We start from the raw sequence: 144,179 nt of genomic DNA on the forward strand, positions 1-144,179 counted from the left end.
AGTTCAGGTTAACTTTTTTGTTCCTAACTTAAGTCTTCTCCTTCCTAATATTGAAGTTTGGTTTATCTCCCAAAATCCTTCCTAGACCTTTTATTAAGATGGAGGCAATAAATAACTTGTGGCTCCACTTCTAATTACTTGTTGCTTCATGTTATGGACTGAATGTTTGTGTTCCCCTAAAATTCATATGTTGAAACACTACTCCACAATGTGCTGATATTAGGAGGTAGGGCTTTGGGGAGGTGATTAGATTAGATGAGGGTAAAGCCCTCATGAATGGGATGAGTACCCTTATAAAAGTCATGAGAGAGCTTGCTTTCTCTCTCCGCTCTCCATCATGTAAGGGTACAAGAAGAAATCAGCAATCTGCAACTTGGAAGAGAACCCTGACCAAACCCAATGATGCTGGCACTCTAATCTTGGACTCCAGAACTATGAAAAATAAATTTGTTGTTTACAAACCATGCAGTCTATGGTACATTATTATAGCCGCCTGAACTAAGACACTCACCTATATGTGAATTTTATTATTTTAGTGCCAGGACGAATAGCAGTGAGATATCCACAGTGAAATATTTAGCAAGACACATTTCCACTTGTTTGACTTCCTACTATGTTTTTGGTTCCTCCTTACTCAAAAGAATGCAAACAATTTCAAAGTTTCTCTTGATTTCCTTTACTATATTATTTCCCTTTTTTTATCATAATTTCTGCTTGTGACCTGAATTTATTTACTTTTTGTTTTTACTAACCAGCTTTCATATTTTTCTCTCCCCTGCTATAACTAGTTCCCCCTCCATTGATAATATTGTCCACTCAATATGTAACACTTTTACAGAGAAACAAAGGTTTTCTTGGAATCAGTTTTTAAAATAAGGTTCTGATTTGGACTCTTTATGGGGGTTGGGTAGTGCAGTTGAACAAATGGTGATGAGATATGTAATAACAACATTAACACAGTTTAGCTTTGGGAAGCACCCAGTGTTCCTGGGCAGAGAGCTAAGGAGTCATACATGAGATTCCCAAGAGTAGAAATATAAGAGTTCCACTTTTTGCAATTCTTTTTTGGTTTTGATCCTACATTTCCTGCCTGTGACAGATTTATCACAATATTTCCCCTTTTGTTGTTGTTATCCAGGATAGTTTCTCAACAGTGTGATACGAGATGATTGAGTCAACTCTTGACCACCAATGGCATTGTCAGCCATGGCTGCTGAATTAATGAGGAAAATTAAAACTCATTTGTCAGAGGTCAAGAGAAGCTCACTTTTGTAATTTGACTTCGCATGATTGATGACCATTTTTCCACCCTGTATTTTAACATCTCTGATATTGAAAACTACCTGCAACAGAACACCATTTAAGATCAATGACCAGTGTCAGCAACACTGTTCAAGTTTGAGAGGTGGCAGCTTAGAAGGAACTGGGTTTCAAACAATCTATGTCAGAATCCCAGCTGTGTAACCTTGGGTATATCATTGAAACTTTTAAAGCCTTTTTTTTAATCTATAAAAGTCAAGTCATAATCTTTTTATTTCACTGATCAAATAACACAATCAATGTGAAAACTTGCAGTATATATGCCACATTGCAAATCTGTATATGACAATGTACTTAGTTTTTTTGTTTGTTTTGCTTGAAATTGTCTATAAAAACATTATTGATCTAATTTTTCCTGAAGATCTCAGTCCTATATTTGATCTGCTTTTGGCAGGAAAGTGCTATTAAGGTGTATTTCATTAGAAATAGGATACTTACAAACAAAAGACAAGAAAATTTTCCTTTAAACATAAGGATTCACTAAATGCCAGAACGATTGTCCAGAACTCTGAATAGATGTACATCTACTTAAGTGATATGACTGTATTAATTATCTTTGCTACATAACAAATTAGTACAAACCTAGAAGCTTAATACAACAAATGTTTGTAATCTCATAGTATCTCTGGGTCAGAAATTCTACTTAGTTGGGTGGCTCTGGCTCAGGATCTCATGAGGTTGTAGTCAAGAAGTCAGTTGGGGTTAGAGTAATCATCTAAAGGCTTGAATGTGGCTGTTCGCAGGAAGCATTCCTTCCTTGCTGGTTGTTTTCTAAAGGCCTCAGGTTTTTCACCTTATAGGCCCATAATTAAGGTTGTTTGAAGGTCTTCACAAAATGACAACTGGCACTCCCAGAGAGAGTGATACAAAAGAGAGAGAAGTAACAATGCATTTTATGACCTAGTCTCTCAGACCACACATACTGCTAGTTCCATTGGTGTTGCCAGCTACAATACAATTCAAATTAATTCAAATTAAGATGTGATTTTCAGGTAAACAACAAATAAAAGTTTTAGTATAGCCCATGTAACATTTGTCATATATGTATACTAAAAAATTCGTTATTTATCTAAAATTCAGATTTACTGGGCATCCTTTATTTTTTCCCCAGTTCATAGTACTTTTATTTTAGATAACATATTGAATTAGACCTATTCCTTCCTTGTTCTGTGTATTTCTGTCCTCCACTTGAAAAAACATATAGTTAAATCTATCTTTTGCACTCTGTCAATGAGGTAATAAGCAAAAAGTATCACTGGTTGCTTCAAAAAAGAAAACGATTTAGAGTCAAAATCCAGGAGTCTTAGTACTATTTCCATTTTTTGCCCCTCCTTGCTTCACTTGGTATGTCAAACTCTAGCTTTTCTCCTATGCAGATTCTAAATCATTAGCTATCAATCTGAGGAATTCTTTCTTCTGCTGCCACCTACCAGTTTGTTTCTCTGCTGCAAGTAGGCTGGGGCTGTGCCTGAATCCAAACCACTACATTTACCATTCTCATGGGAATGCTGTATTATTAGAGAGGGAGAGTTTATAGGAGCACTGACCCCAAAAGTTGTCAGTACTTCTTACTCATCATCAGGAAATGGGAAGAAGGAAAGGTTTTTCTCTGGGTATTATTTGGTTTGGTTTTGTTTTTTTTTGGCCCCTGAAAAGGGATTTTCTGAGAATCATGTCAAACTAGCCATATAGGCCATCAACCTCAAAAAGAGTAAGCCAGGAGAAAAATAGGATACCAGATTTGATTTCAGTGTCCCTAAGGTTCCCAGACTCCAAATTGCAGATTCACTGAATAAAGAGAATTTGCTTTTTCAAACAGAGAAAGAAGAGATGATTTTAAAAGTCAGTGACTTCTTTCAATGCCTTTGATAACTTCTCAAAATCTGATAAACTGATGAAAACAAGTCTCTTGTTGGGTTTTTCTAATGTTCCAGGGTAGTTTTCTTACTAATAGGATATAGAGAAAGATTTCAAAGGTCAGCAGAATAAAAGCCGGAAAAAATGACCAATTAGAGGCACCAAAAAAGAAAAAAAATTGATTAAAAATTTAAATAGAATTGTTCATACTTGTGTGTCTATATGTGTGTGTATCCCAGTTTTCATTATGGGTAGCATAAAAACAATATCAGTATTACTTTTATAATACAATTCAGAATTGCAATTTTAACAATACACAAAAATTTTTACAATAATTCAGATTTTGGCATGATAATGACTATACATATTTGATAAATACATTTTTATTTCTCAGGAAGATTACATGAAAGTTATTAAACATTTGTGAAAGCATATTTAGCTTTCACTTAAATATCTGGGCCGTTCATTTAGTTTCTTTCAAAATTATTTGTTCCTATTCTTTACCTTAATTCATGAGGGAATTTAAGAAGGTATCCATGTTTTTGAAGTTTAAGGTGACCATTCCTTCCCTTTCCATATGATGCATCCTATTTTTATTTGTTTAATCTGTCACCCTAACTTTCATTTTACATTATCTGTTAGAAATTAGTCACCAACTCAAGAGAAGGGGAATTAAGTTCCACCTCTCAGGAGTGAGAACTAAACAAAGAATTGCGAATACATTTTTTAAGCCACCATAATGGCATAGTGGAAAGAATGTGGACTCTTAAGGCTGAGAGACATTGGGTTCAAATCCTGTTTCTTCTACTCATTAGCTCTGTCACCCTAGGCAAGCCATCTCTCTTTTCAGAGCCTCTGTTTCCTACTGTGTATATTGGAAATAGTAATACCTTCCTGCTCAAGTGTTACACAAAAGCTATTTCCAACATCCTCTCTTTCTAGATCCCACCACACAGACTAAAAAGGTTAATTCTCACATCTCTAGCATTTTTGCAGGTATGGATGGCTATATGCCTCAGCTGTCGTCCATGGAAAATAATAGATGTGTGCTAAGATGGGGGCTTCTTCAGGAAAGCTTTCATTTTTCTCATATAAAGGGACAGACCTCTTTTGGCACCAGCATCTAATTGGCAGACTCAAGGCTGCATCCCAGTGCCCTAGTGAGGATATCGACAAAGGTATCTTTTGTTAATAAGGTGACTTTTTAGAAAGCCCCTGACCTAAAAATGGGGGCTGATTGCCAGGGAGAACCAACCAGGTGATTAGAGGGTTGGCACTTTCAGTCCCACCCTCTCCACTTTACCTTTCCCACACCCTGATCTCTGGGGAGGGAAGAGGTGCTAGAGACTGAGTTCAGTCACCAATGGCCAGTGATGTAATCAATAATGCCTATGTAATGAAGTGTCCATAAAAATCCAAAAAGGTTTGGTTCAGAGAGCTTCTGGGTTTTTGAGCATGTGGCTTTTCAGGGATAGTGGTGTGCCTGAAGAGGGCAGGGAATCTCCTTGCCTTTTTCCCATACCTTACCCTGTGCATCTCTTTCATATGCCTCCTGCTGAGTTATATCCTTTTCAAAAAATTGGTAGTCTAGTAGGTAAAATGTTTCTTTGAGTTCTAAGAGCTACTCTAACAAATTAATCAACCAGAGGAAGGGTTGTTGGAACCTCCAGTCTATAGCCAGTTAGTTAAGTTAGAAGCACAGGTAGCATCCTGCACTTGCATCTGAAGTGGTTGGGGTACGGGGAACCCTTGTAGGACTGAGCCCTTAGCTTGTGCGATCTGATACAGTCTTCAGATGGATAGTTAGAATTGAGCTCAACTGTGGGATACCCAGCTGGTGTTGGAGAATTGTTAGGTGTGGGGAAAAGCCCACAGTGGAATTGGGTGCAGAATCATTAATATAAAATTAATTTATGTTTTTAGACTTTATAGACACTCTGTAGTTAAATGTCAGACAATGTAAAGAAAGAATAAAGACAATCAAGATATAGAGATAATTAACACTAGAAGAAAAAGCAATTTTCTTTGAATAAGTGATGCACATTTCTGCCAAATTAGCCAATATGAGTAGTTTGCCTTGATCACAAAAATGAAGTCAAGGTGGAGGTATAGTATAGCATAGTAGTTAAGGGGATAGCCTCTGTGGTTCCCATTCTGGTTATGTGACTTTGTACATTATTTATCTCTTAGGACCTTGATTTCTTTATCTGTAAAATGGGGTTTTCTTTTCTTAGCGTCAAATTTTCTATATAGTAAGAGCTAAAATCTGTTAGTTGTAATTATATAGGAATGAATGAAATATACAAGTAAGAATTGTTCCCAGTAGAGGAAAAGTCTGTGTTTAAGTAGATAACCACAAAGAACCATTGACTTCTATATCTATATGTCTGGATTTGATGTGCTGTACATGTGAGGGATGTAATTTGTCTTCCATGAAGCCCTGGCAGGTCATCAACACTACCCCCTGTCCTACATGTGGTAAGTTACCAGAAGTCCAGTGATGAACCACACATTAGAAAACTTGGATTTGGGGGCAGAAACTTATTACTAGTGACTATGGTATTTTCTTCTCATGGCCAAAGACAGAAGCATAAGAGGACAAACCCAAACAAACAAACAAACCATGCAAGCACATTTCAAGCCACTGATGGTTTCATGTCTGTGAACATCTTGTTGGGTGAAGCAAGGTTCATGGCTAAGTCCAAAGTCCAGGGACAGAGGCATTACACTCTCTTGCTGCAAGGCTATAGCAAGGTTGTGGATGTGTAATACAAGTATAGAGTAGTGAAGAATTGAGTTCAGTGATGGGATTTATCGTAGAATCAAAGCTCTGTTTTGAGATTTTGGCTGTGTATTCATGGATAAGTCACCATACCTATCTGGGCCTTAGTTTCTGTATTTGTAAAGTGAAGAGGATCAATTTGATCAGCCCTTATCAGCCTAAATTAGAATCACCTGGGAAGCTTTAAAAAAAAAATCACCACTTGCCTGGGCGCCACCCAAGACTAAAGAAGTCAGAATCCTTAGGAGGGAAGGCTCAAGCATTGACATGTTTAGAAAGCCTCCTAGGTGATCCTACTGTACCACCAGGATCAGGAACTACTTTCTAATGTTTTTTCCCTTCTAAAACTAGTTTAGGTTCTCCTAGGATTAGTTTATTGGCCATCATGATTTGTTCAAGATTGACATGTTGACTGGTAGAGTAAAAATGTTTGTATCCTTTAATAATTGCTGAGTTTTCTCATAAATAGCAGCAAGTATATTGTTTTCTCTCAGTTTTTGCTTGAACACATACCTGCTTTCCCCAAATGTCTTCTTCCTTCTCCTCTTTTCCCACCTATTGCAGCAGCTGGAAACTTTTCTGAAATAAATGAGAGCTCTTCTTCCTCTTCTCTGTCATTTATTTTCCAGATATTGCTTAAATTATACTTCAAATGCTACTTTCCCCCTTTGCCACTTAGAACTAGTAAGTGTCACCCACCTTCCTGTCAAGGTTGGCAGTGATGATTAGAACACCCCCACATGCCGCCACTCTTTATCCACCTACCCTAATGTCAGCCTGTGCAAGAGAATTTACATTTCTACAAGAGCAACTCTAAGACCTGTTGAAAGGGGCTCTGGAATGAAATGCAACAACTGTGCATTTCAGAGTTGCTTTAAAAGAGATACTTGTGATGGGTGGGAGGGGGGAAAAGTGACCAAGTAGTTTTCATTCCCTGCAAGGACTCCGTGAATATTGTGGGAGATAGGTGGTGATTAACCATGATGATATTTTATGATTCTTTATTGGTTCTCTTTGGCAAATTCCTCATTTTCCTCCTCACTAATAAGAATTATAATTTGGGGTATGTAAGTCAGTAAGTCAATCAAAAATTCACAGATAGGTCTGAGGTCCCTGAAAAATTAATTTAATGAGAATTTTCTTTTTTTCCTTTTCCTCTTCTCCCTCATCTTTTTTCTAAAAATTTTTAAATGTTTATTTATTTTAGAGAGAGAGAGAGAGCGTGAGAAGGGGAGGGGCAGAGAGAGAGAGGCAGACACAGAATCCAAAGCAGGCTCCAGGCTCTGAGCTGTCAGCACAGATCCTGACGCAGGGCTCGAACCCACAAACCACGAGATCGTGACCTGAGCCGAAGTTGGACACTTAACCTACTGAGCCACCCAGGCAGCCCTCCCTCATATTTTATCATTGTACTATTTATTTGAAACTATTATATGTCATCAATTTTAAGGTGCATTTTCCCCCCTGGATTTTATCTCTCTGCAATATGGATGTCTCATGGTTAATGGAGTCTTACAAATGATTGGTAAATTTTTTTCCTTCTTGGAGGCACGTGCAATAATGGTGCATCTTATAATAGGTGACGTCTTAAAAATAATGAAATAAGGCATTGTCTAGACTTTGTGCTAAGTCCCTTGCATACATATTCTCATTTACTCCTTATAATAATCAATTAATTTATCAGTATATTTCTTCCTATCAAAAATATTTATTGAGCTAATGTAATTAATAATTAACATGTATTGAATAGGCATTATGTAAGATATTTATAATACTCTATGTACTTAGTACTTACGATGACCCTGCAAGGTAGGTATTGATGTTATTTGCATTTTATATACCAATAAACACAGGCATTCAGAGGTTAGGAAACTTGCCAAAGTCATAGAGTTGGTAGAAAGTAAGGCAAGACTCAAACCCGTTGCTTTGCCTTCAAAGCCTGTGCTATTAACCACCACCCTACATTGCTTCAAATGTTTATTACTATTATAATTATCATTGGTGAAGTACTTTGCCATTTACAGTAAGCTTCTCAAGTACCCAGTTTTATCTTAGCCTAATAACTTGTCAAATGCAAATTCTTACATATATTTTTCATTTAAAGATTTAAAACACTGCTGAAATACATTCTTAAAAGCCTATTTAGAAAGGTATTAGCTAATCAAAGAAACAGCAAAGGAAGCCAAAAAGATGAAACTCTTCACTTCATTAGGGCCAAATAAATAAAAGTTGGGTCAGAGTTCATGCTCATTAGTATCTGAAGGACAGTTGTCTACTTGGTTATGGAAAGGCAAATTATCACGAAATATGAACTTTTAGTCTGAGCTGTAATTCTGCATTTCTAACTAAGTAAGGAAAATACTATCCAAACCAAATGGATGAAATAAATAGATAAAAACAATGGATAACAATAGTTTGTAAAATGGATCACTAGAGTTGGTAAATATGATAATTGAGCTTAGGCTGATAACTCTTCTATATAGGTTCAATTTTATAGGGAATGACCTGAAAATTCAGAACATTAATGTACTTGAGTTAAGTCTATTGTTTTGTTACTCTAGTGATTTATGGCTGATGAAGAAGTCTTCAAAAAAGGGACTGTGTCTGAATGGACAGAGGAATTAGATTGACGTTGCTTTTAAATTCTACCCCTTTCATCTATTAAATAACCTAGAAATATCATAGCCACAGAATCATTGGTTTCTAGAGGTAGAAGGCCCACAGGGGGTTAAATATTTCCCACTTACACAAATAGAAGCATGAACTTGATAAGACAACAATCACTGTTTCACTTCATTTCCTCTTTGCTGGATGGCTTCTTTAATATATTTTGTTCTGTTGTGTAAGTCTTCATAGGTATCTGACCTGGGTTTATTAGTTTTGTAAACTCTTATTTTTTTGAGACTACCACCTTCTAATCTCCTTCTGGCTAGTGAGGGTAAAAATGTGATATCTAGCTTTAACAAAGGGCTGGAAATCTCGCTGTTTTGAAAACTGGACATCATTTCCGAAAGTACCCCATGATTTATGCCAGAAATGATCTATGCTTGACCCTAGATGATTACCTTTTAGTCAAAGATCTCAGGGGTGCATGAAGTACCAAAGGGTTAGTAACCAAAATGAGTAAATTAAGTTTTCCTTTTATCCAATCCCAAACTTTTCCTTCTTCCTGTCCTTCTTTTCTGTGGTTTAAAAACTGATCCCCACAAAAAGCCTTTATCTCACAAGACAGACAGTAATTATTTATTTTTGCTTTGTACAATACCAACATTTCATTGGAGTTCACTGTAAAATATTTTGCTTTTTAAAAAAATAACAATATATTTTTCAAGGAATTACAATAGCTCTAAGGCTGGAATGTACCTCAGAGATCATTCATTCCAATTCCCATATTTGCAAATGGGAATTTTTGTTCCTAGAGTGATTAAATGCTTTGCCCAAGAGTGTATAGCCAATTAGTGGCAGACATAACTAGAACCCTGGTCTCCTGACTCTCAGCTTAATCCCTCCCCGCCCCCAAATTTTCCAATTAATATTGGTAACTTCCTGCAAATGAGAGCAATGTCCATGAAACTTTTGGAGGTGGGGGGAGGAAAATAGCAAAAGACCCTGACAGGTTGCAAGAGATTTCTCTTTAAGACAAGCCTTCAGAAATGACCTTTGAGGGCATTTCCCGTTTTTCTGATTAGTAGGTGAAATAACCTTTAGCTGAAGAAAAGGGCACCCAAAGAGCAGAGTAATAATAGAGGAATTACTTTAGCAATTACTATTACAATTACAAGTACACCTTTGAAAATAAATGGAGAAACCAGTAACTCAAAGAACATCACAGCCCATGAGAACAGAAATATCAATATCAAACATCTAGGCCATTCCTTTGACTTCTCTGGTGGAAATATAATCAAACCAAACAAACAATGCCCTTTTCCCCTAATAAATGCTATTTTCTACATAGTTACATGCTATTAAACCTGAAGAATTACTTGGTTTCTTTTCATTACTATGAACCAGAGCCTCATCTCCTCTAAAATAGAAGTAATATAACCTAACCAGCCTACTTCATGTGGTAAACATAAATTCAATAAGTGATCAGACTGAGAAACCATTCTGGCTTTGAGTGAAATGTCTGCACTCTGTTGGGGCTTTCTCATAATGAAAGTAGCTTTTATTTACAACTTTTTAGACATATTATTTAAGTGTTGGCCCCAGCCTCCCAGGGCTCTGTAGGATATGGAGGAAGACAAGAGTACATTGCCTGAGATCAGAAAAACCTTAAGGTCACCTTTGTGTAACCTATTCAGTTTAGGATAACTGGGTGAGAGTAATTAGCAGATGCCCATACGAGAATGCCTTTGACACTTCCTAGAACACAGCCTTTGCTCTGCTCATGATGGCATCATAAACAAAGCCCATCTTAGCATAGCAGAACACTGACTGGACCTATTCAACTCTTCATTGGAGCAAGTGAAATTTGCTTTCACTTCCTTTATCTTTCTTAAGAATGCATTGAGAAGAAATTTTTTAAACATCTTCTCAGATATCCACTTTACTAGATACTCAAGTACCTGATTTTATATATATATATTTCCAGAATTAAGAATTTTGGGGAGTGCCTGGAGGCTCAGTTGGTTAAGCATCTGACTTCAGCTCAGGTTATTATCTCATGGTTCGTGGGTTTGAGCCCCACGTCGGGTACAGTGCTGACAGCTTAGAACCTGGAGCCTGCTTCCAATTCTGTGTCTCCCTCTCTCTCTGCCCCTCCCCTGCTCATGCTCTGTCTCTCTCTTTCTCAAAAACAAACATTAAAAAAAAAGAATTTGGTTTGGGTGGCATGGAATATCAGTGGGAAAAAAAGGTCTTCACAACTCTGCCCACTGTCATTCACAAACCCACTCAGGACCATGACAGTTTTCTTGTGCTCCTTCTGTGTTTCCTCCTTGGTGGAGAAAAGCCATGTCTTTTAACAGTTTACCCATTACGGATATCCTGAGAATAAATGAAGCTATTCCATTATGAGTCACGATAATCCTTTAAACAAAGAACCTAGATAACGCTCAAAATTTTAATACCTAGTCACAGAGTCCAAATTTCCTCACTCTCACTGAGGTTTTTGAACCTACAAAGGTTTTACTCTGAGTTCTGTCATTGGTTCAGCCATAGGGCCAGCTGAACACCATTTCTCAGCTCTGTACCAGGCCTTTCCTATCTCTAAAGTAGGTATTATCTTTGACGTCTTAAGCAGAGCTTCTAAGTAATTCCCACATCCAATTTAGAATAGGATTCTACCTACACAGATGATTTTATAAGTCATATCAAATAAAACTATTTATGCCTGTGTAACATCTTTTTAAATATAAACAGATTTCCTCATTCATTGACAGAAAATTAAGCTAAGATTTAGAGGATATGCTTTCTCCAAATTTGAAGTATTCTTCATGAACCAACTAATAAGGCATCAGCCCAGCTCTGTTCCTTGACTTAAAGTTTCTGTTTCAGTTTTCCCCTCTGGGGTGAGGCCTAGAGATTTTATGAGAATAATGAAGCTACCACTGGATTAAGATAATCCCCTGGACCAAAAATTTCCTTCCAAATAACATTAGTTATTCTGTGGACTTTGTGTGTTGCTGTTCATGTATTTATGCATGAGCATTTTTATCTCTGTTTCCCTGGGCACTCCTTCATTAAATTAAATTGTTTTCATGTTTGTTTGTTGGTTTTTCTTTTAGTTCCCCTTGACCACATCAAGATTCTTGATTTCATGCTAAGGCTTTGGGATTTTGAGAATGAGTTTCGCTACCTGGTATAAATGGGGGTTCCAGTTCAATCTAAGAATTTCAGAAATTGCCTTCAGCTGTAATCAGAGCAAAGGAGCCAGTGTCAGAATATTTCTGTCTGTAATGGAAATAACCAGAGAAATGAAGAAAATCTTTCTCTACTCTGTTTTAACCAATTCTATTTTAGATTCCAAGGCAACTGTCTATTTAATATCAGGGCCCCTTTAAGCAGAAGTTTTGACTTGCAATGAATTTAACAGGCTGCGGGCTATTAAATGACTGACTCTTCTTATAACAGCTCCCTCTCTCCTTTGTTTAAAGAGTTGAAAATGGAAATCACATAGTCTAAAGTTTCTGATTATTTTACCTTCCTAACCTCACCCCTTTAACCCATTGGGAGAGAAACAGTGTTTCAGGAAGAATGTCTCAATTTTGGTTTCCCTAGAAGCAGACCCTGAGAAAATAATTTATGTGCAAGTAGTTCTTTTGGGGGAGGTAATCCCAGGAAATACCAGTCCAGGTGTGAGGAAGTAAGACCAGGAAGGAGTCAACAAAGGCTATATGATTAAGTAAATCACTACTGTGGATAACTGGAGCTTATTCCCACTGGGCACCTCTTGCAACTGGTATAGAACCCATAGCTCCAAGCTATCTTGGGGGAGGATGAGAGAACTAGGTATTTATATAACAACTCCAACAACTGCCACTGGATTTTGGTTGAGAGCTTCTGGTGGGAAGAGTGTGCAACTTACTAGTAGTATGTCCTTGATGATGTCATTTAAGTCATCTGAACTTCATTGCCTCATGTGCAAGTTGGAAATGAATCCTGCTTCACAAGATTGTGCTAAGACTTCCACACACTAGTATATTAAAGGGCTTTTTAAGTTACACAGTTACTATACAAATGTTATTTTACAGATAACAGATTACTGTTATTAATATAAGTAAATGCATGTTCTGTTTCCTCAAGGAGTATTAAACTTCATGAAGAAGTTAAGCCATATCACAGATAAATATCAAAAGCAGTTCATGATGAATGCCATTAAAGAAAAGAAGTCTTCCATGATAGCACAATGAGTTAGGTGTCCAACCTTGGCTCTGCTGCTTATTAGCTCTAGGACCTTGGAAAATTTACATACCTTCCCCGAGTCTCATTGTTCTTTTTTTTCTTTTTAATTTTTTGTTTTTAATGTTTATTTATTTTTGAGAGACAGAGAGACAGAGTGAGAGCAGGGGAGGGGCAGAGAGAGAGGAAGGCACAGAATTTGAAACATGCTTCAGGCTCTGGGCTGTCAGCACAGAGCCCGACACGGAGCTGGAACCCACGAACTGTGAGATCATGGCCTAAGCCGAAGTTGGACCCCGAGTCTCATTGTTCTTATCTATGAAATAGAATCACAAAATTATTCATGGAGTTTTTACAAAGGTTAAATTAGATAATGCATATAAGGTGTTTAGTACTTATTAAATGATGGTATTATTATCATTACTGTCACTATTATTATTTTGGCTACTGTTCCTTAATGGGGTTCAGAGGAGGGAGGGTCACAAGTAATTTGGAATGTGATAGGCTCCAGAAGAGTGTTGTTAAAAAAGATAGTGGATGTGAAGGCCCTTAGTTAATTCTTCCTATCATCAATTTTAAGGAGTGATTATTTATGGGTAAGGTTGTGACTTGGGCATTACAGTGGGCAGAATTATGCCAGGCAGAGATGAGAGCAGAAAGGCATTCTAAGTGTTAAGAAACAGCATGTGGAAATGAGTATGGACAGGGATGTGATGAGCAGGTTTTGCCAACACTGAGCATTGTAGTTGAGTAAAAACGTGGGCCATGATCAGAAGAGGAAAAAGAGCTAAGTGGGGGATGGAATCAGAGCATGTAAGACCATGAGGGTCAAGCTAAAGAACTGGAGACACAATGAATGTTTTGAATACTTGAGTGACTGGGAATCATTCCTTGCTGCGTTGTGCTCCTGAGCCTTCAATCCACTCACAGGCTGCCTCTTCAGTCCTGAATCCAGGGCTGGCATTGTCTTGCTTGGTTTTAATTTCCTACTTCTTACTCTGTCCTTCATGCTCTTCTTCCCACTCTCCCACATCATACTCTTCTCTTTTTTCATCTTTGTTTATGCTGAACCTATCACCTGGAGTCCCTTTTCCCTATTCCTTTTATCCTTAATCAACTCTGTCCCAGCCTGTCATGTGTTGACCAACCTGCCTATAGTGATCCCTTCTGCCTTAGCACCTTTAACACTTTTTTTTTTCTGTCTCTACCACCCAACTGATCCATCACTCTATAAGAGTAAGGCCTTGGATAGCAGAATATGTGCTTTCTTTTTTAATCTTCCACACATTGCTGAATGTGCAGAAAATGCTCAGCAAGTACTTGACTGATGAGATAAGTAGCCATAAGATACTCAAGGGTCTCAGATTGTGTCCATAATGTCAATGGTGTCTTTCTCTAATATGCCTAGTTACAGTTGATGGAGCAAACTATGACAGGCCTGTAATAGCCTCTTCTCAGCAGAGTCTGGTGATGTTGACGTTACATGGCTGCTCTGTGAAATGGGAACTGTGAGTTTCCAGGTAGCAATTTGGGAAGAAAATCTGATTTATTCTATAATGCTTCAGATATAGTTGACTTGTGTGCCATTAAATTGAGTTGCTTATGAGTTGAGTTCTGCTGATCTATAAGTCAAGAGACTTAATTTTAATTCCAGCATTGTCATTAATTAGCTGTGTGACTTTGGGCAAGTGTTTTTTTCTCTCTATTAATAACAACCATCATTTATTGGACACTAAGTGCTAGGTACTCTGTGAGGTACTATACATCCATTATTTCATTTAATCTTTACATCAACCCTGTGAGGTGGGACCATGACTATTCCTATTTTCAAATGAGGCTCAGTTCAGTGATGTAATTTGCCCAGAGATACAGAGCTAATAAGTGACAGAACTCCAAATAGGGATTGTCTGATTCCAACACTTATGAGCATAGCCATTATGTTTTACTTCAGTTTAAGTCTCAGCCTTAAATGAAGAGTTGAAATTGGTATCACTAGAACGCTTTTCAAGTTTATTACTTTTCTGTAAGGATGCTTTTCAAGTTTATTACTTTTCTGTAAGAACACATGTTATTTCAGGTGTGAAATTGACACCTGTTAATTTGTAATCTAGCCACAATCAACCCAGTTTCTGGCTAATATTACTCTAGTTTCCTTGAAGAAACTCTCACTTCCACTCATACCTGGCATAGTTTTCAGGGTTTGGTGAGGAGGATACCAGCTTATGACCCAGACTAGGCAGGTTTCACATTTCATCCTTGGGTTGGTGCTTGGTTCAAATGTTGTTATGTGACTTAATTCAAGCTAGCAATAACCAAGCTTGGGACTTATACTCTTACTTTTAGGGGAAAAGAAGTATTCAGTAGCATTGAAATCGAACTTGGTTGGCAATCACCCATGTTGGTGGCAGTCACCCATGTTGTGACTTGGAGAACCTGAGGATTAGCCAACATTGGGCAGAGCAAATAGCGCAAAGATAACATTGTGTTATTCCCTGAACCTAGCGTCACCTGAAGCCAGGCCTAAGCCTGTACTCACCAGATAATTGAGTTACTGTTTTCCCTTTTGGAGGTTCAGTTTTCTGTTACTTCTATCAAAAGATAATATGCGACTTTGGCTCTTTTCTTTTTTTTTCACACAAACCTACCAAAATCTTATTGAACAAGTAATTTCTTCAGGATCAGGCCCTGCCATAGTGCATCAGGCTTTGAATCATCTTTAATTATTGTAGGAAATATATTATTTCAGTGGATGTAAAGGTACCTAATTTATCATGTGATAAAATATCTGTTAAGTGGTACAATGAAACTTTATGACTCCCTTTTGCCAAAAGGCTTCCAGATCATTTGCTTGTTTCCAGAAGATGTTAATTGCTAATTGTCAATGTGCATTTCAGGAAAGTGAGCTATTGCCTGTGATGTCTGTTAACTTTAACTGGCAACTCATTTCTGTCCCTTCCATTTCTTTGTAATTACATTTGAACTTTGCAACCAAAAATCATTTAGGTTAAGGCAATACGACTTGATTGAATGAATTATTTCTGCACTTTTACGTAAGTCATTGTATGTCATTGAAGAAAAGTCACAGAGTTTTAGGGTTAGAGCAGACTTTTAGAGAAGAGCTTTTTCAGCCCCCCCCCCCCCAATTTAGTAGAAGAGGGTAATGGCAGGCAGACATTGGCACAGAGTCATGTAGTAGTTGGAGGTTGTCACGAGCTAGAATCAAGGTCCCTTGACCTCAAGCCAGGATGATTTTCACCACATGACACCACTTCTCCACCCTGTCCTCACATATTATGTGAATATAAACTACAAAAACTTGAGAGATATGGCAAGTAGGTACAAGTCTGCCAAATGAGAATTCACCTTATTCAGTTTCCACATTTTCTATTCCAACCACCTGTATTCTTTTTTGAGACAGGCTAAAGGGAGCAGCAATGCCACCTGAGTGTCCAATCAGGAAGGTTACCAGGAAGTTAATGTACAGTATGGTACATGTTTTGTTTTGTTTTGTTTTTTGAGAGAGAGAGAGAGAGAGAGAGAGTGCATGCACATGCATGTACGCAAGTGGAAGGAGGGCAGAAGGAGAGAGAGAGAATCTTAAGCAGGCTCCACTCTCAGCACAGAGTCTGATGTGTGGCTTGATCCCACAACCCTGAGATCATGACCTGAGCCAAAATCAAGAATCAGACGTTCAACTGATTGAGCCATGCTGGTGCCCCAAAGTATGTTACAATCTTGGGCATTTTCCCCCAGAAATTAAAGAATTTGTAAGGGGTATTGTGCTTGGAAAAGAAAATAATTTTCTAGAAAACCACTTATAAATACAGAAAATTCTTCAGTTTTCATTAGTGGAGATTTGATCTATAATTCTGCTTGGCAGTAGTGTTAGAATTTCAATTAGTTAAATATCCTTAAAAATAAGAATATCGCAAATATTCATTACACTCTGTAAGTTTATTTCTCCATTTCAAATTCACTCTGTCCATCAAGATTTGAACCATGTAAGGTTTATTGCCAACAAGAGAGAATATTGAATTTATTTTAGTATTACTGAGTTCACTATAGATTAAAGCCACTTGGCAGTTAGTAGAGAGGCAGGAATATTATCCTAAGTTTTCACCCTAAGGGCTTTTATTTCTTTATTTTTTCCCCCAGTAGAAAGTTAACTTGTATGTTGCTGTCAAAGATTTGTCAGAAATAAGAAAGCAGAGGGGAATTGTAAGGGAGACCAATAGGAGACTTGGAAGCCCAGATAACTTATTTGGACTATAGGGACATGTTTTTAAAGGTGGCTTTCACTCTAGTGACAGTAAACAACTAGAAGTCCCTGAGGTTGGTTAACCAAGTCATGGGCTATCACACAGTCTTTTGGAGTGAGAAGGGACAGTTGCAGAAATTGCCTTTTGAAAATGGGTAATGTAAGTGATGGCCCTTTTCTATTGTCTCCGAAAACTGACTTACATTGCAAGTCATCAGTAGAGCACTAAAGACACAGTTTAGGATCTCTGAAATTTCCAGCTTTTAATAGATTGACTTAACAATAGAAAGTGAGAGCCTCAGTTCAGAATTAGAAACAAATTAAGGGTTTATAAAGTAAACTTTGATTTTGACACCAAAAACATATCAAAAATATGTGTTCAATTATTGCTTATTGTTAGTAGCATTAAGATAAAAATAAGGAAGAAAAGTAACTTTGGGACGTATGAAAATAAGACCCTGTATAATTTTTCCTATAGTAAGATGATTTGGAGGTGGCTTTACATTTCTCTTAAACAAAAATCAAGTAGTACTATTGATCCCAATAAGTTGGATTTTTAAATGAAGACAATAATCTTAGGATCCAGTTTTATCTTATTTAAAAATTGTTTGGAGCTTAGTGAATGCCTTTTAGAAAATGTTGAATCCCTGTAAACAATTCTGGCAAGCAAAGAGGAAAAGTCTCCACTCTCTGCTAGTAGTAAAGCATACTTTATGGACTCAAAATGTTAAAGGTGAATGGACAAGTTTACTGCTGATATAGTGTCCTGTCTCTGTTATTTTCTAAAGCTGCACATAGTAAAGAAAAGAAGGCCTGTTAACAGGAACTGCCCCCTTGGAGATGTGAATGGGGGTGGAAGGAGAGCAGGAGACCAAACGAAGGGATGGCCCTTTAACAGAGTTGGCAGATGTTATGAAGGTGACTGTGTTAAAAATGTGAAAAGGGCCTCCAGAGCCTCTTCACAAAACCACTACAACAAAACAACTACCACCACAACCTCTCAGGATAGTGAAAGAGGGGAGAAGAACCAGATGGTAGGTCCTTATCACATCTGATAGGCAGGAATAATGTCAGCTCTTCCTGAGCGCCCTAACACCCCCAGGGCCTCATAGGGTCCACAGTCCTACAAAACCAAGTCACACAAGAGTTGGCCTTTATCTGATGTCTGTGCAGTTATGTGGATCCATATATGAACCCTTCTTTAAGAACTGAGAATGCCTAAGTTTGAAGAGATCTACCATTCCAATTAATTTTGAAGATTAAATAATTAATGCAGTCTTCAATAGGTACTTACTGAAACTTTATTGAATGTCAGACTTAATTGGTCATAACTCAGAAAGGCTGTCTATTTATTGAGCAGCAACTATGTTCCAAGCATGATGCTAATTTGATAAGATGGACATAGGCTCTAACCTTTGGGAGTTTTTAGTCTAGTGAGGAGATAGGCAGCAAGCAAATAAATGAAGAATGTATAAATTGTTGTAATTACAAAGAAGAAAACAAACAAGAACAGCGTAAGATAATACTAGGAAGAAGAAAAAACCTGAGCACAAGAGGTGGATCATGACTTGTTCTAGGTCACTCAAGAAGTTAATGGCTGACACTCAAGAAGTTAATGTTGAATTGATTAAGTAATTATTGAACTTTTGCTATGTACCAGGTACTATTCTAGGCACCAGTGATATAACAGTGAAAACAAAACAGACTGAAGTCTCTAACTTGATGGACCTTAAATTTTATTTGAGGAGATAGACAACAAATAAATGAGTATATGAAATATAGTATTTTTGAAAATGGAGAAATTAAGAAAAACAAAGCAGGAAAGGGGGGGTAACTGGATGTGGAGTGACTATATTAAGTATCTTGATCAAAGAGGCCTCACTGATAAAGTGACATTTGGGCAGGTACCTGAAAGAGGTAATGGAAGGAACCATGTGAGAATGTCAGAGAAGAACACATTAGACAAACTCTAAAAGTAGGCACTAACTACAGGTGGCTGTTTACATTTAAATTGATTAAAATAAATATAATTAAAAGCTCAGTTTCTCAATTGTCCTAGCCACATCTCCAGTGCTCAGTAGCTACATTTGTCCAGTGGCTACCATAGTGGAAAACAGAGGTTTAGAACAATTCCATCGTCACAGAAAGTTTTATTGGGTAGACAGAGGGACTCATTTGAGTGTATAGACTTTCAGAAGAAAGAGAGGGTCTGGAGTGTTTGAACATAAGCAAAAAGACGGGTGTGGCAGAAGCGAAGATTGAGCATGAGTGTAGGAGTTGGGGGAGGTCATGGTGGTAGTTGGCAGTTATAGGAGCTCATGTTGAGTCTTAATGGTAATTGTCAGCTTTTCACTCTGAGTGAAATTGAGGAAGCCATTGGAGGAAATGGAGCCAAGGAATTAGGTGCTCAGTTTTATATTTTGAGAGATCATTCTAGCTATTCTCTCAAGAATAGCTAGAGCAATTCTTGAGCAGGGAGGCTGATGGGCAGATTCTTGCAGTCAACCAAGGAAGAGATGATAGCTATTTGATTCAGGTGAGAACCAGTCAGACTTTAAATATCTTTAAGATAGACCTCATAGGACTCACCAATAATTCATGTGAGAGGTGATGGTGATGTGGATTGGGTTTGTATTATTAGAGGTAGCAAAAGTAATTGCATTCTGACTTTATATTAAAGGTAAAACCGACAGGATTTTCCAGTAGAACATGTAAGTGGTGTGAGAGGAAAAGAGGAGTTTGGGGTGATTGAAGTTTTGAGGTTTGAATGAATGGAAGATGGAGTTGCTCTGAACTGATATGGAGAGGATTTGGGGTACACCATGTTTAGGGGAAAGATCAAGAGTTCAGTTTTGAACAAGTTAACTTTAAAATGCCTGTTAGGCATCAGTATAAAGATGTCAAGTAAATAGTTGTATCTTAAAGACTGGAATTCAGGACAGAGGTCTGAACAGGAGATGAAATTTTATAGCCATGAACATGCAGATGTCAATTTAAGCCCTGAGACTAGAGTGGGGACATAAAGGGGTGTGAGAAATGAGCCGTTGGGAAGTCTACTGTGAAGAGGTCAGGGAGATAAGGAGACACCATCAGGAGAGACTGAGAAGGACCTGGGGACTTGTTGTGGAAAACCAAGAGGGTTGGTGCTATGGAAGCCAAGGAGGAAATGATTTTCAGGAAGAGGAGGTGACTGTTAGAAGGTGGAGGGAGAGGGACTGTAAAGAATCTTCCAAACTGAGGAGCTATTTTGAGATAGAAAAATGAAGCAGGCAGCTCCATACAGTTTACACAGTTCTTTTCAGGGTAGCTTACAGACAGAGAGGGTCAGGCACATGATGATCCAGACAGCTGTGCAGTTGTTCTCTGCAAAGCCTGGACCTTGGTCTACAGATTTTATCCAGCAAGAAGATTTACAGGAAGTTGTTGTGGTGAGGTCAAAGGGTCTTCATACACTTAATTAATAGCTCACACTTATGGACCTTGTAGTGCATCTGTGTGTCAGGAGGGCAAGAAGCAGAAACTACATTATCTCTACTAGTTATCTGAGCAAATTTAGGGAAGACTCAAGAGTAAGCCACCCTGCATTCCAGTCAGGGTATACACTAACCTCCAAGGGAGCTGGAACACATAGTCCTAAGGGAGGTCATCGTGCAGTCATCATGTGGACATCATGTGGCACCAGGTCAAAGATGGCGTCCCTATTGTCAGAATTCTGATAGTGATCGACTGTGTCAAATGCCTCTCACCGTTCAGGTAAGATGAGATGTTAAAAGCAACCATCTGATTTAGCAGCATGGAGGCCATTGGTGTCTTTGTCAGGACTGATTTCAGGGAGGTGGATTCCAAAGAGAATGAGAGGAGAGAAAGTGGATAGGAGTTTTGCTATAAAGGACAGCTGAGTCAGAAATGAGGCTTTTGGTTCTCAGGGGGAGAAGCGGGTCAAGATTGTTTTATTTTGTTGAGATGGAAGAAATTATAGCAATGATAATTCAGTAGAGAGAGAATTCTCATCATGAACAAAAGAGGGAGCAATTACAAGGAAAATATCTAAAAGTAGGCAAGAGGGGATCTAGTGTATGTTAGGGGGAATGAATTTAGGTAGGAGCAAGGACAGTTATTCCAGGAAGCAAGCAGGAGAAACAGGAGAGAAAATAGGGCATCTGGACAGAGATGCAGATGAATATGTAGGTGTGGTAATGAGAACATATGGAGATTCTCTTCTGGTTGGATCTGATATCCCAGCAAAATAGCGAGCAAGAACATTAGCTGAGAGAGAGAGAGAGAGAGAGAGAGAGAGAGAGAGAGAGAGAGAAAGAAGAAGAAGAAGAAGAAGAAGAAGAAGAAGAAGAAGGAGGAGGAGGAGGAGGAGGAGGAGGAGGAGGAGGAGGAGGAGGAGGAGGAGGAGGAGTTGGGGAGTGGGGGAAAGAGATGACCACCAAGGCCTTTTTAAGATTAGTAGTTTTTCTGTGAAAGGGAGGTATAATATGCAAATGACTTCCAAAGACCTATGGAGCCATCAGACTGATGAAAAAAGCTGACAAGTCCAGCTTGACAAGAAATGGCTTATTAAAGTGATGTCCAGAAAGACACGTATCTTGGGTGGCTGCAAGACCAATAGATCTCCATGACCCCACCTCCCATTAGACCTACTTTTATAGCCCTAGATGCTGGGGAGTAAATTTCAGGGAACTATTCACAAGGAAATGTTTGAGAATCAGTCATATATCCATAGCAGATCAAGGACATTATGTCCCAAGGGTGTACTTAAGGGTGAGGTTAAACAAAAGAAAGAATGTTGGTTTCAGGGTGTGCTCAAGAAGGCTTTAGGTCACAGAGTGGTCATCAGGGAGGGTATGTCCAAGATGGTATTAGTCTGGTTCAGACAGTGGTCATGAACTTAAAGGCAGAGGATTTCTACAAGTTAGTTTTTTCCCCAGATGTGTTCAGCTACACAAGTATAAATTCAGGTTGTAAATAGTTGGACTTAGCTGGGGTAGGGTTTAGGTAGAAAGCATGAAAATAAGAAGAAGGGACAAGGAAATGGGTGTTGTGTGTACCTCAAAGAATGTAATGATATATCATGAACACAAACTGGGTACGGAGGAAATGACAACATGGGAGCTGTAGGGGATAGGAGAACAGCATTAGGATTAATGGATTGCTTGTCCTGGTTGTGGACAAAGAATAATCAGAGTGAGCTGGAATGATAAGAGGTGGTAGGTGGGGAGAGGGATATTTGAATTGAGAGGATGGAGATTGTTAGGAATGACAAGATCCAGAGTATGCCTGTGGGGGTGAATGGCTGAGGTCATGTGGGGCACAAAGGTGTTAGACGAGAGGAAGGAAGTCAAGGAATTAAGATGCTATGCGATTGAAAGAGTTATCTACATGGATATTAAAGTCATCAGGAATTATGAGAGGAGTTGTATTGGAGAAAGTGACGAGTGAGTCAGGACCTAAAGTCTCCAAGAATAATAGAGTTACCTAGGGGTTTGTAGAAGCATTTAACAAGGAGAAATAGTAAGCAGTATAGCCATCAGAGGAAGTGAGGGCCTGTTAGATTTCCCAGATAGACATTCTCCCCAGGCTGGCCTAGCTGATTATATGTCCTGTATTCAAGATTCGAGAATTTACTTGTGACTTTGACCAAACCACTTAATCTACTGTACCTTAGTCTTTGTGTCTGTAAATTGAGGTAATAACATTTCTTTTACCTGATACAGGGTCATATGAAGAAACAAATAACAAGTGTGAATTACAATGTAAACCATATTGTTTATGTAATTATAAAAGCTTTGTGTTACTCTTATTACTAACACTAGTTTTTCACTCATTTTTCATGAATTTCCCCCCAAATATCTACCTAAACTCATGTTTTTCTAACTTGGGCTCATCGAATTTTGCCCTTGTCCTCTTGTGAAAGTTTTCTCTTGTGAAAGAGATCTCAAATAGACAAAATCTCTGATGGCAACCTTGTACCTAACAGTTCACTAGAAGGCAAGTGCCATGAGAACAGAGACAATGTCTGTCTTATTCCTCATTTTATTCTTAGTGCTCAGCATAATATCTGACACATAGTAGGTACTTGATAAATATTTGTTAAATCGATCAGTCACTAAACCAATCAGTCATTTGGTCAGTACTTGAAGAAAACCTACCTCCTTTCAGCCTGCCTCCTTTCTAACTGTTCCTCATTTGCAAATTCATGCTCTTGTCAGGCCAGACTATTTGCATTTCCAAGAACATATCATTTACTTTTACACTTCTGTACTTTGCTTACATTGCTCTGTCAGCTGGAATTTTACCCCTGCTTTTCCAAATGGCAAAATTCTACTTTGCTTCAAGGACCAATCACAAAATAACATTTTTTTATGTATTATGGAATGAGATGGATTTATTCAGACACTTCAAGACTTAACAACAGCAACAAAAACATGTATAGTTTCCATTGTATCCAAAAAGCTACAGAGGGAAATGAGGTGTAAAATAATATCTCTATGTGGTTAGCAGGTTAGTCTTTCAGGATTATTGATTGTTCCACTAAGTGGGGAATGAAAATTAAAACCAAAGAACTAAATATCTAACAAACATGTTTATTTGAAACTTTATAAAGCAAAGATACTAAAACATCTTCTATTCTTTAGAATTTCTTTGAAGGGAAACTCGGTACATTGACCTCTTCAAATTTATAGACAAACACTCACTGCCCCTGGAGAGGAAAGTAACGGGCAGGAAGAAATAAGACAAATGTCATCAGATCCAAATTGTGGGGCCTGATTGCTGCTCAGAATCGTTAAGAGATTGGCTTGTTATTTTACTGCAACTATCACAGTTAAAGAATTTATGTTGAAATTGTGCAGTCCCTAATGGAAGAAAAAATTAAAGAATTTCCTAATTAAATAATGGGTAAAGGTGGGGACTATGGTATTTAGAACAAGAAATGGTAGTCATAGGATTAATCTTCATTTTGAAACATTCTCCACTGTCTTTATTAAAAGTTGTTCACTCCTTACTTTCTCTCTCCAAGGTATTCTGAACATGCAGTTAGGCTTATATTAACCATATGTCATATCATGGAGGGGGGCAGGGAATAAGCATTTTCATTGTTCTTTATGGGCAAAGATGAATCTTGTATAATTATATTCCCAATGGCTACTGCAGCCTCAAAAGTATTCAAAAGTAGTATATGCCTGAGAAATAGTTGCTAGGTATATAGGTTGCAAGTAGGCTCTGTGTTGACTATTTTAAATGTATTTCTTTTTTTTTACATTTTTACAGTAGTTTCCTGTGGGGGTAATTACTATTATTATCTTCATTTTAAAAATGAATGAAAAAACTCGAAGAGGTTAAGTTCTTGTCCAAGGTCTCGGTTAGTAAATGGCAGAGCCTGTATTTGACCTTAGACAGTTTGACTCTGGAGCCTCTACTTCTGAGAACTTTGCAATTAAAATAAGGGTTTTAACTCTTATGTGGATCCTGAGAAACGTAACAGAAACCCATGGGGGAGGGGAAGGGGAAAAAAAAAAAAAAAGAGGTTAGAGTGGGAGAGAGCCAAAGCATAAGAGACTGTTAAAAACTGAGAACAAACTGCGGGTTGATGGGGGGTGGGAGGGAGGGGAGGGTGGGTGATGGGTATTGAGGAGGGCACCTTTTGGGATGAGCACTGGGTGTTGTATGGAAACCAATTTGACAGTAAATCTCATATATTAAAAAATAAATAAAAAAAATAAAAAAAATAAAAAAATAAGGGTTTTAAATACAGCACTCTCGTCTTGAGCATCTCAAGTTCATGTTTCAACTGCCAACTTTACACATCATTTTTGTGAAGAACAGGATTTGCCGAAACTGTATAGCACAGAAGGCTGCGGTCTTCTCTTACATGGCACAGTTATTGCGGCCTCTCAACTTTATTTCTATTGGCAAAATTAAGTCACTTGTTTTAATCTCTTCTTGAAAACTTAATTTTCAACTCCCAGAAGTTCTGTGTTTCTGGAGAGTCAGGAAAAAAGAGCAACGTATGAAAGAGGAACTAGAAGAATAGGGTAATTAGACCGAGTGATGTGTGGCTGGGCCTATTTCTATGGGTGCAGTTTGGTATGGAGCAGATCTTAGTGGGTCATAGATCTTGATTTTTTTTTGCCTTTCTGAGAAATTTTCTCATCCATTCTCTCCTTCTTTGAACTCCTGATGTAGGAATCTAGATTATGCAATTTAGTATTTGACTTTGTATTGTGTAGATGTTTCTTAACTGCAAAATGTTCTAAAATTCTAAGATTTTCCAGTCTCAGAGAATGTAAATGACTTGCCTAAGGTCACAAAACAGGCAAGTGACAGGGCTAGAATTGGAAGGCTGGTCTGCTTGTTTTTAAATTAAGAGTATAGCCACCAGATCAAACTGCCTCTTGCCCTTTACATTGGATTTTTAAACATCTCTGACAATATTTATTATTGCACTTAGCTAACAGACATTTATAGAATGCCTCCTATGTGCTGTGAATGCAGTAGATATTGAGGTACAAAGAATAAGGTACAAAGAATTCAGGCATAGAGACAAAAAAATTCTCTGAAAACACATCCTCACAGGTGGTGAGCAGGAACAGAGATGTGTAGAGAATGCTCCTAGGGCCTCTCTGTGTGCCCAGATGACTCTCTGGGCAGGAGTTTCCCAGATACAGTGGGAGGTGAAGAGCACACTTCAGAGGGATGGGCTTTAACAGTGGCTGCTGCCTGAGAGGATGGTGTGAGGATGAAGTGGGCCACCTGGAAGGAGGCAGGTGCTTGGGGAGTGGTGGATGAAGGGGCTGAGAACTGTGGACAAGGGCCAACCTGTGAGGGGCTTAATATGGTACACCCTGAAGGACAGCCTTTATCCTCTTGGCATATTACTGCCGGGTTTTAAGCAGGAAAATATGATCAGGTAATAAATATTCCCTCTACTGTTTCTGAAATCCCCCACACAGAGTCAGGTTGGTGCTGGGAATATAAAAACATGAAGCTGGGATGCCTGGGTGGCTCAGTCGGTTAAGCATCCAGCTCTTGATTTTGGCTCCAGTCATGATCTCACAGTTCGTGAGTTTGAGCCCCACATCAGCCTCTGTGCTAACAGTGCAGAGCCTACTTGGGAGTCTCTCTATTTCTTTCTCTCTAACCCTCCCCACCATTTCAAAATAAATAAATAAACTTAAAAAAAAAAAACATGAGACCAATTAGCTTTTTTTAAGAAGTATAATGTATTGAGGTGGCCGATTAACTTAAAACAGATATTAGATTCAGTGATAAGTTTTCAATCACATATGGGCTTTCAAGAATTTCTGGAAAATTGCATACTTCATTAAAATTTAGCAGTGTGTTGGACAACTATAATGCTTTATACATGTGGTGGTTGCTGTAAAAGTCACAGCCTTTAAGGGGTACCTGGGTGGCTCAGTCCGTTGAGCATCCTACTTCAGCCTCAGGTCATGATTTCACAGTTTGCGAGTTCGATCCCTACATCAGATTCTCTGCTGTTGGCACAGAGCCCATTTCAGATCCTCTGTCCTCCCTCTCTCTCTGCACCTCCTCTGCTAGCACTTTCTCTCTCAAAATTAAATATATAAAAAAATAAACTAAATAAAATAAAGGCATAGCCCATATATTCTCTCTTATTTTTTTTACATGTTTTTATTGAGATGTAATTCAATACCATAAAATTCACCCTTTTAAACTGTATACTTCATTTGTTCTTATTTTGCTATATTCATAAAGCTGTGCATACATCACCACTAATTCCAGAACATTTATTCACCCCAAAAGAAACCCTGTACCCATTTAGCCGTCCCTTCCTATTCTCTGCTCCCTCTTTCTATCTCCTGACTATCACTAAAAGTCTGTGGACTTTTTTCTAAAAGTTAGCTTATTCTGGACCTTCATATAAATAGAATTACACAATATGTAGTCTTGGTGAATGGCTTCATTCACTTAGCATTAATGTGTCAAGGTCCAGCCATGTAGGAGCATGTATCAGTAATTCATTCCTTTTTATGGCAGAATAATATTCACTTGTGCTTGTGTGTGTGTGTGTGTGTGTGTGTGTGTGTGTGTGTATGTAGCTGACCCCCAAACAACGTAAGTTTGAACTGTGTGAGTGTGCTTATCCATCCTTTTTTTTACAGTATGGCACTAAATGTATTTTTTCTTACGATTTTTGTAATAACATTTTCTCTTTTCTAGCTTACTTTTTGAAAAGAATACAGTATATAATACATGTAACATACAAAATTTTGTTAATGTTTATGTTATCAGTAAAGCTTCCAGTCAACATCAAGCTATCAGTGGTTAAGTTTTGGAGTACCAAAAGTTATACATGAATTTCTTACTGTGGGAGGGGTCAGTGCCCCTAACCCGCATTGTTCAAGGGCCACCCGTGTATGTATGTATGCATGCATCTATGTATGTATACCCACACATACCACATTTTGTTTATCCACTCATCAACTAAAAAAAAAATTAATGTGTATTTATTTTTGAGAGGAAGAGAGACAGAGTGCAAGCAGCGGAGGTGCAGAGAGAGAGGGAAACACAGAATCCGAAGCAGGCTCCAGGCTCTAAACTGTCAGCACAGAGCCCAGTGCGGAGCTCAAACTCATGAACTGCGAGATCATGACCTGAGCCAAAGTCGGATGCTTCGACTGAGCCACCCAGGTGCCCCATCCACCCTTCAATTAATGGAAATTTGAGTTGTTTTCACTTTTTGGCTATTATGAATAACATCATATCTGTGTATAAGTTTTGTGTGGACTTATGTTTTCAGTTCCCTTGGGTCTATGCCTAAGGGTAGAATTCCAGGATCCTATGGTAACTCTGTGTTTAACCTTTTGAAGAACAATTTTACACATCATCTGTATCATCTTACATTTCCACCGGCAATATACAAAGCTTCCCTTTGTCCATATTCTTTGTAACACTTGTTATTAATTTATCCTTTCTTCATGTGCAGTCGTTCTCCATTGGGCACAAACACCAGAATCTCACTATAATACTGCCCTACATACATGCACATATATGAAGTAGAAATGTAGAAAGAGGCAGCATGGACTAATTAGTGGAAGATGCTCAAAAGGAACTTGAGGGATACATACTGAGCATTTAATTATCAGAGGGTGACAGTGGATATTTCAAACTCACCTTGTCCTTCATTTCTCTTTGGGTTATTTCCTTATATATTGCTTATATCCTACATTCCCTTCTATAGATAGTGCAATATAATAACATTCTCCAAAGATTTTTAAAAAATACTTTGATAGACTTCTTCTGGGTTACAGTATAAATTGAGATTCTTTGCTTTTCTTTGGCTTGCCCCGTAGATGTTTGTAAATTGAGCTTTTGCCTTATCTATGATACTTGGATATTAAACATTGCAAGAAGATATCGTGAAGCTAAGTTTTACCAATGACACCACTGTATTATAAGCCTCTGTCTTTATCTGGGGGGCCTTTTCAGTGATAATAGACAAGGCTATGTTCCCAAATTGCCAAGAATCCATAGCAAGAAAGTAACATTCTAAGATGAGATTCACAGAGACATGTCAAGGTATGACTTTGTCTCTTTCAATAATACTCCTCATTGCTTATTTAAATGATTGAATTGCTTTGGCAGAATAGAGGGTGTTTGCTGCTCTGGGAGGAGATTAGGAAATAGGTTGCAGTTTGGAGATATAGTAGAGGCCGTCAGTATTCTGTCCTTATGTTGTTAGATGCACACCAGCCCAAGGTGTAGATGCCTACACCTGTGTCTCTTTGCCTGAGGCTTTTCCTACCTTAGTACACTGCAGGCCAGAAATACCAGAGAGTTAACACTTAAGGAACAGTCCCTAACCAATGACTGATAAGAGTTGGTGTTGTGTATTAGTTTCCTCTTGCCGCTATAACAAGTTACTACAAACTCAGCAGTTAAAACAACACAGATTTATTATTTTATACTTCTGGACATCATAAGTTCAACACTGGTCCCATGGGGCTAAAGTTAAGGTATCAGTAAAGCAATGTTCCTTCTAGAGGATCTAAGGGAAAATCTGTGCCCTTGGTTTTTCCAGCTTCTGAGATTGTTTGGCTGTGGTGCTATATCACTTTGACTTCTGCTCCTAAGGTCACATTTTCTTCTCTAACTCTGATCCCCCTGCTTCCCTCTGATAATGCCCTAATGGTTACTTTGGGTCTGCCTATAACCCAGGATAATCTCCCCATCTCAATATCTTTAATCTAATCACAACAGCAAAGTCCCATTTGCCTTGCAAGGTATACAGACTCTGGGAATTAGTATGTGGATGTCTTTGGAGGTCATTGTTTACCTCAGTGTGTATACACCCCAGTTCCCTCACTTTTTGAGTGTGAGAACTCTGAGCATATGTTCTACACCGTGCCCAGGTATTCCCAGTGAGATTTAGCTCTAGCTATCCACATCGGTTACTAGTTTGATGACAAACCCTTTTCTGGTTTCCTTCCCGTTCTTGTTTTACTGCTCCCCTATTTCCTGGAATAATCTCCCAAATTCAAATACTTGCATTCAAGTCTGCTTCTTGTAACTGAATAGTTTAACTTCTGCCAGCCCTTAGAAGAGTGAGTTTCTTTGAGTTCTCCAAGAATGATGGAAACAGGTTAAAGGACAGAAGAGCCAGCTTGAAGGAACTCCTACTGATCAAATCAGGGACAATTGGAGCACCAAAATAAATAATGAGCACAAAGTATTATAACCTATTGGCTAAAGAATCCAGGAGTCCATTAATACATAAAAACAATAACAACAAACAAGAAGTGGAAGCTCTTTGTTACAGTCAAAACCCAACTAATAAATAAATGTAGGAGGGAGGATGGAATCATAAATCATTATTTGGAAAACATAGTATAACTGATCCAGTCAAGAATAGTCAATTCAGCAATTTCCTTGCTGAAACCAGGAAGTGAAAGTGATAATAACAGGAATTAACATAATCTCAAAGTATTTTCCTACAAGATCATTACAAAGGATAAATGAGTTACTTTACAGTGGAAAAACCTGATAGACATTACCTTATCCAAATGACCTAATTGGTTGATGGGATGTATTCATAGCATATGCCTTCTGATATGATATAGAGAAGAGCTCAACATCACTTCTATGGTATTCCAGCCCAAAGTGTATAACTTGGATCTAATCTTGAAAAGAAGTGTGGCAAAACCAAAGTGAGGCATGTTTTATAAAATAACCGGCCTGTTTTCTTTAAAAATGTCTGTGTCATGAAATACAAGGAAAGATTAAAGAGCTATTCCAGATTAAAGATAGGAAAACCTAAATGAAACATGCGAGCATGTGGTCTTGTATTTTTGTTTTCCTCTGAATAACATTATTAGGGCAATTGGAAAAATCTGAGTAAGAGCTACAGAATATATGATAGTATTTTATCAATATTAAATTATCTTGATTCTGTAAATTGTACTAATGTCATGTATAAAAATATTCTTATTTTTCTATGTTTAGAATACCTAAAAGAATATTCTTGTTTTTAGGAAACACATACTGAATAATTTAAGGATAAAAGGACATCACATCTGAAACTTATTCTTAAAACAGTTCAAAAAAAGGGGACTTGGATATAAAGCATATATAATAAAATGTTATCATTTGGAGAATCTGGATAAAGTGTCTGGGAATTCTTTGTAGTATTCTTGCAACTTTCATGTATGCCTTAATCGTGACAGAATTTTTAAAATGTAAAAAAGCGTAAGTGATTTAAATCCTTGAGTTATCATCCTGCTTGCCTGCAGGGTGCTATCTTGTCATTATAAGTAAAATGTCCTTAGCATTCTTTTTTTTAAATATATTTTTTAAAGTTTATTTATTCATTTTGAGAGAGAGAGAGAGAGAGAGAGAGAGAGAGAGAGAGAGAGAATGGGGGAGGGGTAGAGAGAGAGGGAATCCCAAGCAGGCTCTGCATTGTCAGTGTAGAGTTCGATGCAGGGCTTGAACCCAGAAACCACTAGACCATGACCCAAGCTGGAAACCACGAGTCAGACACTCAACTGACTGAATCACCCTGGTGCCCCTGTCCTTACCATTCTGAAGCCACAATGTCCATGTCTTTCCTGTGTCCCAAGGATGTGTTGACTACTGAGTAGAGTTTCTGATACCTTAGCAGAGCACTGGATTTAGGATCAAGAAACTGTAATTTGAGTTCTGGCTCAGAAGTTGTGAGACCTTAGAAAAGTCATTTTAATTTTCTTGGCTTTAAACCACGTCTGGAATGGTAAAGGTTTGAATTAAGTGATTCTTCTTCATCTCCTCCAGAACAATCATTTATGATTGTCTCATGTCCCTTGATTATTTAAGTAACTGAATGTATTCTTCTGGATGTGGTTCATGATGACTCTTAAAATAAGTTCCACTTGATGTGACTACTAGAATTTCCATGAAAGAAATTTCCAACGTAGGGTTATTTGTTTGTTGCAAAGAGGACAAAGCTAGCTGAAACACTCAACAAAAGTATTCAGTTTGTGATTCCATATACTAGATTTCTCGCAGGTAGGAAATTTTATAAGTTTAGGTAAGCAACCTTCATATTAATGACTATTGGAAACAATTTTCTTGGTGTAACAAATAAGCCATTTTGCTGAGTTGGGATTAAGCCAATTTGCTTCCAGAACCTCCAGGCAAGCATGAGTTGCCAACTTATGCTGAAAGATAGAATGAATGGTCTAGTGGAAAAATCTAGGAACAGGGGGATCTGAGCTCAGCTACAGCATCAACCCCACAGTTGCTTTGCTCCTTGATATTTGGCTGGGGGTAATTCTCTAGTCATTGCCCTTCCTCTTTCTCAAATAGAGGTAATGAGGCTTGAACCTCTCCTTGGCTCTCAGGAGTGCTGCAGTGATGAATGAGCATGCCATTTGTAAACTGCTATGAGCCCTCTGCTAGGGAGATATTTAAGTAACAAGGCATCCTCATCAGAATATAGTTAGGTCTCACTACAAAGCCAATGCCAAGAGATTTTTCATATTAGCATGATCTAGAATGTATTGTAGATAGCCATGCAGGGGAAAAGGAATGGGCTGCCCTCTCTCTGCACCAGTTATTCTTATCTCAGTACTTTTATTTTCTTTATTGCACTTATCATAGGTATAATCAAGTAGCTAATTCTTTAACTTATTGATTCCAGTTGGCTTTGTTCTCCTTGTGTCCCCAGTACCCAGCATGGTGCCTGACAAATAGTAGAGGCTCAATAAAGTCTTATTTAGTGGTAAATGAAAGAATTATGTAATTCATGATTTGATCTCTCTATTTCTGTATGACCAGATTTGAGGTTTCAAATTCCAATAAGCAAATAGGCAGTTTCCCATTTATGTGGTTTTAAAGATACCAGCTGTAGACAACAAATCAACAAGGTGACACATGATACCTACTATGTGGGTCTCTCCTATATCAATGGGGACTTCTTAAGGAGCCTAAGCCTATATACCTGGTAGTAGTGAAATAGATAATTCAGAATGTGGATTCTTTTTTTGTTTGGAAAGTAATTTGTATTATTTTTTTTATTTTTCTGGTGAAGAACCTCTCACATTTTATTTTGTTAAGTTGCTGTAAAAAGTACATCAGTTTTATGTTAGTTTTGAAAAGCTAAATAACTAACATCACTAAAAGCAGAAAGGTGGTGAGAGAGCGGTAGGGATACACATTGGGTTTAATCACTTGCCCTGGATAATTCCAAACCTGTATCGTTTTTCTATGCGTGATTGATTTTTGTTTCTATACGGCTTTAAAAGATGAGGCAGTTTGTGTATTTAACCTTTCAACAACCACCTGTGAGGATCTGAGTCATCTGTCCCCATAGCTTTCTTACTTCTGGTGACCAAAGCTTGATGACCTGAAGCCATGCATGAAATGGGGGTGAGGAAGGACTTCATCAATTCCTTAATGGTAGTTGAGATTAGGAAATAGCCTTTGTTCTTGAAAGCTGTGCTTCTTTTTTTTACTCTCTATATAAATTCTATATAAATTTTTGTGTATATTTTGGACACATGATCTATGACCATAGATCCCTTTGCATTCCTGAAGAATGATGTTGATTATGTCATTCTCATTATTCAAAACCTTTCACTGGCTCCCCAACACTCATAGAATAAGATCTCAGGCTTTTATCCTGGCACTCAGTTTTCCTCCTAATCAAATTCTAGGATAGTATTGTGGTTATGAGCATAGATTCTGGAATTAAATATCTTGATTCTGCCTCTTGGGGGACCTTGAGCACATTGCTTAACCTTTCTAAGCCTTCCCATTTTCTCATGGAGAAAATAATGGAATCTAGCTCCTGGGGTTGTTTTGAAGATTAAATTAAATTATGCACATAGAATGTTCACTTTTGTGCCTAGAACACTACAAAGGCTCAATAAAAAGTTATTTTTACCACCTCTCTCTCCTGATCCAGCAACTGAACTAATTACTGTCGCAAACAGTATTGTCAGTACCCCATAATTTACATTTTCTTTCAGATGTCTTTTGTCTGTGCTTTTTCTTACTCCTTCCCCACTTTCCCAAGTTCAAGTGTTCTTCATTCTCTGATGCCCTGTCACAGTGTTGTTGTCTCATCTCTAAATGCTTCCAAGGAAGTAATTCCTACTTTCCTGCTCTACGCAGTTTTAAGTGATCTCTCCTTTCTTTAAATTCCCTTGACATTTTTTTCTGAGTGTGAAAGTGGCAGCCACTTGACTCAAGGATGCTCTTCTGGACTCTCACTTAGGTAGTTGAGATCTGGGGCAAATTTCTTCCTTTTCATGCATCTCTGGAATGAGGTAATATCAATCCTCTGTCGCATGCTACTTGACCCTAACTAATAAACACAACCACTCTGTGACCATGGACAACGTACTACAGATGCTCAGTATTTGTTCAGGGAAAGGATCTTAGAAGGTGAAAGGAACTTTCCGTGACGACCACCTATGTCACTCTATCAAAATACCTTGTTTCAGCCTAAGTTGAAATTTCTCAGGAAGTGTTTATAGTGAGATTCTAAGAGCCTTGGAGCCTTGAGCCTGGGAATATTTGGTGACATGTTAGATACATTTTATGATTCACGAATTTAAGTTGATTTTGGGGATTCTATATGTATGAGCTGAGTCTTTTTGGATTAATAGTTCTTTTCTCTATGACAGCTATCATTTCCAGTCATGGCCCAGGTTAAAAATGACTGCATGGGAAGCAGAGGGTTTTGGTATTTGAAAAGATTATGATGGATTATTTCTGTCTTGCCATTGTTTTGCTTCACAAGATGGCAGGAAAAAATTAAGTTCCTATATTTTGAATAAATGTCTCTTTTTAAGAAGAATAGATATGGCCTTGGGGAGGTGCTCCCTGTGTTTTTTCTCCACATACTGTATTTGGGTAAGATGTTGGGAGATAAAAACAGAAAGGAATTTTCCACATAATTATAGGAGCTAAAAGTAAGATTTTCATAATCAGAACTAAATAGGACCACAGATTATTCATCCTCAACAGACTAAATGAAATAAACCTGAGGCAATTATCCTGGTAATGCAAGGTAGGAAAGTCTGGGGGCAAAGCTTAAGTTTTCCTATTTCTGAAAGTCAGTTTCAGTTTCTACACTCACTGCTTGGGAGATCTTGGCCAGGTTGATATCTTTTTCAGTTTATCCATCTGTAAGAGTGTTAAGCTAAATGATCTGTGAAGGTTCCTCCAACGTTCATTTTTCACTAAGCCTCTAGGAGATGCCATCAGGTCAGAGGCACCCACCTGATGAATGAGGAAAGCAAAACTCACTTTGTATGTCAGTGTGAAGAATGTGCTCTACCTAGAGTTCACAGTGACAGCTGGCTAATTGTATTTATCCATCCAAGCAAGCCTCCCAAGGAGGACTGTTGTGGGCTGAATTGTATATCCCCCAAATTCGAATATTGGAACCTAACCCCCAGTCCCTCAAAATGTGGCTGTATTTGGACTTAGGGCCTCTAAAGAGGTAATTTAGGGTGAGCCCTAAGCCAAGTATGACTGGTGTCCATATGAAAAGAGGGATTTGGGACACAGACACAGACACAGAGGGAAGACCATGAAAAAGACACAGGGAAAAGACAGCCATCTACAAGCCAAGGAGAGAAGCCTCACAGGAAACCAACCTTGCTGACACCTTAGCTCAGATGTCTAGTCTCCAGACCTTTGTGGAAATAAATTTCTGCTGAAGCCACCCAGTCTGTGGTTCTTTGTTATGTCTTTCATGGAAAACTAGTACAAAGACTCTCTGTGCTCTCTAAAGAAAAATAGAAATCCTATTAGGGGGTGGGGTGGGGGCAGAATTTTAGAAGAACTGGAATAAGTGGAAAGAGTTTGAAAGGCTACTCATAAAACTTTGTTTCCTAAGTGCTCAGTCCTTGGGGCAAAAGTTGGACATATATTTACTCATTATTTGGTTGGGGAGGAAAGGAGAAAATAACAGTTAAGATTCTGGAGATGCATTAGTGAATAAGGATATGGTTCCTCTCCTGGTATTTTCTCTTGGTGGTTGAGGTCAACAGCCTTCACAATTGCTAAGAAGGGAAAAACAGGCTTATGAGAGAAGGTATAACAGCCTGAACTAACTTAATCTGAGGGTTTGGGGGATCCTTTTCTAAGGAAGCTGCAAGGAGAGAGTGAGGATTAGGTAAGGAAAGAAGAGGAGGTGTTCTAGGGAAGGGAAGGTGGAAAGGTATGATCAAGGATCTGAAAAGCATTGTAGTGTGGCCACAGTGCTGAGAGGAAGCAAGGATGTAAAAATTGAAGGTTGTGAGCTAGAAAACATAAGAACTTAATGCTTTTCGTAGAGGAAGCATCACAAGACTAGGGGTGGGATTGAATCATTCAACCCATTTGGCTGTGACTGCGGGCTATACTAGACCCTGTCATTCATTTTCTGATCTCTGAGAGGAATAGCCAAGGGATACCTAAGCCAACCATGTGCAATTTTTTTGAATTCATGGAAAGAACTTTTGCTCTGAATTTTCCTTTTCATATTCCCCGGGGAACTGACTGGGACAACTTAAAAGAAAACCTGCCTCCACTCTTCTAGGTCTAACCTGGAGTTCTCTTGACTCCCCAGAATATGTGTTGCCTGTGAGGAAGGGAACCCAAATGAGACGGGTTTGGAGTAATTGCAGCAGTGTCAGAAGCTTTGCTTAGAGGAAATGAGAAATGGAGAGGGAAAAGATCAGTTTAAAAGGCTCTTCTTTTAGCAAACTTTGATTTGTCTTTTCTCCACTCCTGCCATGGTTACATGGTAGAGAGCTTTTAGGGAGGGAGGCAGATGTCTGTGCACTCTGCACCTAAGCGGTTTTCAGTCTATACTGTCCCCAGTGTCTAACATTTCTGTGATGGCTGTGTGACTTTTTTTTTTTTTTTGATTCCTCTTTTGGAAAAAAGTGTCAATACTCTTTCCCAAACACCTCCTCAGTGGAGTCATTGGTAGTTATGGAACATGAGGGAGAGTGCTTACCAATTCCTGCTAGTCTTTAAAGTGCAAGTTTTTCTGGAAAAAAATAAAACAAAAAGGATGGCTGTGCTGTTTTGAATAAAGGTTTCAGAGTTTCCCAATCCAAAGGGATTGGGAAAGTATATTTCACTAAACTATAAAGAACACGTACTCATCTGCATAGGGAGTATTTGAAGCTACTAAACCCAATGACAATTGTTATATACCCAGAAGAATGTGAGCTGTTTTGTTGTGTGTTCAGGATGGCAGCTTGGGGGCTAAACACAAATCCCAACAATCCTGGGTCACCACAAGTAGCTCAGCGTAAGCAGATGTCCTTCAGTTGCATGATTTCCACAAATTTGGAATGACGTTAGGGGAAAAATTCCCAGGCCTCGATACAGAAGAAAAAAAAAGAAAGAAAGAAAGAAAGAAAGAAAGAAAGAAAGAAAGAAAGAAAGAAAGAAAGAAAGAAAGAAAGAAATGCTATCTGTTTCCCAAATCAACCAAATGCCAGCTTGCTGTCTGCAGCAGTCTAAAAATCTATTACTAGACAAAACAAAATCTAACTACGAAGATGAATCTGCTTCTAGCAAAAACTTGTTATTCACTCCACAGTCAAAGTTATGAATGACTTCATTCATTCAATAAACCTCTATTGACTTTTGGATTGTCCAGTGTTTTTCACTGTCTACAACACTGCTTGTCTCAATATATGCTTCTAATGGGAAGCTAACTATAACTTACATTGTCTGTCTGGGGAAAAGGAATGGAATGAAGCTATCTGTAGAGTGGTTATTTGAATCTTTGTCCAGAGAGAGACCAATAATTCACAGGGTGGGTTGATGGATTCTGAAAGCAGCCTGGACAAATCTCCCAATGATAAAAACACCATTAAGTATTGTGTCCACAAATATACTTGTTAAAAGCAGAATTAGGGAAAAGAAACATTTGTGCTAATCCTTCTTGTTATCATGAATTTCTATTCTCAGGAATTAACTAAATTAAGAATCCAAAGGAAATCCTGTAGGAATAGATTCTACATTCATAACTATTTTGTGTTAGGTTACACTACAATGTCTCTCACCTTTTTTACTTTTGGGAACAAAGAGGGTGAGGTGTGTGAATTAGGGAGTAGATGTATCAAACTATGGCTTGTCCTTTATTGCTATTCCCAGCATGAGATCTTGTTATAACACTAAAAACTCAGATTTTTTTTTTCTAAGCAAGTGAACCAGAAATATCTGTATTTAGTGGGCAAGGAGCAAGTTAAACAGAGGATTAATTTGTACTTTAAAACCCCACATAATCAGTTTCCATTTTCTAACCACACACTTCCTATTTCTTTGACACCACAGACACCAAAGGAAACCTGTACTGACTGCAGGCCACTGACTGGGATCGAGGTAAGAAATTTGTGCTATCTCTCATTTGTTTAAAACTTGGGTTTTACATATTACCACAGCTCAGATTCCACATTGAGGCCCCAGGTCATGGGAGGTTTATCGAGCTGCTCTTGTAAGTTTCTTTTATCTCACCAGGAAAGTACCTCCCCAGGGATGACATGGAATGGCTACAAAAAATTAAATCAGAAACAAAGCTCTTTCTGGGGCCCATAGCATCCTTGTATTACTCAGCCTCTCCCTCTCACCTTTGCACAAAACCTTGCTATCTCTTCTCTCCTACCTCAGCATCCTATTTAGTTACTCTTAAGTTTTTGGTAGGCTCTTCCCCATCACTAGAATGCTTTCAGAATCCCCAGTTTTTCTGGAAGCTTTCTGCCAGGTCCTCGGACACTCTGCAGTCAGGGGGATCTGCCCCCTCTGCCTGAGATGCCCTCCCTTTGCAGGATGGCTTGTTAAACACTCACCTCATCTTCTAAGTTTGAGCATAAATTGTGAGATTTGACGTTTGAGTTCCCAGCCTGACTGAGGCTCTTCTTCCTTGTGCTTTTGTGCCATCATTTCATCCTTTTGGTGGTAGTCCTCATCCTGGGTAGTCATTTATAGAGATGTCCATCTTCCTCTGTGACTGTGCCTTGGGAAGCAAGAGCACAGTAGGCTCATTTTCGTGCCTCTGGGGCTTGACATAGAAGAGGTGAAATGCCCCCCAAAAGAAGGAATTGTTCAATTACTGGATAGTTATATAATAGATCATTACACAGATTCTAACATCATGCTTTCCAGAAAATTTTAATAATATGGAAAAATGTTTACTTCTTTGTGTGATAGAAAAAGAACCCAGTATACAAATTATATATATCACGATTCTAATTCTATATTCATAAAGATGGGTATATTTATAATTATAGGTATGTATTCATATATGAATATATGTGCAGATGGGTAAAAGAGTAGAAGAAAGTACACCAAAATCTCACTTGTTTTGTTTGGAATTATGGAATTATATGCTGGTTTTTTCATACATATTTTTCTCCAGATTCTCTATAGTGAACATATATTACCCTTATAATTAGAGTAGAAAACTACCATTTCAAAATGAATGGCAGATAGGACCTATTTTCTGATGTGGAGGAGGGGAATACACCTAACCCGGTTAAAATAAAATTAGGTGAAATCAAGCATCGTTTTAAGTGTGCGATGTTTTAACAAGAAGGAAAATAACATGGGAGCATGTTTTTTAGTTAACAGTCACAGTGGCCTTCTTGGCACAATTTCATCAATAGAATGGGGACATTTAAAACAGTTTGCCTCTTAGAAGATAGAGAGTAATATATTTTCTTTTTTTTTAGTTTTTAAAAATTTTTATTTATTTTTGAGAGAGAGAGAGAGACAGAGTGTGAGTGGGGGAGGGACAGACAGAGAAGGAGACACAGAATCTGAAGCAGGGTCCAGGCTCGAGCTGTCAGCACTGGGCCTGATGCAGGGCGTGAACCCACAAACCATGAGATCATGACCTGAGCTGAAGTCAGAGGCTTAACTGACTGAGCCACCCAGGAGCCCCAGAGAGTAATGTATTTTGTAATTAAGGGCTATAAAGATCACAAAAATATGGGATTAGGTGTAAAGCTCGTCACTTTAACAGTTCTCTAGGGAGGGTATTCTCCCTGCACCCCATGCCCTGGAATGATTTACAGGAAAGTTAAGATTAGATAACCCTGGGCGTCGGAACAAGTCTTTGCTCTGAACACTGTGCTATAGCTTTAAAAAACAGATCAGAGAGATGATTAAAATGTGACTAACTTTACAGGTTACAAAGGAAAAGGATTGAGTAAGGATTTTACCTCTTACCTAACTCTGTGGCATTAATTCTATGTTAACAAACATTTTAAGAAAAAAAAAACAAACCCAAAAAACAAAACATGTTTCGTAGGAAGGTCCATGAAAGCTCCTAGACAGGTCAGGAGCTTCTCCTTGCTCCTAACTCTCCTAGAAGAAATACATCAATAAAGCAAATGAGATGACCAGCCTAGTAGTTTGAGTGCCTATTAACTAGACAGTAGTCTAGTGTTTAATCTGGGGCCTTGGAATCTGACAGCCAGGGTTGAAACCTTGACTTCATCACTAATGAGTGATGAACTGAGGCTGTTTCTCTACATGAAAAATATACCTACTCATAAAGTTATTAAATGTTACATGAGATGATATAGGTCAAGTGCTTAGCCTATGTGGAACATAGCAAGTGTGTAACACTTATGGTAGCAACTTATGATACCTACTCACACTTCTAACCCACTCCACCATTTTTATGCAGATACTGCATTTTATTTGTATGCACATATTGTCACACACTTTAAATAGTTGTCCTTTATCTTTTCCTTTCTTTGGCTTGCTGTTATTTCCATGTATAGATCTCAGGTTTGGGCCTTAAATTAGACCCCTGTGACTCTGAGGCCTCACTGCTGGGCATTACCTCCCTTTGCTCCTTTTTTCCCTTCTGTCTCAAGGCCAAATTGACTTTGGGGCTCTCTGTTCTACACTCCTGATCCATATTTAGCTTGCAGACCATTTTATAAGTGAAATTCCACAAGTTTTAGTCATAAAGACCTGGAATTTAAATTCTGCTTCATACCAGCTGATTTCAGGTAAGTTGCTTGTGTCTCTAAGGTTGAGTATACATTTTTATCATCTCTAAGGACAATAGTACTCACCTCCTGGACCAATTAAGAGGATTAAAAGTAAATGATCTATGTGAAGTTCTTAAAGGAGACCTATATACACAGTGATTTTTCTCCTTATTCCTTCAGAAGTCACTATTGTAAATGGTTTGTTTTCCTTTCCTTATGAGTATCCTGTTTTCTGTTTATATCAGTGAGACATTCTAACATGAAGACTGATGCATTAAAATAGTACTTAATTCAGGACATCCCCCTTATTGGGAACTCATGACCATTCTCTCAGGGCCCAGGATGAAATTTACCTTGTCATTTTAATCCTCTGGGAGAATGAGGCCAAGGAAGAAAGGAGAAAAGTGGCGACGTCTGACCCATCTTGTGCCCAGAGCTACTTTAGTGAGGAGCATGAGACTGGTTTTGGTTCATAAAAAAGTAGTATGTAACGAACAATGGGACATGTTGGGGAGGATATTGCATTTATTAAAACAAGAAATGGAAAAGACAACTTTTTAAGGCTTTATAGTTTCCAGATGGACTATTTGAGGGAAGTTTCCTGGATATAAATATCTTACAAATTCCAGAAACTTGGGGATTATACAAAAGCCATGTGTTTCTAGGTATGTCAGACACCACCCTTACAACTGCCCAATTACATGAACTTTACATTTCCCCACATGAGCTTTTGAGCTAAACAATGAATTTGTCGTTGATTTTACATTAGCCTTCTATGGTTTACTGCTAAGGAATGAGCTTTGAATCTCCTGTACAAAAATGTTTAAAACTTTAATTATGTGCGCAGGTAACAGAGAGGAGAGTATAGGGAGAAATGAAGATTAGAATTAAAATTTAGCCTGCTGCAAACAGTTTTGATGTGTAGTTCACAGATCTCCAGCACATAAAGCTTGTTAAGGGAGAAGGGACAAGGAAGGAAGCAGGAAGCAGAGAGAAGCACTTTAAGACATAAAGCTTTCAGTGTCCTCTCTCATTAGCTCTCCTTTGCTTTCTTTCTCTGCCTTACTCACCGTGTGCCCTGTGACCTGTGGTCTCTGCCCTTTCAGATGCTTCTCTCCCCACTTTAGAAGGGGGTTGGACAGGGGAAGAGGAAACAAGAAGCAAAGAGCCCCATCATGATCATCCACTTTATGGTGTCACACAAATGACTACGCCAGGGGGCCTTAGTTTCCTCATCTGTAAATTGGAAAGAATTATACCCAATTCACTTGAATGATTTTGGGGATTAAGTTAAATCCTCAACTTCTCAGGGTCTTTAGGACAGAATAGTACCCTGAGATATGCCAGTGGTAAATGGCTGTGGGAAATGCTATGTACTTTATATTAGTGCCATCAAGTCTCCGAGGAATTCTACAATACAAAAAACCCCATTTAGTTCTGTTAACCTGTGCTGGGTAATGCTGAACCAGCAAGTTCAAAAATAATGAGTTCCATTAGCATCTCCGTATTTTTACCATAGGTCCTAAGTTCCCGACTTACAATTCAGAGAGGAGTTGACCAGTGCATATGGGGGGCAGGAGGAAAGGACAGAGAAACCCTGCCCATCTCAGATGAAAGCAGAGATTTTTGGCCAAGATCATCCCACAGCTCTGGAGGGTGATCCTAAAATTCATCTTTAAAGAAACATTTTCCCTCCAGTTAATCCTAGTTAATAAAGTTAATATTTGCAACCTGGGTAGGAGGTGAAAGAATTGAGGTGGAGAAAGCATTGTCACTTATAGTTAGGATGCGTCAGAAGTAAATTCCCCTTTTCAATGGCGAGTAAGGCAGAAAGTATGGTTTTCCTGCAGATAAAAAATGTTTTTGTCCCCCCACTAATAAAAACAGTAATGAAGCAAAGAAAATGCTTTGGAAGATGAATGCAGAGACAGAAAGCAAGCAGCAAGTACAGTTGATTGTGGTGTTTTTAGCAAATGAATAAATAGAAAACCACATGAGAAAATAATGGACCTTGGTAGTATTCGTTTTGCTAAAAAATGGATGGAGAGGATTCCTTTTTGCTAAACACACAGCCAAATTAGAAAAACTGATATTCAAACATTGCATTTGTTTTTATATTCATGGCATCAGTTCCATTTGTCATTAATTAAACAGGCAAATTTGAGAATGTCTGTTTTAAGAAACTCCAAAAATAACCTTGTAAAATCAGGTTAGAGATATATTAAATGTCCTGAGGGCAACAGGAAGCAAAAAGGAAAATATGAAATTAGAAAGTGACCTGTAATACTCACTTCACTGGAGGTGATATAACCTCCATTATCAATTAGGAACTACTTGGATGCCTAATTTCACCGGCTAACTTATCAAATTAAATTAAGCACAAATGAAGAAATACTTGGCTAGGGAAAAAAGTACCATGCCATTTTGCTTTTTCTCATCTGAAAACCAATCCAATTAGCACAGACAAGGAAAAATAAGCTCAAAAATATTTTATTGGAGGAGGAAAAGTTAAAAGGGATTATTTCCCCCAAACTGGCCTGGCAAACATAGTTGACCAAAACACTTGGATTCCCTGGTGCTTGGTATATATTCAGAGTAGAGACATGGTTGTTTTCCTTCATATATTCCACTAATATTTGAGTGCTGATTACGTGCCAGGTTCAAATCATTGCTTTATAGTACCAATTATGCCTCCTCTTTCCTCCCTGCTCTAGGCCTAATGCTTTAGTGCCTCTCCCTTCATTGTTTGCAGAAGTACCAGAGAATTTGTTAGATGGTGTACTACTCTCTATAGATATTTGAAAACAAGATTCCCCCAACAGGAAACTCCCCAACTTTGGTTGCATCCCCGGCAACTTCACTTCTCTGTCTCCTACGTGTACTTGGTAATAACAACAATGTAGAAGCTTTCTGGACCTCCCGGTTCTGCCCTTGTGCTGAATTTTGTCCTGAGTAAATGAGAACTTGAGGATATAGTGCATTTTTGAAGCCATATAGCACCAGAGGTTGTTGAGAACTGTAAGCGATGAGCTCTGCAGAGGAATCTGGAAAGCTGCTGGACCCAGAGCAGTAGAGTTCTCAGGGGGCAGGAGAGTCTGACCAGGGCAAGTTACAGTTCTGTGGGCATAGATTTTTCTCACCAAGAAGCAAAGGCCGTGGGAAGAGATGCTTGTAGCTCAGACACTCGTTTTTGTGCTACAGCTCACTTGCTACAGCATATGAAAAAGTTCCCCCCCGCCTTAGAAATGGGGGAAAAAATGATGATCTTTTTTTCTAAATGATTCATGAAACAAGAAATGGTACAAAGAAAGAAATCCTTTCAGCTTGCTTCACTTGCATGTATTTTTCTGCTCCCTTCTTCTTGCTTTTGCTCAGCTGGCACCTGCTGGCTCTCTGTCCCTTTTTACAATCTTATCATTCCTGGTGTGATGGCGTGTCCTGGAAGCATGTGCCATCTGGAGAAGCTTCTCTTTATTTCTCTGCATTATTAATCTGCATTCTCAAATGGTTTCTTTCTCTAACTATACCTTCAATTCCCGCCCCCCCCCGCCCCCCACCCCCGCCTCCAACACACACACTTTGTGGAACTGACCTTTTACCTAAATCTAGCTTTTTCTGTCCTAAATTTCACACACACGTTTTCCAGATACACTTAATTCTGCCAAACTGTCTATGTTAGTTGGCTGAAAAATGCCAAATGTACAGAAATTGTTCTGTTTTCTAGTAATCATTTACTTGTCTCAGCAGATTTTTCCACATGGATATATGGGTTTTAATATGGGTCTAAGCATATAGATAGCCATGAAAAAAGGAATAGCATGTAATACATTTTGAAATATTGCATAGCTGCATATTTTAGACTTTGATGGAGAGCATGGAAACCAGTAAAAAAATTTGGATTTTAACAAAACCCTTACAAAAAAAAATGTGACATATCTATCACTTCATCAATGTGTATATCTCTATTTTTTCAAATCACGTTTAGTTACGTATTGGATACAGTAATATGCCTTTTTGTTCATAAGAATGCTTCCCTCCATTAGTTCTGATCAGTAATATTCAAGATATAGAAATCCTTTTCATTAAAATATCTTCACTAAAATAGATATTTCTTCCCTTAGAAAAAGAATTCAAAACTTTTAGGGCCTAGTTTTAAAAAGCATCACACTATAGTTGATTTATTTTGGTTGTTTGTATTAGGGATGTGAAAAATAATCACCACTGCCACTAGCAAGAACTATAAATGATATATTATTGCAAGTGTTCTAAAAAAATCAGAACAAAACTAATTTATTATAGTTCTGTCTTCATTATACACCACATGTTGGTGAGTTAAACACAACAAAATTGTCTTTTCTTTTAAAAGTGTCTACTAAAGATAAAAAGAATAAGGTAACAATTAACATGTAGATTGTTACATAAAAAATCTGATATACATATTTCTATTGCCTGTTAGCTTGTTCTAAGCCTCTTTAACTATTACAAAAAAGGAAAAGTCATTGTTCAAAGGCAAACATTCAATTCAGTTGATACAACATTACAGTACAGTCAACTAACATCATTCAACGAAGGTAACAAGTCTAGCCTTAGCTTCGAGTTAAAAAGTCTGTAGACCAGATTGCTACAAAAGGTTCAATGCTGCTTCACAACTGTGTTAGCTTTTTGGAGGACTTTGTACTTTCTACTGATGGCTTCAGAAGGGGTCATGCTATTGGTAAAAGCACAGGGAACCCCAACCTGTCATTAATCATTTTATTGAGCATTGTAGTTAGAACAGCATTATTGAGTTTAGCACAACAACTAAAACAAAATAATAATAATAATAATATAATAATAATATAATAATAATCATAATAATGATAAGAATAAAAACCAAACACAAACTGGAAGCCTAGAGATGCTGCCAGCCGTGTCAAACCCTTGCGATACGCTATACTAAAAAAATTTGAAATATCCACCCGTCCTCTCCACTCTGCCACAAACTAGCAAAGTCAAAAATACAAAAGTCTTCAACTTGTTACTTTTGCAGAATAAAGCAAAAACGTCTTTGTGCTCCTTACTACCAGAAGCAAAATATCCACTGAGTTACCACATGTAATAGCTTCTGGATGTGTCAACCTGGGTTGGCTTGGTGTCTGCAGAACCATCTTTGTCTTTCTCACTGTCACCTTCCCAGAGATTAATGAGTGGTGGGTACAGCTCATTTAGTGGGATTGAAGAAGTTTTTTGCATATACTTTTTTAATGAGTGGTGGTAGTTTTTTCTCTTAAACCTTTTGGCAATGTACACAGCAATAGATGCAAGGCTAATGATGGCAAACATGGACCCCATTACTGCAGCAAGGGCTGTACTTGTTTCTTGATCAGAAATGTCCAGTGCAAAGGCGGCATTTTTAGTTGTGACATTCACACATGACTTCTGAGTCTGCTGATGAATATTAGACACTGTGAGACACACTTCATAATCTGTAGAAGGCTGCAGATGTGTTAGGTTGTACTCATGAACATCTACCGGGACCCTGGCAGTATAGGTTATGTGAGGATTGTCAATCTTCATGGTGGCAGATGACCATTTTAAGTTTGATGTCATGACATTGGAATTGACTTTCCAGGACACTAAGATGGAATGAGATTCTGTCTGCTTGACATATATTTTCAGCACCTGGGTACCATCCAGAAGGGTTCCATTAACCTTAATTGTCACTACACGTGTGTCAGCCCCTTCAACATTCTGGGCGACACAAGTATATCTTCCTGAGTCTTCAATTTGTATGTTAGATATTTCTAAAGTACCTTCGCTACTTAGCTTGTATTTATCTGAAAGTGTATCCACAGTTATCTTATTTCCAAGAGGAGTGACCCAATAAATTTCGGGTTCTGGCTCAGCCATGGCCCGACAATCTAGAAAAACTGTTGTGCCAATATCCATGTTTAAATGATTTGGGAATGTGTCATGAGCTATCATTGGGAGGCACTGTTCACTTGAATCTTGGATTAAAACTTCCTTTACCTGCTGCCCTCTATATTCAGGTGGCATGGCACAGAACATGGACAAAGGCTCCATGAAGCGGATGTTTGTTTTGTTGGAGTTAATCCAGTGGATGACACAGTCACACCTCAGGGGGTTGCTATGGATACTGATCTCACGAAGATTGGGAAGGGATTCTACTGTCTTTTGGTAAACAGCATTCAAGGCATTGTTGTTCAACATCAAGCTTTCCAGGGCAGGAACACTTCGAAAAGCCAAGCGGTGGATATAAGATAATTTGGGGTTATTGGTGGCTTCTAACTTTGTGAGTTCAGGCAAGTTATCAAGGGCATAGCGATCCACAGAAACAAGTTCCCCCATATTGTTGATTCCTAGTTCTTTTAGCCGAAGCATATTTTTGAAGTCCCCTTCTTGGATTTTGTGGATGGGGTTTTTGTTGAGGTCTAAGAATTTTAAATTTGGAACCTTTTGCAGGGCAAGTTGGGGGACCTTGACCAGTTTGTTATCATAAAAAGACAGGCTTTCAAGGCTATCCAAGCCCACCAAGGCATTTCCAGGAATATCGGTGAGATACATTCCTGCCAAAACCAGGCTTCTCAAATTTGAGAGGGGTTTAAAGTTCATATCCAGAATTCCAATCACAGGGTTTTCCCCAATCATGAGAATTTCCAGGTTGGGTGTTGAATCAAACCAGCGGCTATCAATAATTTTCAATTTATTTGAGTTCAAGTGGAGCCTTAAAAGATTTTTTAAGCCTGAAAAAGCATTAGCAGAAATAGTGCTAATCTGGTTATGGTTGATATAGAGTTCTTGAAGGTTGCTGAGGTCCTGCAGACAGTAATCAGTCATTTCCGTAATCTGATTTTCCTCCAAATGTAGAGTAGTGAGCTGGGTCAGGTTTGCTAGCCCGACCTCCTTAATATTTGTGAAGTTGTTTTGGGAGAAATCTAGCTCAGTCAAGTTGAAAAGCTGCTGGAGCTCATCCACGGTCTTTGCAATGTTATTGCTCTGTAAGAGAAGCACTTGAGTATCACTAGAAAGGTTGCTGGGAATCCTTGTTAAGCGGAGATCATTGCAATCAACAGTGGTGGCTTCTCTGTATGTGGATTGCGGGGTGAACCAGGGCCTAATTTCACATACACAAAGTTGTGGACACTCACTGTTTTGTAGGGAGTACCCAGTTAATGAAGTCATTAGCAAGCCCAGCACCAATTGGCAAGCTGCTAACACAAAGCTCATTCTAGCCATGCTGGCTTGCTGAGCAAGCTCAATCCTGACACTCCTAAATTTTAACAAAAGGTGAATGCTAAATAGTGATAGGTAGAATAGGAAGCAGAAAATGTAAACATTCAAGCAAAGTCTTGGTTGAGATGGGTACAATTCTGGAGTCTGAAGGGATGGTTTTCAGAAGTTTTCAAAAGGCAAGAAGCAACTGGGAGTCTTTTAACTGTGTTTCTCAATCCCAGGCATGCCCACAGCTCTGTGGTAGAAGTTACTTCAGCCAAATCAAAGTCTGGAGATGTGCCTGAAAATTAGATTAGGACAGATGTTATGTTTTTTCCATATACTTGCTACATTACAGCCTTTCTTTTGTCTACTAAAAAGGCATAATCACAAATCTATTAACAGAATGTTCAAAACAACTACACAAGCTTTTAAATTACAGTATACTTTCCTATATTTTCCTTCTTACACTAAAATTAGTTACCACTTTTACAATTTAATTGGGTAAAACCCTCAAACACACACACACACACACACACACACACACACACACACACACCAGGGACACACACACACACACACACACACACACCAGGGACACTCAGAAAAACACACAGATATCATTTCTTTAAAAACAAAGTTGGCTTGAGAAATTGCCTATTTAAGCCTCCAAGAAGAATCAAAAGGTCAAATGCAAAACATGAAAGGCAGTTTATAAAACACTCAAAGTTCATTTTTAGTTTTTTATATTTTAATAGTTGTTTTTATTTGTTTTCAGAAGTTTTTCTTTTCCAAATCGTATACTCTGAAGACCTATTCAGTCAATGCTTTTCTAGCTCAATTATTCTTATGCAAAAAATTAATCTAACTCAACTACAAAAAGAAAATATCAGGGGCACCTGGGTGGCTCAGTTGGTTAAGTGTCCAACTTCAGCTCAGGTTATGATTTCACACCTCTTGGGTTCGAGTCCCACATCAGGCTCTGTGCTAATAGTACAGAGCCTGGAGTCAGCTTTGGAATCTGTGTCTCCCTCCCTCTCTGCCCCTCCCTCACTCACACTCTGTCTCTCTCTCTCTCTCAAAAATAAATAAACATAAAAAAAAGAAAATGTCAGTTTTTCTTATATTCTAATGGTCACAGCTAATCTTGGACTGAATAAAACAGTCAAAGGACTTTACCCCACTATTACCACTTGTCTTCATGAAAAACACATTTAATTTCACCAATCTCATGGGAATGTCACTAGCCACTTAGGAGTTATAAAGCATGGATATACTGGATATGTTTCTTTTAGTGGAGGGGATATGTTCTTTAATACATTGAAGCCTCAGCTTCTTTATATAAAATGGGTTTGGTCATTAGGATTATTGAGAGAATTCAAGGAATTGATATAAAGCTCTTAGTGTAGTGCTTGACAGATATTAAATGTTCACAGAAGTTAATTATATTTATTGACATCTTATTATATCTCTTATCCATATTAGTTCTAGCTAACTAGTGGTTGTTGGAGAATACGTAAATGAAGGAAAGCTGGGGACATTTGACTTATTCTGTCATAATCTAATGGTCTGAATGAGGTCTTCTGAGGTCAAGTATGTATTGCTTACCTGCTTATAAAAGATAATATTAGCAGTTAATGGTTCTAATTTTCTGGATTCCAATCAGGTATAAAAAGCCACTGTGGATCCATGGTCTATCTTGCTTTCTCAAAACTAGGCAGTTACTTACTAAGATATTAAATGTACAGTTACATGTTTCCTTACATTTGTTTTTCTATATTGAACTTCAGCTTTAAGTATTGAAGAACTTCAGTGGCTGGTGTTTTCTTTAGCCTCCTAAAATTACTGTAAGGATTCAATAAAATACAGCACATAATGTACTTGAAGCCTGGTGTCCAACACATAGCAAGCTTTCGGTTTGTATTTGGTGCTATTATCTTTGAACTTTGCAAAATACAGTTTTCTTTGTGATTGACCAAGAAGCAAACTGATACAAATAGCCAGTCCTAAAAGTTCTGTTATTTGTCATATTTTAGTAGAAAGAAAGAAAAGTACTATATTTTTGTTGTTGTTTTAGAAAATATGCAAACCAAGTTACTGGTCTAACAAGATGGTATTTAGAAAAAAAATCACCTGATCCATATTTGGCATTTGGAGGTAGGAGACGGAAATGGATGTGTTGCATAATGCCGATGCTGGATACTTTCTCTTCCATGTGGAGAGGCAACACTGGCATTCCCCTCACCCTAATCTGGTTCCTTTACCATATATTATATATGTACAAAACTTTTCAACATTATAAAGTTACCTGATTCTGACTTTTATCAGGAAAATCCATAAAATAAAAACATACCTCAGAGGGCAATAATTTTCCAAATATCATTGCCTCCACAAATTTATTCCTCTTTTTGTTTCCATTCAGAGTAATCCTAAAAGAGGTACAATGACCACAGTAAGTTTTCTGTTAAGTAAATTTCTGTCACATGTTATTGCTTAATCTTAATTCAAAATAGAAAACCCAAAGAATAAATCTACTTTTCATAACTCTGAGATGGAATTTCAATTAATATTTATGTTTTGACTGAACTTAAGGAAACATAGCTAAAAGTAAGTATGTGCTGAAGTTGTGTGAGTCTCCCAAAACCATCTGTTGCTACTGAAAAATATCTTTAATGGGGCTGTACTTCGATTATTGTCACAAGTAATGTCTCCATTTTAGTTTAAATTATATGGTTTGAAGTAATTGCACTGCAGTACTCAAATCTGTTTGACATACACATACCTCTTCAAACAAACAAATAAATAAACCACACAAGTTGAGAATGTTAAATACCATATCAAACATAGAGGGAAGACTTTTTCCTTCCCCAAACCTGCATTTGGCTTCTTTGAGAGTGGAGAATGAAACTTCCTTGACATAAAAGGAGGTGTTTTAAGATGTTTCTAGTTGTGTACCATTCTGAATTCTTTTTAACATATTTTCCAGCCTAATTTTTGAACATGACATTAGCCAGAGAACAAAGCTTAAAAGAATGCTTAAACCATTTTATATGTTTAAAACATAAGGCATGTCTCAGGAATTATTCACTAATGGTATTTAAAAGTAAATCCATTATCACAAGAGAAGAAAACTACAGACCAATGTTCCTGATGAATATTGATGCAAAACTCATCAACAATACTAGCAGATTGAATTCAACAGTATATTAAAAGGTTTATACACCATGACTAGGTTGGATTTATACCCAGAATGTAAGCATGGTTCAATATATGAAAATAATTCAAAGTAATAGACCATATTAATATAATGAATGACAAAACCCACATGATCATCTCAGTTGAGGCAGAAAATGCATTTGGCAAAATTCAACACCCTTTCATGGTGAAAACACTCAACAAACTAGGAATGAAAGAAAACTGCCTCAGTATACTAAAAACATATATTAAAAGCCCACAGTTAAAATCATATTCAATGTTGAAAGAGTATAAGCTTTTCCTCCAAGATCAAGAACAAAGTAGGGATGACCACTTTAAACATTTCTATTCAACTTAGTATTGGAAGTTTGAGTCAAAACAATTAAGCAAGAAAAAAAAATAAAGCATCCAAATTGGAAATGAAGAAGTAAAATTGTCTGCAGATGGTATGATTTCACATGAAGAAAATCCTAAAGATGTCACAAAACCCCCCTAAACTGTTATAATAAACAATTTCAGCGAAGTTGCAGGACACAAAATAAATACATAAAAATCAGTTGTGTTTTTGTATACTATCAATGACCAATCCAAAAAGGAAATTAATAATCCAACCTACAATAGCATCAAAAAGAATAAAACACTTGGGAATAAATTTAACCAAGGGGATGATTTGTGCACTGAAAACTACAAAGCATAAAAGAATAAAACATAGAAATGAATAGAAATATATCCCATGTTCGTGGATTGGAAGACTTAATATTGTTAATATGTCTATCCTACCTAAAGTGATCTACAGATTGAATGTAAGCTGTGTCAAAAGCCCAACAGCAGTTTTAGCAGAAATAGAAAAAAAAATCTTAAAATTCATATGGAAATTCATGAGACCCTGAATAGAGCCAAAACAGTCCTGAAAAAGAACAAAGTTGGAGGCCTCATCCTTCATGAGTTCAAAACATACAATAAATCAACAGTAATCAAGATGGCATGGTACTGGCATAAAGGCAGACATATAGAAGAGAGCACAGAAATAAATTCTCCTGGACATGATCAAATGACCTTGGAATTTTGTGCCAAGCCTACACAATGAGGTAAGGATACTTTCGCCAACTCTTATTGGATATCCACATGCAAAAGAATGAAATTGGACCCTTACCCTCCATCATATACAAAAATTAACTCAAAATGAATTAAAGACCTAAATGTGAGACCTAAAACTGTAAAACGCCTAGGAAAAGACAGAGGGGAAAAGCTTCAGAACACTGATTTCTTAAACACCAAAAACAAACAATAAAAGCAAAAATAGCAAATGTGACTAAATCAAACTTAAAAACTTCTGCACATCATAGGAAAAAATCAACAGAGTGAAAAGGCAATCAACAAAATAGGAGAAAATATCTGCAAATCATATATCTGATAAGGGACTAATGTCCAGAATACATAAGGAACTCCTATAACTCTGTAACAACAGACAATTCTCCAAAGATATCCAGGTGGACAATAAGCACATGAAAAGACGCTTAACATCACTAATCATAAGAGAAATACAAATCAAAACTACAGTGATATATCACTTCATACCCATGAGGATGACTACCATTAAAAGAACAGAAAATAACAAGTAAAATGATGCATCCACTATAGAATGTAGAATGGCTGTTCTGCAATAAATTAAAAATATAATTACCATATGATCCAACAACTCCACTTCTGGGTATATATCCAAAGGAATTCAAAGCAAGATCTTGAAGAGATATTCACACACCAACATTCAATGCAGCACTGTTCACAATAGCAAAGAGATGGAAGCAATCCATATGTCTACTGGTGGATGTATGGAAAAAGAAAATGTGACATATACACAAAATGGAATATCATGCAACCTTAAAAAAAGAAGGAAATTTTATCACGTCTGATATGGGTGAACTTCAAGGACAGTATCCTGGATGAAATAAGTCCATCACAAAAAGACCAATACCATATGATTCCACTCATATGAAGTATCTAAAGTAGTCAAAATTATAGAAACAAAAAGTAGAATGTGGTTGCCGAGGGTTGTGGGAAGGAGTGGGGGTATTTGTATTTACTGGGTATTTAAGTTTTATAAGATGAAAAAGCTTGAGAACTTTGCTAGACAACAATGTGAATATATTTAGCACTACTGAACTGTATACTTAAAAATGGAAGATGGCAAATTTAATGTCATTTTTTATCATTAAAAAATGTAAAACCATTATACTTCAGGCCTACTTTGTCACATATATACCAATTAATTGTCTTAAATTCTGCAACAAATTGAAAAATGGCCAGTATAGATTTTTTTAGTGGAATTGTTTTGTTCTAGGGCTTACTGGACTAAGTCGGTCAAATGTGAGAAGAAAATGTCCTACTAATTACCAGAATGATGTTCCACAAAGAAGTCTGGCAGTTTAAAGAAACAATTCCTTAAGTGAGAAACCATGGTTTTAAAGGCCCAGTATTGGCAAGGGATGCATTTCAAACAAACAATTACATAATTACATTTGATACTTCTTTTTCCAATAAGATATGTTTGGGACACTCTGCACTGAATATAAAATTCCAAGGGAAATGGACAGCATGGTCATAACCATCAAGTGAATTTGGCACTGATCCCTATTTTCCATAGAATCATATGAGATGGGGTGTCAGTTTAACAAAATCACAGTATTTAGTATAACTTGGGTTTGGTTCCTTATGCATTAAATTCTTACAAAGTTGGGTGAAAGAAATAAGCAATCACAATAACATGATGATTAAGTTAATTCTAGTTATACTAAAACCCAGATAGCTCTCTGTTTGTAGAAATAATTCTATGTTGGGGGATCCAGTGATCTGTATTCAGATTCTGACTTATTCACTTATTAGATGTATTACCCTGTGTCAACTATGAGAATTCTGTCTCACTTTCTATGCCTAAATTAAGGCTAATTATACATACTTCATATATGAAAATTATGATAACTAAAGAGCCTGGGAAAGAGTCCAGCACAAAGTGAGCCCTCAGATACTTATTTGAATCTCTGGAACCTCATCAAGTTTGCCATTAAATTTCATTCTCACTCTGCAGGGCTATTGGGAGGTAATGAATAAGCAAATCTCTTTAAGACCTTTGGGCATTACAGGTGTTTGGAAAAAAGTCATTGTTTCTTTTTACCATTTCCATTTATTTCCAACCAGTATTATTGGAATTAAGTGTTAGAAATTCAGAGACCAAATATGGCCCTGTGCTAAATTAAAACCCTATGTAAGCAAGCAAATTATGAAATACAAACCTCCAACCTAGAAATTAACATCCTTTTATAGACAGTAGTCACAGCAATAAAAAGCTAAATTTTTGATCCCCTAGAAAATGAAAATGCCCTCTTAGGACATGTGCATTTATGTATACTTTTTTTGGTGGTCAAATTCACACTGTATATGTAATGTTTAAAGAAATCATTTTTTAGCTCTATTGGTCCCCAAATAGATCCAGAGCTAATGCAGCATTCAAATTTGCTTATCTTCTTTTGGGCATGGCTTAATAATAGGACAATGGGATTTTTGTTCAATGAAGCTTTCCTTCTGGTTAAAAAATACATTGTCTCCTTATAAATTCTCGCTGTAGCCACTCTTGTGGGGGGAGGGGAGCAAGGTAGAGCTAGGTAGACTCCATTCACTGGATTGACCTCCCAAAGGTAATTTCCCTGTGTGGAAGGCCAGCATGACTTTGCTTCAGGTGCACATGGCTGATTGTTAGGCTCAAAAGGCTATATTAGCTTTTTGAAAGAGGAGTTTAGCAATAGAGTTAAGAGTGTGGCTTCTGGAGACAAACCTGGTTTCAAATTCAGTTCTGTGACCTTGGGCAAGTTATTGAAGCTTTCTTTCTGAGTCTCAGTTAACTTTTTTTTTAGAAAATGAAGATCATAAAACCTACTTTGCAAGGGTGGTGAGAGAATTAGAATGACAAGTTAAATGTAAAGTTTTTGGCAGAGGGCCTGCCACATAGCGAGTGCCTGATAGATGTTACACATTACTATTTACAGGTTTGATGTCTCATTGGATCTGAGTCTTTTTAATGGGTTTGAGTATGAAAGAAAGGAGTAGGTAGTTGAAATCAATAGAGGGTACCTTTTGTAACATCAGCAACTATGAGTTCTGAAAACAGCCTGGCCAGAGACAAAGAGAGAGAGAGAAAGAGAAAGAGAGAGAGAGAGAGAGAGAGAGAGAGACAGAATGATAACAGCAAATTCTTTATGGAGGGTATATTTCATCTTCCTTGGGAAGGAAATAAGGCATTGCAAATACATTCTGAATATTGAAACTGCATGGGCTATTTTTAATTTTTTTAATCATTTTTTAAAAGTAATCTCTACACCCAGCATGGGGCTTGAACACATGAGTCCGAGATCAAGAGCTGTGTGCTCTACTGACTAAGCCAGCCAGGCATCCCTGCATGAACTATTTTTAAAGACATTAGTTTCTTGGACTTTTGTCTGGTCCCTGGCCCTTTCTGAATCTTAGATTTCTTTCTCCAACCATTTCCCAAAATCATGTTCCTTGTTCACACATTATCCCAAGCAAAACACCCTGTAGTGTGTGTTAGTGATCACAGATGGAGGGTTCGTATGGGAGGAAGAGCTATAATAGTCTCCATAATGCATTAAGGAAACAATAAAGTCTATCCCCTTGCAAGGACATAATGGAGCTTGGTGAAGCTCTTTTGCATAAGGAACTGTTCCTGAGAGTCCACATTATTCATCAGCAAGCAGTGCAGCAGCATGTCTGAGTGGGCCAAGCAACAGAATGAGGACACCAGGGAAGAGATTCTTAATTTTGGCTTCACCACCAATTTCCTAGGTGACCTTGAAAGAGTCTAGTAACTTTGTGTTCTATTTTATTTATCTTACAGTAAGTAGGTTGGGAGGAAAGAAGTCACAGCTTCCCAGGCTAAGAAACACCTCAAGAAGTCATCTTACCAACCCATTCTCCTGGTGTCATGGAAAATTCCTTCTAGCCATTTTCTGAGATGCAGCAAGTTTGATTATGCCAAGACTCTCAAACTCCAGTGCTTTCAGGGGCTAGGTAGGTGAAGTCAACTGAATCTAACACAGTCATGTAAAAAGCTGGAGTGTGCCTGCACTCCAAAGGCATCCAAAAATGTTAACTATGGAGGCCAAACAAAAACCATCTGCTTTCCAAGGACTTTTGTGGCCTGTGGCCAGTTTGCAACCTCTGAAATACATATAAATGTAATAAGCATCATATCAGTTATAATGCTAAGCTAATGGGAGTATTTGATAAGTAGATGATTAAATATCAACTTTAAAATATTACTGGCAAATACTCCACATGTGAAAGCCTATAATTAGAGATTCACTATATTACAGTGTGAATCTTTGCTCTGAAGAAAACTTGAGCAGTTTAAAAAAAAGGATGGCATTTAGAAAAATTCATTTTATACTCCTTTCTTTTGGAAGACCTACTTTTAAAGGAAGGCAGAACCTTAAAGGTCCCCTAAGTGATCCAAGATAACCTAGTTAATTGGCAGAGAAACAAAATAAAACCCAAACCCCTTGATCCCTAATTCAGCATTTCCTAATCTGACCACTTTAAATATTTATGGTTTTCCTGGTTCCCAGAGAAAAGTTTGATTGTCCTTTCTCTAGTTTATTTTATTTTCTTTTTCTTTCCTTTCTTGTATTTATTATTATTATTACTTAATAAAGTCTCAAAAATTCTCTGGTACACTTGGGTGGTACAAATGCACTACTGTGCAAAGAAGAGGATGTACACAAGTGATCTTTTGATTCCCCCTCATTTTCCTTCCTCTTTTGGGCCAGGGCAAATCCATCACACTGCAGGTGCAGTGTCGGCCAACATCTCTGGGAAAAACCCAAAGGCGCAGCTGGTCTCCAAGCTAAGCATTGAAGCTGGGGTCACAATTCATTCAGCTCCTAAGAGGACTAGGCATGGACAGCACATTAGCCCTTGCAGGAGGTTTGGCCAGGCACGGTAAACAGAGCAAGGCTGGACTAGATGGACTGAAAAATTACAAAAGAAAGTTTAGAAGGAAGGAAGGAAGGAAAGAAAGAAAGAAAGAGAAAAGAAAAGAGAGAGAGAGAGAGAGAGAGAGAGAGAGAGAAAGGAGGAAGGAAAGGAAAGGAAAGGAAAGGAAAGGAAAGGAAGGAAGGAAGGAAGGAAGGAAGGAAGGAAGAAAGAAAGAAAGAAAGAAAGAAAGAAAGAAAGAAAGAAAGAAAGAAAGAAAGAAAGAAAGAAAGAAAAGAAAAGAGAGAAAGAAAGGAGGGAGGGAGGGAGGGAGGAAAGGAAATGAAAAGAAAGGAAAGGAAAGGAAGGAAGGAAGGAAGAAAGAGAGGAAGGAAGGAAGAAAGGAAGGAAGGAAGGAAGGAAGGAAGGAAGGAAGGGAGGAAGGAAGGAAGGAAATTAAAAAGCCAAAAGCCCAGACACAGCCAGCAGGCATGAATCCAAATCCAAGTTGGTGGCTTGGCATGGTGAGGAAAGGTGCTTGTGGAAGAACCCTTGGGAAGAACATCTACTCCAGATTCTTAATTGGCTTCAACTGATCAAAGGCAAACAAGCTAGCCTCCCTGTGAAATAAGAGAAATACAAGCTGTGAAAGTTAGAAAAGGCATTAGAGATCACCTAGCACATCTAAAACAACTTCTCATTTTATAGAAGGTACCTCAGAGAGGTGAGGTCACATATTCCGAAGCCAACTTGACTCCATTTCTACTCTCCAAATGCACAATCCTTTACACTACAGAACCCCACACTGCTTCACTTAGTGTAGGGTTAGTTGAAATTTATATTCTTGATCACTTGGGCAGGAACTAAACCTCTTTGAAGGATGTTAGCCTCTACTGCTCCATAATCAATTATCATTTATTAGAAGCATAAGAAAACATCATTCAATTTAGGGAGAGTGAAATAGCTTGTTTAATAACCTCCATCTTGACCTTTGATTAGGTAGATCAGGGATAGCTCAATCAATCATGCTGATGCCTAACTTATTTCAAAAAATTAAGTCAGGTCAGCTTAATCATGTTCATTGATTTTTTTTTTTTAACGTGGCAGTGAATTGATCATAGTTGACCTATTCTACATAAGCATGGCCAAATCACAAGTATAATTTTTAGAATGCATATATTAAGCTTCTCTTAATTTGATAATGGATAATGTTTTGCACACTCTGTAAGGGCAGAGAAATTCAAGTGTAGGAAATGTAAAGTGTATTTGAACAATTAGTAGGAATTGGAAATGGGCATTCAAGATAAAAGAGGCCTCATGAGTATAAGTGTAGCTAACTTTAGTTACAGACTTACTTAATGAAAGATTTACTATGTATTAATAGCTATAGTGAGTGACTATATGTGTATGGTATAAAGTGTATCATACCTGCTTTTCACTTTGTTCCAAGATCTTGAATAAGATAGCAAGTCAAGGACATAGGGCTCATGCCCTAAAGCTATCTAGCTCAGAACCCCTATCTGATTGTCAGGTAGTTTGAGAAGCAATATGGTAGAGAGACTGAAGTAATGAACCAAGAGTTAGGGGGTCCTCATTTCCCACCAACTCAGATCATGCTGTCTATCTTCCCTACCTGTAAGTGTTGAGGTTGGGCTAAATCTAGATGATGTCTTAGGGCTTCTCCAGCTCCAGGATTTTAGGCATTTGATGATTCTTTTCTGGGTTTCTACTTTTAAAGGCGCCCATGTAGGCAGCACTCCTTATGGTTGAGAGCAAGACACTTGATCACGGCTTAAAAAAAAATTCTATGTTTAGTATTTTTTTTTTTTTTTAAGAAAAGTTATGGTCTCAAGAGGCAGACAGAGCTAAGTCCATATCCTGGTACTACCTATGGTGCCTTGGATAAACTGTCCACCCCTCGGAGTCTTGGTTTCCTCATCTGTTAGAAGGACATGGTTATATACCTGCCTCATGTGGGTGCTGTGCAGATTAGATGAGAGTACAAGTCTTGAGCTGCAGCTGATACATAGTAGAATCTCAACAATCATAAATTTCCTTTGGAGTTCTCAACTTAGAAAACTAGAGTCATGTGCTAAAAATGTAAGTTAATGTTTGCTCTTCCAACAAGGAAATTAATGGTTTTCTTGAGAACTATCTGGAACAGATTTCCTTACCTCCCTCCCTTCCATCATACTTTCTTTCCTTCCTCCCTTCCATTCTTTCTCTTTTTACCCCCAACCTTTCCTTCTCTTTCCTTCCTTCTTTCCTCCCTTTCTCTCTCTCACTCCATTTGCCCCTCCCTTCCTCCCTTCCTCCCTCCCTCCCTTCCTTCCTCCCTTCCTTCCTTCCTTCCTTCCTTCCTTCCTTCTTTCTTTCTTTCCAAACCCAACCCTCATTTGGTGCTTTCCTCATAACATCCCTGAGAGGTAAGCTGTTTGTCCCTTCCACACAGAGGAAACCATGCATTGAAATAGTAACTTGCCCAAGACATATAGCTAGACAGTGATGGAACAGGACTCAGAGACAGCCTGGCTTTAAAGCCCGTGCCCTAAACACTATCTCCCACATGTTACCGAGGCTCCCAAAGAACCCCCAATTTTGAATCGATAAATGGGACTGTCAATGAAGTATCAGAAGTATAGTATAGACTGTATGGCTGGGAGCATTTATAGCTCTTGAAAGCAATGCAGAGTCTTCCCGAATGATTGGAGTTTAACAAATCATAGTGAATATTTAGGGATGGTTCCTCTCTGTCAAATAGCTTGGTTACCACTGAGACATCCTCTATCCTTCAGGTAATAATAGAATAGATTTCCTTAATATGAGAAATGAGAAAGCAAAAGCCCAAGAAGATTTCTGTAGTTTGGTTTACATTGAATTTTATGGGAGAATCTGGTAGGTCCAAGATTTTTATTTTATTTTGTTTGAATATGATATTCAGGTACATAAGCAGGTGTCCTCCAGCAACAATGGGCAGGGCTCAGAAAGACCTGTAACTACAAACTCCCCAAGTATCACATGACTGCCTTCAAACTTTAATCCCCCCTTTTCCTAACTCATTTCCAGGAAGTATTTTCAAAGGCAATGTCATTTTTGGAAGAGAAAAGTCACACATTTATTTTAATGAGACCATGCTAATTAAATCTTTGCATGCTAGTTACTTAGGATTTCAATTTTGCAGTTTAATGGTAAGCCTCTTTAAAGGATTCTCCTTTGCAACTATGTTAAAAAGTGCATACCTCTCTCACTAAGAGGTTGAATGACCCCCAAAGCATTTCTGTTCCTGATTGTCTTGGGAAGAAGTGTCCCAAATGAATAAGATCTTTCACCAAGAAATAATGGGCATTTAGCAACACATTTCAATCTTAGTTACTTTGGGTACAAAATATAAATAGTAAGCAAAGGGAATTATATTGTTAAGCCAAGAAAGACAGGAAACATCCTTTCCAAATAATGAAGTATTTTCTAGCCATATAAACACTACTCTCTCTCTCTCTCTCTCTCTCTCTCTCTCTCTCTCTCTCTCTCTTTTACATTTAATGTTCATTGCGGGGTCATTCTGGCTGGGTAGTAGTCATGAGAATAATAGCAGTTAGTACTTACTAACAGCACTTAGCTCTTACTATGCAATGTGCACTGCATGGAGCACTTCACATAAATTACTTAATGCTCACAACCCCACGAGGTGGGAACCATTTCCCCCCTATTTTCCCCAATGATGAGATGGAGACGTAGGAATAATGAATAATGACGGTCTTTGAGCCAGAAGAGTGGTGGAGGTTCTATGTGATGGCAGGCATCTGAGGCCAGAGCCTAGATCATACTCCTCCCATCCCAGCCTGTCTGGGCAGGGGGAGTCCTTGCCAAAATGTTAATCTGCTAGAACTAGAATAAGTATCACAGGGCAGGCCCTGTTTCTGTTTTGTTCACAATGAGTCATCCAGGGCCAGGCACTGGCTTGGCATCTACCTCGCAGGCACTCAATAAATAAATAAATAAATAAAATAACTGAATCAGTGAAAATGTGCTTTCCAGGTACCTAAACATAACAGTAATTTTAAGCTTGCAAATAAAGTCCTACTGGGTCTCTTCTATATCCGGGGTGATACAAAACAAAACAAGACAAAAATAAAACAAAACCAAAACCCTTACCATTTAGAACATATCTGCTCCCCATACATCCTAATCCTTGTGACTTAGGAAAAACCTGCTCTCTCATTCATTCTTTTCTCCACACTCTGATGAAATCTAGATTCAGACTAAATGCAAAATAGATCCCATAAACTAGTGCCTAATTTAATTAGAGTAATTAAATACTGATTGCGTGTTTACGGTGTCACAGGGTCAGAAAGACCAGACCCTGTCACTGAAGAGTTTATAATCCTGTAGGGAGACAAGAAGACAACTACCCAAGCAACTCCATAAAGGAAGGTACATGTCAAAAGGGAGGGGTGAGTGAGCAGATGTGTGGATCCTTGGGAAGAAGAGCAGAGAGTTGCCAACCTGAGCTGGCTCCATCAGCATTTGCCACTACAACACTGCGAAGACAGAAATGTTCTGTGTTGACATCGCCCTACAGGGTAGTTACTGAAGCAACTGAGTACTTGAAATGTGGCTGGTGTGAATCAGAAATGGAATTTAAAACTTTTGGGCCGTGAAACAATATATTTCTGTTGTTTAAGCCAACCAATTTTTAGTACTTTGTTGCAGTACTTCTAGGAAAGCAATACAGTGCTCTGTGTGTATCAACTACTGCAATTATTTTTTATTTGAATGCTTATTGTATTAAATACTTAAGGTGCTGACTCTCCTCATCCTCTTTCTCCTTACTGCATACCTACTACACGTAAGAATTGATTATGAAAGGAGATGTTTTCTACCATTGCCTGTAATCTTATGGATAGTAACATACGCTTTTCTTAATTTTAAAAGCAGTTAATGATCTTTGCAGCTTCTTCTTTTAGGACGTAGCAAGCAAGACTAATACTTTTTATGAACTGTCTCAGCTCTTTGCCAAAATAATTTTTCCTTCAATATTTTAAAAGTCATACACACCTGGAGTGCCTCGGTGGCTCAGTCAGTTAAGCGACCAACTTTGGCTCAAGTCATGATCTTGCGGTTCATAGTGTGAGTCCCTCATTGGGCTCTCTACTGTCAAAGATCCTCTTTCTCCCTCTCTCTCTGCCCCTCCCCACTCATGTTTTCTTTCTCTCTGTCTCTCTCTCTCTCTCTCAAAAATAAATAAACATTAAAAAAGTCATGCACCAGATACAGTTTAAAAGATTCTTGAACCTATGGTCTTTCAAATCCCTTTTAAAAAACCCAAGATTCAAAAAATAAATGAAATGAAATGAGATGAAATGAAATAAATGAAATGAAATAAAATAAAATAAAATAAAATAAAATAAAATAAAATAAAATAAAATAAAACAAAACATACCTGAGATTCTATGACAGGCAAAGTAGGACCAGGAGAAAAATTTTGTTTTGTGTTCAAATCACTTGTAGGATCAAGAAAGTTTGAATCGTTTTCTTTCTTTGTAAGAAATTTGCTATTTGCATAGCTGGAATCGTAAAGTAGCAATTTAACATTATTGAACTGAGAAAGTGACAGAAGGCTAAACAGAACAAAACATGAACGAACAACTGGGCTATTTTTATTGCTCCTTTTTAGTACCAGCAAGTGTAGTGATATAAAAACTACCATGAAATCAATTACTTTTATTCTTTTTACAAATTATTTTAATTCTCCTCCCATAATAGGTCTATATGAAGTAATTGCTTTGTAATTACCGACATGATTAAACGTTAAATAAATGTAAAATCTTCAGTTTGGCAGCCTTAATATGCCTAGAAGGCTCAGTTTCATTACTTCTTTTTAAGTACTTCACAGTATATTGCTTAGTATTTTCACTGCAGACATAGATTTCACCATGCCATGTTAATAAACGTGTCATAAGGAGCCAGTTGCTACAATGGTTCTTGATTATACATTCAGAACTACAGATAGACCCGTGAAAAACCAGACTTGTCCTAGTTGGTACTCAAAGTGCCAATCCGTAGCCTGCTAATACCAATACCAAAGAGTTTTGGATGCTAACCCAGCAAAGCAGTTCCATTAAATTATACTAGATTTGCTTTTGCTTCCAGACCAAATTAAAGTTTAGTTCATAATACTGAAAATAACTTCTCATCAAGAAAATGGCAAACATGTTCACATCATTTTCAGAATATTTATGGTTTTTCTTTGCTCAGAAAGAGTTCTATACCATCTTTTGTTATATTTTTTAATCCACTAATAATCTTTATTAACTATCTGATATTTTAATGAAATTTTTACTTAAAAAAATAAAATATCCAGTGTCCTTAAGATGGGAGGCTATACTTTTAGCTCTGATCTATTGGTATTTCTCTGAAGAGTCTGACTGCTTAGTATTTGCCAATTAGGAGACTAAGCACTCTTCAAGCATTAGACTAAGAAAATGTCAAAAACATATTCCTTCCACATTAAAATGTTCTTTTAAAATGTGGAGACTGATACATGGAAATGTACACATATTTAGCTTTAAAGTTCTTGCTACTCAAGGTTAAAGACAGCCCTGTTCGGGTAAATGACAGTATTTGCCCTTAGACTTGATAGACCTCAAGTATGTTGTATCTCTACTGAATGTCATCTCTTTTAAAGAAGGAAAATAAAGCCATCTGTCCCTGAACTCTGAAAATAAACTTGGTGTCAAGTTGCTTCTCTCAATTCTTTTTATATGACTGTTCTAATAAAGGAGTTAAAGAACTTGATTTTTTTTTCATCATCGGGAGAGAATGAATATAGTAAAAAGTGTGCCTGCCTATTTAAACCTTCTCTCTGAAAGCTTGGGGCTGCAGTCGTTCTCTGAGGGAGTGTCACAATTGCCAAAAGACAGGGACAGAGAGAGGATACTAACAAAAGGGGCAGTGCCAGGCAAAGTGCTTTATGTCCTCACAGCACCCAATGGAGGTAGATGTGAATATTCTGATTTTACACATGACTTCAGGGCTCAGAGATTAAGTGACCTATCAAAATTCCCACAGCTAATTGGTCAAAGAGCAGAGATTAAATGTCAGTTTGTCGTGTGCTGAAGCCAGAGCCTTTTCTGTGATATTACCTGCTTCAATTGTTTTATTGGATCTCCAGAAAGATTGTGAGTGCATACAGCATTCTCTTAAGTACACACAAGAAAACTAACCTGAAGAGTAAAACCTGGGCTAGCTGGAAGATTAAGCTCAGGGAATTTGCACATTTAATTTTCTGGGTAGCTGAAGGTTTCCTAGAAATCTTTTAGTTTCAATCTTTAGTATCCATTTTCTTGTCTTTGATAAAGGTAGTTGTGCTTTAGGTTTCTTTAAGGCATTTTCCTTTAAACCTTGATAATGAACTCCTATTGGAAATCCTTTTTTTCCCCCCAAGTGTAAAGTCTTGATTATTAACTTATTTTCTTACAATTTTCCCTTTTCTCCTAGAAGTGCACTCCAGAGGAAAAAATTCCAGTTAATTAGAATTTCTGGTAATCAAGGTTTTTCAATTGTTTTGGTAAATGAAAATCAGGTGAAAGCTACCTCCCTGAATTTGAAATTGCTTCTTATTATAGGTTCTTCTTGATGCCAGCATGTTCCCCTATGTTAGTATGCATTTGAAACTAATGGTCCAATACTCAAAGTGCTCAGATCGTTCATGACCTGGACGCCATAAATCCACCAGAGCACATTAGTGGGATGGTCCTTAATTACACAGTTTAGGCTTTGTGTAATCAAATGGTGCAAAAGAACAGCTGAGAACATTAAAATGCCAGCAGGCATTATAAATCATAACGCTTTCTATAGTCTTTCTTCAATTCACGTGTTTTGTTAAATTGAAAGTAAAAATAGAATGATTTTTGAATATCCATATTGGCATTTATAACCATTAAAACATAAATGATTAACATAACACATATTAAAAGATCATCTTTATTATTTTACCTACTAGTTTTCTAATAGAAATTGCAGTTATTTTTTTAAAACTTTAACTACAGGAATCATCTTGTTAATGAAATAAAATTAAAGTTATCTCTTAGAAAGGTAGATTACACAAAAAGCCTATTTCTTAAGAAAATACAATTTCAATAAATTCCAGTGCAATCTTTTCCATCTAGGACTAACATCACCTTAAAAGTTTTCTGTAGAGTTTTAGCTTTAAGAGGACACAATTTAAATTGTGGAATGTTCAAATTGTTAAAATAGAAAGGAAATCTATTTAAATGGTGGTTTATTACTTCAAATTATATTTAAATGAGGATAATGAAGACCACATTTGAAAACAAGACCAGCAAATGAGAATCAATTTCTTGGAGCATTAAGCAACTTTAAGTAGTAAGCTTTGACAACTTGGCATAAAATATACAGCTTATTTTTGCTTCAGGGCTTTTAAGTCTCAAAAATCTAACTAGCACCCATGTCAGCCCTCAAGATTAAGAATTATTACCATGAGCATGGCTCGTGATTCAGTACCATTCCAAATGCCCACAGGAGTGACAGAAATCAACCAGAATGGCTTACTGAGCAGCAATTCTATGTAAGGCCTGGGGGGTCATGGGGTAGGAAACAGGGCATCCTTGCTGAAGGGGAAGGTGTGTGCAAAGCAGTGGTGTCCTGAGTCAATTGTGAGCATTTCTTTCCAAATCCACGTTCAGAAACATCGTGTTAGTCACTTAAAAACTGGTCCTGGTTGGGTGTATTTACACCACAGGAATTGGTGAACACTACAAATCAGAACTTATCTTTTTGGAAAGCTGGCTGTCAAACTTTTACAAGCACACCCTGGATGTAAAGGCACCAAAGCAGCAGAGCTTGAATAGGTACGTGGAATGGGAACTATTTCATTTTGAATGGGATTTAAGGTCTGCCAAGCTAGGAAAAGAAACCAAAATAGAAAGGTTGGATGGTACCTAGATATGGAGGGCCTTTCATGCTTCACTAAGGAGTTTTCTTTCATTTCTTATCCTTGTTTAAGACCTAGCAGAAAACAGATGGTGCATTCAAAAAGGAGTTTTTGAAAAGGGAGTTTTGAAAAGGGACCATTTACAGGGCATGGATAAGGTTAAGGTACCGACTCACACCCCTCGGCTAGCTGCTGCAAGAAGCAAAAGCCAACAAGAAGCCAGATGGCAAAGGACCCATTGATGCAGTCCATCTGAGTCTGATTCCCAGAGTACAAAGCAAAGTGGAGAAGGGTAGGGTGGATCTGGAAGGGTATAGAAAATATCCAGCACAATCCCACAGCAAGTGGGTACCACTAAATGTCTTGTAATGGGAACTAGGGAATCATGTCTATAATTCAGAAACACTGATCCATCAGCTGTGTGTAAGACAGACTGGAGAGGGTACATAATGGATGTAGGGAAACCCATTAAGAAGCACTCGCATTAAGCTAAAGAGGCAATGGAACTGCGATCATGGTGGTAAGAACAGAGAAGGGCCATGTTTAGGAAACAATAGAGACTGACAAGTGGAGAGGTAACTATTAGATATACAGCTGACTAGATGTAAAAATGGGGGAGGAAGAGTTAAAAATAGTATCAAGGCACTGAGCCTGTTTGACTCTGATGCTAGTGATTGCCAAAGTAAGACAGGGGCATGCAAGAGCAAGACCTCACTTTGAAAGTGGGTTGACTTTCTCCATTTATGTGATTGGGTGGGAAGAGAAAGGTGAGAGCACTCTCTACCAGTTCTCTCTCTGCTGGGCCAGTTTGTGGAGGCTTTGTTCCTCTGCACAAGGCTATGGGATACTCTCATACAGCCACAGCTCATTCTGTATCCTAAAAACCAGTGCCTCCCTTTTAGCTTTCTGGGATGTGATTTTTATGGTGAAAATAGCCAGCAGGCATTTGGAGTTTGGGAGTAAAGTTATAACCAGAGAGAAGTTGGATGTTTGTCTCATAAAGGTCTAGTATAGAAGACTTAAGATCTCAAGAGGCATAGAGACAAAAATGAAATGAAAGGGCTCAGTGGAGCCAGAGATGTACTACCATAAAACACAGTACAAATGGAAGGTTAACTCTGCATCTTACTGAAAAATAAGTGACTATCTCCACTATTATCTCCTTGATAACTACTTGGTGATAGTGTCTGAATTTAGTTATATGTCAATACAAAGATGGAACTAACACAAATTATTATAAGGGCATGCATTAGCAATTCAGTGTTGAAATGATCTCTGCATTATGAACCATAATGATTGAGATGAGGCAGAAAAGTAGATCTCTCCATGGAGGACAAATCAATAACAACTAGGTTTTATGGTCATTATGCACTAATGAAATTACTTACCATCTAAATCTCTTGGAGGATCTTGAACACTCAACATCCGTCACCTCTTTCATGTTAACACCAGCCAGATGTGGCTGTACATAATGGAGATCATGAACAAAAATATTTCATACATGAAGCATTTGCATTCCAAGCAAGAGGGATTTTTAAAGGCATCCCCAAACTAGTATTAAAAAAAAATTCCATCTGTGGGCAACACAGGTGATGTGCTATCAATTAGCTTGTGCCCTAATCAAGAGTTCATCTATAATAAAAGGGGATTGTATTACAAGGGAAAAATAAGCAATAGAAAGCAGAAAATAAAAGAAGGTAAACTAAATTACGAGACATTATGTGCCACTTTCACATACATTATATCTTTAACCAAGAGTCACACAGAAATGAAGTAGAGACTTTCTTCCTGTGTGCCCTTTAGCTCTTGGAGCTTGGTGTGTGCCAGTCCAAACATGCCATGCACTAGCACGCCATTCAATTCAGCCACTCCTGAATCCCTGCTTATGTGATTTCTCTCCAGATATTCAAAGCCTTCTGTCATCATCCCCCTTCCTTGACTAAATTCAACACATCTCATCCCTTCCGTGCATAATGCACAGTCTCCTTTTGTCAAACTTCATATTAACTAGTAATTCTGTTTTCTCTAAACTCCAAGTGTACTTTGGAGGAATGGGCAAATGAAAGTTTGAGATTTATGATCTCCCCCCCCTTTTTTTCTTTTCTAAGCCACACTGGTTTTCTCTGTTCCTCAAACCCATCAAGGTCCTTCAAACCTCTGGGCTTTGGCTTCCAAAGCTCTTCCCTTGCACTCCCTGTGCCTCCATAACTTTCACTCACCCTTGAGATTTTGGTTGAAATGTCACTTCTTTACGAAGGACTTCTCTTAGAATCCTCCATGTAATATTCGCTTTTGGCCTTGTGCACTTCTCTTTCACTGAACTTAATACAGCCATACTCCCACAGGTACTTGTGGATTAATGGATTAATGCTGTTACCTCTATCAGATGGCAAGCCCCACGTGGGAATGGACCACATTTCATCTGTCTTGCTCACAACTGTATCACCAGCTCACAGAAGACCTGCACAGAGGTGGTGCTGTTGATATTTGCCAAATGACTGAAGTGAGTAACCGTCATGTTCTAAGCACTGTAACAAGCTTTCCCACACATTCTTATAGCAACCCTGTGGATTCATATTATTCCTCCATGGTGTAGATGAGAGAGCTTGGGGGTCAAATAAATTTGAGTCCTTTAACCAAGATCACACAGCCAGTATGTGATAGAGTTGAGATTCATACCTGGAACCATCTCATCTAAGCTCTGTTTTATTGTGGAATTTCCACAGATGATCACTTAATCATTTTCTGTCTTGTTTCTATTCATTCTCTCTCCCCAGTGAGTCTCAAAACTCACTTGGGATGGAAGTTAACACCATGTACATTTTTTTTTCATCCCCCACATCACCCTTCTAATAGCACTTGATATTCTACATGCATTTAATGAATACTTTTTGATTAATAACACTTCCTTGGCATTAATATCATAAAAGCATCCCCAAATGAGTTCAACTTTCAGTAATAACCTCTCTAAAATAGTAAGGCAGTACATCTCTGATAGAATACTGGTTTATAGTCTACTCGTTTCTACCAAACTGCATAGGAAGTAATTTTGTAAAAAATTTTTAGAAAAAGCAGTATGACAAAGTGAAATAGATATATGGAAATCCCTTTCCTCTTTCATTCATGGACTATTTGCTAAGTGCATTTTCCATGTGCCAAGTGCTCTTATAGGTGCCAGGGATCCAAGTCTAAGTAAGTCAGAGTCTTTTCCCTCAAGGAGCTGCTGTTGATGGTGTTATTAAAGAGTGAAAATAAATAATCCTAAAGTATATACTTGAAGTGAGGACAAGCAAACATGTGAAAATCAAGGCCAGTGTGACGAACTTAGCCTGGGGGAAAACCAGAGTGACTACCTGGTCCTATATACTTTCTAGTTTTAAGGTATTGGGTCAATTCCTTGTCTCAGGGTTTTTTTGTTTGTTTTTCTCTTTTAAAGTGGGGATAATACCTCCCAGAGTTGCTGTGTACTCCTCTAAGCACACTAAAAACATGCTATTTATTGGCGTACAAGGGTTGCCGGAGGTAGGTGGTGGTTCTAGCTATCCCCCAGAAGTAAGAGTACAGATATCTTCAGTTACCCCTAAATGCAGTCACCTATCAATTGGGAAACTTTGATGAGGAAGGTTAAACAAGACAGTGAACGTGAGGTTCTTTGTTAAAATTATTATTTCCAGCTCCCAAAGCATTCAAAGAATAATGAGGCAGTTAATGCATACTCTCAACTTTGTCCTTCAAGTGCATATGACAATTTGCTAGCTGTAACAGGGTAGAGGCTAAGTCATAGCAACCTGTCCCTGTTGTCAGCCTACCAGGGGTCTCCTTAAGGGTTACCTGATTTGGCTTGCCTGGTGATTTTTTCTTGCTTTGTACTAACCCAGCAGCCAAGAGGACTCTTGGTTATGCCGCATTGGGTTCTCATCTTGTCCCAAACAGGAGCCTTGCAGTTTGGTCAAGAAGCAAGAAAGTGATGTTATGTAGACGATGATACCAAAAATCAATAATATCGATGGTAGCAGCATGATTTATCGAGCACTTACAAGATGCTAGCCATTGTTTTAAGAGTTTTATGTGCCCCCAACTTTATCATATAACACTGGATCCCGCAGAGTTGAAGCTTATGGGTCTGTTAGTTCTGGCAATGTCTTGAATTCAGTTCCTCTTTGGAGAATGGTAGCTCTGAACTGAATCTGTTCTTTCTGGTTAGAAAATGTGATTATATGAATTATGACTTTGGGGCATTGTAATATTTTCAAAGTGAGAAAAGAGAGTGGATACAGAACATAATTTGGAAACAAACAAAAAAGTCTCTAATGTATTCATCCGTCTGCCTTTTCTTCTAAAGCACATAAGCTGATATAAGATTTCTTGAATGTCTGGGCAAATGTAAATCTCTCTTGGGGTCTACCACAAAGGTAGACTACTTATGAACTACTGACTTTCCAAACATCTGGTCTGAATCTTGTTATCTCTTAAAGTCCGTTCACTTGCCTCTGAGTAAGGATCCTTGGAATGCCTACACCATTTAGTCAGAAATGTTAGATTTCAATATAATACCACTCCTACCCATTACTACTGTTTACTTACCTTGGGGTCCAGGAACTGTGCAAAAGGCTATATATGCATGATTTCATTGAATAAGTCCAGTGATTCTGTAAGGCAGGGTCTGTTATTATTTCCATTTTACAGATGAAGATACTGAGGTTCACTGAAATGACTCCAGACCACAGAGCTAAGATGCAGTTTTGGAAGTAATTCCTCTCAACTCTAAGTCCTGTCTAGTTATCCACTCTCTTTGCCCTGCTTTGGGCTATACATCCTATAACCCTTATGGTAGTGACTCACATTGTTCTGATGTATCACCTGCATGTCAGAAAGATCCCTTAAAGCAAAACACTCTTTAGAAGCAAATCTTAAATAGTTTTCATTATTGCTAGCAGTTTTAAGCTCTTGTAAAAAATCATTCAATACTTTTCATAAGATTCAGCAATCTGCAAATATCCAAGACAGTAACTTTCCTCAAAATTAATCATTTTACTTCTGTCTTTTTTCCGTGTAACAAAAAGATGCTTTTCGGTTTTCAGAAACCCTCTAAATTCAGACACTGATGATATAACAATACGCAGTGTGATGGTAATAATGGTTAGGAGAATGCAATCTTTAGGTATTTCGGCTCATTAAATTTTTTTTTTACCTTAAATATGACTTTAAAATATGCCGTTAATAACACCAATATAATTTTAAAGAATAATTCAGTGATTGGCTAAATAAAAATACCAAAGTTGACTCAAAACTTAAATAATAAAATGGGGGCACCTGGGTGGCTCAGTTGGTTGAACGTCCAACTTCGGCTCAGGTCATGATCTCACGGTTTGTGAGTTTGAGCCCTGCGTCAGGGCTCTATGCTGACAGCTCAGAGCCTGGAGCCTGCTTCGGATTCTGTGTCTCCTTCTCTCTCTGCCCCTCCCCCACTTGTGCTCTGTCTCTATGTCTCTCAAAAATAAATAAATGTAAAAAAAAATTAAAAAGAAACTTAAATAATAAAATACATCATGTTCTATTTTATAGAAACTCTACTTTAGTAATGGAATTACAGACTTTTTAGGGCCAAATGGGCTATGAGAGCTAGTCCAATCCAATCCTTTTGTTTTATAGTTGCAAATAAAGATGAAGAAACACAGCCCAGTGCTTTAACAGTGCAGGTTCAGAGTCAGACAGGCCCAACTTCACATTCTTGCTCTGCCACTTACCAGCTCTGAGACTATCTGTCATCCACAGTCACAGAGCCAGTTCTTGAAAGCACCTTGCCTAGGAAGCAGGGCTGCTGTAAACTGAGCATTCAAATAAAAGACTTTCACGTCTAAAGCAGATGCTTATTCATTCATTCATTTGACAAATATTTACTGAGTACACACTACCATGACCTTGGGCAAGTTACTTGTTTTGTGCCTTATTCCTGAGCTGTAAAGTGGGTATCCCCGTTATACAGTTTTTGCAAGGATTAAATGAGTTAATGCATAGAAGGTGCATGGGATGGTTCCCGGCACAGTGGAAAGGCACACACAATGTTGGGTATCATTACTTTTCTCCTACTGTTACTACACTCTGTATTAGGTAATCTAGTAGGGCTCTGGGGATATAATTCAGGAGCCCTATGTAATATTTTCCTCCTAATTACTAAAGCATCTCTTGTGTATGGAGTGAATCTCTCACTCCATTGTCACTCCTGAGGGTGAAGCTGCTTGTAAGCTTATTTACAAGGGTTCTATTTTGACAGTGCTATCCTTCATGCATGAAGGGAAAAATATCTCACCTGCATTTGCTCATGTACTTTGTGTTTTTTCCTTCAGATGGCTTTGAAGACACTCAAGTTTTTCACCTGGTCTCCCAGGTGAGAAATGATGAGTTTGTGAGTATGTGAGGAGGTTGGCTGGGATTCCAGAGACAGGTTGTCCCCACAGGACATAGCAGAACTAACTAGTCCTTTGGGAGTGTTAAACTTTACATGCAGTCCTTACTGCACAGAACCATAATGAGCTGGAAGAACAAGCAGAGAAATCCAGTTAATTGCCACTCCAATGTCTTCAGTGGTTCTATCATGGTTGGATGAGTTACTATAAATTCCATCAGTGTTCTGGAGACATGAGCTGAAGTCCTATATAACTATAGCACTCATTGAAATCACAGAATTATGAAGGTGAAAAGGACCTTAAATGGTCATGTAGCTTCTCACAAGAGAACGTTACACTATCCCAGAGAAGTGAGAAGTTACATCTTTAAGAACTTGAGAGAAGGCTCTTTACAAAGCTCATTTTGATGAACAAGTCTTATTATTGAAACAAAAACATACGCTTCTCAGTATGAAATCAAGTATGTCTCCTGTTTGTGTGTATGTGTGTGCACATGTGTGTATGTATATACAAAGTTAAAATACCCCTGCCAAACAAAACCAGAAAACCATGCCACTATCACTTTTCTTTTGTAGGCAGAACACCCTCAGTTCTCTTTCATCTTCTGGGCTATCTCATTTTCTTATCCTAGCCATCTTTTGCCTATGAACCTTTCTTCCCATCTTGTCACAAGTTATTTTTTTAAGCCTCTAAGGTCAGTTTAAGGTAAGACATTAGAGAGAAAGTCTGATTAGTTCTTAGGTGTCTGGGAAACCCAGCTTAAATTTCCCTGCATGATACATTTTAACTGATACATCCCAGGTCCTTGCTCTCCTTGGTAACCCAAGAGCTAAAGTGCTGAGTCACTGTCATATTACCTGTTCTGTCACCACAGTTCAGGAAACAGGATTGGTACAAGCAAGGAGCCTCAGGTCTTATCCCAGAATGTATGATCTTACACAAGTTCAACTTAAGCTAGGAAAAAGAAAATTGCAACCTTTTTTCTTTTACAACTTAGAAATGTATTAAGTGACTTGTCCAAGGTCACACTAAACCGCTCCATGGCTCTGGTCCCTTAGTTATTGAAAAAAGAGAGAAAGAGTGATATTTGGTGTCTCAGAATAGTAGAGGTCAAATGAGATACACATTTAAGGACTCTGCAAAATGTGAAGTTGTAAAACATGAGGCACTATTCATTTTGTCAGTGCAGCCCATCTTCTTTTTATGCAGCATGTGCTGTTACATGTTTCCTGCAACTGACTTTGATTATGTTTCTAGCCTCCTCTTCTGCTTGCTCAAGACACTCTGAATTCTAACCAATTCAGAGGCGTCTACCCTCTCTAAAGCAACCATCCCACTCACTGGTGTTCAGTGAGGCTAGATTTAAAATGGTCTCCTGCCAAATACTTGTGTTGCAGGTGATAGCCTGTTCTGTGAATTAACCAGAAGGTTTCTTAAAGCCTTTGCCAATGGCCAAAATCTGAATTAACGCTCCTGCTTCTGTACTTTTGTAGCTCACACTTTTGCCATTACAGCCCACTTTATTGTACTTGTCACTCTCCTTTCTATAACACTTTCATTGACTCAGGGCAGAGTCAATGTCTGTTAGAACAGGGTTTGTCAAAACTTTGGTACTATTGACAATGGACCAAATAATTCTTTGCCATGGGGGGACCATCCTATGCATTTTAGGATGTTTACCGGCATCCCTGGCTTCTACACATTAAATGCCAGTAGCATCCCCCACCTTTAGTTGTGACAACTGCCAAAGATGTCTCCAAATATTGCCAAGTTCCTCCTGGAGGTAGGCATGGGTGGGGTGGGGAGGTCAAATCACCCCCAGTTAAAAACCCCTGTGCTAGATCTAGCAAAGTGCCTTCTTCACTCTATAACTATTTGTAGAAGAATATGTGACTGATGGAAACAAACTGCTTCTGATGGATTTAATGTACAAGCTGCAGAAAAATCAAGCTAATTTCTTTTGGTTTTAGTACCTCCTATAATGCCTGGCACACAGCTGGGGCTCAGTATATATTCACTGGGTGAACGAGTGTTCCAAGAAAATAAACAGCTTCCTGTATCCCAGGTAAAATTATTTCCCTCAAGAAGACCCAGGTGAGGTGATAGGGAATTATCACATTAGGAGGAGAAAATTTTTAAAAGAACAACAAAAAAATCTCTTAGCTGTGAGACTAGAAGCCAGAAAAAATACCTTGCAGAAAAGAGCATCATGGCTATGTTCCCCAGACCTTTAGCTCTCCGTCCAATCGTGGCATTTAGAGCAGAAATAAAATTCTTTGCAGTGCTAATACTAGACACCTCTAGCATTTCTGCATCCTTTGAAACAACTCAGTTAGGGACATGAAGTACCAGGTGGGTTGCAGGACATCTAGAAGGTCACACATTCAGGCATTAGTGTCAGAGCTGGGAAATGAGCCTGCGCCTTCCTGACTCCCTGGACAGTACTTGATTACAGTGATTATTATGGATGCAAATTAAGACTTATTACTATTGTGAAATAACAATGCAGGTTAATGATATTCTTTATTGCCACACTAACATTTTTTTCTAGAGGGGAAAATTATAGGCATGAAACCAATTAAGCAACCTTTCTTTCTTTGTAAAGCTTTTTAGTGTTCCTAAATGAAGATTCTCTCTTTGTGCTTACTGCTTAATAGTGCAAACTGATTTTTTTGTCTCCTAGGTCTTACTGAGATGGATGCTAATACTGGTGCTGTCTTTTTTTCCTGTATGAATTGAAAATGACTATGCTAATACATTATCTCACAAAGGGCAGTCATAAATAGGAAGAGCAAATATTTTGAAATGAATATTTAATGGACATTCTCCTATAGAGGTTAGGCATTGTTGGAAATGCCTCCCTTGGAAATCTTTGTTAGCCGAAGTCTTGCAATTGCCCTTTTCTGGACACCACTGAGGGACAGCTCTCCTCCCGTGATTGAAACAAGTGGCTCCAGAAAACAATGGCAGATTAATTTATGTATCCCCCAAACTTTACTTCGTTGTCCTTTACTCCCAGTTCTACAAAACACAAAAACCTTTCCCGTAGAAGGGCGTCATGTCACATGTATATTGTTACTGTAACTATGGGAACCAAAAAATGCCACCAGTGTGTCTGTTTCATACACAAATGAGGGGACAGCTGTGGAGTCCACATGTCTGCCAGTGGTATAATAGATGAGAGGCAGGATGGCCTGGGTCGGAAAATTACGACTCATTTATATTAATCGAAGCTTTCAAATAACATTCCAAACCCTTTGCAATAAAGAGTGTAAATGGAAGGCAATAAGCCACATAAAAGCAGTTTCATCCCATAGCTTTCAAAACTAAGTGTTGTAAGTAGATGCACCAGCATCCTAAGTGCAAAATGATGGAACTTCAGTGTGTATCACTGAAAGTTTAAGCTGAGTTTCTCTGCATGTCAGGGATGACGGTCAGTCTGGTAAGTACAGTGGTTCGATCCAAGTTCAATGTTTGTTAGTTATGGCATTTGAAGCACAGCTTCCTCAAACCCTTTAGCAGTTTCACTGAAAGTTAGTCCTTCCAGAGCTATTCACTCAACATTATCACGTTACAGGGTTGGCAGGGTTAAGAAACAGCTAAGATAACCTAGCTGTGACTAGACAGTAGCTTGTTTCCCAGCTAAATAACTAATAAAATTGCTGATAACATTCTACCTTTGCTAGACCTTTGGAGAATATTCAAAAAGTAAAAAAAGATGTAAGCCTACATGTTTCTTTTTCAAAAAGCAATGTACCACAAAATAGTATAGACTTTAATTATTGAATAATATGGGTACCAGTTCTGTAGGTGCCATGGCTCTGGAAACATATACTATAATATTTTATCACGTGTCATAAATGCAATGTCAATGAACTATTTATAACATGTCTGTCTATGGTTTAACACTTGGAGGCCACAGTCTGTAACAGATCTATAAAATAGGTGAACGGTAATATCCTAAAAGAAAAAATTAAAAAAACAAATTTCATTTGAGAAGACTTGTAGAGCAAAGGGTTCCCTTGGACAGTAACTATTGAATTTTACATATAGGGTTTAACTTTTGTCTCTATCCTATATTTTAAGCCAAAAGCAAGAGAGAATATGGGTTTTCCTGACTTCATCTATATAATTATATTTTCACCCTGAATAAAATATTAATCAAAGCTATATTCATGAGTCAAAGAAACTTCCATTGTTCCCAGAAACCAAAATATGATTCTAAAATGGAATTTGCTTTATCTCCAGATTGGCTTAACCCCAAGTAGATATTCAGCATAATAATTTTGAAAAATTAAATATAATAGTTAAGCAACCTTACATTAGTGCTCAAGTGAATCATTCAAAGAACTATTATTTTGTAGCCTAAAATAAATTTTAAGAAAGCATTATGAAAGTCTAGCAAAAAATGACATGCAGATCCTATAATTTACCATATTTTATTTATGATATATGATTATTTATGGTGGCATAAAAAGCCCACCATTCTGTTTATTTATAGTCATACCCAACTGGCTTAGAAAGTAGCACTATAACTCTGTAGAGGCAGATTTTCTTTAGTACCTACCAGTTTGTTGCCATGAGTGTCACTGCTTTAGGATATGTGGTAATTGCTCTAGCAATTCAGGTCAAGAAGCTAGCCTTAGCAGGGCCCAACCAGAGAGAGATCAATGGGTGAGTTTTTTCTTGCTGTTTTTGAATTCCAGACACTATCCAGAGCTCCGTGTGTTATTGTTCAGCGGCAGAGTCTGCAGTTAGATCTGGTCAAAGATTTTATTTAGCACAGTGATTTTTTTTACAATAATAAGTACTTTATTACTTTTATTTGCCAAGGACTATGTTCTAATCTTCCCTTTCATTAGACTGGCAAAGATTTCACATAGGCAGGATAATAACCAAAGAGAATTTCTTACAAATGTGAGGCTGTGGTCAGTTTAAAGTTACCAGGTTTGTTTCAAAAATACCTAGATAATTTACAGTAAAATAGTTTACAGCCTAATTTAGAAAAGTCAACTGTATTTTATAGTTAACTCTCAAGTCCATAATGAAGACCGAATCTCAGGCTTAAGTCACATATGTGTGTATTCTAATGATTTGTTACTTTCTGACTTCTTGATAGCATTAAGAAGTCTTCTTGATAGCATTAAGAACATAAAATGAAATCTTGGCTTTAACATTTTCTTACTTAAATTTGACTCAATTCAGTTTTCCCCTCCTGGGAAAAAAACTGCCTTATGTGTAAAAGTCACTGAACCAGCAAAAATAACTTAAAGGAAACATGTAAAATAGCAGACTAACATCTGTTGTGCACCCCTCCCCCACAAACACTGAGCCCTCAAAACAATGTTGTCTTGGGGTGGGGGGTGGATTTTAATGTCCCTTTCAGTGAATATACAGAATACTGGGCAAGCACTGTTTAGTGAATAGGTTCTTTTTTCTCTTCAACAATGTTTCAGACTGACAAAAGAAGAGGCCAAGGAGGCTGGCTTGTCAGTAGGTATAATCCCAGGGCTCACGTGCAGCCCACACCGCTGGCCTTTTGTTCAGTAGTCGCACTACTCTAGGAGGTGAGCAAGCAGTGGTCTATTAGCTAATGTTAAACAAGGCAGAGATTCCCCTAGTTTGGACTGCCTTCCACTCATGGTTTTGTCCTGTGGCCCGAAAACCCGTCAGGTGACTAGGAACATGCTGATTTCATCACCTTCACTTCTACAAGTTTGATGCCTTAAGAACTAAAATAATTTTGCTTGAACAGTGAACATTCTAGTGAATGTCAATTACAACTATCTTTTAGCTCTGAGGATGGAGAGCAAATGTGAGCCGGAGATAAAATGACTAAAAGGAAAAGAAAAGAAACTCTAAAAGTTGAAAGGGCAGTTCAGTAATCACCTCAAACCACCAGAAGTGGATTAAAGTTACAGCCTACTTCATATAAATATTTTCCTCATTATCCAACTTAGAACATGCAGCTTCAATGTTGCACAAAAATACACAGCCAGGTAAAGAGCATGTAGTACTTTGAGCTTTCAACACAATAGCACTCAGAGAATTTGGCTCTTGAAGGTGTCAGCAAGATATGAAATTCCTAAACAGAAAAACTCACACTGCGCCTTTATTCCATTTTCTTAAGGTCTATTGTTAACTAAAGACTCCTTGTCTTTTCAAATTCCTTCATGTGAATGGATGAGGCCAGACATCTGCCAGGATTCGCTCACATTTGCATGCAAATCAGAGACTTCGGGACACTCATGGCCAAGAAGCCAACAACACCACTTTTACTCTAGATTTATACTGATCAAAGTGCCTTCCTGAACTTTCAACATCTCTAGTTCTAGCTCTTAAAAATGAAGTAATAAGCATATTTGAGTAATATTATTTAGACTATCGTGCCAAAGCACACTGCCAAACAAAACAACACACCGTCTTTCAGAAAATCCTACAAGCAAAAACCCAAATCAGCAATACCTGTTCCCGCATTGAATCAAGCCTTTGCTTTACTATGTAGGTCTGGAAATGAAAATGCTAATGGTGACGTGAGATTTAGGGAAGGATCCATTTTCTCGGACTCTTGGCTTTTGCCTGTGGAGTTCAAATGCCTCAAAACTATTCACACCCTGGCCATTCATGCATTCATTCTTTCATTCCCAGGCACTGTATTTGGCCATGGGGATACAGCGGTGAACGTAGCAGGTAAGATCCCCCTCACCCAGAATAGGTACCACCTCCGAGTTTCTCACTCCGCATATCTACCTCGACCCCTTCGAAAGGGTCCCGGGACGGGTTTTCCACCGGTCCTGGGCGCGTGGCGCCGTTCCCGCGGTTGGATCTTTCTTCACCACCCCAGCCTGCCAGGCAGGGACTCCCACCGCGGGAGGCGGTCGCAGCAGGTCCCTTGGAAACGCCGAGTGGGGGGCTGCCCACACCCCTCTCCACGCAGCACAGAGGATACTCGCTGGCAAACTTTCCTTGCTCTGACCCCGGCCGAGCGGGAACCCAGCACCTATTTGGTTCCTGGAACGGACCGAGGTTCCCTGACATTTCAGCATCCCTGACAAGCCTCCTGAGGCTGCTACCCCTTCTGGACTCAAAATATGTAGGATAAGGTCTTTCCCCCAATTACGCTGCCCGAAAATTGGGTAGGTCCTTCCGAATGCTCGGGCTTCATTACACTTCAGTGCTTTGTGAATTGTGTCCCTTGCCCCTTTCTTTAACGACAAGGCCACCACCAAGACATGCTTCCTCTTAGCTCTTCCCACTACCTGCCACCTTCCTTCCCATCTCCTCCTTTCTCTTTCCAACTCCCCAGACCCCCTTTACGCGCTCTTCTCCGGCCCCAGCTGTCTTACCCGTTCACATCCCAGCAGTCCTCCTTCCTGTGGATCGCCGGGCGACACCCTCCCCCGCGCTGGTCCCTGAAATTCAGCGGGCTCGCCTCCTGCCACTGCCTTTTGCCCATTTCTGCCTCGCCTTCACTCCAAACTATTACTCTCCCCCATCCCTGTGGGGTATTTTGGGGAGGGGGGCTGGTGAGAAGATGCGAAAAGGGTTACTAGATTGCCATTTCCCCGACTTGGTCATTTTCTCCAGCTCCGTGAGCCGCGCCCCCTGATCCCCCGTAGGCCCGCGATCTTATCCCGCAGTTCCCCATACCCTGTGGGGCCCGCCACGCCGCCAAGTTTGCCTCGACTTCCCCCTTGCAGCCGCCCAAACCTTCCGCCACCGCCCGGTTAGGCGAGCGCACTTACCCCGAGGCCCGGCTGGCGGGGTTGTGGGGTGCGCACGGACCCGCCGCGGCAGCAGGAGGAGGAGGAGGACTGCCGGCTGAGCGGCGCCTCCCTCCCAACCCGCAGCGCGTACTGGCTCCTCGGGGGGCTCCCAGCAGAGCACCAAGACAGGAGGCGAGGCAACGACACGAGCAACAGCTGCTGCGCGGGCCTGGGCTCAGTCCGACTCTCGGGGGTCGGGGCAGAAGCAGGCAGGATTGGGGAGGAGGGCAGGAGAAGTGGGGTGCAGAGGGCGAGTCCGAGAGAGGCCAGGTCCCGAAGAAGGCGCCCGGGGCAACTAGGGATGCCACCGCGCGGATGCCGCCGCCTGGGCTAACGCCACCAGCCCCTCTCCCCACGCGGAGGGCGCTGCAGGCGCGGGCGCACGGGCCTCGCCTAGCTCTCCGGCTCGCTGCCGGCGCCCTCGGTGCGTCCCGCTTTGTGCTCCCCGCAGCCGGCGTGCACCTGGTGTAAGCAAAAGCGGTCAGCTGATGGGCTGCACGCCTATTGGCTGCTCCGCGGTCTCCTCCCCTCCCGCCCGACCCCCTTCCTAGCCTCCCCCTCCTGGCCTCCAGCCTCCGGCTCAGCCCCTTGCTGGGGCACCATCTGTAGCCCGCCCAACAAAGGCGCAGCGCCACTGGTCTCGGGTGGCCCGGCCGCCCTGCGCCGCCGCCGCGGCCGCTGCAGGGAGCAGTGGGCCGCCGCTTTTTGTCTGAGGGACGGCAGGCTGCGGCTGGGTTAGGGAGGCAAAGCATAGTGCCGTTTCTTAGCAAAAGAAATACCAAAAAAAGAAAAAAAAGAAAAAAAAAAAAAGCACTTGCTGGGAGACCAGTAAGGTACAATGGGGCCCAATCTCTGCGCAACATAGAACTTGGGCTCAGAGACAGAGAAGCAGACAAAATTCAACCCGAGAGAGAGCCAGGTTAAAGTATGAAATCTGACCTTCGTCTTAAAATGCATGGTGATTACTTGGGCTGTGTGTTTGCCTACCTGGGTGGCTGTGCAACTGGCTGGTGCCCTTGTCGCGGGAAGTAGTATTTGCGGACACTTAAATGAATGGTGAAGCCACTTCCGATTTAAGGAAAAATGATTCTGAAACTTTCTAATTACAGCCTTTTGATTTGTTACGTGTGAAACCGATTGGGAATGCAGTGTATTCGGAGTGGGGGGTGTCTGAGAGCAAGAGGTGGAAATGGGCCTTTGGAAACTGCACGTGAACCTGAATCTCAACTTCCAGAGTCCGGTTTAGAACCAGGCTCGAGAAAAGCCTTTGGTACTTGTCGCTGAGGAATCTGCTTTAAGCTAGGCAATTATTAACCCCTCATTACTGAACAGCTTTGGGTGCGAATGTGGTAACATTTCCTCATCATGTTCAAGCTTAGAATTTGTGGAGAATTTGGAAGGACACATTATTACAGAATCTATCTTCTGAATTCCTTGAAGACATAGTGTAAATTTAATAATAATCGTATATCTTGGTCTTTATTGCATTTCTTGATGTCTTTCCTAGATGTCTGATAAATACAATGCTTCTGTATGTCCATCCCCTTTATGTTATCCTGAAACTATCATGTAGTTTCCAGTGGGTCACAGTGTGCCTTAGAACCTTTAGGGAAAGAAGATATTAGGGTTGTGGGCAGAAGGTAGGTAAAGAATAGAAGAGCTATGCAAAAAGGCTCATTGCAACTAGGGTGGGAGAGTACTGCCTCTAAGTGAATAGGATTTAAGAACTTTCCAAGCAAGTTGAGTCTTTCTCAAGATTCACATTTTTGTCTCTTTCCCCCCTTCTGATACTGGTTATACGCAGGTTAGAGTTTGTCTGAAAGAAGGCAGGGCTCTGGTGAATCATCAGGGAAAGATAGAACACAGGTTTCTTAGGGAGTCTCCCTTAGGTTTTCCAGCTGTCTTTCTGGGAGAGGAGGGGAGTTGATGCTGCACCCTGCATTGTGGGGCTTTACAGAGATGTGTCATGGGAGGGGGGCAGTTGAAGCGATTAATGATGATGGGGAATTATTCTTTCTGGGAGGCAGGATGGATAACAGCCTCCAGGTTTGGGAAGAGACTTCATGAGAATGGTATGAAGCCCAGCTAAGAAGAAACCAATTCAGGCATGAGTGTGTGAGGCCAACATTGCTTTAAATCCCAACACTGCAATTTATGAGATGTGTCCCTCTGGGAGCAAGTCACTTTACCCCTCTAAGCCTTAGTTTCCTTGGCTATAAAGTGGGGTTAATAACAGTACCTGTCCCAAAGGGTTGTGCTGATGAGAAAGTGTAAGCACAAAAATTTCTTGGTGCAGTTCTTGGTAAGCAGTCAGCAAATGGAAGCAGTAGGCATTATTATCCAGGTAGTGAAGACGAAAGCCAAACATCAGCTCAAACAGATGGGATAATTAATTCACAAAACTGTCACACAGGTGACAGAATATCTTAAAGGCATTAGCACTTCCAATGAGGGAAACAGACTGTCTCCCAACTCTTCAATTCATTTCTTTTAAAAACAGTATCTTTTATTTAAACGTATTTCCCTCTTCCCCAAGGCAAGAGTAAGAATGGAAGCTCTGCCAGTTTCTACTTGACCAGTGCAGTTACTTGGCTCCAGGCAGAAGGAGAATTGTCAGTAGGAAGAAATGGGACTTGGGCAGGAGGACAGGGATTGTTTGGTTTGGGGAAGATTGCTGTGGGACAGAAGAGGACAAATGTAGGCAGAGCAATTACCAAGAAATCTGAAATTTGGTCTAGTGGTTGGAAAATTTAATAAACTGCCTGGATGGCTAACTGGTCCAAATTTTAGAAACTGTCATTTTGTGACTCTTTACCTGTAGGGATGAATGAAGAGGATGCAGCTACTCAATGGCCCAGGATAACTAAACCAAACTCACTTGTTTATTTTTTAGAAGTCTGTCTGGATTACTCCTAGTGAGGTCACCCAGTCCTGGGGTTCTAAATTTATTAGTGGGAAAGGACTTATCGTAATACTCATTTATTTGGGCCATTGTAGAAGACCTTGGAGGCTTTGGAGGACAGTAGAAATGGATAGAAGGGCCTAAGAGTTCCCAAGAGAGCCAGATCCTTCTACTGATATAAGGAGTTCTTGCCCCTGGAGCTGGCCATGTTGGGACCCTACAGATCCCTCTGGGCTCCCCCCCAAGCTCCCCTTGAGGTTCTTTAGCTTTGGTTTGAGGAAACATTATAATTGGTATTAGCCTAATTGCAGTGATCTATGTGGTAAATGAGGGGGAAAAAAAGAAAGATGGGACTTTAGATGGTGATCATATTAGAATAATTTTTAAAAGAACATCTGTATTTTGAGAATAAAGTAATAATAAGCCATTTAAAACCACAATTTTTAAAAGTTGAAAATATTCTCTCTAATTGAAATATCAATAGAGTGCTGGAGTCAAGGCTCTGAGTTAATATTATAGTTTTAAAACAAACACCACCAAGCTCTTAGAGAATGATGACTCTACAGCTCATAATTATGTGACTGTTGTGATTATTGTTAAATTTCATACCAAATGTGTTGTTTCCCTAAGAATTTTTGACAACTGAGTAGGTTTACTATATATAATTCCTATTCTTCCAGTTTTGTTCTTCATACCAATTCATTCCAACACAATATCATCCCAACACACCACAAAACTGAGGTTTCTGTAATTTTTTTTTTTTTTTTTTTTTTTTTTGCATTTAAGTCTAATAATTTGGTATGGAACTAAGGTGACCGGTCATCTTAGTTTGCCTGGGACTATCTAGGAAATAGGCCTATAAGTCTCACATCTCAGGAAACAGCTCATTCCAGGCAAACCAAGATGGTTCTTTGTCCTAAATGGAACTCACATTAGGAAATATATGGTACTGTTGTAATCTTAGTTGAATTATAACCTTGCAGATACAACAAATGATGTTCTAGTGCTTGCTTCGGCAGCACATATACAACAAGTGATGTTCTAGCACCAGTAAGAGGGATGAGATCAAGAATCCTGTTTCCACTTGTAGAACTTAATTGCTATAGAGCCCATTACAATTATCTAATTCAACCTCCTTATTTTATAGATAAGGAAACTAAGCTCTAGAAAGAGCTCTGCCAGTCTGCTGACAAAGCCTACACTAGAAAGCTAGACTGTATACTGTTTGAAGGCAGAGACCAGATGGCTAACTCCTAGCCCGGCATTCAGCATGTATTAAGTACTCATTAAACATTTTTCAATCACTGAATTTAATAAATTAAATAAATGAATGTCTTTATGTGATTGGAGCTCATTATATCACAAGCATTTCTTCATATCATTAAAGTCTTTGAAACTATAATGCTTAATGACCATATAATTCCACAATCTTCTGTTGGTGAGAAATAAGAGCTTTATCAATTATTGGCTATAACACATTATAATAAACATACATGTAAGAAATGTCTATTTTAGTTATTGAACTATAGATACATAAACAATAGTTTGGATTAGCAATTTAACATTCAATTTTTTCTATTTTTCTTACTACTTATGATTAGACAGGCAGACCTTAATAAAAAATAAAAGGTCATTTGGGTTTTTTGCTCTTATATTATAAAGATTTTAGTTGATAACATTTTAGAGTCAAGTTTCTTTCTTTTCAATTATTTCCTCTCCATTTTGATTTCTCTTTTCTCTGTATAATAATAGCTAACATAAATTAAGTACTTTGTACTGCGTACTAAGTAATGTTTCTTATGTTGAGATAAGCAGTACAGTACAATGGTAATGAGCTAGGGCCCTTGATTCGTGCTTCTGAAGTTTATATGCCAGCTTGGCACAGCTGTGTGAATTTGAACAAGTTAAATTCTGTGTTTGTAACGTATCTATACCATGGGGTTTGTGAGAATTAAAGAGATGGGTATGCACCCAGCATATAGCAAGCATTCACTACATATTAACGAATTAGTTACTAGAATGCTAGCTGCTGGAACAAATCAACAAAAGAACCCTGGTGGTTTAAATATGGCAAGTTTATTTTGCACTCATGTAAAGGAGTGTGTTCCTGGCTGGGTGGACTCCTCATGATCATTCAGGGCCATGGCTGCTTCCATCTGTTGGGTCTTCCTCCTCTATTTCGAGACTTTCTTTCCATTCACACAGAGGCTGGGGAAAGAGAAAGAAGGGACCAAATGGGAAAATTTTATGGACTAGGCTAGGAAATGGCTTACATTGCCTCCATCCACATTTTACTGGCAAGAACTCAGAGAAATAGCTGCATCTAAGAGCAAGGGAATGTGGGAAATGTAGACCATGTGTATGCCTGAAAGGGAGAAGAGGAAATCTTGCGATGTATGATGATCTATAGTAAAAATACAGGTACATATGTAAGAAATATGCCTATCTCTCCTCTGTGGCTCTCATCTTCCTTCATCCTAATCATAAGTCTGATAAGGTAGGCAGAAGGAAATGACTGGATCAGAGTCATACGGCAAGTAAGAGGCTATCATTATAGCAAACAAAATATACTTGAAACAACTACCCAGCGGGGCTTTCCAATGATCATTTCCTTTTAAAACTGTCCCTGGGTGATTGCCAACCTGAATACCATCACACATTACCTTCCTAAAGTTCCCAGAGACCTCAAGGAGGGAGAGGAAGACCATTAGCTGCCCCATCAGCAGCTTACTCCTTTTTCTCTCAGTAATACCCTTTTTCTTTCAGTAATCATAAAACTTTAAGGTAGTTCAGAATCTTTCCTCATAAGAAAATACTTAGAGACTAGTGTACTGGAATTCAGTGCCCCTATTATCATAAATTTAATATCCACATTTACTTTTGGTCCTAGGGGCCTAACAGGCTATAAAACAAAGATTGGCAGGTAGAGTAGATACAACTGATTTATATACGTTCTGCAGAAACACTAAAGCTCACAGAATTTTCTCTGCATTTCATCTAACACCTTCCTCTGTCAGGTTTGTCTGCATTCTGCCCTCATTTCATTTTATTTTTATAATGGAGACGCTCACACTTTTTTTTATCTCTGAGCGTGTTAACAGTCTCTTCTAAGTGAAGCATTGCCCAAATTCCATTTTCATGGATAACTAAGTACCCATCTACCAGACTGATCATCTGTTGGAATCCTTATTCTCTTAAATTTGATTCACATTGTGCCCTTGACTCTGTCCCTGCCTAAAACCTTGCACTGAATGCACACTGTCTTTTGGAAAAGGGACTTAGCTTTTGAGTTTTGTGACTTTCAGAGAAAGAAAAGCTGCAGAAAGATATGTGATATCTAAACGGTGACTTATGCTAATCACTAGAAGCAACTCCATATTGCAATTCAATTTAGCAAGTACCATCAGAGTTGAGGACTGAAAAAACCTTAGAGATAATCTGACTCAACTCTTTCATTTTACAGATGAGCAAATCCAAGTCTCAAAAACACTGACACTTCCATGTACTTGAAAGTATCTGGGAAATTTGCATAGATTTAAACCCTTACTCAAGGTCATACTGCCTGTTAATAGGAGAACCAAGCCTAAAATCTAGTTCTCTTGATTTTCAGATCAGGAATCTTTCTCTAATATTTGTGTAACCTTCCCTGGGATCCTCAGACCTTCCAGAAGTTTGTGGATATACTCTCAAGAGTATTGTGGGTTGGGGCACCTGTGTGGCTCAGTCAGTTAAGCATCTGACTTTGGCTCAGGTCATGATCTCACAGTTTGTAGTTCGAGCCCCACACGGGGGTCTGTGCTGACAGCTTGGAGCTCAGAGCCTCAAGCCTGCTTCAGATTCTGTGTCTTCCTCTCTCTCTACCCCTCCCCTGTTAGTACCTTGTCTCTCTCTCTTTTAAAAATAAATAAACATTAAAAAAAAGAGTCTGGTGGGTTGCTATAAGAAATTTATATTTGTTCTTTTTAATTTTTTTAATGTTTATTTTTGAGAGAGAGAGAGAGAGAGAGACAGAGTACAAGCAGGAGAGAGGCAGAGAGAGAGGAAGACACAAAATCTGAAGCAGGCTGCAGGCTCCAGGCTCCGAGCTGTCAGCACAGAGCCCTATGCAGGGCTTGAAGTCATAAGCAGTGAGATAATAACCTGAGCTGAAGTCAGATCCTTAACCGACTGAGCCATCCAGGCATCCCAAGAGATGACTTAATTTTAGAAAAAAGAAAGAAAAATATTCAACTATTACATGAAATTAACCATTGAACTTGGGCTTAATTGGTTTGGTAGATTTTTTTTTCCATAAATAGTTTTATTTAAGTGTAATTGCCAGTATGAGTTGAATTGTGTCTCCCACAAATTCATATGATGGAGTCTTAGCCCCAGTACTTCAGAATGTGACTTTATTTGGAAATGGGGTCTTTGCAGATGTAAATAGTTGAGTCCTACTGGAGTAGGGTGGGCCCTAATATAATATAACAGGTATCTTTATAAAAAAGGGGAAATTTAGAACACAGACATACATCTGAAGGGAGAACACCATGTGAAAACACAGGCAGAAATCAGGGTGAAGCTCTACAAAGCAAGGATCAAACCTAAGATTGCTGGTCCACTGCCAGAAGCTAGCAGAGAGGCATGGAGCAGATTCTTCCTCGTGGCCCTCAGAAGGAACCAACCCTCAGACACCTTGATCTCCAACTTAGTTTTCAAGACAGTGAGAAATATCTGTTGTTTAAGCTTCTCACTTTGAAGTACTCTGTTATAGTTGCTGCAGTAAACTTTTATAATTGCTATAGAATAAATTACACATATCTACACATACTACAAAATATGCAATTTTGATTGTATATAGCTGTGAAACCGTCATTGCAAGAAAAATAATGAACATATCCATGATCCTTAAAGGGTTTTATGTGCCTTTTTGTACTTAATTCCTTCTTACCTGTCATGCCCTTTTCTTTTCTGTCCATCATTAGACTCAGTAACCTTTCCTGCTTTCTGTAATTATAGATTAATATGTATTTTTTAGAATTTCTTTCATTCAGCATGATTGTTAGAGATTTATCCATGTTGTTGTGCATACTAATTGTTTTTTATTTCTAACTAGAACTCCATTGTATATCTTTATCACCATATGTTTATTCATTCACCATTTATGGCCATGTGGGCTGTTTCCAGATCTTGTCTATTACATATAAAGCTGCTTTGGGTATTTGTGTTCAAGTCTTTGACTCGATATTTGCTTTCATTTCTCTTGGGTAAATATCCAAGCATGAAATGACTGGATCATATGGTAGGTATATGTTTTACTTCTTAAGAAACTGCCAAACTGCTTTCCAAAGCAGTTGGTACCATTTTTCATTCCTACCAACAGTGTGTTAGTGTACCAGTTGGCTTGCACATTAAAAACTCTTGAAGGTAAATGCCTTTAGGGAGGTAGGGAATTTTAGATGATTCAGTCACACCCTGCCTATTTGCCTTATACCCAGCTTGATTTACACACTTATGCTACCTATCTGTATTATTTTGAATGTGCAACCTCTGATTAACAAATTGATTCAGCATTGGCTATTCATATATGTGATTCATGCATTATATGCGTCAAATCTGTACAGAGTCCTGGACCAAAGTCAGAAGATATGAGTGTACCATTGCCTACTCATGTGCCTCTCAGTGTGCCATCAGCTGCCCCTTCTCTTTAATGTACTCTCTGAAAATTTGGAGTAAAGACATTTTACTTTGCCTCCTTTACTTGCCTCCTCATAGAGTTGTTTTCTGGATCAAATTGACTATTCAAGGAAGTAATTTGCAAGCTATGATGTAGACCATGTTTTCATGATGGTATGATAGTGAAACGCTCTCTGAGAGATGGGTTTCCAGAATGAAGGTCCCACAGATTGTGACAGCCTTTATGATGTGAGTGGTGTGTAATGTAGAGTACACTGACCACCTGTACTTGCTACCATCCCCCTCATTTCTGGGCAGAAAACAGGGTACCAGTAGACTTTGAGACATTGGCTAAATGTCCTACAGAAAAGTTTCTCTTGATGCCTCTAAAGAGTCTGGCATTGGAAGTCAGGAAACAATAATAATAATAAATATAGCAGCTAATTCTTATTAAACAGGTATTATATGCTAGGCTGGTTTTATTATTTTTTTATTGAAGTATTGTTAACATGCAATGTTATATTAATTTCAGATGTAAAACATAGTAATTCAACAACTCTATGCATTATGCTATTCTCACCACAAATGTAGCTACATGGTACAATTTTTGCATGAATCTCATGTAATTCTTACAATACCACGAGATAGGGAGGTATGATTATCACTCTTGTTTTTGTAAAGTAATTGCGATATTAACAAAGGTAGATTTCTTGCCCCAGACACCAGAGCTCTTGCTCTTAGCTATAGTATAATCCATAGTGTCCAATCCTATCTATGCTATAATAGTATAATCTGAAAGGCTTATATCATTTCATCATATTGACATAAACACACCTATTGGGAAAGTTTTTTTAAATTAAAAAAAAAAACAGACTGAAGTAGTATCCCAGGAACTGTCTACAAATATCTTAATATTTCAGAAAGTAAGAATATGAGGAACACTACTCAGATTTTGTTAGAATAACAATGACATTCACAAAATAAGAGTTGAAAGTCCATAGCAAGGGATTTGAAAATCATTGAAATGTAAAAAGCAATGAAATTTCAATTTGTAACACTGGAGCTTTTGGACAGGTATGTATGAAGGGCCAGCATGGGCCACCTAGTTGATTCTGAAGGGCTGAGCAATCATATGGGATATAGTTTGCCAAGGATGGGTCATGGTCACTTCCTGGAAGATCACTTAGTGAGCTTATAGAGAGAATGGATTCTAGTCTAAGCTTTACCATTAATAGGTAAAGGTATCTATTACCTATTAGGTACCATTTGTTTATGTGTAATTTCTTTATGTGGAAAATGAGGTTGCTGATAAAATGTGTGGTTTTCATACACTTTATTCCCCTCAGAATTCTTTAGTTAAATTAGATCTTGAGGAAATACCACATGAAGACATAAAAGAAATTTGTCTGGGTTCTTGGTTACAACAACCAAATCTACTTTAGGTAGTTTGGGTAGTATTAAAAAGTACTAGTTAGTCTTTGAGCCTCTGGAAGAGCTGGAAGGATGGGCAAGGATGTTGCATAGCCAAGAACAAAGCAGCTAGAGAACATGCCCTACCACCATGCACCTATTCTAGTAGAAGGAAGCACCATTGTCACTGTTGTCCATCACTTAATACCTGCCACACTATGGTTTGGAATCTAGAAACTCTATACAGCCCTCTCTTAGATGCTGCCTTAGTTCTTGCCAGATTTCAACCCCCAGCCTGTGGCTGCCTTTTCATGTAGCTGACTTGTACCTATGTGTTGCTTGACTGAACCTAGGCCTTGTGTTGAACAGGAAGCCATCTTGAGAAAGGGGTTGGACTGGGTGCTGAGTGGGCCAACTCACAGTATCAGTGAGTGCCATCAGTGCTCCTTTAAGATGGCCAGAACTCCCAGTCAACCTTCATTTGTCCCTGTTCCTTGATGATAATGGGGACAGGTTGGCTAATCATTCGCTAAATAGGCTTCCAGCTCTCTGTAGACTGAAGTTAGAAAACAACCAAACTAGATTTTTCTAGGATTCTCTCTAGTGCTAAAATTCCTTGATTCTATTCATTTCCAAGATTAAATTAAAGTAGCGGTGCTTAAAGGTATTTTCCTGTAGGGCTTGGCTGATTCCAAGATATTCTCTGTAATTATTAGTAGTTAAGAATATTATACCCAGAGAGTATAGCTTCATGTACATTTGCATTTTCATTGAATTCCTCAGTTAGGTATATTAGTATAAGAACATCCAATTCACACAAAAGGAAAGGAAACTGTAAGACAAAAAAAAAAAAGGAGAATATTTGACAAAGATATATAGGATTTCTTTTCAGAAGGGTGTATTTTGAGACTTTCAGGGGAAGCATTTTTAAGTTGGGAGTATTTGCAGATGCAGTTGTAGGGAAAACGCTTACAGTGTTGGCATAAGTTCAGATTTACAGAATCTAAGCACAAAGTTGCAATAATCAGAAGAGAGAGCAAGCAAACTTAAGCTGCCTTAAATTGTACAGATATCTGTTTACATAATCTTTGCAATGTAACATCTCTCAATGACTAGAAAATAACATTCTTGTTATCATCAAGGCATTCTAAAGACATCTGAAATCAGTGAGATACCATATTATTAGACATGGTATATCCATCAAGTGCATGGTAACTAAAGATGTACTATGTCTCTGTGCCCAAGAGCTTGGGCTCTGCTTTCAGCCCCTTTAGAGGCTTCCACTTACTTACAGGATAAGAATAATGATAGTAACTGCATCATGTTGCAGGTATTAAATGGGACAATGTGTGATAACCTACCGGCAAGTTTCCTGGGATATAAGAAATGTTGTCTAGTATAGTCATCAAGACACATACACTGGTTTTTTGTCCTTTGCAAGCTCAACTGGTGTTGGCAGCCAAGCAGTGATTTTGGGAGGCTGCGGCCCAAGGAGAGGAAAAGCAGTTCCACCAGTTGATTTTCCAGAGAAGAGAGACATGATATTCATAAATGTGCAATCAACCCACCATCGTCCACCATCACCAAGACATAGAGATGGATCGTCCCTACTTCCCTGAGTCTTCTTTAACTATTTAAGATTGCTCTTGCCATTTGTTAGGGACTGATTTCATCTGTATTTGATTCAGCAAACATCTCTGCACATTGACTACATACATGCCAAGCACTATGGCCTATGACCTGGGAGACCAGACAAACATGGACACTGATTTAGCAAACATTTGTTGAGTTTCTACATTTGTTGAGTTTCTACTATATTCTAGGAACTGATTTTGGCTCTTAGCATTAGTGAGGCTCTCAAGGGTCTGAGGTGGGCTGGGTGGCTTCATGGGGGGATGACGTTAAATAAGCAGATATTAGGGTTGACTGTGTCCCTCTACATATGGAGAAACCATAGGTAGAATAAACAATCATCCTAGTTTGTCTGGGACTGAGGGGTTGCCTGGTGCACTCAATTTTCTATTTTAAACCAAGACTGAGTTATTTCTCAGGATATGGTATTTTAGAGCTAAAATCAGGAATGTTCTAGCAAAATTAGGATGAATTGGTTATATTAACAGGTTGTATATCCCCTATTGGACAGTCTCTCTGCCTCTGAGGAATTTAATTCCATTCATTCAAAATGAGGAACTCTGCCCTGGGATGTAACTGTGATGTGGCACAAAGAAGTCTGGAGTGGGATTGCAGAGAGCAGCTAAGAACTCGGTCCTAGCTCTTGCTATCGCGATGACCCTTGACAAATTACCTCTCCTAACCATAGCTTTTTCCTCTAGAAAAGCAAGGAGGCTTATGCCTTGGGTGTTTGAATAGGTTACATGAGATAATATATGTACAAGTGCCTGGCACAGAGAAGAAGCACAAATTTTTTTTTCTATTTTTGAATAAGAAAACATATAGTACTGGCTTAAAACTAAGAAGTTGCATATATACATGGTGGTCTACATTAGCTTTCCATCATTTGTACTTCGTGTATTGCCCTGGAAATGCTCTTTAAATGTTTCCATTGGGCGTGTTCCAAGTTACTAACAAAATTGTAAAACTCCCTGAGTGCAAGCATGATCTTTTAATGTTTTGGTTATCTCTACCCTAAAAGCTTCTAGAACGTAAAACCCTAAAACCATTCTCCTAAAAGCTTCTAGAACATAGCATGGTCAGATTTTGGGAACACAAAGGGCTGAGGTTGGTTTGTAATGCCCTGGGTATAAATTAAGCGGTAAATACTGTGTTTATTTTTTACCTGCATTTTAAACTACAAATCTTCCACCATGAATGGTATGCTTATATAGATAAAAAGAGCTTGCTCAGGTCAAATGTTTTTGATGCCTCCTCCTTACCTAAATTATTGCATTTTAATCCCTTTATCTGTGTGATTTCCTTACGATGTGCAAATTTAATGGGAGGGAAAGGTGGCAGGAGAGGACAGATGTATACCTTGCAATGCTAAGTAGGCAGAAATCCCTCTGTGCCTCTGAGCCTGAGAAAACAGCTTAAATGTCAAAGCTAACACCGTGGGTCCTAGAGTTATAAGCAGCAACAAGCCAGCACATACAACCTCACATTAGCCAAATGGAGATAAACTTCTTCGTAATTTCGAATTTTCTATTAACATAATAGGTTAGTGGGTCTGCTCCTTTAGGAAATCCTAAAGAGATTTCTTTAAAAGTACCAGCTAGAAGAGAAAATGTCACCCATTATTATCTAGCTTGACTTTTCCTGTATTAATTCCCCATCTCTCTTTTTTCAGCCTCTCTCCATATCTTTCACATCAGGCAATTTCTGCCACTGTTTTCTTACCGTTCATTCAGCATCTTTGACATATATTGTTGTATGATGGCTGTAATGGTCTTCACATTAGGTCTCTTCTCCTGATAATTGAATCAGCTGGGCCAAATGCTCTTATGGCTAAAGGCAGCACAGATTCTGAGAGATGGCTTATCACCAGGTCATTGGGATCAACCCCTAAACCAGACTGGAGACATCTACTCAAATCTCATTACTAGAACCATTCCCTTCTGGTGCTTGAAGGAATAGATATTCCTGAGTTTGTGCCCATAGAGTATAAGAGGTCATTCCCTCCCTAACCTCTTTTTTTTTTTTTCTTTCCTCTCCCCCATGGTCTTCTGTTAAGTTTCTCAGGATCCACATAAGAATGAAAATATATGGTATCTGTCTTTCTCTGTATGACTTATTTCACTTAGCATAACACCCTCCAGTTCCATCCACATTGCTACAAAAGGCCATATTTCATTCTTTCTCATTGCCACATAGTATTCCATTGTGTATATAAACAAAAAAGAGGTTAGAGAGGGAGGGAGCCAAACCATAAGAGACTCTTAAAAACTGAGAACAACTGAGGGTTGATGGGGGATGGGAGGGAGGGGAGGGTGGGTGATGGGCATTGAGTGCACCTGTTGGGATGAGCACTGGGTGTTGTATGGAAACTAATTTGACAGTAAATTTCATATTTAAAAGAATAAAAAATAAAAAATAAAATAAAATAATTAAAATCAGCTTCTACCAAAAAAAAAAAAAAAGAGGTCATTCCCAGTGTTTTATTTTCAGGGTAGTAGAAGAGTGGGGAGGCTTCCACAGAAAGTTTATAATTGTTAAAAGAGCTAATGAGAACTCAGCCTGTACTTAAAAAAAAAAGTGTTGTGTTTAAAACAAGAGAGGATAAGTTTTAACAGAACATGAGCAGCAGTCCTTAAATTAAATTATTCATTTATTCAACTAATATGTATGACACCTACTCTGTAAAAGGCACTGGGCTGTGAAAGATACAAATATAACAAGTAGCATACTAACAGAAATATAGATTCTATTAAGTGATAGTCCTGTGCTGCTTTTCTTCTGGTTTGGCTCATGGGACTGCCAGAATCTTAACTATGGCAATCACAAACCAAGATATCTACACAAGGCTAGCTGATAAGTGAGTAAAATAGCCCAGTGCCAACTGTGCCAAATTGGATAAAACATGCCCTGTTTGAAGTGGGCAGCTGCTATTTAGTACTATTAGATTGCCATCTTGTGAGATGTGGATCTGGTTTTACCAAGAGATACTGGAGATTCAGAACTGCATATGTAATACTTCATTTAAAAATAGTGTCAAAATGGTAGCTAATTCAACTATTTAAAAGCTCTGTAGAACTCTTGCCTGTCTTTGGGCTACATCCTGCTCATGGGCTTTCCATTTGTAAATTCTACTCTGATCAGTAGGTTTCACCTAGTCAAGGTATATTTGCCAAAATTTAGAGGGGCTCTTGAACTTCACATAAATAACCATTTGGTATAGATTGCTGGGATCTGTAATAAGAATGACTTACTTTACTTAATATAACCGGTAGGTGAAGATAACTGAATGACATATGTGTATTTTATAAGATTTTTGATGGAGGGAGTTGGTTCTCCACTCACAATAGAAAGTTTTAGCATATTCAAGCTGCCTCTGTACTATACTAGAAGCATTTCACACTTCCACTGAGACAGGGTAAGGGGAATAAAAACTTCTGGTCCATTTGGTAATTTGAGACTGAATAAAGCTTTTTCTCTGGAGGTTTCTTAGGATGGATTTACAGTGGCCTCAGGCTAAAGTCTCTAATATCCATTATAAAGGAATGGGCTTTCTCTGTGTCCGCATGAGAGAAATGCCTGTGCTCAGTTACTGGGTGGGTACCTCTTGAGTAACTTCTGGCATTGTCTGGATGGAACCTCTGTTTCTTTCGAACAGCCAAGTTCCACCTCTTTCTCTGATGCCTGTATCATACCAAACAGAAATGCCCAACTAAACCATGTACATGAACCAGCCCCATTAATAAGGGAAGCAATGGGCCATTTTCTTCTCAGTTAGTAATTATGCAAACTATGGGGCACCTGGGTGGCTCAGTCGGTTAAGCGTCCCACTTCCGCTCAGGTCATGATCTCATGGTTCATGAGTTTGAGCCCCGCATCGGGCTCTGTGCTGACAGCTCAGAGCCTAGAGCCTGCTTCAGATTCTGTGTCTCCCTCTCTCTCTGCCCCTTCCCTGCTTGCCCTTCCCTGCTTGCCCTCTGTCTGTCTCTCTCTCTCTCAAAAATAAATAAACATTAAAAAAAAGTTAAAAAAAATTATGGAAAATACATTTACAATACCAAATCTGGTAATGGTTACCATTTAATTATTTGCATAGAACATAGAAGGTAGATGGTATATACTTCAGTCGGCTTTTTTTTTTTTTTTAAGTGAAGTAAGTAGAGTAATTGTTGCCATTATAAGTAGGGGTGATCATGCATTAGTTGCAAAGTAGTGAAAGTTTGGCTGGTATATTTGTTCAGATTTGTCCTTCTAGGAGTGAGAAAGTTAAAATTCAAGCAGAAACTGTCACACAGAAACTGGCTAACTACTTTACCCATGACTCATCTGGATAAGGCTGTCCCTCATTAGCATAGGTAGAACATGATTAATACGCTTTGAGACAGGGCTGAAGGAGGGAGGAATACATTTTATACTTGGTCATGAGATGAGCAATTGAAGCAGTATTAGCTGTTGAACTTATAAAGTTTAAAGCTAAGGGTGTGAATTCTGTAGCCACTCTGTGGGTTTAAAACCAGCTTTGCCACATTCTGGCAATGTTACTCTAGAAAAGTTATCATAGCTCTGAAGTTTCCTCTCCTGTAAAATGGAGATTTGAAATAATACCTCCTCACCCAGGCTTGAGGGAGTGGCCTCATGTAAGAGATGAATCTTGTCATTCAGCACTGCCTCAGCTCTTGGTTGTCTCTCAAAACTTTGTGCGTGTCCAAGTAGCCTAATATGTTTTTAATAGTCCCTAGTAGTTAAGGATGTCCAAGACCTGTCAGCATCCCAAAAGGGAGGATCTCTGCACCTAGAATCAGGCAAGCCATATCCTCAGGCAACAAGTTTTAAAAGTATGAAAATATATACAGTCCTATGAGATCATAAGCATAAGCTCTGTTGGCTACCAGTGGCAGGCAATCTGGAGGTATTTCGTGGGTGGTAGTCCACAAAAATCAGGGCTCCAGATAAGTGTATAATATCTTTTCTGGGTAATACCAGTGAGCTGGGGCAAGGCAGAAGAAGAGCACCAAGATGGTGTTCACAACCTGTTCTTTGAGAGCAGCTCCATAAACCACAAAGGTATGCCAAACCTGAAGGCTGTCCTTTAGCCATAACTCTGGGACAAGCAAAGAGGCCTCCATCACAGAAAGGCTGAGGGATATGCCTCGGTTTTCTGTCTGTGCAGTTCTCAGGGTGGTAGCCTTCCAGGGGCCATCTCTCTGATCACCAGTCCCATGGAACCCAGGAATGCAAGCCTCCCCAGCCACCAGGGCCAGGTGCTCCGGGATGTCTCCGAGGCAGCAGCCACAAAGAATAAGGCACCAATTATAAAAACCAGGGCACCAGGCACATGTAAAGCTTCCTTCCAGGAGACATTGGCACTCTAGAGAGTGGCAGAGGATGAGTGTAAAGATGGTTTCCACCCTCCAGGTTCTCTGGGAAGCAGTACAGTCAGGCCCTATCAGTGTGTTTAATTAGAAACCCGCCCATAGGCAGGCCGTAGCCATGATGATGAGCTCATAAGTCTCCTTAACAGAAAGATCAAGTTCCCGAATTTGTTGCCTCTTGCTGTGCCCTGGGGGTGGTAGCTGTTTAAAAACTCTTTCTTTGTTGGTTGCAGTCCTGAGGGACCCACAAATGTAAGCCCCACTGGCCACCAGAGCCAGGTAATGTAGAGATGTCTCCTGGTGGCAGCTGCAAAAATGGGGCCACCAGATGCGTGTACAAGCTCCCTTTTGGGAAATACTGGTGCTTGGGAACACGGTAAAGACAAAGTAGGAAGATGGCGCCTCACAAGTGTCCAACCTGCAGAGTTCTCCCATAGGCTCCTAAATGTGTGTGTTTAATTACATGCAGGTGAAACTTCACTTTAAGTCTAGGTGCAATCAGCTGCTTCTGAGCTGGGCCCTGGGGTAGATCAGTCTAAGCACAAGAGACCTTTCAGAACTGTTTCTCTCAGATTCCTTCAGTATTTTGAGTCTCAGGATATGAGCCATTAGTTTTCAATGTTAGAAATATTGGGGGTTTGTGTCTCAAGTATATGTCTCAAAGGTTGGGATGCTTGCTGTAGGGTTCAAACCCTTTGCTATCTAAGGAGAAGCTCTGGGTTTTGAGCTCCCTTCTAGATGTGGTTCGTGGTACCATGGCTGGGGTTTATAGCAAGATTGTGTAAGACATATGCATCCCCATATTCACTGCAGCATTATTTGCAACAGCCAAGATATGGAAACAATCTGTGTCCATCCATGAATGATAAAGAGACTGTGGTGTATATACACACAATGAAGTATTATTCAGCCATAAAAGAATAAAATCTTGGTGTTTGCGACAACATGGGTGGACTTCGAGGGTATTATGTTAAGTGAAGTTAAGTCAGAGAAAGACAAATACTGGATGATCTCTCTTATATGTGGAATCTAAAAACAAACACAGGTATTCCCCACTAGGAAAAGTTTGCATTGTATCTACCACTGCTTTTTTGAAAGACTTCCATTAGTAGTTTTCACTGAATGAAGGAATCCAAGGCAGATTCACACTTTTGTGAAAAAAGGCAAAAAGCAAAAATAGCATTCAGCATTTGTATTGCAGTGAGTGCTTTTAGGAGCAGTGCACACCCCAAGCAGCCTGCATGGTACCACCAAACTGCTTCCCTGGGAACTATACTCGGATTCTCAGCATCAAGCTGCCTAGGTTTGAACTGTGTCTGTGAGCATCTGTGTTTTATCTCAATTTATTTTGTGCATCTGTTAGCAAGATGTGTCCTAAGGTATCAGAAAAACCTATGCGAGTTTGTTTTTTGGGTCTGCGAATGTCAAAAATATTTGCCATATAAATTAATGGTAATTGCTTTTTTGCTTTAAGCCATTTTGGTTTATGACAGTTTTCAAAAGGAACGGTCTACTTTGGATAGTGGGAAAACCCATAAAATAATAAAAAATACCAGGTTCATAGATACAGAGAATAGATTGGTGGTTGCCAGAAGTATGGGGTAGGGACTAGGAGAAATGGGTGACCTTTCTTTCTTTCTTCCCTTCTTTCTGCCTCTCTTTCTTTCTTCCTTTCTTTCTTTCTTCCATTCTTTTTTGAGCTTAAAGCAATTGAATTTAAAAAATATAATAAAAGTGTGACTTGGAGAACTTTTACCTTTCATTGTATGTCAGATTACATTTATAATACAATTAAATTATAAATCATATAAGTGAACAGACAATAATTTCTTTATGTAAACTATCAATAGATGTCTACACATAGTATGGTTTTAAAAATGAAATCTTGTGTATATAGTTGTATTCATAAAGGTAAATACACTAATCAAAAGCTATTCAACAACATTAACAGCAAATCCAAATACCCACAAAAGTATTCTTCGGAATTTTATGTTTCATTGAACATCAGAAACCACTACTGTATTAAACTGAGTTAAGGACAAAAAAAGTATTTAAAATTATATAAAAGATTTAATGCTCCCGACTCATTTTCTTTTTGCAATAAGCTAGTTTGTTATTTAATCTAAAATGCACAAAAGAATGGAATTCACTATTTACTCTGGTAATTGGAAATGAACTAAAAAAAAATTTCAATTTTTATTACTCCCCTTTCCATGTTACAAGAGACCAATTCACCAAAAAACACTGAAGCAATGTTAAGATGATAACTTATAAATAAAAAAAAAAATGTGAGGCACCACCTAAAAAATTATTCTCAGTCTTTCAGTTAATTTGTAAACTTCACTTTTCCCATCAAGTACCATACGTACAGACTATTTTATTTCTTTTTGTATAATTTAGTTTGTCCATAAACTCAAGGTCAAGAATGCGTACTTATTTAGATATAGAATAGGCCCAGGAATGGACTGTCTGATACATGTTACCTAATTATTGTCTTTTTATACCAAAATGTGATTGTCCATATACTTTCCTTTTTAACCTACTAGGCTTTGAGCATCTTGAAAGAAGAGAGATGATATCCTGTTTAATCTCATATTCCAAGAGTCTGCTGCAAGACCTAGCAGATAATAAGTGCTCAATAATGAAACTCTCAGTCTGTACGAGGGCTCAGAATAAAACATCATAAAGACCTTCGGCCCACACTTTGAGCATTTACAACCCTTGTAAATGGTACTACTCCACTGTCAATTAATAATAATTTATGTTACTATTTAACCACATGACTGTAAATTTATTCACTGTTTTGCTTACCCTGGATTTGAATCTTATTGCCTCTCTTGCTCTCTTGACTTAGCATTAAGAAAGTCATTGTACGTCTTAGATCCTCATTTTCCTCATCTGTAAAACTGAAGTGAAACACTGACCTTGCTATACAGTAGTAGGATTAGCAGTATTGTATGAGAGACATGGTGTGTAGTGTCTATGATGGAAAAGGTACTCAGGGAGAGGCAGGTAGACTTGTTGCATGGACGGGGTTCAAGAGGAATGCTTTTTGATATGATCTTGGCCTCTGTTCACTGTTCTTCATTCACACGGCCAAAAAATCTTCTGGGGTCAGATTTTGTTAAGTATTGCGATCGTTGAATTGTGTCCCTGAAAAAGATATGTTGAAATCCTAACTCCTAGAACCTCAGAATGTGACCTTTTTGGAAGTAAGGTAATTGTAGATGGAATTAGTTAACATGAGAGCATACTGGAGTCAGGTGACCCCTAATCCAATATAACTGATGGCTTATAACAAGAGGAGAAAGAGACATAGGGAGGAGAATGCTAGGGGATGACAGGGAGTTTGGAGTCCCATAGGTGCAAGCCAAGGAGTGCACCAATGATTGATGGCCTTCACCCAAGCTAGGAAGAAGCAAGAGGTTCTAACCAGGGACTCAGAGGGACCATGGCCTTGCTGACACCTTGACTTTCAGCTTCTAGCTTCCAGAACAATGAGAGAATGTATTTTAAACTGTTTTAAGCAACCCATCTGTGGTACTTTGTTATGGCAGTCCTAGGAAATAAACACAAGTACTATGCTAAACTTAATGACCATGAGTTTCTAAAGTTACTCCAGAAAAAAGGAACACTTGCAATACTCCAAAAAATGAGCAAATTGACGTTTTCCACAGTCACCAGATATTTTCTATCCTAAAAATGATTATAACTGTAGAACAACTGGTAGAATTCTGGAGAAGGCGGGGGTGGGGGGGGAGTTGGGAAACAAACCCTTGATCTACCACAGTCCTCAGAGGCTTTTGTTGTTTATTTTATCCCTGAATTTCCAAAATTTTGGTACAGAAATTTGAGTCCCTGGAGGCCCAGAAAGCTTTCAGTCGTACTTGTTTGAAAAGGTAAGAAAATCCTGTTTGCATTTACTATTTATGAGCTGTGGCTTCATATTGTCATATGGCCACGTGATGCTTGCTTTTAAGAACCTGCAGATGAGACCAGATTCATTATTTTTTAATGTGAAGAGGATGATGGCAAACTCTGCAGAGTAACATGGACCAGACTTTCACTTTTGCCCTAGAATTTGTATCAACATTGTTCATTTAGAAACTGGTAAAGTACATGTCATATTTAAAACATCATATGTGACATAAAGGCAATATTTGTTGGAAATAGCATTCAAGTGTTTGATCGCAGTGCATGATTCATGGGAAAATCTTCAATTATGAATAATTTGGTGGTGCTAAAACCCAGGTGTACATTTTTCCATGTAAAGCACACATCTATAAGGAAACCTATTGGCTTTGCTCTTGTATTTCTCTTTCATCAAGGGGGAAACTGCCATTTCTGCTGCTAAATTTCATTCAACTTCTAAGTACAGGGAGAATGAAATCAGATTGTCAGAAGAGTTGGTGTAAAAACTAAAAACTAAGTGTATGGTGATCCCAAGTTCTAGAAAGAATTTAATTTTGTTTATTTCTAAAAAATCTTTCTTCTGCAGAAAAAAAGAAGTATTCTGTTGCAAGTCTGAAATAATGTAAGTAAGAATCCAGTTCTGTTCTGGAAAAGATGCCATTCTCTGATCTTTGCATATGTTCAACTCTCATGTATCCCTCCTGACCTCAGCTTCGAGGAAGACACTTAAGTTATGAAATGATAAAACTCCTCTGTTTTGAAGGAAGCAGTTTCACATTTCCTGGGGTGAATTAACCAAGGTTCTTGCTGCATAGTTGTAAGTTTTTGAGTGTTTTTTTACATATTAATATTTTCCCCCAAAATGTTCCTAAAATAGCTGGGCTATCGTAGAATATGTTTTCCCCTCTTGAAGTCCATCTTCCATTGTTCCTGGTGTTATCTTTGTTCCCTAAAACACCTAATAAATCATATTCATTCATTCGTTCATTCATTCATTCATTCAACTCCAGTCTGTCACTAGAGTTGCCAAACTAAAGCCCATGGCTCTCTCTCTACTATTTTTAAACTAAGAATATTTTTCACTTTTTCACAGATGGTTGAGGAGGGGGACAATGAAAGAAGAATATTTTGTGACGTGTGAAAATTATTTAAAATTCAAATATTTGTATCCAAATAGAGTTTTATTGGAACACAGCCAACTCATCTGTTTGCATATTATGTGTGGGAAGTCATGGCCTTTAAGAGGCCAGTAGCCAGTCTAATACCTCAAGAGTTTGGCCTCTTTCTTCAAGTTTCAAATCCATCTGTGCCACCCTAAGACTTCTTGTTGCTGTCATGGCCTTACATCTATTTTTCTCTGCTCTCCCTCGCCCCTCTTGTGTGATACTCCAGTAGAGTTTTGCATGGCTGGATCCCAAATTTGTTCTTTTCAAAGTGTCTCTGCAGGCTCTGATCTAGCACCACCCACCTCTGATTTCAGCTTATCTGTTTAGTGCGACATCTGTCTAGTCAGCTGGGGCTGCTATAACAAAATACCGAAGATGGGTGGCTCAAATAACAAACATTTATTTCTCACAGTTCTAGAGGCTGTGAAGTGCAAGATCAAGGTGCTGGCAGATTCATGTCAATGGAATGGACTGGCTTCCTGGTTCACAGACAGCTGCCTTTTCAATATGTCCTCACATAATAGAAGAGAAAGAGAGAGCTCTCTGGGGTCTCTTTTATAAGGGTACTAATCCCATGCATGAGGCTCCTTCTTCATAACCTACTCCCCTCCCAAAGTCTCCATCTATGAATACTATCACATTGGGGGTTGAGATTTGAACACATAAATTTGGGGGGCACACATTCAGTCCATAGTAGTATCCCCCATACTGTCTTGTCCAAAAGGGGAGCTTAGATGGTGAAGACATAAGAGTCATGAATTTTTAAAAGAGAAATAGCTTTCAAGCTGGGCTTCTCATCTTGCATTTGTTTACTTGTTTCTTTTCCATTTTTTAAAGCTTAAATATAAGAATCTTCTTTCATACTTGTTATATTTCTTCTGACTGATTTCAGCCCAGCATTGCTGCCTGCAGAGATGGTTTTGAAACTTCATTTTGTCAGCCACTGTACTGGTATCTTTGCCAGAATTGTTTTAGTCTAAACATTTTTTATAGACACATGTTCTACATTTTAATCAGATGTACCGATTACAATATTCAGGAGAAGTAGACTCCAAAACAGAGCTTTGTGGCTCTGTTATTCTAGGGACCCCTCTCCAATTCAGTATTGATCTTTTAAGTAGCACTCATTGGGAATGGTTTGAATCATTGCTAATCCTTGTAACAACAGGTGATTATGGAAGACTGTGTGAAGTACTTTACTAAAATGGGCATGAAATGTATCTAAGCCCTTCCCCTGATTCAGTAGCTTAGAGGTTCCTATCAGAGTAAATTTATCATCCTATATATTTGACTTCAATTCCTTGGCATCAAATTTTTTAATTAAAAAAAATTTTAATCTCCTATTTATTTAAGTTCTTAAATATTACTGATGGGCTTTTCATTTTCAGACCCCCCATTATGTAATTTGCACAAATATGTGGATATAAACATATGGGAGCAACCAGGTATTTCTATACCATCTCTCTTTTGCAAGGCTTCTCTTCAGCTGACAACCTTGATTTGGGGTAAAGAACTCACAATCAGGAATAAAAACATCTAGATGCTAGTACTTAATCTGCTCCTTAACTAGCTATGTAACCAGTGATATACCCTCTAACCTCTCTTAGCATTAGTTAATTCCTCTGTAAATAATAGGTTCTACTAGACGATTTCCATGAGTCCTTCTTGTTCTGGAAACCATAACCATAATCAGTCTATTGAGCACAAACAAGAAATCCTCAGAGGAGTTTATAGGGAGGGAAGATGAATGGCACCCTTCAGTGACTACACAATTTCAAAAAATGACGGTAAAAATAAGGGTAGCATATAACATCTGCCAGAATTTGGAGAGGAAAAAGAGCTGTGGGTGTCAGACTGTTGGGGGTGGATTTCATGCATGCAGTCTAACAAAAGGAAGAACAGAGGTAAGAAAGGGTTAATGTCTGACATCTTTATTCTTCTTTTATTTTATTGATGTTTTAATCCTCTCCAAGGTCACTGTCAGTGCAAGATACCTTCCCACTATTCTTTGGAATACTGCCTTGACACTTAATCAGGAGTCCTAATTTATACTTTGATTTCAGAAATGGACAAGATAGTACCAATTATTTACAAGCACACCATTTTGAAGTGATATATTATTTTATTTGGAGTGAAATAACATTCGACATGTAAGAACTCATAAAACTAGGCAGAACAACTTAGAAATTGTCTTCTGGCCTTAGCAGCATTTAGAGGGAAACAACCCAGATAATTGCTACTAGTGTTTGCTTTTTAATGTTGAATAAAGGTTGAGAGAAAAAAAAAAAACAAGTGAATAATAGATGGCATCAATTTGGCTTGTTCTTTGAGGGATGAAGTAAACTGTGATGGTTAGGAATATAGGAATATATATCTGGAGTCTGACTCCAGATCCATCGTCTGTGGCTGGATGAGGGTGCAGATGTTACTTAACCCTTTGTACTTCAATCTCTTCCTTCATAAAATGGCCTATGGACATTTTGTTTGGGTGAAATGTATTAGCACATAAAGAAATTAAACTAGTAGCTGGATTGGAGGAAATACTCACTAAATGTCAATTATTATAATTATCATCATTATTAGTGTTTTTATATTCTCCCATACAAGCATACACATTATTAAAAGGAATACAGGATGGAAACAGGACATGAAATGGAAAAGAGAAATGAGAGAAATTCTGAGTCATGAATTCTGAAAGCATAAACTATAATAGGTAGATCCTTATTTAGTATAAATTTTTTTAATGAAATGATCTCTCAGACAGTTGGTCCCTTCATGCCTCTCTACTCTTGAACCCAAAATTGTTGCAAAATTAAAGAAAAAGATCTTGGAACTTTGAGTGATCACTCAAATCATGCCATGTGACTCTAATGCGGCATGTGACTTCGAAATCATGCCATGTGAATCTAATCTGTGATCTTATCGTTTAAAATTCATTTATTTGTTATCATTAAAGTATAATTAATTAAACATGGCAAGAATGCAACAATATCAAAATCTCAGCATTGTGTTGCCTAACCTGTGAATTCATTTTAATGATTAACTGTAAGAGAATTTAATTATACAATAAAATAATTTAAAAATCTATGGAAAATAATTAAAATGAATAACTCAAGATAAACACACCCTTTTAGGAATTTTTGGCAGAAAAAAATGTATTCTTAATGGTGAAATGGCTATAATCATTACTTCTCTTTCAAAATGTCTGTGATTCTTTTTTGTTATTTTTTTTAACATTTATTCACTTTTTTTTTACATTTATTTATTTTTGAGAGACAGAGAGAGATAGAGCACAAGTGGGGGAGGGGCAGAGAGAGAAGGAGACAGGGAATCCAAAGCAGGATCCAGGCTCTGAGCTGTCCCTTAACTGACTGAGCCACCCAAGGGCCCCAGTGATTCTTTTATCTTGAGTCAACTCAGTGGTGGGAATCAACACCTGGTGAATGTAATTGGGTGAGACATTACTTGTGGGAGTGAAGAAAGCATTAAAAAAAACATTAAAAATTGGGGATACTAAATAGGAAACTCATCTGCTCCTGTAGAGGATCAGCTAACTGATGATTATAAAGCACTTTATGCATTCTTAATTTGGTAGCAGAGCTAAAACCTATTTCTTCAGCTATGTGTGTCATTTCTTTTCAAAGCCGTCTGACAATTCCCTCATTTTCTCCCTCTCTTCATGCCTACTTTTGTTGTGGACAATATGGGTGCTGGAGGGAAGCAGCGAATAGAAACAGTGGGATGAACATACTACAGTGTATACTTAAAGGTAAAAAAGGACACTTCTTGAACAACGAGAGGTCTTAGGCAATAAAAGACTCTTTGCTTAATCTATTTAAAATGAGACTAAGCAAAGCAGTAGAAAATACCCACCAAGCAAGACTGCTGCTTTGTTAGGAAGATGGGTTAGATGCCTACAGACTTTCTTCACCTTGGAGTTCTCTATTTTGGTAGAACAGACATCATCATTCTGAGTACTGAGACATTTGTTTGCTTCTATAAAATGTCTAGATTTAGGCAAGTGAAAACAAAGCCAATAAAAAGCTGCAAGACAAGCCTGGTGCATAAAACCAAATGATATAGGTTTCACAATGAGCCCCTTGCTGAATGCAAGGTTTGGTTTTCTTCCAGGTAAGTCACCTACGAATCTGTTGAAATGCAGACAGACTCAACTTTCCTCAAAGAATTCAATTAGACTGTAGAGAAGACACAGGCAATGTTTGTCACCTAAGCATTTCTTTGTCATTCGCTCTCTACCATTCCCATTTTCTTTGTTCATGAAATACAAGTTGACCCTCCTCTGCAAAACCTATTTTTTTTCTACTTCATTAAAGATATCGTGTTTGAAATGACAAAATGTGTGCTTGTGTACCGTCTCCCACAAAAGGATTGAAAACCATTGAGTATCATGGAAAACAAAATTTTTTAACCTTTTCAAATGTTTTGACTTGTAACATTATGTTTTCACCTCCTGCCTGATCATCACCTCCTGCCTAATCATCACCTTGACAGGGCATGTGTGTTCTCTTCTGTGATCTTCTCTCCTAAAATGAGTATGAAAAGTAAAGGCCACCTGTTGCCATTTAAGAATACAGTTTTTCTCTAAATCCACTTGACATTTCAAGGCTTCACATCTGCTACTTTGTGATAACATTTTCCTTTATAGACCATGTGGTTTCTAAAATGGTGTCACATGAGTCAAAATCTAGCCAAGAATTGTGTTTACAATGTCTAAGCTTAAGGTTGTTTTAGGATTTCATCCCCAATAGGCAAAAGGGTGCATGGGGATTATTTTGGGCTCTTATCTAAAATATATGAGCACATTTCTTCTCATGTACCCATTCTGATCACTTGAAAGTGACTGCTCATACTTGGTTGAGATTTGCTACTTATAGAAGCCCAGGTAAAAAGAGTCCTCACCAATTTGGGACTTCTGTGTTAGGTGGGGGATTGGGCAGTGTTCTGTACTGTCCATTCTTTCTTCAGAGGCTTCTTACAGGCAAGAGAAGGCTGTCATCTCTGTTCCTAACATATTTACATTTGTGGCTCAGACAACCAGGTGGCCACAGGCATGTGGCAACAAATTTCTACCTATCTCTACTCCCCTTTCTCCTTCTCTCTTAGTTTGACTTATATTCAATCCCTCTGAGTTTTCTGAACAAAGAGTAACTATTGCTGGCCTCCATTAAAAAGTCTAGGCGGTGTGATGTGTGCTCATCAAGATAAACATTTATCTGCAACCCTCCTCCCTGGGCCTCAGGGGGCTCTTAATCACCAAAGAGGTTCGGGTTGCAGCAATATTTGCTCTTGGTGCATTTTCAGAGGACAGGGTAATTCCATGGCCTGCAAATGAAGATAAGAGGCGGGTTGCAGAGGAGGCAGTGGTTGCCGGTAGATAAGAGCGTATTATTCCATGCCAGAGGTTAATGGGAATTGTCAGTGTGGTGGTGATTTTTCCAATCCTTTGTCTCCATTTTGACAGAGGACATGGCCTGAGCCAAATACAGGATCCTATTTCCATGAACACCTGTCGCTTCATGGATCAAATGTAAGAGATACTTCTTGGGAACTCCTTCTATCCCAATACACCATGTCTCTTGGTCATATTCTGTCTACATTCCTGGCATAAGCTTTCCTCTGCCGGTGCCTTTTTGTTGCCAAATGGCTAATCTTCTCTTTGCTGCATGTTGTTTGCTTGCAAAGCTTTAAAAATGCTTCTCTATTTCTTTCTTTCTTTCTTCTTTGTTTCTGAGCAAGGTATAGAACTGACAGAAATATATTTCAAGTCAACACTTAAATATTTGTCAGCTTTAGTAGAGACCTCTGGGTAATAATAATCCACAAAAGACTCAGAGTTAAAATTTACTTTTATATTGATATTTAGGATGCAGTCAGACAAATACAAACACACCCGATCAGTACCCAGGGTTCCCTCTCTCCATGGCTAGTGTCTGCATGTGAGTCCAAATCTAAGGAAATCTGGCCCCTGCAATTGTAAATGATTCAGACCTAGTAACTAAATGACTAGCATTAGTTTTCAGTGGATTTTTTCCCCTTCTGCTTATCTGAATAGCTGCAAGTGGGTTCTGTTATTTTAAAAATGCAAATATTTAGTAGACTAATCTATAACATGATAGGTACCATTCATCAGCCTAAAGAAAGCAACTTACCATAATCAAGTTATTTCACATAGTAGAAAGAACGGGCCTCTTGCAAAAATAAAAAAAGACTTGTTGACTATGTGTTTTTTTTTTTAAGATTATTTATTTATTTTAAGATAGACACAGACAGTGTGAGGGGGGGAGGGCAGAGAGAGAATCCCAGTCAGGCTCCCCACTGTCAGCATAGAACCCAATGTGAGGCTTGAACCCCATAAACCTTGAGATCATGACCTGAGCCAAAACCAAGAGTCAGAAGCTCAACCTACTGAGCCACCCAGACGCCCCTTGTTGGCTCTGTTTTGAAGACAGTCATTGTGTTGTTGTCTACTATAATAATACCATATCCCATTTATTGAGTACTTACCAATAGCCAACCCCTGAGCTCCCGTTGCATGCATGATCCCATTTAATTGTTATGAAAACTTCCTGAGGTAGGCATATCTCTCTGATGGATGAAGATACTGACCTCGAGTGATGCAGCAACTTGCCTGAGGTCACACATTTAAGAAGAGATTGAAGGAGGCCTTTCTGCTTCCAGTGCCCATGTTCTTTTTGGCCTCCCAATAAAGCAACAGACTTCGCCTTCAAACAAACAGTGCCAAAGGATCTCTTTCCAGTTTCTGAATTTTTGCGGACTTCTCATTTTCCCAGACATCCTGAGATCTTGAATGTAAGTGTCCCTAACAAAAATGAGCCCTTGTCGAGAAGGCTGTGCCTAGCGCCTATGTCTCCTGCCTCCTCACCCAGAGGTCTTCCTCAGTTCTACCACTCTCTTTCTGGGGGCTAATGGCAGGAGGTGAGACAATAGCGAACCATTTTTATAAGCCTTCATTCACTTACCGCTTCTACCTTCTGCACAACTACTACTCTTCTTTTCTCATTTGCAGAGACTGTATTTCACAACATTTTATTGCGTATTTATTTGCTCTTTGTTTTTTCATGTTTCCTCCTAATAGAATACCTGCCCTAGGAGAAGAAAGACTTTGTTTCATTCACTGCTATCTCCTCAGAACCTTGAAGAATAATAGGCCCTCAATAAATATTTATGAGATGAGTGAATGAAGATGCTAATCTTCACAAGGTTTAGTTAGGTGATCCCATTCCCTTGAACTCATCGGTGTTTGAAATTTAACAAAAACTCCTTTCCTTCACCTAGTGTATATGAAGAGACACGGATACTTGGTTATGAGCTCTAGAAGCAGTGGGTTTTTTGTTTTATAAAAATGATTTAATGCATCATTAATATAGCAATGTTTCATATTCAGGACACACCTGTCTCCAAGCTCTGTCCTTTTGAAAGCTCAGGCCAATTTGTAATTAAATATACTTCAGAAATATTGCTCTAATTTATCACGCAATATCATAGCACTAAATGATTTGACATTTCTTTTTCCTCTACAATATGCCAAACAGAACAAACCAAACAGCCCTCCCCCACCCCACAAAAACAATAACAACAACAAATCTCATTGTATTACATTGTTTCAGCTTTTTTGTAAAACTTTTTTTTCAAGCATTTGTTAAATTTAGGCAGAGTGTGCACATACCATCTCATGTTAAAAGGTCCAAAAATTCCAACGCTGAAAGATGCAGGGAAACTTAAGCTTCAGTGAGGTTTCTTTGTTTTGGGAGGTAAAAGGGAAAAAGAGCTCCAGGATTTCCTGGGGCATTTGTGGCCTTCGATGTTCCCCATGCATTGTAGGATTTTAGGGATTGAATTTCAGGCTGCAACAGAAACTTTCTGAGGAATTCATATTTAACAAAGCTCTGAGTGTCAAAGGGTTAAGAAAGGCCATGGTTGCTTGATGCTGGAGGGAAAGTTGGGAAGAAAATATTTGTATGCTTCTAATGTTAACCTAAGGAGTGATCTCCCTTGCTTGGAAAAGGGGGAAAGCTTTCTTCTTATTTCATAATGCAACTGTATAAAACGTGATCTTTCTTGCATATGGAAATGACTCATTCTGAAAGGGTTTTTCTCAGCCAAGGTTATCAGCTTTTCGTTTCTCCTTCAGCACTACTAAAGGCTCCTTTGCTTTCTCTTTTCTCACCTCCCTACAGTGAGCTTTTGCCATGTAATTTCTTCTGAAAGATCCAACTTCCCGTTGACTCCTTTTACTTTAGAGTGTTTACTTAACAGCAAATGATCAATGTTGAGCTAAATAGGGAAGAAATCATCTGTATAGTTACATTTCTTTATATCTCTCAGCACATGCTCGCCTATTTTAAATGCTAACATGGCAAACTATGTTGGATAAGCATTCTGGGGTGTCCATGTGTTCGTTATTTTGCAACATAAAGTAGAGATACTCAATCCTTGAAAATTGCTCTCTGAGATTGGATGCTGCACCGTGTCTTCTAACTCACATTTATCCTTAATAAAAAGGTATTACAGGAGGAATATGCTTGTACTTGCTGGATCAACTCTTTACTGTAAAAGTGGGCTAAGACACGTTGACATTTATTGTTTTGGGAAAAGCTTCTTTGGAGAGAGAGACAGAGATACCAAAAGACAGATTAATATGCAACTATTTACCAGCTATATTGGCTTCTTCAGGAAAGGTATGGATCCTTTATAAGAAGAGAAGGGTTAAGAGAGTGGTAACTCTAGAAGGGCAGAGTTGAATCTGAGTTCTGACTCAGTTTTCCAGCTTCTGGACAAATACTTTATACCTCTGTGCCTTTCCTTGCTTCCTCATCTACACAGTGGGGATAGTAAGAGCATCTGTCTTAGAATAGAATTAGTATGAGGGTTCAATGGTTGATGTGTGTAAAGCACTCACCACAATGCTGAGTACATGGTAAATCCTTAGCTTAACTACTGTTTTTGTTACTTCAGTTGACAAGTGAACGCACAGTGAAACAGACCCAGGTTTGGAAAAGGATAATCATTGGCCTATGGGTCCTAATCAATTAATGTCATATCCTCAGAGGGGCATGCTTTGAATCCCTAAATTAGGGTAGGAAACTCCTGGTATGTGCTTTCACAGCATCCCTTACTTTTTTTCTTTATTACATTTACAGTTTTAATTATTTGTAGGATTATCAGTTTAGGGTATGATAGGTGATAGAAGAGATCCTACGTATTTTGTTTGCTGCTTTCTATATAGTGCATAGTCCACAGTGCCTGGAACAAAGAGGGTTTTTAAAATCACTGGATGAATAGACGACAAGTTCAGGAAAGATTTATGAGGTACTTATGTACCTGGCAAAGCACCTTTGTAAGTGGACAGATGGAGAGATGGATGGATTGATAGACTCTTAGTTTCATCTGACTTCTTAGGCTACTCTTTTTCAGGGTTCTTTGCTGGCTCTTTCTCTTTTGCTAATGTTTAATTCTGTTTAGAGTGATACATCTATATATCTATATATATAACACCATTCTAGAGTGTGCAGTTTAGAACTGGGGAAACTTGGTCCTTGAGGCCTTGCAATAGGTTCTGTCTCTTTATTGTGCCTGATACTATTAAAACTCCCCCCCGACAATGGCTTCTATAAGCATGTATGACATGAAGGTCTTTGTGCAGTTGGTTTCAACAGATAGAGCACACTTACGTGGACATGAGAGCCAGGCAAGTAATGTAAACTAGTTAAACTGGCTAGATAGGGACAGTGGCAAATGACATGAGTGCCCCATTCTAGGGGCAGCCATAACTCAATTTCTGTTGACTTTTGACACATGAGAGCCCAATTTTGCCAGATCTGCTAATTTTTCAAGAGAAGCTTGACATGTGTATTTCTATGGGAAGTTTTTCTTCTTAAAAACATCATCAATGAATTCATTTATTTTCTGTTAAAAAATTATGTGATCCAAACTGATAGTTCTTACGGTTGAATCCAGCCCATAGGGAAACTGTCTGGACAGCTGTGTCTATATAACCCCAAATCATTTACCGTCAAGTGGGAAAAAAATAGTGACCTAAATGTGAGGAATGCTATTACAAAAAATGTCTACAAAGAGTTGGATGCATAGATATAAACATAGTCTTTGGGTTCATACAGATCTAGGTTTGCAGTGTGATCTTGGACAAATTACTTAATCTCTCTGAGACTACTTCTACTGATAAAATTCTTTGATTCTCTAAGGGCTTATTTAACAGAGAAGAATATAAACTTCTATCTATATTTTGTAATATGCTCAACTTACTGAATGTACATACCTAATAGACAAAACTTTGAAACATCAGATTGAACATTTAAAATTTATTACAAATGCAATTAGTTAAACTCTCAATAGAAAGTGCAAATTACAATTAAAATTTTAATGTGACTAAAACTTTTGAACAATATAAATGCCTTGAAGGGTAGACAAAATAACTATAATTATAATGTTTACTAGATTTGTTACTTTATTATTATTATTATTATTATTATTATTTTGGAGAGAGAGAGAGTGAGGGTATGAGTGGGTGAGGAGCAAAGAGAGAGGGGACAGAGGATCCTAAGTGGGCTCTGCTGATAGCAGCAAGCCGGATGTGGGGCTCAAACTCACGAACCATGAGATCATGGCCTAAGCTGAAGTTTGACACTCAACAGACTGAGCCACCAAGGTGCCCCTAAATTTGTTACTTTACACCCAAACTATTCAAAGTTATTGATGCTCTGATTTCTTTGTTATTTTGATATATATTCTTATATACCCTTGTAGGGTTACAATAATACTTGTTTTAGTTTAACTTAAAATTATAGTAGAGTTTATATGGTCATTTTACCAAGATTACAAAGTCTTTGCTGGTTCCAAAAATCATCCAAAAAACAAAACAGCCCCGGTATCTTCTCACGCCACCGTGGTTCTAGGACCTGGATTATCAACAAGCTAATTTCTGATGTGTAAATAAGACTGATTGCTTGTCCCAAATTGATTTGAACCAGAGCTACTGATCATTTGGCAAGGTCTCTTATGAAACTATACTTTATTGTTATATTAGTGGCATGATCTGAATTCTGCATCTTTCCCATGGTTAGATATTTGCAATTTGTGTTTTTTTCTCCAGAATGAGGCATTCTTTAAATTTTGCACGGCCAGCACTATATCATCAATTATCCTATCAATGATGATATATTACCCTGTCCTGTAAGTATTATTAACAACTTATCTATGCCTCATTAGTATTTAATATAATTAGTAGGGCCATCTAGCTTTCCGAGAACATCTGGCCAACCGATCATCTCAAAATTCTCTGTTAAACCCTTTTTCTATTTGATCATTGAAGTTGACTATTGATTAAACCTCATTCCACTGGTTATTATTTGTGACCATAATCACTGTTTTTTTCTATTTGAGGGCTTAGTTCCAAAGTTCCTTGTAACTACTTTGCTGTCTTATAATTACTTCTCTACTTAGACAGCAAGTACATATCTGCACCCTGTGAACAGATGTAGAGAAGAATATATAGAAGCAACACACCTACATGTAATCTCTCTTTTAATTACTATAATCAATCAAAAAGCAAATATATATAGTTACAGTCACTCTTCTTTTTGCATTAGAACTACCTTTTAGTTTACTTTGTTATAACATTCCCTGTTCATTACCAGGATGGAATCATGGCTTTTCACAAACTCAAACTTGTTCTATTCATAATTATTTTTTCTTTTTTTGATGCTCAAACTGCCTTAACTTGGTCAGTATGAGTCTTTTTAAGCTGGCCCTTTGTCCTCATGTGCTCAAGAGCACTAGTGTTCTTTAGCAACTGTTCCGGCTCTCCTGATATGACTTGGTTCCAAGGCAGGGGATCAGTTATCCTTGAGAATCCCAGGTTCCCTTTTAGAGGAACCATTTTGGAAACTGTCTGGAACCTAGAGACCCACATAGAGAGATAATGTGGTCAAAGTTCTGCTGATGCTGTTGGATCAGTTTTAGAGAAAAAACTGAAAAAAATGTATTTCCTTTTAGGAAACTGACTTTATATTAATTTCTCCAATTTAGCTATTCTGTCCCTCATTCTTTCCTTCATATGATTTTCTAAGTAATTTTCCTCTATATTAAAAAAAAATTACCCCCTAACCATACAAAAATTGTACAATCTTTGTTACAGTTCTTATGTAGTCTTATATTTCACCAGTCTGTAGTCAATTTTGGGAATTCTTCCACCTTTGAAATAATAAAAAAAATGAGTGTGTGTGTGTGTGTGTGTGTGTGTGTGTGTGTGTCTGCCCCTGTTCCTCACACAGAGCTCCTAAATTCTTTGGAATTTCCCGGTGATTGATAGGAGCATCTTTTGTTCTAATGTTTTGATTCTTGTTGGGCTCCTAGATGGGGGCTGGTTACCAGAAAGACTAAACTATGATTAGAAGCTTGGACTTTTCAGCCTCTCCCTACCCCCATTTTATGGAGAGGTGACAGAGTGGTGACTGGAAATGGAGTTAACAATTGATCATGCCTGCATGATAAAGCCTTTGTAAAAATCCCCAACAATGAGGCTCAGGGAATGTTGAAGGTGGGGGAACTCTAGGAGGTAGCTCAGTTCTACCTCCACGGGGTTTGAAACTCCTGTGCTCAGACCCTTCCAAACCTTACCCTTGTACCTTTCATCAGCTGTTCATTTGTATCCTTTAAAATATCCAAACTTAACAGAAGACCATGGGGGAGTGGAGGGGAAAAACGTTACAGAGAGGGAGGGAGGCAAACCATAAGAGACTCTTAAGGACTGAGAACAAACTGAGGGTAGATGGAGGGTGGGGGAGAGGGGAAAGTGGGTGATGGTCAGGGTGGAGGGCACTTATTGGGATGAGCACTGGGTGTTGTATGGAAACCAATTTGACAATAAATTATATTTTAAAAAAGAAAAAAAAGTACCCTTTGTAGTAAACCAGCAGTAGTATGTAAGTTGTTTTCCTGGGTTCTGTGAGCCACGCCAGCAAATAATTGAAACTGATGGAAGAGGGTGTGGGAACCTCCCACTTGTAGCCAAATCGGAAGAAGTGTGAGTTATCTGGGAGTACACTTCTTCTGATTGGCATCTGAGGTGGGACTGAGTCCCTGACTTGTGGGGTATGCATGAACTCCAGGCAGTTAGTGCCAAAATTGCTTTGTATGGAAAACCCAAATACTTTATCAGTGGAATGACTAATAACATGTAGCTTGCAAGGTTGTTGTGAGGAGTAGAGAAGTTCCCTCACACTGCACAGCATAGAGACATTTGGAATATGCAAGCTAATATGATTAAGCATGCGTAACCAAGAAGCACACTCACCTATAATGTAAGCTACCTCTTACTTAGAAAGTAGAATTCATGTGTAAGCTGTAGAAACTGTATTTAAAATGTACAAGTGATACACAGAAAAAAATTACTTTTTCAAAAATAAATGCCTTCTATCTCTTTTGTATTACTAATCCTCTATGTGACATTCTGCAGCTCTTTTAAATATTTTTGTATTAACATTGAAATTATCCATCTGGGTGGTTTCTGCATCCGCTTGAGTATTAATAATTTGTTCTGATCTGTCTTCATTTATGGAGGAGCTGTTATGCCATAAAGGATTGGGTGGTTTGGCCTGAAACCATTAGGGAAAAGGAGAGCCAAAGGTTAGGTGACTCAGATGTATTTGGAGCAACCATGGCCTTAATCATGAGCAATTCGTTTTGTAGCTATTTTTTTTAATCCAAAAATTGCCGTGGATGGCACTCTAAAAAATGAATCCCCACCACTGCTTCTTTTGCATTGCTGGTGAAGCTGATTTTGAAAAAGGCTTCATTTTATTCATTAATCAGAAATCAGAATGTCTTTTAAACTCAGTTATATCTTGCTGTAGAACCTTGGGTGAATTATCTCCCTTTTCTGGGCCTCTGTTTTCACCTCTGTACACAGGTGAAGAAAATACTTACCTAATTAGACTACTGTAGGGAGGATTAAATTTAAGCTTTATGCACTAAATGTATACACAAATGTTCTACTAGTGAAAAGCAGAATATAAGGTACGTTGATCTTATGATTTAGACATGCCTAATAAATTTGTTAACTGCAAAGTAATAAATTGTCATTGCCTAGAAACAATCATATTTATGAGGTGCCTTACTAGTTCTGAGTAGAAAGAGAGCATACTTTGTAATTGGGGTGGTCAGGCAGTGCTCCATGTAAGAGATAAAACTTAAATTAGGCTGTGATGAATTGCTAAGAATTTGGGAAGAAAGCAAAAGAATAGAAGTCAGGAACCTGCAAAGATTTCAGGACAGAGTGTATAGACCCATCTGGCTGTAATAGAGGCTTCCTGAGAGGAGCAGAGAGATGCAAATTTGGAGACGTAACCTGGAGCTAAATTTTGGAGGCTCTTGAATGCCTGGCTAAGGATTTCAGATTATTTGGTCAGCAATAGGGAAACTTCAATGGCCCACAAATTGATTTTAAACTACATGCCCCCTGGAAGAGATTTTGTCTGTTTTTGTATTCATACATAGGTAATGATTTTATTTAATGATGGGGTAAGATTTGCTTTGGTTCTGTTTTCAATAATTTTCAATTTTTTTTCTGTAGTCCTTGAAGGTGATTCTGGGAAATATTTTTCTTTTCTTTTACAAAGGCAAAATTTCTGGATGAAATTCAAGCCAACTGTGTTGGTCCTCTAAGCCCATGTCTTCATTTCCTCTTTCTTCTTGCAGACAAACGTTTTGATCTGTTCCCCAAACCTCTCCATTTATAGGCTTCCCCATGTTGTCCAGCATGCTGTCCTACATCTGATAGCATCCCACTACTCCATTAAGTGTGAGACCATTTCTGTCTTAACTGCTCTATCTCCAGCCCCTGCCATAGTCCCAGGCACATAGTAAGCTCTTAGAAGTTTGTTGAACAGATGAAGGAAGGAAGCAGGGAAGGATAAAAAATGAAGGAATGAAGAAGGAAAGCAGGCCTACTTAGAAAATGATGGGCAGCATCATTTAAACAACAACAAGCTGCAACCCCATGTGTTGGACCATTTGCAAACCCAATTCTTCATGGTGGGGGTGCTAAAGAGTAAAATCAATAAGAAAGATTTATCTTGCAAAATAACAGAATGTTTTGAGAAACGCCTTGTCATAGAAGGCCAGTAGGGAATTTTTAATGGACCATATATTCCTGGCCATTTTTCCCATCCGTTGACTTGGTATGATATAATTTAAAAGTGCTTGGGAGCTTAAAGGAGATTTAAAGGAACTCTGAGTGCTGACATGAAAAATAGGAGTGTTGGGTAATAGTTGCTGTGTCGGTTGGTTGCAGCTACATATCGACAAAACAAAGTCAGAAGACTATTTTGTTCTCTATTGCCTTCCAACTTTCTTTTTTTTCCATCAAAGAGGAAGCCTTTATGTCTAAAATGTTGTGATATTTTTAGGAGAAAATGAGTATGTGAGCACAGTAATAAATAACTCTAATCTATTATTTAGAGACATTAACAAGTTCTCCTGTGTATATATGGCTTTGAATAAGAAAAAAAAAGGCAAAAAATAGCAATGGAAGACTAAATTGCAGAGTGACCTTTGAAATGCCTTTAGTGTATTACTGCTCTCCTATGGGACTAAGTTTATTTAGAAGTAGGGGTTTCATTTAGCTATAAAGAGAGGGGAAATCACCACTTTTTATTTTACCATTAATACCTTCTAGGACTACGGCATCCATTATGGTAGCCAAAGCCCTATGTGGCTATTTTAATTAAATTTAAATGAGTTAAAACTGCATAAAATTTAAAACTCAGAGCTCAGTCACATTACTACATCTCAAATGCTTAATAGACACATGTGGCAAGGGATGATGATACTGGACAGTACAGCTACAGAAATTTCCATCACTGTGGAGCAGTCTTTTGGACAGTGCTGCTTTAGAATCAGCTTTATCTATTTTCTTAAAAACAACCAGGCTTTGGGCATAACCAGCAGCAGACTCTGTTATCTGACCTGGATCTCACAGTGTCTCTACACTTCAGATTTTTTTAAAGCTGTTTTCATTTTTATCACATGCATGAACAGTGGAGATTGTCCTGAGCCTGTTGGAAAAGGCTTGGATGGTTTGGTAGGGAGCAACAAAAGAGAAGCTTCTGTTAATCACACTTACCTGTTTGTTTCTTAATGCATGAGAGGTTGAAAAATAATGTTAACTCATTACATGCTTCTTTAAAACTTTTAATATAATATTTAAAAAAATTTGGTGTGAGCATTATTCCAGAGAAAGACCCTTAGACAAAGCAGGGCTCCATGTCAAGTAAGTGTGGGAAATGTTCTGGGCCATTCTTCACACAGCAGTCAAAAGTCAGCTGGTAAGAATATTCTACTTCCACCTTAAACAAAACAAAAATAATCTTCAAATTCTTCCTTCTGCCGTTTAAAATCCACACTCCCAAGTTGGAGGTCCAATGCCAGGCATATAGGTCCTGCTTACCTTTGCAAATTCATTTCTTGCCATTCTCCCCTACTCACTCTGTCCAGACACAGTGGTCTTTTTAGTCCTCTAAAATGACCATATTCTTTGTAAAGTTATGTTTTTGCACATGCTGTTTCCCTCCCTCACCTGGAATGTTTTTTTTTTTCCCTTTCTTCTCCTCTGATAGGCATCTTCTCATAACTTACTACTCAGCTAAGAACATCTCTTCTTTGGGGAGGACTCATGTGACCATCTCCCTAGACCCCACGGTTCTCTATTACAGGGCTCTGTCTCCCCCCACTCCTTGGTCATCCTCTTTATAATTCAATCTTATATATTGGCTTACTAACTTTTTTATTTTCTTTTGCCTACATTAGACTGTTAGTTCTACAAGTGGCTATTTATTCATCATTGATTAATACCTAGTGTGCTGAAGGCAGCTTAAACTGGCAGGAAAGCGCTGATTGTGTGCATTTTGTCGCTACTCCAAGTTCTGTGATGTAACCTCAGTGCCTTGAAATCATCATGTGGGAGTGTATACCTTATGGAAATTAGCAAACACTACCAGCTGAGGTGTTTGGTGTATTTTTTTTTTCTTTAGAGAGCTGGTTTGTAAACATTTGCCAGCACACCTATGTTACCATGTTACCTGGCATATGATAAATTCTTAATATTTATTAAATGAATGAATCAATGTCTCTTGGGGAGTCTAAATACCCACTAATAGGTTAATGCTCTGAGATGTTCTATCAATTGAATCCATACATAATCTGATATTTCCAAACATATATGGCCAAAGAACACCTTTTCAACTTTTTTCGATGTCATTCAATAGTGTGGAGCACATTTTGGAAAATGCTGCCCTCAAACATTAAGGAAGAAGAAACATACATGCCCTAATTTGGCTTCTCCATTGTATAGACTCCTTATACAGAGGATTCCACGGCATGTATTCTAAGGAAACTGAATCTCATAACCATGAGGCATTACTATGTGTCTACTACACACTACACAGTACTAGGTAAACTGAGTAACCTTATTCATTAGGGAGCTTTTAGGGGAGGCTACATATATAACTTATAAACATGAATTAGCTATTTATTGTGTGTAGAAATTGTGTAGGAGTTTTGTAGCATTCAAAAGAAGTAACAAAAATATTTCTTGCCCACTGGGAAATTACAGTCTCACTGAGAATACAGAGTGATTGTCTGAGGAAATGCTAACTGGTTGTGCATTTGACCATGTGTCCATCTTTATGCACCATAACTGAGGCTGGAACAGAGAGGTAGCATGTTTCAGGTGAAGGCAGAGGAGTGGGAAGATGTACCACTTGATTGGTTGTTTCTTTGGGGGCACAGAGCTCACATCAAGAACCATCAGAGACACATTTGAAAAGGAAAATCAAAATTTGAGGACCTTGTATGGCAAGCTAAAGGGTTTGGACTTGACTAATGGTGGAGGGCTCTGAAAACTTGAGGAAATGAAGCTAAAATTCACAGAAGTGGAGTCTGCTCCAGAGAGACTCTTGGTGGGCTATTACAGTAGAGCCAGATCACTACTCCAGCCTGCAAAGACCTTCCATGATCTGGCCCTGCCTACATCTGTAGCATTGCCTTACATGATTCTCCCATGATTTTTACTATTTATTCTAGACACCCTGGCCTCTGTTCAGATCTTAAACCATGATATGCTTCCTTCTCCTTCAGGACCTTTCCTCTGGCTAGAACATTCTTCCCTACCTTTACCCCTTTATCTAGTAAACTTCTACTTGTCCCTAAGTCCCCAACTTGACTGTCACTTCCCTAGGGAAGCCTTTTCTTACCACTTCCATACCTATATTCACATTAGATTATTTGGTTATTATCACTAATAAAATTGCACTTTAAAATTTTAGAGCGGTTATATTAGTTGGTAATTACACATTCATTAGTCTGATCAGTTATAATCTCTTGTTCCCACTACACCATATATTTTTATTTCCTAAGAAGAGGTATCAGTGTTTGCTCTGTATACTCAGGGCCTAGTCTGAACATGATGTCATAATTGACACTGAATACATATTGGCTGAATGAATGAATGAGTGAATTAATTAAAAGCTATTGATCAAAATCTCAAACACCATAAAACATGGTGCAAGCTAATACTTTTGATAGTAGATACAGTTTCTTTAAAATTATCTTGACAAGTCAATACAGTGAGCCAAATGTAACAGGCTGAAATTTAAGAGGGAAAGTATGAGGAAGAAGTGAGGAGGCAGAGAGTGGAGCAGATGGGAAAGGAGCGAGTTTTAATTAACTGTAGGTTTAATGTGGTCTCAGAGTAGTGTGGCAGAAAAGCTGAGGCAGCCTCCAACTGCAGTAATTGGAATGTATACACTCCACATGAGAGATAATTGTTTCCCTCTCCTCTGCATTCATCCGATTACTCATGGAACACTGTGCCCAATTCTGAAGAAAAAATATAGATAAAAAGAAGCGTGTCCAAAGGAGAATAGCCAGAATGATGTGGGAGACTCAAATGGTGTTTTGAGAGTGAACTTCAAGGAATTAGTACTGCTGGTCCTGGAGAAAAATGAAAGTCTGAGGGGTCATGTCTATTGTTTGAAAGTCTAGAGGATATGTTAAGAGACTAAATTACAACAGTAAAACAAATAAATAAATTGCAAAAGTAGATGAAAAAAATAGCAAAACCAACAATTCTGTTACTTTTTTCTCTTTTAAACAATAGAAAAAATACTGAGATTTTTAAAAAAGATGTATTTGGAAATGCACATGGAAAGGCCGATTTTGAGATGCATAGAAACAGTCCCCCATTAGGAAGAAATGTGTGATAATAATTACAGATATCCTGTAATGAAATGGACTGTCTTATGAAAATGGTGAGTTACTTGCTGGAGGAGAATGCAGGTGAAGTCAGTCTGTAGCCTGTTGGGTTTCCTGTCAAGGAAAATTCATGCATCAGCTAAGAGTTTGGCTCAATTATTCTGAAATTCAATGAGGAAATAAAGGCAGTAATTGATCTCAGATAGCTACTCTTTAAAATGGAGTTTAAAAATGAATTCTTGAATTTGGAGACAACCAAGATGTCCTTCCTTGGGTAAATGGATAAACTGTGATACACCCAGGTGATAGAATATTATTCTGCACTAAAAAGAAATGAGCTACCAAATGATGAAAGAAATGGAGGAAACTTAGATGCATATTACTAAGTGATAGAAGTCAAATCTAAAAACACTACAAACTGTATGCTTCCAACTGTATGACATTCTGGAAAAGGCAACATGATGAGATAGTAAAAAGATCAGTGGTTGTGCAGGGGAAGAGGGGGAGGGAGGGATGAATAGGCAGAGCACAGAAGATTTTCAGTGCTGTCAAATGACTCTGTATGGTACTATAATGGTGGATACATTTGTCAAAACCCCATGGAATGCACAACACCAAGAGGGAATTCTAATGTAAACTTTGGGTGATAATGATGTGTTGATGTAGAATCACTGACTGTAACAAATACAGTCCTCTGGTGAAGGGTCATCATAGTTGGAAAACTATGCATGTAGAGAGAGATAGGGAGTATTTGAGAACTCTGTACTTCCTGCTCAACTTTTCTGTGAACCTAAAACTGCTCTAAAAAATAAGATCCTTGTGGCCCTGGGTGACTCAATGGGTTAAGCATCTGACTCTTGATTTTGGTTCAGGTCATGGTCTCGCAATTTATGGGATCAAGTCTTGTGTTGGGCTCTGTGTGGACAGTGTGGAGCCTGCTTGGAATTCTCTCTCTCTCCCTCTCTCTCTCTGCCCCTTCCCCACTCTCTCTCTCAAAAAATAAATAAATAAATAAAAACTTTAAAAAATAAGTTTCTTTTTTTAAAATGAATTTTTTTTTTTTAATTTTTTTTTTCAACGTTTTTTTTTTTTTTAATTTATTTTTGGGACAGAGAGAGACAGACAGAGCATGAACGGGGGAGGGGCAGAGAGAGGGAGACACAGAATCGGAAACAGACTCCAGGCTCCGAGCCATCAGCCCAGAGCCCGACGCGGGGCTCGAACTCACGGACCGCGAGATCGTGACCTGGCTGAAGTCGGACGCTTAACCGACTGCGCCACCCAGGCGCCCCTTAAAATGAATTTTTGCTCCATTTCATAGAATTGTGGATTTGTCATCATTCAATTTTTAATCTAGGATTTAGAACTTTTATTTTCAAACTTTGACCATGTCTCTCTATTTTTATCAAACAAGTTTGTTTGCCGTTTTACAGAAAATGTAGAAACATCATTCTTGAGTCTTGGTACCAAAATTAACTTAAGCCTTTCCCCTTAAGGATAGTTATACAAAAATCCAAATTTAGTCACAAAATATTTTAGACTTATCTGATAATATATGCAAAATCTTGTCCTGTGCTTTGCTATTCAGGGCAATGAAAAAGGGGGAAAAAACAGGAGACTATAAGATTTCAATATGATTTTCTTCCTTTAATAAATGGAAATTGACAATCCAGTCCCATAAAGTTAATACTCTGGGCAATGAAGAAGAATGCTTGATTCTCCCTGGTTGCCAATAGAATTCAGACTCTAGAACATTGATTTGGAAACTCCAAAAGGATAGTTGCTTTTGATTTTCATTGTCTCTGAAATTCATCCTTTCCTAGTGACCTGTGGTCTGCATCTAGCAAATGGGACTGCTGGGTTTCTGAGGTGTGCCTTGACATCAGAACAAGGCATGAAGTATCAAACATAGGGAATAAGGCACTGCTTTGATCTTGATCCACGAAAAGGTTTTAAACCGGAAAATATTCTTAGAAACAGTAGTGAGGATTCTGAGGCCTTTATTATCAGATTTTAATTCAGCCCTGCCCTAGGTCAGCATTTTCATTTTCTGTGCTTGTCTGATGTTTATCTAGCGGCAGCTCATATAGGAAAGGAAAGTGATATCAGGAACTCCCTTTCTTATAGTCAGCACTCTGACTCAGACTCTATAGAGCCCCACCCCCCATAAAAGAATTATTCAGGTGTTCATGCTGGCCTACAGAGAAATGATGCCTGAGTCTTCTAATATTGGTAAGAAAATAGGATCAGAAGAGAATGTTTTCATTAAATAGAGCTGGGAAGTAAAATGTCCCAAGAAGGAAAACTTTACAGCTGAGAGTGGGCTTGTGAGTCAGGCCCATCTGATGCCGGGTATGTCAACCCAGGACCCCCAGCATGTGTGTGTAGCTTGGTCCTGACAGGTTGGAGGAACAGGTGTCCCTACTGGGCCCTTTCTGTACAGTGTCTTCTGGTTAGTCAAATGTTTGTGCCTCTCAGAAGGCTATTGAAGACTCTTGTTTTCTCAACAAGGAACCTCATTGTTTTCTTCTATGGATAAAAGTCATATTGTGATTTAAAATTTTTTTTAATGTTTATTCACTTTTGAGAGAGAGAGAGAGAGAGAGAGCCCAGGAGCACGAGCAGGGGAGGGGCAGAGAGAGAGGGAGACACAGAATTTGAAGCAGTCTCCAGGCTTTGAGCTGTCAGCACAGAGCCCGACGCGGGGCTTGAACGCACAAACCACAAGATCATGACCTGAGCCAAAGTCAGACACTTAAATGACTGAGCCACCCAGGCACTCATGTTGTGATTTTTTATGGCGGCTTCCATTTAGCCCTCTTCTTTCCTCTTTCTCCTTGCTTACTCCATGGAGTACAATGAACCAGTGATTATAGAATTCTAAGGTTCCATAGACACATCATTTGGAGGTTCCCTAGGATGTGACAAAAGGAGATAAGCAAAGCCAGGGCAGGAAAATGTGGGCAGACTCTACCCATGCACATAACTCTCCCCAACCCTGCTCTTCAGCCTCTTCTCTCCCATGCCTCCTGTCTACATCTTGCACTTGTCAGCATACCAAGCTGTTTCTCACATGTGCTCATTCTTTTGCTTGCCTGCTATGACTTTCCCCCATCACTGGCCTGCTAACTTTCTTTACTTCTGCAAGAAACCTTCCCTGGTTCCCTAACAAGTGGTTTGGTGCTGCCATATATTCTGGGCTTAATCTCCTTGCATTTTCTGCAGTTCCTTACAATTACGTGTGGAAACACACCTGTTTTACCGGACAGTGTACTTCCTGAGTGTAGACACTTGTATCTGATTCATGTTTTTATCTGCAGGGCTTAACAATTGCCTGGAATTTAGTTGATGATAAAGAAATGGTTTTGAATGAATGAACAAATGAATGAATGAATGAAACATTTATTTTCCTGCTATGCCTTCCCTGAAGGCTGGGCATTCCTTCAAGGATGCCTATGCCTAGCTTTGTTGAGCATGTGCTAACCTCTGGGTTCGCTGGAAGGCATCAGGAAGTGATGTTTTCTTTCCCCCTCTATTATATCCATAAACTCTCTTCCTGAAAATAGATGGAAATACCTTCTCTAAGGTCCACTTAAACATTACTTACAATAAATGGTTAGATGGATCATAAGACTTAGACTAGTAAAGCTCTACCATTATTGACTCTCAATTGAATGCACTGAGAGGGCATTTACATTTCCTTATAGAGTACATAGCATTGATTTGCAAACTCACCTACTACAGCACTAGGAGTCCTCAGAGCACTCAGGGCCAGGCCATGGAACAAGAGAGAGACTCCGACCGAGGGTTTTAGTACTCCCCATCCAGTACCCTATTTTCAACTCCATTTTTTTACAGTCATTGTCCCATAAAACTTCTTTGATGAATGGATTTGTTGTCTAAAAAATTTGAAAACCATTGATATTGTTTTCAAGAAGTGAAGAAAAGAAAGAAAGGAGAGAGAGAGAGAAAGAGAGAGAGAGAGACAGAGAGAGAGAATTTATTTATTTATTTATTTATTTATTTATTTATTTATTTATTGTGGTAAGAAGCACATAACAAAAAATTGACCATCTTAACCATCTTTAAGTGCATAGCACAGTAGTATTAACTGTATGTATATTGTTGTGTAACAGATTTCCAGAATTTTTTTTATCTTGCGAAACTATATTCTTTTATTTTTTATTTAGTTTTTTTTATTTTAGACAGAGAATGTCTGTGAATGGCAGAGAGGTGCAGAGGTTGAGAGAGAGAGGGAGAGAGAGAGAGGAGAGGGAGAGGGAGAGAGAGAGGGAGAGAGAGAGAGACTCTTAAATAGGCTCCATGCTCACTGTAGAGCCTGATGTGGGGCTGGAGCTCACCGCTCTGGGATCATGACCTGAGCCAAAACCAAGAGGCGGATACTCAACCGAATGAGCCACCCAGGCACCCCAAAACTATATATTTTTAAGTACAATAGTATTTGACCAAGATGACATTTTTGCTATTAATTGCTGGCTAAATCTATTTGACTCCCTTTGGCCAATTTACCATCCTGGCATGATAAACGATATCTATTTCCTTATTACTTATTTCCTATTTATTCCGTCTCTAATTTTTTGGGTGAAGAGGACATACTGGCAGTCTAAGCTCTGACCTTCCATTCTTAAATACTATATTTTGGCTTTATTTATGTAATGATAGACTCTAATGGCTAGGAATTAATATGGATTGTCTAGTTCAACCCCATTATTTGACACATGAGAAAATACATGCAAAGAAGCTAAGTGACGTGTTCACAGTCACAGAACTAGACAATAGCAGCAGATGGACTTATTTTCTTATCTCCTGATCCAATATCATTCACTTATTCATTTATTTCAAATTTATTTCAAAATCAAGGATTGATGGATTGTCTGTGATCTTTTACATTGAGTTCTTTGCTATGTGCACATTCCAATTCTTTTTGTAAGTATTGGTGATGGGTAGGAAGGAGAATATTAATGACAGTGTATGTCTAATTATTACCTGTTACAGGCCAGACACTAATTAGGGGCTTTACTTAGGCTATCTCAATTTTTTAAACTTTAAAAAATTATAGGGGCGCCTGGGTGGCTTAGTTGGTTAAGCGACTGACTTCAGCTCAGGTCATGATCTCACAATTCCTGAGTTCGAGCCCTGTTTCGAGTTCTGTGCTGACAGCTCAGAGCCTGGAGCCTGCTTCTGATTCTGCGTCTCCCTCTCTCTCTCTGCCCCTACCCCGCTCACACTCTGTCTCTGTCTCTTTCTCTCTCTCTCAAAAATTAATAGTTTAAAAAATTACAGTAAAATACACACAGCATAAAAATCACCATCTTAACCATTTTTTTTTAGTATACAGTTAAGTGCATTAAATATATTCACATTGTTATATAACCATCACCACCATCCAGCTCCAAAACCCTTTTTATGTTATAAAACTGAAACTCTGTAGCCATTAACCATTAACTCTCTTTTTCCCCTCCCCCAGCCCCTGGCAACCAGCATTCTACTTTCTGTCTTACGATTTTGATTACTCTAGGTAGTTCATATAAGTAGAATCATACAATATTTGTCTTTTTGTGACTGGCTTATTTCATTTGCTTTATCCCTAAGTTCCGTCCGTATCATACCATGGATGTGTCTGAAGGGCCTTCTTTTTAAGGCTGAATAATATTCTATTGTATGTATATACCACATTTTGTTTATCCATTCATCTGTCAGTGGTTAGGCTATCTCACTTCTGAGGGAGCATTATCCTCATTTCATGGACAATGAAACGAAGAATGAAAAATGTTCAATAAATTCCCACTGGTCACAAAGCCATAAGCAGTGGGGTTATAAGCTGAGCCCACACATGCATGAATCTAAAAGTCATGTTCTTATCGGTGTACGAGGCTTTCTCCTAATATCTGCAACATGTTTTACCAAATTAGCATGGTTGAAGGGATGGAAGTCCTTAATATTACATTTCAGATGCTTTATTTCTTTTACTTTAGAGGTAATCTAGAAGGAGCATTCACTAACCTTTTAAAAATTGATCAGGTTTTTAACCTTTAAGATTTATTTACTTGCTGGGAATAAGGTATTTATTCAAAGTGATTTTATCATAGTTTGAATAGATGGCAATATTCAAATAAAAAATGGATTTTTCTTCCCAAACACATAGTTCCTTGGTAAAATACAACATGTGAAAATCAACGTACACTGTTAAGAAAAATCATTATGCCCTTTAGAGTTGGAGGAAAATATTCCCATCATGGGCTTCTCTTCTGTGAAGCCAAGCAAAATAAACTGAGCTTTAAGGATCTATATCTCCACTTTCATGATAATAATAGCTAACATTTACTGCCTTCCAGCTATGTGCCAGGCATTATGCTAAACACTTTACATACATTATCTCATTATATCCTCTTAGCAGCCCTGTGAGGTCAGTACTCCTAGTATTCTCATTCTATAAAGGGGAGGTGACATGAGGAGAGAGGTTAGGTAACTGTTAATGGGTAAAATATGTCCTGCCCGCCCCCCCCCATAAAATTATGTTAAAGTCTTCAATATTTGTATTGCAAAATGGGATCTTATTAGGAAATGGGGTCTTTACAGAGTTAATCAAGTTAAAATGAGGTCCTTACGGTGGGCTCTAATCCAATATAACTGTGTCCTTATAAAAAGGGGAGATTTTGACACAGAGATGGAGACACACAGAAAGAAAATGACCACGTGACTGGAGTGATGCATCTGCAAGGCATAGAATGCCAAGGGTTGGCAGCAAATAATCAAAGATAGAGGCCAGGAAGGATTTTCCCTTAGGGCCTGCAGAGAGAGTGCATGGCTCTGCCAGTACCTTGATTTCAGACTTGTAGCCTCCAGAGATGCCAGACAATACATTTCTGCTGTTTAAGCCACCTGGGTTTTGGAACTTTGTTACGGCAGCTCTGGGAAACTAATAGGGTAACTTTCAAGGGTCAAACTGACCACAAGGTATGGAGCTGATATTTCGACAAAGGTACCCAGTAAGAGCTCAATAAATGTTATCTGATATTATCATTTATAACACTATCAGCAATGATATTTAATACTGCTATTTTAATACTAACATGTAAGCCTATTGTTTCCTTTCTCCTAAGCCTTTGCTACTATCCACCCACTATGCTACAATTGGAGCTGGCTTGTCCTAGAGTCAAAAACCTATCAATCTCACTCAAAATGGAATATGAAATCAGTTATCTATACTTGTGCAGCTTGCCAAATTCAGACACCAAATAGTCCCCACTTAAAGGAAACATGCCCTTAACAGTCTGTGTGACACCTCCGTGAAACTGTGTGAGAGAATACCTGTGAATGATCACTAAATACAGGCCTTGTATGAGATACCATCCAAACCTGAAGCCCTACATCCTGAGCAAGTAAAGAGAGAAAATTTTTGAGGTCCAGTGTTTGGATTTATCTGGATTTATCTGGAGAGGATTATTATAGCTCCCAACTCTGCTCTAATGTCTAACATCTGATCATGCATCCACAGAAACATAATTCAAATTCTTAATTTTCCAGACCTGCAGATAATTGGTTCCATAGAGACACAAAGACTTAACGCTCTCACACATATGCCAGAGACACTGCTTAACAGTCAGTAATCAGAGGATCAGTTCCTTTTGAAGTTATAAAAATGTGTGTGCCTGTGTGTGGAGGGGCTTGTGGAGGTGGGCAGAGAATCATTTCTGGGTTCTTTATAATTACAGTGGATTATGATTTTTTTTAAGGGTAAAGCAAATTTAGCAGAACCAGATCCAAATTTTTCATCATCTCCTTGCTGTGTACCTCAGCTGAAGTCTCATGTGGTTTGCCATGCTGAAGAGTACACTGGAATGTAGTGGAAAACAAAGCAATCAGTTTTTCCCAGTTTCTCAAATTATCGCCATCCCCATCTTTGGGGGTGGGAGGGAATTGCAAATAGTTAAGTGAAGGCAGAGCTGGCCTTGTGGACAAAGCCACAGGCAGGGCATTTGGAGCTGTGATTTCTAATTTAGGTTCTGTTGCTGGCATGCTTTGACCCTCTGGAAAGTCACATGATTCCCATGACCTTGATTGGCTTTGAGCTGCATTGTGAAGAGGTTGGGAGAGTTACTGTGGTAGATTTCTAAATATGGTGGTCTTGCAAAGCAAAGTGCCCTGTTATGGAACCCTGGCTTTATGCTGAAATTGTTTGCATGACATAATGCATCCAATTTTCAGACTAGCTGGAGAGAAGACTATCATGGCTAACATGAGGCAACAGTTTATGGCACCGTTCTCACCGAGCCTTTTATCATAACCTTGGAGTCAAAATAATTCTACATATCTAAATTACATTCCAGTTACAGTATGTGACTCTGACTGTCTCCAAGGGTGAAAGAGTCGGGGGCCAAGTAGTTACAAGCAAATAGGAACAATCAACTCAGACATGGGCTGTGACTCTTAGAGTTGTGAGAGCCATTCCTGATCTGAACTCCAGCTCTGAACTGTTTTCCTGTATAGTTTACCGGTGACAAATTTTAGATTATTCTGTGTTGATCCCTCTTGTTTTGGCCTCTGAAAATAGTTCAGTTGTTCTATTACCTTGGAATCCCCCCTCTGGTATTTGCCCCTTGCTTGAGAAATTTAGATATGAAAGAGCAAATCTCACAGTAGCTGTGAACAGTAGCTCTAGATGGCATATTTACAATATAGTCTAGGGTTCCAGTATGTGGCCCACCTTGGACTCCTTGCTAGAGAAATTCAGAGAAGGGAGAGCAAAGAATTGATTTACCTATTCCTATTAAGGAACAGCTAGAGCTATTAGTGTGTAAATCCAGATTAATCTCACGGCCTTAGTGATGCCCCATTCAGACCTCCAAAAGCCTTCAATAACCTCCCAATTCTATCAGTGAGCTTGCACTGCAAGCCCATTCTAAAACTTGGTGGACTGAAACATTAAATAGTTATTACTCCTTGCAATCACACAGGTCATTTTTCTGGTCTAGGTTGGCTCCATTGGTCTGTAATGTCAAGGACAGCCTCATTCATATGTCTGAAGGTAAATAGACTGCTTGGTCTAGAAGGCTTGTCTGGGATGGCTTGCCTGAAATGCACCTGTTTTTCCCTCTTCAGTAGGCTAGCTATGGCTTCCTCACAGGTGCTCTCAGGATTCCTAAGAACAGTAAGAGAGGGCAAGCACACTGCACAAATGCTTCTCAAGGCTTGATTTGCATCACACTTGCTCAGGTATCATTGGCCAAACCCAGAATCCAAACAGTGGGAAGTAATTTTTGATTGTTGCATGGAGTCATCACTGTGCCATTTAATAAGATCCAAACTCCTTAACATTTATTCATTGTGAATACAATCTACCATCCCAACACTGATGTCACACTACATGGTTAGTGCTTATGCTCTAGCCAGACTGAATCCTGTAGCTGTGGTCTCCACGCCATTTACTTTCTGGTCTCCATGCCATTATTCATGTACTCATGTCTGCTGAAATGCCTTTCCTCCACTTGCCACTTGGCCAAATTCATCACAGAATAAAAAAAATTTAAGTCCGCACAATGTGCTAGACAGTTTGCTAGGTGCTGGAGATAGAAATTTGCAGAAGCTTAGAGCTGCCTACCCCATGTTGTTTGCTAGGGCTACTGAAACTACATGCCATGGACTGGGTGGCATAGATGAGAGAAATCTATTTTCTCACAGTTCTAGGAGTTAGAAGTCTGAGATCAAAGTGTCAACAGGATTGCTTCCTTCCAAGGACCAGGATGTAAGGATCTGTTTCAGGTGTCTCTCCTTGGCTTATGGATGGCTGCCTTCCCCCTGTGTCTTCACATATTCTTTCTTCTATAAATACCTGTGTCCAAGTTTCTCCTTCTTCTAAGGACATCAGTCATAACAGATTGGAGCCCATCCTTATGGCCTCATTTTAACTTTATCACTTCTTTAAAGACCCTGTCACCAAAACAGTCACATTCTGTGGTACTGGGTATTAGGATTTCACCATACAAATTTCTTGGGGGTTCACAACATAACAACATATCCTTGAACACCCCACCCAGTTGCCACCTCTTTTTTAAAACCTTTATAATACTTCCTAGATGAAAATAAATGTTATCTCCTTTTAACCTCCCTTGATAGTTTAAATGCCTCTTCTATGATGCCTGATTTTATGAGCATAGTATCCTATGTTACAGTTACCAATATCTGTGTCCTGTCTTAGGACATGTATCAGGCACTAGCCATGCATCAGGCCTTGTGCTAAAAGTCAGATAATAGAGGAATAGCAGACAGTGCTGGTGCCCTGCCCATTTTCCTGAGGGCGCTCCCTGTTGCAGTATGCTGATGGTATCCTGTGTGAGCTACACAAATTTCTGCTCTAGAGCTTTCTTCCAGGTACACAGGGCAGGTAGGAGTCCCAGAGAGTTAATGCCACCAGGACGAACCCTCAGCCAGTGGTGGATGGGAATTAGTGGATAAATAGCCCAGCTTCCTCACCCCCTCAGCTCTTACTTCATCCAAAGGTGGATGAGAGTTAGTGGATAAGCACCACAGTTTCCTTGCCCCTTAGTGTTACACCTCAGAGGCATGATCTCCCAGAGGTTCCTAATGGGATGGACCCTCAGCTGCCCACAGCACTAACTGGCACATAAGTCATACTCCCATTATTGGTTCCCTCGCTCATTCTTGCCTTGTTTTCCTGTTTCCCTACCCATTCCTCCTGGGATCAACTCCAAATGAACTACTTGCTCTCTAATCCCTGTCTAGGGGACTACTTCTGGGGCAACTCATGCTATATCAGGAGGTGAGCCTAGAAGTCGCAGTTCCTATTTTTATATAACCTATTCATTAGTGGGGGATACAGACATGAGAATAGGGAATTATAATACAATATGATAGTAGCTAACTCTTACTGTGTAGTCTGAAAGCAATTCTAATAAAAATAAGAAATATTATTTCCATTTCACATAGAAGGAAACAAAGGCTTAGAGAAGTTGAGAAGTGATCCAAGGGAGCTGACAGCTACTGAGGATTTAGACCCAGGTCAATAAGATTTCAGAGCCAGACCTCTGCCATTTAGTTACCTGCCTCTCACCTAGTTCCTCATCCACCATTGACAGATGGTTTTGAAAGAGTTTGATTTATAAAAAAACAAAACAAAAACTTAATGGGGGTTGAAATCATGGGCTATAAACATCACCCAGGTGTCTAATTAATGGTTACAGGCTATCACGTGGAACCCTGGCATGGAGTAGTGAGGCACTAGGGCCCAGAGCTGCCCCAGGCCCTGACATACATTCATCTCCCCGAGCCAGCTGGTTACTTACAGCAAATCCCCTCCCTGCACATGCCAGCCAGACCTGGGAACACATGGGTTGCTTCTTGTAGGAAAGTCAGTGGACCTGGCATCTTGGGGAGCAGAAACTGCTAGGCTGTCAGCTTCCAAGTGGTGAAGACCTCTCTCCTTCTCAGCCTCCTGTCCTAAGTACTGCAGTATCGGGATGGGGGCAGGGCTCTTTGGCCTTCACTTACCAGGTCACAGATGACAGCAGTTCATCCCAGATAACTAACTGCTCCATTCTCCAAACGACCCTTTTGTCTGTTCCAGGTCACCAGGGCACCTTTTCCCATGGGAAGCCATAGAGGCTGCTCCTTACTAAAGGGCTGGCCTGGTGGGAGAGTGGGACTGGGCCATGGGGAGAGCCACAGGAGCAGTCTCAGTGCCACTGGGCTACAGAGCTGCCCCATTTAGCAGGGTGCCAGAATTCAGCACCTAGAAGGCCAGCAACCTGTTTCACTTTTCTTCTCCTTCTCCTTGGATTAACAACAAATTAGAATAACCGCCCCCCTCCCCCCAAAAAAACACAACCATAACATAACCATAGTTATTTGTTCCTTTGTTTTACCATTTGCCATAATGGAAAACCTAGGTTTGAATTTCTGTTCCACTAGACCCTGGCCATGTGATTTTGGGCAAGTGGCCTCCCTCCTCCCAACCCCTGAAGTTAAGCAGGGGAAGCACTTTATCTAAGGCCACATGGCTAATGTGGCACAGCTAGGGCTCTATCCCGTTCTGAAGTTCAGCTCTAGGACCCTGCACTGCCACCAAAGCGAAGCTATGAAGGGGAAAAAGTATGTACTTTCTGTTCTGAGTGTCACCCTCTTCTGTCTTCCTAAATTCCTGGTTCCTGGAATCCTTGACCTCTCTGCCCTTCACCCCATTACACCTGCTTCTTAGACAGAGCCTGGGATTTGGATTCTCCAGAAATCCTTGGGCGTCAGTACCAGCTCTGCTGCTTACTGGCTGCATACTAGTGGGTAAGTCTCTTCTACTTTCTGCCTCTCCATTTCTCATTTTTAACAAGAAAAGTCTCATCTTGATGATCTGTAAATTTTTCTCGGTTTCAAATAATAGGTTCAGAGTGATTCAGAGTCAAACCCTTGCCTTCCCCAAGTCTGAAGTCACTCATGTGCAAAATGGGAATAAGGAACTACCCCCTTTATAGGTAGGGGCAGAGGAAGTGTCAGTCGGAGTGAAGCATTTCTTAGGACAGTGCCTGACAGGTAATACTCTGAACTGAAATTCTCTGATCTAAGATCAAGTCGGTCATTTCCACCTCAGCTTAAATTTCAGTCATGGCGTTTCCTTTCTCTGGGGCAGTTGCTTTGTAGAGACACAGTTAGTTGTTAAGGGGATTTCAGTCATAAGGAGGCATTTGAGGGGATTTTCATGTTCCTGGGAAAGCACGCCAGTTGGGCAGCTACTCTGACAACCTATAAAAGGTATTTTGTGTGGAGCCACTAAGTAGTTAGACCAGCAGATCAGTTTTTTTTTGTTTTTGTTTTTTTCCCTGCATAAGCTCTCTGTGGAATCCTAGACACTGTGTCCCAAAGTCTTCAGTTTGAGGGTGTGTTGTGTTGCAAGATGAAGGTGGAGGAGGAGTGTGGCTGAAGATGACAACCCAGTCTCGGCCTGACGTTTTCTTTTTAGAATTTAGAAAGGCTTCCATATGCTTTTGCTTCCTCTAGGCTCTGCCGGCTTGGCATTCTTATTCAAATCAGACACCAATCAGAAGGGAGGACGCATCAGTCAGTCAGACAGGCTTGCGCTTGCACGTTTGGGCTTTAATTACCCTGTGCCTTCCGACTGTTCACACCCAAAGGAAATCACTGCGGCAGCAGCGGATCTGGACTTTATTCCCAAAGGAAACATTCAGTGAATAGAAAGAGCAAAACCTGTGAAATGTGACGGGAATCGGCATGCAGACAGAGACAGGGGCAAGCAGGGGAAACGTGGTCAGGTGACTCTCAGAACCCAGCAGAGAACCTTCAAGCCCTCTACTCCTGGATGCGCTACCTTTTCCCAGGAATCATTTACTAACTACTTTTGCTTGTGATCTGTAAGCTTCCACAGTGGCAGTCTTTCTAATCATGGAAACATGGCTTCATGTGATTCAAAGGGATCTTAATGGATACATGGTCTAATCATCCATTTGATGTCTGAATCCCCAGTCTGCCATTTCTGCACACAGGTCTGCTAATCTCTGCTGGAATGTGTCCAGTAACAGAACACATACCTAGTCCAGTCCAGTCCATCTTTGTTCAGCTATCTTAGAAAGTTCTTCCATAGTGAAGTATTCTTCCAGAAGTCTCATCTTTTGCTTCTAGAATCTTTTGGGGCCGTTCAGCACATATATCTCAATGTTTCCTAAAATTCAATTATTCATGCACCACCCTTACAATTGTTCTATATCTGTGCATTACCTGTAATGTTATCAACATAATATTTTCCTTTTAATTGATTTTTTTTTACTTAATTAAGTTCATCCTAAGCAAAATGATCTGTGATCTCCAGTTTGGAGGGTGAATGTTGTCTTTTACAATATATATAGGAATAAATACACACACCTGTAAATACACACACATCTGTAGGCCATCAAGGGTAGCACACCATCCTTCTGTACTCTAAATAGCAATGCTTTATCATAATTAATTAAATGAAATAAATTAGAGAATTAATGTTTATTATGTACTTATTATACACCAGGCATACAGTAAGTGCTTTATATATGTTATCTCAATGAATAGTTTAGTGCTCACAATAACCTTCTGAGTTCAGTGCTATTTTTGGACTTGTTTTACAGATTAAAAAAATAAGCTCAGGGAGGGGAAATATTACCTAAAGTTAGACAGTTAATGAATGAAAAGGTTGGGACTTGAATTCATGTCTTCTGGTTTGAAATGCCAAGTTTTGCTCCCTGGGCCACAAAATGACCAGAGGTTCTATTTATTCCAGAGAGAAGGTACTTCCAGCGGCTTGGTGCCTTTGCTTGATTGTCTTAGCCAGCATGGAAGAAGATATCTTTGTCTCCAAACAGCTTACTGCTGATTAGAACAGTTGTTTATTCTTCAGTGAGTGCTCCTGAAAGCTCCAAGTAGACAGCTAAATTGACAGACATAAATGTGGCAGCTGTATCTTAGCCACAATTCCTTTCTTTTGAGAAACATCTCGGTCTGTAATCCATCCCAAGGCATGTTAGACAAATAACGCAAGTCAATATAAAAGTTTGAGATGGGGTGGAGAAAGGGACAAGAATAGTTTCTCTAGCATCCCAGATCTAATCCTTTCAAATTCTCTTGTGCTACTTTGAAAGGGTGTTGTGTACCATGAAGTGTGTTTGGAAGGTAGCAATGTGAGAAAGGTAAGGACAAATTATAGCAAACCTGTAGGAGATATTTCCATACTCAGCAGTGAGGAAATACCCATCCAGCTACCCAAAATCCTCAGGCAAAGAGAAAGATGTCCTTGTACCCGGTTTTTTTCTGTTATCTCTTGCAGGTCAGAGTGCTCATGTGCAGTGTTCCCCAACAGTTCCATAGAATACTGATATTCAATGATATCTTTAAAAGAATTCCATGAAAAAAGGTCCCATAAGCCAATAAACTGGGGAAGTGGTCCATACTATATTCTTTTCATGTTGATTCTAAATCGATGTTACCCCTTAAAGGCTCTGAGAAAGGGTTGACTGATAACTTTGTTTAACCCAGTGTGTCCCCAAATTATTTGACCACTGTCAGAAAAAGTTGAAAGACTGGAATGGCCAAATGAGATTTCTGGGTGTCCTTTCAATTGAATATAGGGCATTAGCTGCCTCGTTCTTTTGGATGATTTGATTTTATAGGGATCTTGGCCTTTTATTGTCTTTGGCCAAGTGGTAGACAACTAACAGAAGTACAAATGATTCTTGTTCTTGGAAGTGCAAATTCATTCCCCACCCCACCCCCACCCCCCCCACCCCCCGGTAGAATTGCAAGGATGCATCTGCTTGCAAATTTGTTTCAGCATTTCTGATTTTCTGTATGTGTCTGTTCTCAGGATTCTCCTTTGACTTGTTTTTTTGTTTGTTTGTTTTTTATGTCTTGTTCCCTCATTATTTAATGAGCTAAATAAAATATTTGACACATTTTAATTTTATATTTATAGAAGCACGATTTTTTCTTTTCTAAAAATTATGTTTTCATACCCAAAAACTCATTTTGTTTCTAGTCTGTTATGAATTCTGACTTTTAACATACCTGTGCATCTAACTGCTGTGGCCTATCAATTCTGGCCCCTGGCTTCTCTTTGTCTTCCAGCTCAGCGCCTTTAAGTCTGAATCGTGCTCTATTGAAAGTAATCAACTACTTTCTGGTCTTAGGACTCTTTCTTCTGCAATGCCTGCAGGCCATTTAGTCTCAGGATGAACAGGATCCTACATAGTTTCTCCACCCTTTCCAGAATACATTTTTAAATTTTCCCATCATTACTTCTGGCATCATATTCTAGTTTTCTTGAGCTGCCATCTTCCAGTCTTCACTTATCCAAATCCTTTCTATCTTTCCAGGTCTAACTCTCTCCTCCATGCCCCATCCTGGGCTATTCCAGCCTGAATTACTTTCTTCCTCCACTGAAGTGCCTTAACATTTTCTATCACTCCTATGGCCTTCATCATGTACTTCCTGATGCTATTTATGCACATTTAAAAAACCTCAACAAATTCCAGAAAGGAGAGATAATTCATTATATTTTTTTTGATGGAAGAATCATATGGTCAGTCCTATGCCTGGATTTGTTCTCACCAACTCAGTCAAAATGGGAATCGTAATGGTGTGTGTGCATGTGGGCATACATGCACACAAGTGGTGTATTAAGGAAGGGGTCCCAGTGAACCCTGGTGAGCATGACAGGAACAGGGAATGGGAGGAAGCCAGATAAAGGTGAGAGTTCATGCAAAATCTTTAGAAGCTACCTTCAACCTGATCCCACAGGGAAGTATGGAACAGGTCAGAGTTTTCCTGATCAGGGAGCACCTACGAGTTATTGGGTCAAGGCCACCCAAGCATGTCCCAGGCACTTGCGAGTGCAGAGTGGTTCAAGTATCCTGAGGGGAGCCCTCCAAAGATATGAAACAGGTGTGGGTGCTGCTTGTTAGAAGCAAAATCAGGGGTGCCCGGGTGGCTCAGTTGGTTAAGCGTCCAACTTTGGCTCAGGTCACAATCTCATGGTTTGTGAGTTTGAGCCTTGTGTTGGGCTTTGTGCTGACAGCTCAGAGCCTGGAGCCTACTTCTGATACTGTGTCTCCCTCTCTCTCTGCCCCTCCCTTGATTGTGCTCTAGCTCTCTCTCAAAAATAAATAAACATGTAAAAAGTTAAAAATATAAAAGAAGCGAAGTCAGACAGGAAAAGGGTGCACAAAAATGTTAAGCAGAAATCTTATGGGATCTAAGCAGAGCACCAATTTTGCCCATGACAATGGTGTTGCTTCATAAAAAATTTTCAAAATTTGTGGTAACATATATATAACATATAACTTACCATCTTAACCACTTATAAGTGTAATTCAGCAGCATTATGTACATTCACGCTGTGCTACCATCACCACCATCTATCCACAGAACTCTTCCCTTCTTGCAAAACTGAAATGTTTGACCTAAGAAAAAATAGCTCCCCATTCCTCCCTTTCCTCAGCTCTTGGCAAACATCATTCTTTCCATCTCTGTGAATTTGGGCCACTCTACCACAGAGAAGTGGTATCATATATTTTTCTTTTGGGGGAACTGTAATGCTTTTAAACAAATGCCAATAATTCTTTTAAAATAGTGCCTTGAACTGTTTACATCACAGAAAATGGCCTCTCCAGGCCTCTAATATTCTTAATGGGTACTAGAGACCCCCTTGCTCCTGCCATCAATTTCAAATAATAGATCTAGAATGGGCCCTGGAGGATCCTGATTTTACCTGGACCTGTAAAGACACCTGGTCTTGGCCATGAAATCAAATCGCCTTGATACCTGTTAAAATACATACTCCAAGGTTTCTCTCCAGACTTGTGACTCTGAATCTTCCATGCTAGGAGTATATGTTCTGTTTAAGAAAGTTATTTTTCCATGTGAATTTTGTGTAGCGGGAACAACATTTCCACAATCACCAGTCTTGATTGGATTACTTTTCAGCCTTGTTTTGAAAGCACTGAATTCTTCCTAGAAATGACATTTCTCTCAGGACCTCATTGTCCAAAACAGAAAAGAGGAGAGCTGTTCGTGGTAATGGGGAGAGAGGAGTCTCAGGATTTGGTCACATCTCACCTTCCTCTGCAATTCCTGCTATTCCGCCTCAGAGCTACAAGGCTTTTAGGAAACAGCTTGAAAACGAATGATCTCAAAATATATATTGGAAGCTTCTTTTTTCTACCCATGTGTGATAGTTGATTTCCCACCAATGATATCCATACAAATTCCCTGGAACCTGTGAATGTCACCTTATGTGGAAAAAGAGTCTTTGCAGACATGATTAATTTAAGAAGTTTGAGAGGAGGGCATTACCCTGGCTTATTCCTGTTGGCCTTGAATGCAATCACAAGTGTCCTCACAAGACAAAGAGGAGGGAGATTGCAGGCAGAAGAGAAGACACAGTAACATAGAGGATGAGGCAACGTGAAGACAGAGGCCAGTATTGGAGTGACACGACCACAAACCCAGGAATGCTGGGGTGTGTTCACCAGGAGCTGAAAGAGGCAAGAACTGGATCCTTCCCTAAAGCTCCTGGAGACAGCATGGTGCTGCCAGATTTTGGACTTGTTTTAAGCCATCAGGCTAGTAGTAACTTGTTACAGCAGCCACAGGAAACTAATATACCATGTAACTAACAAATAATTTTCAAAGGTGTTAAAATAGGTCTGTAGCTACTTTCTGTGCAAACAATTGTTGATTATTATCGCCCCCTCCCCTAGCAGAAGATGGGCCCAATACTAACATCTTGGATAAGCTCTGAAGTAGAATCACAAAACTTCGTGTCTCTTTCTTCCATAGGGGAAACAATGAATCTCTATCATTTCAGCTAGTTTGATTTTCAAGTGTTTCTCTATCAACTTAGCCTTTGGAGAAAGTCTTCTGAGCGAAATGATTCAGATAGTTTCACAGTACAAGTCCTTTTCCGAGTCAAATTTTCCCCTTCAAGGAATATATTTTGTTTCCGTGGTACTAATCCGTTTACATAAGTTCTGTCTTGGGGAGATGGAAATGTAAATGGCTCGGAAAAAAAGGACTCTGCAGTAAGAGATAATGCACGTTTTTATTTTGTGGAAATTAAACTATTACCGAGTGTACGTAATATAAATATTTAAGCCATTAAGTGGCATTTTATGCAAATCAATAAATGAGAAGGAAACAGCACCTGCAGAAAAATAAATTCAGTTTTATAGAAGCAGCAAGGCTACTTTTAGACTGTTCTCACATACAGGATAATCATTAGGATGGTCATGTTCTATAAATCCAAAAAAAACACAATTCCAACAGGTATTTTAAGTCCTAATAATTCCTTTTGTTTGTGTAGTACTTTACAGTTTGCAAAATGCTTTTGTATTCTTCTCTCACATCAACTTGGCAAGTAGATAAAACAAGGATTAGCCACTGCAGAGGGTTGAATTGGGTTCTGCGCCACCCCCGACCCCCAACCAGCCAAATTCACATACTGAAATCCTAACCCCCAGTACTTCAGAATGTGATCTTATTTAGAAAAAGCATTGTTGCAGATGTAATTAGTTAAGATGAGGTCATACTAGAATAGGGTGGGCCCCCATTCCTATATGACTAGTGTCTTTATAGAAAGGGAAAAATTGAACAAGAACACACATAGAAGGAAGTAATGTAAGGAAACACAGGGAGATGATCATATCTAAGCTAAGGAACACCTGAGGTCTCTTGAAGGTAGAGGAGAGACTGGGAATATATCCTTCTTTCAAAGCCCTCAGGAAGAGCTAACCGTGCTGACACCTTCATCAGTCTACAGAATTGTGACACAAGACATTTGCGTTCTTTAAGCCATCCAGGTGGTGGTACTTTGTTATGGTGGCCCTAGAAAACTAATACATCAAGATTCTCTTGCCAAGATCATATAAGAATGGATCCAGGACTAAAACCTGGGTTTTCTGATTCCTTTACAGTAATGTGAAAATTTCAATTCTATTGCTTATAGGTGCCAGGGCTGGGTCAGAGGAAATAAGCCATTATGTACAGCTGAGGAGTGTCAAAAGTAGCAGTTCAGTGGAATATCATCCTCTTCTAGAGTTGGGATGAGAAGCATAGAGGGACCCGAGTAGATAGTATATGCCCAAACACAGTTGTGAACTCTGAATTATAGTAAGCAGGTAGGTTGGAGGGTTTGCAAGCGTATGATAAGGCCAACACATTAGCATTTTGTTTAGGAGTAAGAAAGCTGTGGTTAATGGCTGAAGAAGTCAAAGAGTGGATAAGTTAAAGCTAAGCTCACCCTTCCAGGTGCCCTAGAATTCACTCAGAATAGGGCAGGGGAGCCCTGTCATCAAGGTACAGGGATCTCTGTGGTCTGAGGCAGCTCAGGACATTCCCTGGTGATTCTATCTGGGGGCTATTCTTGGAACTAAGAGGCATCACATTCCAGAAGCAGGAGATTTCCCCAAGGATCATATCAATCATCTTTGCTCATGACTTTTTCCCATGTAGTTTTTATTTTCATAGGGACACATGATAGGGAAATAATGGGTTTTAAGGAAGGATATATGTCAGTTGGCATTCTCTGCTGGGCCTCTGCTAGAGCCCAGGTGTGTGCTCACAATTGAGGAAACTGTGTGGTTCCCTGCCTGCTGCCTTTTAGGGATTAAGTGCAAATATATTGTGCTGGTTCTCCCTGAAATTCCGTCGTGTATGTGATGAGGACAAAATGCCCAGTCCAATGGGAAGCATGTGAGCATGTGAGGTAGGTTCTTTTGGTTGCAGGGAAGAGAGACTCAGTTAGGCTACCTTAAGGATCCAGGGGGTTATCATATAAATTCATGGATGAATAAAGAAGATAAAAATATTGGCGATGCTGTTGATCCTTTCAGAGGCTTGTATGCATTCTGAATTCCAGAAAGATCCAGCACCTCTTTGATGTCATGCTGTCCATTGGCAGAGTAAATTCCCAGATTCCTACTCCTATCCTCTGCTCGTTCTTTCTTTCTTTGTTTGTTTCTTTCTTTGTTTCTTTCTTTCCTCTCTTTCTTTTTCTTTCTCTTTCTTTCTCTCTTTCTTTCTCTCTCTCTCTCTCTTTTCCTTTCTTTCTTTCTTTCTTTCTTTCTTTCTTTCTTTCTTTTTTTGTTTCTTTCTTTCTTTTCTTTCTTTCTTCCTGTTTCTATGATTCCTGCCACTAGAATGTGCAGAAAACAGAAAATCCACCATATGACGGAGATACCATATCCAGTAAAAGTTCTGAGGCAGAGTGAAGAGTATCTCTCTACAGAAAGGCAGGAAGTGGTAGGCACATTTAGGGAAATGCTTGGACTGACGGCTTTGGACCTCACTTTTTGATGGGCAGATGCCAGATATGGAAAGATCCAAAGCTCAGTGTAATAAAGATGGAGAATATCCATATCCAATTTCCAAAGACAGTCCAAGAAGGACGGGCTTATAACATTATATAACTAAATCCTCACAATGAATGTGGGAGAGATACTATTGTTACCTTCATATCATAAAGTAGAAGACTGTGCACAGCAAGGTTTAGTAACCTGTCCAAGGCCACACAGCCAACTAGTGATGTTTGAATACATTCTGTTTGATGGGAAAGTCTGCCCTTTTAACCATTAGGCTATATCATAACTTAGAAATATTTGTCTATTAGGAAGGCACCACAAGAGAAAATAAGTCTTTAAAACAATTTTTTTAATGTTTATTTATTCATGAGAGAGAGAGAGCGAGCACAAGCAAGGGAGGGCAGACAGAGGGAAATAGAATCTGGAGTAGGCTCCAGGCTCTGAGCTGTTACCACAGAGCCCAAAGTGGGACTCAAACCCTGAGATCATGACACGACCCAAAGTCAGACGCCTCACCTACTGAGCCACCCAGGCTCCCCGAGAAGAAGATAAGTCTTTAATGTCTCCAGGTAATTTTCCACCTGGCTTAAAGAATCCAACTCCACTTTCATATTTCTAAGTGTGGTTTGTAGCAATACAACTTGCAGGCAGTCATCGTGAGGGAGACTAGAACATCATCTGCTTCCTCCTCCAAGTGAGGGTGGAACAACAACAACAACAACAACAACAACAACAACAACAAATGGCATCTCAACAGAGCTGCTTCCAGGCAGGCTGAGGCTTTTTGGCTTAGACTTGACTTTGTAATATTTGATGACTGAGAGAGAGAGAGAGGCTGAAAGTTAATGCTGTTTTGAGATAATGCAGTAAACTCAAATGCTTAAGCGATTTGCAAGGAAACTACTTACGAACGGAAAATAGAAAACAGATTTGGTTTAGGAAGCATAAGCTGTTTAGAAATCTTACATGTGGACTGGGCAGCCCATTGCTCATGTGGACTTGTCAGCTAATTTTAAGCTCCTTGACAGTCTTACATTCCTCAGGTCAGTGGTAGGGATGGATTGAATGTCAAATTTCATTTGTGGAGGAGACCGTGTGTTGGGCTCAAAAAGTGACAAAAATAGCTTTTAATTTGCTTCCCCTGTAAGCGGATTATATAGAATTTGATTTTCACGTTCTGAGGATCTTCTAACCCAGACACTGTTACTAGAGCTGTTAGAGGAAGGGAGGTGTCATGTTCTGTGAAACCAAACCACTGTGTTTCCTTTGAATTTACCAGCAACAGGAGACAGGAGCACTTTCTCTAGATATACTTTGCTTTAAATCCTGAAAAACCTAGAGACATTACACACCTACCTGACTCTGAAAACAGAGGGTTCCTGTGGGATGTTTATTTCTTTCATAACCAGAAGATGAATCAATAGTGCGTGTGCTAGGGTAGAGGAAACAGGCAGGTGGATTCCAAATACTTTTGCAATGAATATAACTAAACTGTCTTTAAAAAGCCAGAGTAGTCACAATAAGGACAATTATTGAAAAAAATAATACATCTTTATAGGAGAAGCAGTCTGGAAATTTTAGCTGAAGACAGCAGAGAAAGAGAGAGGGAGAGGGGCAGAGTTACTGGGTGTCCATTTGCAAATGCTGCAATTATCTGATGGTGCTTGCTTAAATTCTTCAGAGGATTTTTAGCTGTTACATTCATAAGAAACAGTTGGTCCCATTTAGCCTCAGTATGCACAGATAGTATCATTTTAAAGCATCCAGAATTAATAGCCACTTAAGAAAATCCCTCAGAAACCCCAAGTTTTCCAGTTTTCTTGTAGTTGTAAAAAGGTAATGTGGGCCATCAGGATAGAAGAAAAGAAAGAGAGAAAATGGAAAGCAGATCAAACTAATT

At 38.9% G+C, this 144,179-nt stretch overlaps 1 protein-coding gene across 8 annotated transcripts; it reads right to left on the bottom strand.

Moving 5' to 3' along the window:
• Window positions 1-43,017: 43,017 nt before the first annotated feature.
• On the bottom strand, window positions 43,018-80,152 carry LRRN1 (leucine rich repeat neuronal 1). Of its 8 annotated transcripts, XR_009260749.1 has the most exons (7): window positions 80,038-80,151; window positions 72,196-72,419; window positions 68,263-68,362; window positions 67,274-67,347; window positions 62,373-62,496; window positions 50,109-50,184; window positions 47,989-48,056 (listed from the first exon to the last, which is right to left on the bottom strand). XR_009260749.1 is itself a non-coding variant. In XM_058726166.1 (2 exons), the coding sequence occupies exon 2, from the start codon at window positions 47,777-47,779 to the stop codon at window positions 45,629-45,631; it is 2,151 nt and encodes a 716-aa protein (XP_058582149.1). In that variant the 5' UTR covers window positions 47,780-48,056; window positions 80,038-80,150; the 3' UTR covers window positions 43,018-45,628. The 8 variants fall into 8 exon arrangements, 1 of the variants encoding a protein (XP_058582149.1); XR_009260748.1 differs by lacking the exon at window positions 62,373-62,496; XR_009260746.1 differs by lacking the exons at window positions 62,373-62,496; window positions 72,196-72,419 and having other exon boundaries at window positions 80,038-80,152.
• Window positions 80,153-144,179: the final 64,027 nt, after the last annotated feature.

The sequence above is a fragment of the Neofelis nebulosa genome, chromosome 4 (genome assembly GCF_028018385.1).
Source record: "Neofelis nebulosa isolate mNeoNeb1 chromosome 4, mNeoNeb1.pri, whole genome shotgun sequence".
NCBI lineage: Eukaryota > Metazoa > Chordata > Mammalia > Carnivora > Felidae > Neofelis > Neofelis nebulosa.

Bases quoted from the DNA above. Each gene is read 5' to 3' on its own strand.
- LRRN1 (XM_058726166.1), bottom strand. From the start codon at position 47,779: ATGGCTAGAATGAGCTTTGTGTTAGCAGCTTGCCAATTGGTGCTGGGC.